Source organism: Sminthopsis crassicaudata, chromosome 3 (assembly GCF_048593235.1).
Source record: "Sminthopsis crassicaudata isolate SCR6 chromosome 3, ASM4859323v1, whole genome shotgun sequence".
In the NCBI taxonomy this organism is placed as follows: Eukaryota; Metazoa; Chordata; class Mammalia; order Dasyuromorphia; family Dasyuridae; genus Sminthopsis; species Sminthopsis crassicaudata.
The window spans coordinates 239,477,827-239,593,258 of record NC_133619.1 but is presented as its reverse complement, the minus strand read 5'-3'; the positions used below and the strand labels follow the sequence as shown (position 1 = coordinate 239,593,258).

The following is a 115,432-nucleotide window of genomic DNA, read 5'->3' as shown; positions in this document are numbered from 1 at the left end:
AGGGGACTGAATGTGGATCACAACAGAATATTTTCATCTTTTGCAGTCGGAGGACTTCTGAGGACCTCAAAACAGAGGTAAGATTGATATATTTACCAGAGTTTCTCTGATCAGACCTGAGAATTAGGATTGATTAGCGGTAGTTGAGTGTGAGAGTGGCACTTAACAAGAAAGAGAAGAGGAGGAGGAAGAAGAAAAGCAGAAGAAACAAAAGAAGGAGAAGAATAAGATTACTACACCATAAGAAATTATGAATATAAAGAATTTAGAGAATCATAGGAAGACTCATCTATCAGTTTATATAGGATAATATGAATAGAACAATGAAAATAACTTTTAAAATGTGTACAGCAATGGAAAATGAATAAAAATGAATGAATGAATAAAAAACTGAAATTAAGAAGGTATGGAATTATAATGGTGAAGCTTGGTCCCAAAGAAGAGATGAGAAAATGTGTCTTTCTTCATTTTTTCTGGAGGATTGCCACATACCTTCTAACTTGTTTAATGTTTGGGTTAGTATTAATGAATAACAGGTTTTTTTTATCCATTCATACAAGAGATGATTCATTGGGATACACCATAGAAGGATATTTTTGGGAATCAAAATGATGAAAATAAAAACAAAATATATCAATAATTCTTTGATGAAAAGAAAATAAATGAGCAAGTTAAAATCTTGCCAAATATTCTTTTCAAGTCAGATACTACAGAGAACATCAACTCTCATTAGGGACTCTTATCTACCACATGGCAATTTCCTGGATTGTTGGCATAGCACAAGGCTTAAGAGGACACTCTTTGAAATCCTAAATTTCAGTGATAGAGTTATAAAGCTTACTTACTACATCAGACATCTGGTGTATGTATGGTGTATGTCTCTAATGTTCTTGAAAAGACCAGCCAAAATGATGGAGTAGTAGAAAGTAATATAACTAAACTCTCACATAACTTACTCTACAAAGATTTAGAAAACATAACAAACTAAGTCTGGACTAAGAAATGCATACATACATATATATATACACATATATATATATGTATATACATGTATACATATATACATATATATATATATATATATGTATATAAAACAGTAAGTGTTTTCTCACTATTATTCCAGGTTGGACTAAATATATCTCTGTGGCCACTGGAAATATGGTAGAACCAAGAGTACAACAGGAGGACTCAAAGAGAATTTGTCTAAAGCTGTATATAAGAACAAAAAAAGAGCCCAGAGCCAGAGATAGCTCCTTGATCTTATGCAAGAAGGAAAAAAAGGGACCTATTGAATGGTTTGTGCCTTACAACTCATTGCTGAGTCACAGATTTAGTGAGAGGCTGTATTTAATTGATGATCCAAGGTAAGGAGTAGTATAGAATGGAAGCAAGGAAGAAATACAGAAGCAAGCTGTAGTTGTGGAACACTGACCCCCTAGGAAAGGACCAGGGTCTTAATTCCATTCTTCAGCATAGTCTAAAGCTGGAAGTGGAATAAGTAAGGCAGGAATCCCAGACCAAAGGAAAGTATGATGTTCTTTCATTCTGAACCTACAGAACTCTTCAGCTGGTTGATAAACACTGAGTCCAGTAGCAGTCTACTGATATTCCAACAAGCCCATAGTTCTGTTGTTCAGACTCCGTCCATATCAAAAATTCGTAGAGCTTAGATAAGAAGTACAGTACTCAGAGTTTGCATTGGATCATATTGTTTGGGGAGCAAAGAAACCTTGTAGATTCCAATACTGAAGCCTTAAGATCCTAGAATTATACAAACACTGGACTAAAGTTTATCTTTTCTGTTTGCACTTCACTGGTTTTTCTCATTCCTCCAAACTAGTGCAGCAAGGTATTTTGTTGTATTAAAAAAAAAATCTTCAGCATGTCTTAACTTCCTGAATTTTTCTCCACTTCCCTTTATTAAATGATTCAAAGAATTGTGTTAAGTTGAATTGAACTGAACTAAACTGAACTTAAATGACCTTTAAACACAAAGGTTGATATTATTTTTGGGTTAAGGGCTGGTGTGTATGTCTTGTGTGTGTGTGTTGTATCTCACTTTACCAGAGAATTATTGACTTTACAAAATACTCCAGCATTAAAAATACTTTAAATAAATAGTTTATTCATTGAACTCAAAATATAATTTTGTTCACACACAAAAAAAATTCAAACCCCACTTTTTGGGAGAATATGTACTATGTAAATTGAGGCACAGCTCTGTGTGTGTATTTTAAAAGTGGTTTTTATAGGTATAAACAAATAGATGAATGTAAATAAAAGGGGGGAAAATCCCAGATTTAATCCTACCTGAATGCATACTAGAAATTTTTCTAGAGTATCTATGAATAAAAAGTACACAAGCAGAAAAGACAGCAGTAAAATCTAGTTGTATTTGACATTTCCCTTTTATCTAATTTACTTGCTCAGAGTTACAAAGGATCTCAAAGGCTATTTAATTCGGTTTATATTTCTAGAATCTTTTCTACAATATTGATGAAAATGGTCAACCAGCAATTTCTGGAAGTTCTGTGTTGAGGGAGAGCTTACTGTATCCTAAGTCAAGGTTAAGGAATGGCCAGTCTATGAATCGTGTAAGACCCACAAAATCATTTCCTAAGGCAACCACATTAATGATGAAATGAAAGCTAAGTACAACAATCTCCCACTGATTGGGTTCAATAAATTGATAATTTTGTGTGCCCCATGTGTGATATTATAAATATTCAAATGGTCCTTGGCAGAAAAATGATTCCCCATTCCTGTCCTAAGTCTTCCCATTGCATTTTGGAACAATTCTAAATATCAGAAAACTTTCCCTTATAGTGAAGCTAAATTCTCTTCTCATGATGGAATCCTATTCTGTATGTCTATCTACCACTTCCGACAGTCCTCACCTAAACTCACTTTGTTCTCCTTATCACATCTAATGGAGAGATTGAGTTTTCTTTCTTTTTTTTTCTTTCTTTCTTTCTTTCTTTCTTTCTTTCTTTCTTTCTTTCTTTCTTTCTTTCTTTCTTTCTTTCTTTTTTTCTTTCTTTCTTTCATTCTCTCTTTCTTTCTCTCTTTCTTTCTTTTTGGCTGAGGCATTTGGAGTTAAGTGACTTCCCCAGGGTCACACAGCTGGAAGTGTTAAGTGTCTGAGGTTACATTTGAATTCAAGTCCTTCTGACTTCAGGGCTAGTGTTCTATCCACTGTGCCACCTAGCTGCCCTGGAGATTGAGTTTTTTAAAAAGCAATGTATTACAACATAAGGAAAAAAAGAGAATGTAAAATAAAATAAAGATACAGAACTCAGAATTAATAAATGCTTTAAAATCTTCAATCAGTCTGTTAACAACCATTTATTATGCAACTGCTTCCCAGATTTCATACTAATCACAAAGGATATAAAAATAAAGTCAAAACAGTTCCTCTTCTTAAGGAGCTTACATTCTAATGAGTAGACAATACGTGTATATAAGCATGTAGTATAAGTATAAACATTGCATCTTAAAATATCATGTACTCAATCATTATTAGCTGACACAGCTTGCTGGGATAATTAGCATCATTCCTGCACTTTTAGCCCAGGACCCCAAAATAAGAGATTTATTCTATGGGCTCATATGAACCTAGTTCAATCCAGGGGTGACTCTGGAGATATTCAATTAGACACTGGATAGCCCTTTGTCAGATATGTTAGAATAGGGATTCCTTTTTTCTATGGATTGAATTAAATGTCCAATAAAGTCTCTTCTTATTCTTAAATTCTATGATTCTGTGATTCTGAAGAGGGAGGTCATATTTTTCCTTTCAGTTCTGCCCTTACCCTACAGGGAACTCTCTCAAAGATGAGTATGGTTCAAGTATAGAGCATTGGGAAAAATGTGGTTAATTTCTCTCCTCTTCCCACTAAAGATATTCAGCATGCATATGAGAGTCAAGAATAGATAACTGCTTATTTCCTCTACCATAAAAACTTTATTAGGTGTAAAAGACTTATGAGTACACATGAACAAATATGGAAACATAAACCATCTCCAAAACCCTATTACAATCCTTAGTGTTCACATAGAAAGCTATGGATCTTTGGGTAATGCATACTCACTTTTGATTATCATTATTTGAGTAATCCACAATTAATTGAGTAATTTATATTTCCCATCCAGCTAATGAATAGTTTACTTTGGTTCTTCAGCAATAGGATGATTCTGATGATCATCCTTCCTCTAAAGAAGTTCTATGGAGGAAATCTTCTGGACAGCCAGCACTGGAATCAGAAAATGGAGAACTCAAACAAAATAGGTACCCTCCTAGGCTAGAAATACCCATGTATCATCTCTAGAGGTTGATCTAAGCTCAGGAAAAGAAAGAGAAAGGCAAAGATAGATAGAATTTCCAGGTGGCTTGATGCTCACCTAACCAAGCAAATTCAATTTATTAAATATTTATTAAACATCTACTATGTACCAAGTACTCTTCCAAGTGCTAAATACAAAAAGTGGCAAAATACAGTTTGCTCCTGAGGAGTTTTAAATCAAATGGAGGAGACAAATGTGCAAGCAAATATATACAAAGGAAGCTATAGACAGAATACATAGGAGATTATTTAAAACCAGAAAAAATACTGGAATTAAGAGGAACATAAGGCTTCCAAAAGAAGGTAGTATTTTAGGTGGGATATAAAGAAGCCCAGGAGGTCAGTACTTAGAGCAGAGCAGGAAAAATATGCCAGATATGGGGGACAAAAAGAGTGTCAAGAACCAATAGATAGTGTCTTCTTCATAGAATTGCCAGGAAGTCAGTGTCGCTGAAGCAAAGATTATATTTTGGGGAGTAAGTTGTAAAACTAAAAAAAAAAAAAAAAAAAGGTAAAAGGGAACTAAGGTGTGAAGAGCTTCAAATGACAAACAGATCATTTTGTATTTGCTCCTAGAAGCAATAGGAAGCCACTGGGTTTTTTTGAGTAAGGAGGGAATAGGATGACACGATCAAAAGTTACTTTCATGGCTGAATAGAGAATGGATCAGAGTTGGGAGATATTTGAGTCAGGTGGATCTACCAGCAGATTATTGCAATAATCAAGGGATAAGGTGATGAAAATCTACACCAAAATGGTGGCAATATCAAAGCAGGGAAAAGAAACAATTCGAGAGGTGTGATGAAAATGAAATCAACAAATCTTAGCAACAGTTGGAATATTGGGGAGGTGGAGGGAGAGAGGGAGGAATCCAGAATGATTTCTATGTTAGGAGCAAGATAGACTGGAAGGATTGTGTTAGAAGAGGAGAACGAATGGGGAGAGGAAGATGAGTTCTATTTTGAAAATATGAGTTTAAAATGTCTACTTGACTTCTAGTCTGAGGTGTCTGAAAGGCAGTCCAATATGTGAGATTAACCGAGAGATTGGGGCAAGAAAGGTAGATTAGAGAATTATTAGCATAGAGATGGTAATTAAGTCATTAGAAATTGATAAAATCACCAAGTAAAATAGTATGAAAGGGAAGAGAAAGGGCCCAAGACAAAATTCTGAGGGTCACCTAAGGTTAGAGGAATATTCACCAAAGGAGACAGAGAAGGAATGGTCAGGTAGCCAGGTAGCCAGGAGGAAATGCTACTTTTTCCACTGTAAAGAGAAATGCCTTCTCCCCACAGGGCCAAAAGATCAAGAAAGAAGCGAGTCTAACACAGAGACTAGCTAGACACCATCCACCTGAAGTCACAGGATCAGGAGATACATGCCAATCTCTGTACTTTCCCTTCTATTTCAGTTTGTCCCAATTTCATCATTCTGAGGAAACTTGTCTTTTCAAAAGGGGAAGAGGTTTCCTACTTCTCTTCTTCACTGCCTCTTCACTCCATGGATTGGGATAAAAGGATTTTTCTTTCTTTTCCCCAGCAGTAGCTACGATGGTTACATGCATATGGCAATAAGTATATACAATAAGCCTGAAACACAAATCCCTAGCTATTATTTTTGCTTTGTGACAGATTGAACTTTATTTGTATTATCCCTTAAAAGGGAGGTTACCATTCTGGATCATGAAAAACACTAAGTTCTCCTTTGACCTCATGTCTATTAACATGGCAACCCTATTTATTCTCAATTTCCAGCCCCCAACACAAATTTCATTAATGGCCATAGAAGCCTTATAACAAGTGAAGCACAGAAAACCTAGAAAATATAGATGAAAAATTGAGAAATGTTCTTTTAAAGGAACCTGCTCTAGAGTAACCCCAGCAAGAGGTTGTTTTTTCTGTAGATGACCCAAAAATGTGTTTTTATCTGTGGGGAGAGAGTAGCTTTAGCATCAAAACAAGTAAAGAGAAAACACCATGGCAAATTCCTGATACATCCTGAGGCTTTGCCTTCTAAAAACTGCAAACAAAGTGATTGGTTAGAAAAGTCATATAATTTCAAAGCCATCCAGAATCTCCTTTCTCCATAAAAACTTCCACAACTTCTTCTCTTGATATATGAAATTGTTTTCCCAAAAGACAAATCTTTTCATTCTATATCCAAATGGGAGTTCCAGAAAGAAAGAAAACATTGGTCCTTCTGATAGAAATGTTTTATTCTGAACCTCCCTCCTCAAATCTCCATGCCTCCTTCTCCATTTCCCTGTCATTTCCTACCTTTGTAAACTTTGTAAATTATTGAGCTTTGTAAACAAGGCATAAAACCTTGCACTTAGAAGATAGCTGATATACATTTGATGAATCGATTAGGCCAGCTCTGATTATAAACAGATCATGTAGGATTACAGACCTAGAGCTGAAAGGAGGTTCAGAGGTCATCTAATCCAATATTCTTATTTTATACATGAGAAAACTCATATTTCAGAATATAGTCATTTGCTCAAAGTTACCTAAGTAGTAAATGTTAGAGGTTGAATTTGAACCCAGGTTCTTAGACTCTAGATTCAGTGTTCTTTCTCTACTACTATGATGCCTCAAAAAAAAATTTAAAAAAAAAAAAATGCTGAGACAGAGTAGCACAAGGTCACACAGCTAGTGAGTATCTGAGACTGGATTTGAAGTTAGATGTTCCTGACTCTTGTATCCACTTCACAACATTGCCCCACATCACATTATTTCTCTGAGCCTCATTTTTCAAATCTATTAAATAGGATTTATGAAAAGAGCCCTTTTGAAACTACAAAGCACTTGATAAAGACATTTTGCCTTTGCTAACATTGTTAATGACAAAAAGTACAAGTATTTATGATAAAAGGATAAGTTGTAGAATAGGGATTGACCTGCATTTGTAAGGAAAGTTTCCTCATAGGAAGTTCTTTATAACAATGAAATAATAAATCTCATCAAAAACATACAGTGTATGGAGAAATATTAGTTTCAATGAGATGTTAGAGCCTTTTTTGACAGAGAGTCAGTAGGGTCCTAGATACTAAGAGTGGCAGAGTTATAGAAGTGGAAGAAAGAGGGTAGAAGGGAACACCAAAACAAATTTCCCATATTTCACAATGTTGACAAAATTTCCCCTAACCAGTCCTAGTTGCGTGATTCTGGGAAAGTCACTTAACCTCACTTAATATAGATCCCTTTATATGTAAAATGAAGATAATAATAATAGCACTTGTAGTCCAGGGTTATTATGAGGATTAAATGAGATAACATATGCACAGTGCTTCTTAAACCTGAAAGACATATGTAAATGCTATCTATTACTAAAGGAGATAGAGTTGGATTTAAAGTAAAAAAAATCTGGGTTCTTAGGCAGACTATAGCACAGGGACTTGAGTCAGAAAGATCTGAGTTCAAATCAAGCTAGACATTTACTAACTGTGTGATCCCAGGCAAATCATTTAATTTTTGTCTGCCTCAGTTTCCTTATCTGTTTCATCATATCCTCATCAGGATAATAATAGGACCCACCTCCTAGGCTGTGGGTAATAATTGTGTATATTGCTTTTCTGCTTATATATATATATATATATATATATATATATATATATATATATATATATATATATATATATATATATATATTTATATTTATATTTATATTTATATCTCAATCAATTCCCAAATATCCCCATGTTTCTTTGAATTTCTCCTATTCATTATTTCCTGCTCCACAACAATATCGAATTACATTAGATATCATTGTTTTTTGGGTTTTTTTTAAGTGATTCTCCAACCAATAGACGCCCACAATGTTTCCAGGTATTTACTCCCATAAAGAGTACTGCTGTGACTATGTGGATATATTTTAGACCTTTATTTCCATATTTGAGTTTCTTGGAACATATTCTCAATAGTGACAATTTAATTTATCTTAACAATCCTTCCCCCACACCTTTTTAGCTTGAAATTACTTAATTTTTGATAGTGAAAATAGAGACAAATCATATAGTGTCTTTTTCTGCCATCCATATATTTGCAAACATCATCTCCTGGGTTCCTATCCTCTTTCCTTTCCTTTCCATTTTTTTTGTTCTAATTCACAGATTCTTAACTCTGTGTATGTGTATGTATGTATGTGTGAGAGAGAGACAGAAACAGAGACAGAAAGAGAGAGAATGAGAGAGAGAGAAATTATATCATGATCACGATAATGATTGTGTGTGAGAGAGGAAGAGAGATTATGATGATGATGATGATGATGATGATGATGATGAAATCTCTAGCTCCTTTCTCAAAAAAAATTAAATGCATAAAATAATAATAATAATAATAACTAGTATTATATAAGGTTTTAAGATTTGCAAAGCACTTTTCAAATAATGCCCCATTTAATCCAATAGAACTACAAGGTACATTCCTTCAAAGGAACTTAATTAAACAAAATGTCAATATTTGGTTTTTTGTTTGTTTAACAAGCTTATGACTTATAAAGTGTAGGAACCTCCTGATGAAAAATTCCCTAAGTCAATACAGAAAATCATTTTCATGACAATTATTGTCTAAAAGATTTCCCAAGAGTAATGAAAAATTAATTGACTTGTCCAAGGTCTTTCAGCTAGTATGTGTCAGCTCTTGCCCTCTCCAGCCTTACATCTCCATCTACAAATCCACAATCCACAAAAAAATCTACATGGGTCAGGGATGAGGGATCGGGGGAGTGAGAGGATTTCATATCTAGAGTCATAGAAGACAGAGATTAAATGGCTTGTCCTTGACCACATAGCTAATAAATGTCTGTATTTGGATTTGCACACAAGTGCCTATGACTCCAGTTCTATCACTCTATTCACTGTATCACTAGTTCTCTCCTATTTGGAGAAAAGTAATGGCAAAAGAATATTGGTCCAATTAGCATAGTAGGCATTATCAGGTTCTATCAGTTCTAGAATGCCAAGTATTACTGATTCTATAAACTACTATATTGTCCAGGAAAAGGAGGTAGATCAAGAAATTACATATTAGACCTCATGACAAAGGAGTGATTGACAGCTTCAACTTGAAGACTAATATATGTATTTTTAGGTGCAGCTAGTGTGGAAAATTGTTTTGCTCAACTATTCATATTTTTTAAAGGGGCTTATTCTTTCTTCCTTGAAATTAGAGATAGGGTGGGAGGGCAAAAGAATTAAAAATAGAAAGAAGAAAGAAAAGCCCATAGTTAAGGTTTTGTTAGTGGTGGTATTTTTTAATAGTGCAGAGAACAGAATTAAGACCAAAAAGAGTACAGACAAGCAGGAAAGCTTTAAAAACTACAGATTGGTGTACTCTTTCACACACACACACACACACACACACACACACACACACACACACCAAACTACAAATTTCCTTAATTCTGACTCCAATGAGATTCTGGGGTAAGATTGGGACTTAAAAAAAAAAAAAAAAAAAAAATCCATTCAAAAACCCAAACCTAGGTTGAGCTGTCTAGGCAATGAAGGTCATAACACCAAACATGTACAGTTAAAACAAACAAACAACAACAACAACAAAAACTCAGAAATTATCTAGTCAGGGTATGCATTGTTCAATGTATGAGGTGGCGGGTGGGGGTGGAAGAAAGAAAAAATGTTTGCATGAAACACAAGTTTAATGTTTAACTTTTTCTTAAACCAACAACTCCAGTTCCACTTATTTTATACATAAAGGAATTGAGCCCCTGAAAAACTAAATGACTTGCCCAAAACCACACAGATAGTAAACATGATGAGGGGAAAGCAGACAGCCCAACAAAATCTTACATCCTCTGGAGAAAAATTCCTTTCTTATAGAAACTTCCTTACAGTCTCTGGAGAAACTCCTTGTTATATAAACTTCTCCATATCCTCTGGAAGCAGAGAAGTCTTATCAGATACAAATCCTGTTCTATTATCCTGTTGTGTATAAAAATAAAGATCTCAAGCTATGCCTCTTGCAATATCTCTCTGGAAACAGATATTGCCCGCCAAGACATCTTGGTGTTCTTTTCCCAATCAAAAAATGCCTTTCTTGTCACAGCTTTGAGTAGGCGAATTCTTTCCCCCCGGACCTGTCCTTAGCACTTTGGAGAGAGGAGAGAGACAGACAGACAGAAAGAAACCACAGACCCATCTTTGCCTCTTATCGCACCCTCTTCAAACCAACAGTGAGATTTGAATCCAACCACGTATCAAATTAACAAATCCAGTCTTTTTCCAGAGGACCACACAGGCTCTTTTGTACCAAGAATGGTCACTGTTGAAAAAAGGAAACTATTTACTGTTGGCACCCTCTAATGGTTAAATTGTATCAGTGTAAAGTTTTGGGTTTTGTTTTGTTATTTCTTAGCGAAAGCCTAGGAAAAAAAGGAACCTCTGATCCATCCATCTCAGTGGACCAACTGAGAATAGCAAATATCATTCCCAAGCCCAGTCAAAAAATTTGAAGAATTGCTATGTGAAAGAGAGATCCAATTTATCATGTTTGGTCCCATAGAGCTTTGAGTAGAAATTTCACAGTGGTATGTTAGGTTCAATTATAACTATTTGACCTGTATAACCATAGAATGGACCATATAGGGAAGGCATGGTTTCCATGTACTTGTTGTTGTTTGCCCTCCATTCTTGAAGGAGATCATGACATCAAGGAGGTGATTCCATAATTTGCAATTGAATTGGATTAAAGTGAGGGAGAGCAGTCTCATTCTTCTCTGGAGTGATCTAAATCCAGTCCTGATATACATCAGGATGACTGAAGATGACCCTGACTGGCAGGATAAGTTGGCTTTTTAAAATTAAAGTCTTTAACAAATTTCAGTTTGACTGAGGCAATGTGCATTCAGTGATTAAGTAAAATGAAGCAGAGATTGGGGGGTGGGGGGAAGGGCAGAGCCAAGATGAGAGAAGTTGCCTGAACTTTCCTTATTCTGTATGAAATATTTTGGAAAATAGGCAAAAGGAGTCTTACTAAATTCTTTTTATAACACTAATATGGTACTGATATCTAAATAAGGAAAAGCCAAACAGAGAATGAAAACTAATTTCCCTCATGTTGAAATATTAAATAAAAATATTAGCAACAGATTATAGCAATTTATCAGCAGGATAATAAACTATTACCAGGTGGGATTTATACCAGGAATGCAGGATAAGTTCAATATTAGGAAACCTATCAGGCTAACTGACCATATCAAAAACAAAATCAACAGTACATAATTCTCTCAATTGATGCAGAAAAAGTTTTTCATTAAAAAAAAAAAAGCATCCATTTCTATTAAAACCACTGGAGAGGATAAGAGTAAAAGGAATCTTCCTTAAAATGCTAAGCAAAAATCTATCTAAACCATCAGCAAGCATTACATGTAATGGACATAAACTCCCTAATAAGATAAGGAGTGAAGTAAGGATGCCTGTTATAACTATTATTCAATATTGCACTAGAAATATTAGCTTTACCAATAAATTAGAATAGGTAATGAGGAAACAAAATTGTCACTCTTTGCATATGATATGATGGTATATTTAGAGAATCTTAGAGAATCAACTAAAAAATTTCTTGAAATTATTGAGAACTTTAGCAAAGTTGCAGTATATAAAATAAGCCCATATAAATCATCAGCATTTCTATATTTTACTAACAAAACCAGCAACAAGAGATGAAAAGAGAACTTCCATATAAAATAAGTGTAAACAACATAAAATATTTGGGAAGCTACCTACCAAGACAAATGTGGGAACTATATAAAAACCATTACAAAACACTTTGAATGGGACTGATTGGATGAAGTATTTCTCAGCATTGAGTCATATTGGCAAGGATGGTTATGTCCTTTTAGTCTATCCAATGAGAAGGCTCTAGTCTTTTACTTTTAAACCCTGGACAAACAGGAAGCTGGCCAGGTTCCAGGAGCATTTGGAGGAGTTAGGATGGCTCCCAGGTGTGTGTCTGGGCCTCCCCCTGTAGGGATTAAATAAATGTTTTCTCTTTGTTCCTGATGATGTTCCTAACTAATTAATTAAGAAGGGGGTCTTGCACCTGACTTGTCCCATACAACTTTTCACGCAAATAAAGTCAGATCTAAATAATCAGAAAATTACCAATGTATCATGATAGGTCAAGTTAATACAATAAAAATGATGGCTCCACCTAATTTAATTACCTTATTCAAATAGTGTCATACCAAATTACTAAAAATTATTTGATAGAGCTAGAAAAAATAATAGCAAAATTCATATGGGAGCACAAAAGGTCAAGAATATCAAAGGAAATAAAAAAAAAAATGGAAAGGAAGGTGTCCTAGGTCTTTCAGATCTAAAACTGTATTATAAAGCAGCTATTATCAAAACTATTTGATGCTGGCTAAGAAATAGAGTGGTGGATCAATGGAGTAAGTTAGGTACATCAAACACAGTAATTGATTATAATAGGCTACTCTTTTATGAACCCAAAGATTCTAGCTTCTGGGATTAAAAACTCACTATCTAACAAAAACTACTTGGAAAACTGAAAAATATTATGACAGAACCCAAGCATAGACCAACATCTCACACCCTGTAACAAGATAATTTCAAAATGGGTATGTGGTTTACATATAAAGGCTGATACCATAAGCAAATTAGGTAAGCAAGGAAGAGTTTACCCATCAGATCTATGGAGAATTTGTGGCCAAATAGGAGATATAGAACAATATGAAATGCAAAATAGATTATTTTGACTAATTAAATTAAAAGGAGTTTTCACAAGCAAAGCCAATATAGGGAAGATTTGGATTAGAAGGGAAGCAGAAATCTGGGAAACAATTTTTAACTTTTCAATAGTATTTTATTTTTCCAATTATAGTTTTCAGCATTCATTTTTGTAAGATTTTAAGTTCCAATTTTTTTCTCCCTCTTTCCCTTATCTCCCCCTTCCCCATGACAGCTAGCAATCTGATCTAGATTACATATATACAATCATTTTAAACACGTTTCCATATTAATCATGCTGTAAAAGAAAAGAACAAAAGGGAAAAATTCAAGAAAAAAAAAAAGTGAAAACATTAGGCTTCAATCTCCATTTAATCTCCCTGGTTTTCCTGAGCTCCAAGTGTGGAAGGCATTTTCCATCCCAATTCTATTGGAAGTCTCTTAGGTCTTTGTATTACTGAGAAGAGCTAAATCTTATCATTGTTGATCACTGCATAATCTATCTGTTACTGTGCATAATATTCTGATTCTGCTCACTTCCCTCAGTATCAGTTCGTATAAGTCTTTCCAAATTTTTCTGAAATTTGCCTGCTCATCATTTCTTACAGAACAATAGTATTGCAGTATTGTTTAGTCATTCCCCAAATGACTGACATCCCTTCAAAACCTGCTTCCTTGCCATTAGAAAAAGAGCTACTATAAATGTTTTCGTACATGTGGGTCCTTTTCCCTCTTTTATGATCTTTTTGGGATACAGTAGGGATTCTGCTGGATCAAAGAGTATACAGAGTTTCATAACCCTTTAAGCATAATGGAGAAACAATTTTTATAATCAGTGTTTCTGATAAAGGCTTTATTTCTAAAATAAATAGAGAACTCAGTCAAATTTATAAAAAATACAAATTCCCCAATTGAAAAAAAAAATTGGCCAAAGGATATAAACAGGCAGTTTTCAGGTGAAAAAAGTAAAGCTATATTCATCTGAAAAAAATCACTATTGATTAGAGAAATGCAAATTTTTTAAACTCTGAGATACCACCTCACATCTATAAGATTGATTCGTATGACAAAAAAAGGAAAATGATAAATATTGGAGAGGATATGGGAAATTTGGAATACTAATGTGTTGTTGGTGTGATCCAACCATTCTGGAGAACAATTTGGAACTATGCTCAAAAGAATTATTTTATAAAACTGTTCATACACTTTGATCTAGTAATACTACTATTAGGTTTGTATCCCAAAGAGATCATTTAAAATGAGGGGGAGGGAGATTCACATGTAAAAATAAATGTTCATAGCAGCTCTATTTATGATGGGAAGAAACTAGAAATTAAGGGGTTACTTATCAATTGGAAAATGGCTAAACAAATTGTGGCATATGAATGTAATGGAATACTATTGTTCTATAAGAAATGAAAAGCAGGCAGATCTCAGAAAAACCTGGAAAGACTTACATGAACTGATGCTAAGTGAAGTGAGCAGAACCAGAAGAACATTGTGTACAGTAAAAACAACAATGATCAACTTCGATAGACTCAACTATTTTCAGCAATACAATAATCTAAAACACTTCAAATGGATGGAAGATGCTATTCACATCCAGAGATAGAACTATGCAGTCTGGATGCAAATCAGAGCATTCTATTTTCACTTTTTCTGGGGTTTTTTTTTTCCTTACTCTGAGTTTTCCCTTTTGTCCTGACTATTCTTTCCTAATATGACTGATATGAAAATATGTTTAACTTGATTGTATATGTATAAGCTCTATCAGATTGCTTGCTGCTTTGGGGAAGGAGAAAAGAAGGAAGAGAGGGAAAAAATTTGGAAATCCCTATCTTATAAAAATGAATGTTGAAAATTATCTTAACATATAATTGGAAAAAATAAATATTATTGTGTGGAAAGAAAATTTCTTTTTTAAAAAAGAAATGAGGCAGAGATCAGAAACAGAGACAGAGGCAGAGGCAGAGAACTGGCTGGTTCCATTTGGGTCCCCAGTAGGTTGGTTGAATAGCTGTTTCACAAGAATACATTTGATTGAGGCCTAAAAGAGAGGGTAGAAATTCAAGAGATGAATGAAGAGATGAAAGGCAAATCTAGCCAAGAGCATTTAGGTGACTGTTTATAACATGTTAGAAGTGAGAAAGTAAAAAGAATATTCAAGGGACAGAGTAGTCCCAGGAGTTTTCATGGAGAGTCAAAAGTCAAAGGCACAAAGTGCCCTGACAACCATCTCTTCACTTCCTGATTTTACCTTCTTAAGTATCATTTCAATTTTTTCACATTGCATGTTGGATGCTGAGATGTTATAGTTCAAATGTAATGGTTCTGCTATTGATGTGGGTTGAGGTCCCTTTAAGATTCCTTTTTAATTCCTAGTCCCCACTGGATCTGAGCTAACTTGGGCTTTCCCAGCCCCCAACTCTAATGATCTGCTCAGATTTCCACAATCCCCAACCTCCTTATCTAAAAACCCATTGAATTCTATTCAAATGCTAACCCTGGCCAAAACCTGCCGGGAGTCAATATGGGACTCCACCCACCTTCAAGATCACCAAAAGCGCCCATTATAAAAAGGGGAACCCTGGAGTCCACTCTTTGCAGGAGTCCAAACCTGGCATTCTTACGTCAGCCATGCCAAGGGTTCCTGTCCACCCAGCAACTAGCTCTGGCCCTGGCATCTTTCTACCTTTACCCTACTTCCAAACCCCTACAATAAACTTTTTTTATCAATCTAGGTTTTCGGGACTGCATTTAACTATGTATCCTTGAGTCAAAACAAAAGGGGTTATCCCTTACCTAATTCTCATCACTATCACTAATAAAAAAAAATAAGTTTATTTGTTTATTTTTTTTAAGAAATGAAAGGGGTAGGTAGGTGGCTGAGCAGATAGAGAACCAGCCCTGGAATTTGAAGGACCTGAGTTCAAATGTGATCTCAGTTACTTACAAATTGTGCAAATTACTTAATTCAGATGGCAAAAAAAAGTTTTGTTTTTTTCTTATATATTTTTTAAATGTTCCATTTTTGCTTCATGGATTACTATAGCCAAAAAAACTTCTGGCACATTATCCTAAGTCATTTTTTGCCATCAGTTTCATGGATGAAAATGTGTAGGATGACAATTCTCTGTTGGGCCCCAATAGAATTGTTTAACAATGGCATTATGTGAAATAAAGAAAAAGTAATAGTGGACTCTCAGTCCTATGCAGTCAGTCCACTTCTGTCTCCACTGTGAAATTGTGGAGTGGTAGAAGAGGGGACAAGAGAATCACGTGGTTTGGGGAAGATTAATCAATATTAACAACTCTAGGTTCACTAAACATTAACTCTTTATCTAATGAGTAAAGAATTTGTTTCGGGGGTAGCCCCTTTAAGATTCCTTGTCTGATCTACCTTTGGGACAAGATATTCCTAGGGGAAAAGATCCGGATCTGAGCCAATTTGGGCTGTACCCAGCCCCCTGTTGGTTTGGGTTTTCAGCCCCCTTTGATACAAGATCTGGTCAAAGCCAGTTTGGGCTGTACCCAGCCCCCCCCCACCGGATCTGAGCTGGCTTGGATAAAGCCCGCCAAAAATTTGGCCTTCAAAGAATTAACCTGAGATCTGCCCATTGCTTCTTCAAGCAGATAAAAAAGAGCAAAGCTAGAATCATCTGGGGTCAGAGATTTGAAAGATGCCAGCCAAGATGTTTGCATCAGAGATTCTCTTTCCCCCCCGCTTTCAGCATATATATTCCTTTATCTAATGCCTTTTACTAACCAGACCTTAACCTTGCTTCCAAACCCGGCAATAAAGATCTTTTTACCCATCTAGGTTTTTGGCCTGTAAATTCATTTACGGGGGACTCTCGCCGCCACTAGACCTGACTTAATTTTGTATCCTTGCGCCGAATCCTAAAGGGGTTACAGGGGAGCTCCATGTGACTCCCTGTACGCCAAATCCTGCCAGTAGACCTTAATTAATCCTATTGAGGTATATACCTCCTCATTAGGTATTTACCTCATAATTTGGTTCAAGTTACCTCATCATTTTGAGGTTCACTATTACCTCATCAAATTGACATATTGCATAATTTACTGTCCTAATATTATCAGCACAATGCCAGCTGCTAATAAGAGTATCTGGAGAACCTTATCAATACTGCCACATCACTATTGATATTGCAATCCATTGATCTAACAACAACTATAATTAGTTTTTTTATAGTGCTTTAAAATTTTGCTTTATACTCATTATAGGTCCTCATAGGACCCTAGCAATAATTCTATGAAGTAGGTATTATCATATTCATTTTACAACTAAGGAAGCTAAGGCAAACAGCAGATAGATGATTTGCATAGAGTCAGGAAGATTCTTCTTCTTGAATTAAATCTGACTTCAGACATTTACTAGCTATAGGATCCTAGGCAAGCCATTAACCCTGTTTTCTTCAGTTTCTTCAGCTGTAAAATGAGCTGGAGGAAAAAAATGGCAAACCAATAAACCACTAACCTATATCAGATCATCTTTGTCAAGAAAATTCCAAATCAGGTCACAAAGAGTCAAACACAACTGAAAAACAACAGAACAACAACTTCCTCACTCCAGATGTAGCCCTCTATTCACTGCACTACTGAGATGCCTATAATCTCACTGACATGGGCATTTTATCAATCTCACTTTAGCAATATATTCTCATCTTGTAAAATGCTTATCTATGTCTTCCCATTAGTCATACACTAGATCACTCCTTCACATTGTAGTTGTTACTCTAGATAGATGCCTTGATATTACATGGATATCAATGGAGTTTGCAGGCTAATCATCAGTTCTTAGTATTCACTGCCTTGTGACTCCTATTCTGGTTATGCTTCTTGATAATATCTTCTTGGTTGCTTCTACAAAATTTTTTCTTGGCAATATATTACAGTCTATTCATGTTCACAAATTACCTCCCTGTAGACCACTAGATGACCTGCATCTTTAATTTGTTGGAAGTTTATATGCAATACTAGTAGGCATTCAGCTTGACTATGTTTTCAGTGCTGAAAGTGACAAAATCCCTGAAAGGGATTATTTTATAATGAGGAGTTATTTTATAGAAGATTTTTCAATAAGGATAAGATACCTATACAGGGGGAAAAACTACAAATAATACAATTAGTCCAAAGGAGAAATTGAGTAGAATGATAATGATTACCCAGCTATGTGCTAACTTCCTCATCTTTATGAAATTATAATTCTCAGAATGACCTAGACATACATTGAAGGAACCATTGAGAAATTAAGAGACAAACTTTTGCAAATAATTTTTTCTTGCAGACCACATCCTTATTGTAATTCATCTGACTGAAAGGTACAAGATTTCAACACCATATTAATGATTCTTGGGTAAACATAGCCACAGAGACAACTCTGTTTCAATGATCCTTTTACTCTTATCAAATAAGACACAAACAGGTCAAGATGACCACCATAATCATAGATGTCCTCAGCAAGATCCAAAGACCCCCCCAAAAAAACCCCACCTTTTAGATAGTGAGGTCTTTGTTCTCTTTAAATTTTTTGTCTCAATATCTTTCTCTTTATTTTCTTCATATCTTCTAGGTATTCATGTATTCTTTGTGGAAAGTGCATTTATTCCTTTGAGTGTCTATTTAGAGTTATGTTGTTAGTCTTTCAAAAGGGACTCCCCTCAAATGAGAGATCTCATATGTATAATAATTTTTAATACTGATTAGTGTCTTCCTTGGAATATTTATATCTCCAGCTTTAGTTCCTGAATTGGAGCTTTTTGCCAGGACCATATTCCATTCCCTTGCTTGGGCAGGTGATTGATTATGCATACCTGCATTCTTACAATTCTAATTGTTAAACTTACTGCTTAACAGTAGAAATATTGTGTGATGATCAATTATGATGGACTTAGCTCTTCTCAACAATACAAGTATCAAAGACAATTCCAAAGGACTTGGGATCTGCATCCAGAGCGAGAACTATGGGAACTGAATATATAAAGAAAGCATACTATTTTCACCTTTTTTGTTCTATTTTTTTTCTTTCTTGTGTTTTTTCTCTTGTTCTAATTTTTCTTGCACAACATGACAAATATGGAAATATATTTAAAAGAATTGTACATATTTAACTTAGATCAGATTGCTTGTTGTCTTGAAAATAGAGAGGTAAAGAGGAGAAAAATAGGAATTCAAATCTTACAAAAATGAATGATGAAAATTATTTTACATATGATAAAAATAAGATACTACTAGGTAAAATAAAATAAATTTTCTATTCAAGCATTTACAATTTAGAAATGAGAAAACACTACCAATTGGAGTTCAATATTATTTTATTGGTGGTCTAAAATTAATAAAGCGATGAAGAAAATGATAATACAGATGTAACTTAAAAGTATGTCTTGAGTACATTATTTCCTCCCCAAAGAACCAACTGTTAAATATTTACCAATACATTCCTCCAATGTGTTACTATAACATTATTTAGAAAAAAAAATAGAAGTTAGAAAAAAGAGCAAAAAATAAACTTCTAAAAACATTATCCAATGAAACATGCTCAGTTTGATTTGTAATCTCTTCAATTTTACATTTTTCTAGAAGTATTTTATTTTTTTTCCCAGGCTACCTATGGAAAGAAAAAGACAAAAAAAAAGGATACCTGATTAAATTCCTTTGTGTATCAATCAACTTTTTTTTTTTTTATCAAAGTATGACAGACATGGAAAATGTATGAAAATCAAGATACAGGAATATAGAAACAGATATCTCACTCGTAAAAGTTAATGGGTTAGTTGAGAGTTAAAATTTAATAAATTAAAAGTTAATAAGATATCTAAAGTTATCCTAATTTGTGAAATTGAAGAAATTCAGGCTGTTTTGTGACTTGCCCAAGAGTACATGTCTGCTACACTAATTTTTATCTAGGAAACCTCAAACTAACAGGGAAGGAAGGTAAGCAATGATGCCATGAAATGCTTGAATTAAAAGAAGAGGGAAGCCCAACTATGTTAAGAATAGTGGTAAAATCCTTAGAAGGAGAATAACATACTTCTTCAAAATTAAACTGTAATCAAATAGTTTTTAGAATTTCTACACATCTATTCTCCATTATCTCCTAGAGCCTGTAATTGTGAGTTTGGGAAATACAGGGAATTTGGTTGGTTGGTTGGCTGTTGCCCATTCTTGAAGAGGATCAAAATGGCATCACTATGTAAGAGTCGAGTTAGAGTGTGCCCGTCTGTGGCTGAACAGACCACTATAAGCTCAAAGTACTCTGCCACATGTTGGACACAAATAATCCATATGAACATTTGAGTGCTATCTTTTAATTCATGCATAAATGGGACTTAAATGAGGGAGACTTGAACAAAGTTATCAGCCTTACTCTCTTTTCTAGTCATCACTGTCCAGCGGCAGGACAGAGTCAAAATGACCAATAATGACTCAACATGATGTGGATGACCATGGTGTCTTCTAACTTAGATACACACAGAGACATATACCCATACACACACACCACACATTCCTTAAAACTAGTTCTGTAAAATTATAGCAATACAACTTACCTTGAGATATTTGTAAAAATTATCACTAACTTGGTCTTCTAATATAGAGGACAGTAGGAATTATTTTTTGAATCACATAATACCTTGAAAAAGGAAAATAAATGTAAAACTGTGAATAAAAATCACACAAAATGAGCACAAAATAACATGAAGCAAGGGACAGGCCCCTAAAGGACTGCACTGAATTTGGATCTATAACTGATTAAAAACCTGAGCCTCTTTAAAGTGTACTTTTTTCCCTGCCTCAGTGACCTCAGTCATAACTATCTTACCACTAGTAGCAAAGCAGAGTTCTGTCCATGATCCTAATTATGACTATATTCATTTTAAGCTCTATTCAATTAACATTTATTAACCACCTACTATGTACCAGACACCATTTTAGTCTCCCTTTGTCAAAGACAAAGAATGATACAATCCTTTTTGCAATGAGCTTGCATTCTAATGGGTGGAGAACAAGAGGACATATAAATTATTTATCCCCAAAGATTAAACTTGCATTAAGACTTTGGGGACACATCATTTAAAAATATACAAATTAAATAGAAACAAATACAAAATAGTTGAAGTTAAGGTAGTTGAAAAAGTCACTAGCAATGTGGGAGATCAAGAAAGGAAGAGAAGAATTTTGTGTGAAATAAAGATTAGTTGAATGTAAATATGTATAGGAATAATCAGTGCAAAGACAGAGACAATGGCATATGGTGTGTGAGGAAAAGAGAAACCAGTTTTACTCTTTAGATAGTCCCAACTCCCTAGGGATACCTTACAGATGTCTCAGTTTGAATTCCAGATAGAATTTCCCTTTCCTGAAACATTTTCCACTTATTCTATAATGGAAGGTTTTTTTTTTTTTTTTTCAGGGATTTTTTCAAATATGACAGGGATCCCTGTTGCATAAAGACATTAGCTTGAATTATTGTATTTCTTACAGTTCTATAAAAGAATATAAGTTAGAATTCTTATCACATTGCTTTCTGATTATTGAATGAAATTTTCTTGCTGATTACTCCTGATGTAGGTCATTTAATTAGGTTCATTGAGGGCCTTCTATTTTTTCCAAATTGATAGCTATCCCCATGAGGTATGGAAGTACTATTCAATTATTTTCATGAGTGCATGTAAAAGTAATTAAAATAAACTTTTAATCATTCCCTTTCTTCATTTAGATGAAGGAATAATGGAATAAGTTGAAGTGTGTGTGTGTGTGTGTGTGTGTGTGTGTGTGTGTGTAGTTGGATGTGAAAACCTTTGATCTGTTTCTAATTCTCTTAATGCCATTCAGTTCAAATTCAGTAAGGACCTACTATGTATAAAGTTTTATGTTAGTTCCTAGAGTTTAAAAGACATATTCCAAAGAGTTATGCAATAAATACAAGATCATTTTGATAGAAGAGAATAAAACATACTGGGGGGACAGTTCTGGTGTCTGTAAAATATTTGCATGTGGGAGATAATGCTTGAACTAAGCCTTGAAAGAAAATAAGGATTCTAAAAGGAGGAGATGAGGGGAGAAGGCATTGCAGGCATGGAGAGCAGCTTATGGTAAGGCATAGTGATAGCATGTTGATTTCAGAGAACCAATGAGTGCCATTAGTGCTGACAAGTATGGATTTCTCATCTATTTTTAAAAATTAGATTTGGATGACTAAAGACTAAACTCCACAATTCAAACATTATTTTGGTAAAGACTATGAGGAATTCGAAGACAGTATTTAATTAGGTCATATAATTTGTCTCTTTCAGAGTCAGCAAAATAGCATCCTCAAAGTTGTCATTTATTCATTTTAGTTCATTAGCAACATGGAAGAAAAGAATGGAATCAAGGTCGTGTCTAATGGGGTGTCAATGCAAATGTCATTGTTTACTTTGAGCTATTAAAGGGAACTTGAAAGGTTCAGATCAGCTAAGAGATAGAGTGAATAGAATGGCAGGCCTGGAGTTACAAAGATTCATGTACCTGAGTTCAAATTTGCCTTCAGACACTAGCTCTTTGAACCTGGTCAAGTGATTTAATCCTGTTTGACTCAATTTCCTCATCAAAAATGGACAGAAAAAGGAAATGACAAACCATTCCAGCATCTTTGCCAAAAAAACCCCAAAGGGGTCATGAAGAGTCAGACATGACTGAAAAATAATTGAACAACTCTGAGTTTAGAGGGAAATCCTAAACCCTCAGAGCAGTTATTAATCCTTGGGCTTCTGTATGGATGAGGATTTAAATTAAAAGTTGCAATTGTGTGAGTGGTTCACTTTAATTAATTCTTTTATTCAACATCAATTAAGTGCCTACTATATTCCAGACAAAATGACAAAAAAAAAAAAAAGTAAAGGTTTGCTAACTGAAATTCCCAAGATGGTGATTTGCATAAATTATGGGAATGAAACTTATAGAAAGTATTGCTATTTCTCAACAAATGTTGTTAGAGATAATAGTTTGATGTGTCTTTCTACCTATAAAATTTGCTATATGGTTGATGTTTTTCAATCATTTATGTTAGGTTCTTACTAAGTGCTAAGTCAGTACTTAACAATTCTCTGGTTCACACCTTTGGTTCATGCCTTTAAGGGGAGTTTACCCCTTTGAACTTCTGAGGAGGAGTTTACATATGAAAAGGAGTTTACACAACCTTTAAAAGGAGCAAGTTCATTGGTTGAAGTAATTTCCCCACAAGCCCTTGAGTTCTCACACGCCCATTCTCTGGGAGGATAAAAGAAGACAACATTGAGCAACTCTGGGCCAGAGTTGGGATGGCGGCCTGGAGGAGGAATCTGAATTGGGGAAGGACAAGAGCTGGAGGAGATTCAGAGCTCCCAAGAAACCTGCTCACAGAGAAAAGATTTTACAGAAAAGAGATCTCCTCCCAGAGAAGGATTACAATTGAGAGACAACAGGACCTTTACATTTTAGTGTCCACAACGTGGGGCAAGGACTTTTAATTATCCTGACAAGGACTTATTCTGAGCCCTTCAGAGGAGCTAGCCTGGACCTTTGCAATTTGGCGCCCGAACGGGGACAGACAAGATTCTGATTCCAGTGGAAAAGCTTCCGATTCAGATCTCAGTGGAAAAGTCTCTCTGACCCAGAAGTGTGTGTAACAAGGAAATTTTGTTAAACTTTTGTTAAACTTTGTTTAACTTTGTTAAAGAGCTAAAGTAGAAATGGGGCAAATGCCTTCTGTTCAAGGAAAATGTTTAGAGAGCATTATCAAGGTTATGAAAAGCCAAGGATTGATTATAATTTTGGAGGAGATCATTGAACTTTTAAAACCTGTGCAGGTCATATGTCCTTGTTTTTCTCTGGAAAAAGAATTGGATCCAAATGAGTGGAAATTAGTAGGAGAGCAATTAGGTGAACACTACAATTCCAAACCAAACTCAATTTCCAAAGATGCACTTCATACCTACAATTTAATCCAAAAGGCTTTGAAAATTGTTATTCTGAAGGAAAAGAAGAAGGAGCAAAATGGGGAGGTGTCAACTAAACTAGGTGAAGAGAATGAATCAGATAAGAATGAAGTTAAGTACAATTCTGAGCAACAGGAGCATTTCCCATCTTCTCCCTCAATTAACCCTTCAGGGGTGGAGCAAGAAGGAGGAGGGGAGGCAGAAACACAAACAGAATCGCCTGTGAAGCAGCCTATGACAAGGTTAGAAAAAGCATTGATTAAGGCTAAGAGAGAAGGAGAGGATATAAGTGCATATACATGCATATCCTGTGATTGAAGGGATTGACTCTGTAGGTCAAAAAAGGAGAAAATATACACCTTTAGATTTGAATAAAATTAAAGATTTGAAAAAAAGGTTGTACTCTTTATGAGGCTACATCAGCTTATGTTAAAATGTTACTAGATGGTTTGTCTTATGAAGTGCTAATCCCAAATGACTGGAAATCCATAGCAAGGACATGTCTAGAACCTGGACAAAATTTATTGTGGCTTGCAGAATTTCATAAATTATGTAAGATCCAAGTTAGATGCAATATAGAAACAGGAATTAACACACAATTCACTTTTGAGCAATTAGCTGGTGAAGGTCAATATGGAGAGAATTCAGAACAGATTAATTATCCCATGACAGTGTATGAGCAAATTGCTAAGGCTGCAATAAAAGCTTGGGGTTCCCTCCCCAGACAGAAAGATTGGGGAGAGGCTTTCACTAAAATAGAGCAAGGTCCCAATGAACCTTTTATGGATTTTGTGGGACATCTGCAAACTGCTGTCAAAAGAACTATTGGAGAAAATGCAACTACAGAAAAAATGACCAGACATCTGGCTAAGGAAAATGCCAATGAGATATGCAAAAGAATTATATGGGGATTAGACAAAGATGCTCCTTTAGAGGAGATCATAAGACGATGTACTAAAGTGGGAACAAATGCTTTTTACACCCGGACTATGATGAAAATGGAAAGACAGGGTCCCTCTTGGCAAAGGACTTCTAAAGAAATTTGTCTATGTTTCCAATGTGGAAAAATTGGACATCTAAGAGCTCAATGTAGACATGGAGATAGAGTGAGAAGACAGGGTGAAAGAAGACCTAAAACTCCATGTCCAAAATGTCACAAAGGCTTTCACTGGGCCTCAGAATGCAGATTGACCCAGGAAAATGAGAAGTGGGCCCCAGCTCCAAGATATCAATCAAAGGATAGGTGGGGCATGATTGCAACTGAGGTTACACCCAAAGAGCCTTTAGAAAGTCAGGACTCTGATTTGATTAACCAGCAGAAAAGCAATCACATGGCAGAAAGGGATTACCTGGTAAGTCAGCCAAAAGGCAATCAGATTGCAAAAATGGATTACACTTGGGGAGAATACAGGCCTTTTAAACCAACAGGGCTGTGTCCAGTGCAAACAACTCCAATGTAATTGCCAGATGATGAGAAGAGATTTAGAAAGTGGTAAATAGAAGGAAATTAGATAGGTTAACTGCCTGGGAGAGAGGGTTTGCTTGTATTTTAACAAACAGAAGGAAACAGATGAAGAAGGAAACAGATGGGTGGCAACAAGCACTGGAGAGAGACAGAAAAGAAGAAAAACCTCAAAACAAAGGAGAAGATCTAAGAAACATCTGACACTGAAAAAGCATGGCTGATAATGAGACTGTTAAAGATTCCCTAACATAAGATAAGACTATTAAAGAATTTTAAAACCAGCAGGAATCATTGGATTTCCTAACACAAGATGAGACTATCGGAGGACTTCAAAACTTGCAGGAATTATTTGATTTTTGGCACATGAACTAATGGACAATGGACTTATGGACATCTATAAATTCTCAATTTATGATTATTTGATCATGTTATTTGTTATATAATTCTAGCATGTCTTATGTTACTATGTTACTATGTGTTTATGTAACCTATGTAATTATGTGTAATACCTCCCATATTGATTTTCTGTAAACTCTTTTCTCTGTGAGCAGATTTCTTGGGAGCTCTGAATCTCCTCCAGTTCTTGCCCTTCCCCAATTCAGATTCCTCCTCCAGGCTGCCATCCCAACTCTGGCCCAGAGTAGACTCACTTGTTGCTCAATGTTGTCTTCTTTTATCCTCCCAGAGAATGGGCGTGTGAGAACTCAAGAGCTTGTGGGAAAATTACTTCAACCAATGAACTTGCTCCTTTTAAAGGTTGTGTAAACTCCTTTTCATATGTAAACTCCTCCTCAGAAGTTCAAAGGGGTAAACTCCCCTTAAAGGCATGAACCAAAGGTGTGAACCAGAGAATTGTTAAGTACTGACTTAGCACTTAGTAAGAACCTAACAATTTAACCAACAATTTATGAATTACCTACTGTGTGCTAGGAACTATTAGGGATATGATGATGAAAATGAATCGGTCTCTGCCCTCAAGGAACTTGCATTCTCTTAGAAGACAAAATATATCCATAGTTATATACAAAATAAATACTATTAGCAATGATATTCTGAAGTGTATAAGAGCTATACAATAATGACTTATTTCACCTTTTACAGAGATATCCCATAATGAGCAGCATAGTGAAGGCTATTCCAAGAAGTAACATGATTACAGGCAGAGAATTATCTTTATGGACTTCATCACCTGATAGAATAAGAATATTAGATTATAACAAGTGCTAAATCTCAAACTTCTCTTGTTCCTTCTGAGGTAACTTGTAATTTGTTCAGTTCACTGATTTGGGCAGAGAACACCAATAGTCTATGAGACCTGGCACACATCTGGTGGTTTTGTGTCATGGAAACTATTTACCTGGCTTTGCAGATCCTATCTGACCCTGCTAGCAATAAATCCTCTGTTAATTTTCATGGAATAAGAAAGCTTACAGTCACGTACTATTGGGAATCTAATCCAATCCCTCATTTTTTATGTGAAGAAATGATCAGACACTTAGTCCAGCTAGCAATGGACAGAGATAAGATTTGAACCCAGATCTGCTAGGTCCCAATGCACCTCTCTATTACACCATGTTTCACAGAACCTTAGAATTAGGGGCTTCAATTAGTCCAATCCATGCTCATTTCTCAATGATTTACAAACTCCCAACATATCATATTCTCCTCATTCTAGTAATTTTGAATCACTTGGCTGTCATCATCCAAAATCTATTCTACATATGCCATCACTCAATCCTTTATTGCCATTCTCATCCACCTCTGCTCTAAGGGTGCCCATCCTTTCCCCAAAATCTCTGGAATGTCTTCAACCAATTTCACCTTAAAACTTTTTTTTTCCCATTTCTCCTCTTTCCTTGGGGGACAGAGGAAAAGGCTTGATCACAGAGTCCTAACTACTTCCAATGACACAGTCTCTTTGACCATTTTTTCCACAGGACATTAAACAAAGCTAATCGTAATCTTGAATTACATTTACACCTTCTACATCTTGACTTTCCCCAATTTTGGTTTCAATATATCTTGGGTCAGCATAAGAAATTAAATAGTAACTTTGGGGGAGTTTTGTGGAAACTGCAGATATACATAGACCAGCAGATGACACAGAAAAAGTTTAGAAACTCATAAATTCATAATACATATATATATATATATATAGTACTGAATTATAGCAACATCCCATAACAGGTAAAGAAAAAAAAATCAGACTTCTCTGATCTGAAGGGAGTAACAAAGAATTTTTGGATTTTCTGATCATGAGAGCATGCATTCCCAATTTTTCCCCTATTTATTATTTTTTGGAATGCATATTTGCTAAGCAAAATTTTTTAATCACAAAAGTTTAAAAAATAGAAAAGATTTTTAAAATTTAGTATTGTTTTACTACCATGTTTGTTATACAGTGACTATGATAGCCTGAAATGTTTAAATACAAGTAAAATAACAAAACCAAAAATAATGTAAGGGAATTAAAAGTAATTTTATAAGTAATAGAAAAACACTTCTTCCTTTCTCTAGAGTAAAGGAACTGGATTAAAACTGTTTTAAGGAACATTTTCTTTTTTTCTTTTATTTAAAACTAACATAAAATAGAAAAAATATATTGCCATGGGCACAATAAAACATATGAGAAGATTCAAAATACATAACTATAAATTTCTATTTCAAGAAAGCATATATAATAATAAAACATTCAAAACTATCCATCTTTTTTTTTAATTCCACGTAGATTTACTTTTGTTTTTTGTTGCACAATTTTTACTTTATTCTTCTTTCCCTCTTCCTTCCTCCTATTTCCCCTAAGAAGTCTACCAGTTAAACACAGTTATATTTATGTCTCCAAACAGATACACACACACACACACACACACACACACACACACACACACACAAACATATATTGTATGCATACGTATATATTCATTATCTCATTTCCTATCCTTGTTAACTCTTCTAATTTACTTCTACTAACTTCTTCCACTTTTACTGTCATGCTATTATTTAACCTCTCCCATCCTAAGAATCCCTCCCATGTCCTCTTCCCTCATCCTTTTCCTCACTTTATATATCTTTCCCATTAATTTACATCTTATTCCACTCCAGCTAATCTACAATCCTTCTATATCCCACCTTATCTTGTTCCCTCCCTCCCTTATTTCTTTAATATATATTGTTTACTCTCTAACCTATTCCCAATGTAAGTATTATTTCAGAACTACCAGCCCTCCTCCCCCATCTAATGCTTCTGTGTCAGTTCTTTTTCTTGTACCTCGATTGTAGAGCCTAATTATGGTTTTTATCTTTCCCATATGGTTTTGCTTTTTATAATCACATCAAATTTAGTTCTACCTTAATTTGTTTTTGGACTACCTAATTACTAATGACAACCTTAGAGATAAGGTTTACATTTCCAGATATAAAGCATAAATAGTTTGTCCTTATTGAATCTCTTGAAATTAGTCTTTGATCTTGACTCTTATATGTTAAATTTTCTCTTGAGTTTAGGTTTGTTTACAAGACAATGCTGAAAATCTGGCACCATTTTGGATGTCCTTTTTTTTTTCATTCAATATCATGCTTAATTTTATTGGATATGATATTTTTGGCCTCAACCTTAGTTCTTTTGTTTGTTGATGTACAATATTCCAGGATCCATGGTCTTTTATCACAGCTATTGATAGGTCTTAGGTGACTCTAATTGTATTTTAAAATATCTTGTTGTTTTTGTTTTTGCATGTAAAATTTTCTCTTTGATCTGGGGTTTTTAAAATTTAACAATAAAGTTCCTGTATGTTTTCCTTGTAAGATCTCTTTTAATTACTGATCAATGATTTTTCTTCTTTCCCCTTTTGTTTTATCCATCCCTTCAGGTCATTTTTATTTTCTTGTATTTTTTGTATTATTTTATCAAGCTTCTTTTTTTGATCATGACCTTCAAGCTAAGTTTTCTCTCCTATATATTCTTCAAATCTGTTGTTTTTCTTGTAACATGTTTCATATTCTTTGCAATTTTTTTCATTTTTTATATTTTGTTTTGTTATATATTTTGGTCAGCTAAAACTTCACTGACTTCCCCTTGATCAATTCTAATTTTTAAAGAGTCATTTTCTTCCAAAATGATATTCACACACATGTATTGTACCTAGACTATATTGTAACACATGTAAAATGTATGGTATTGCCTGTCGTCGGGGGGAGGGAATAGAGGGAGGGGGGGTAATTTGGAAAAATGAATACAAGGGATAATATTATAAAATATATATATATATATATATATATATATATAAAAGAGTCATTTTCTTCCTCAAGACTTTGGATTTCTTTTTCTAGTTAGCTGACTTATGTGTGTGGCTACACATCTGGTTTTTTATCTGCAGAAAGTAAGAGCATTTGTTGACCCCATTTTATTGTGCATTGCCCTTGCTTTTTGTTAGCTGTTTTGGCATGAGTCATAGGTCTTGTTTTCTTAGATTGTTCTTATTTGTTTTTTTAGGTTTTTTCTTCAATCTCTCTCATAACATTTGATTTTGATTTTTAAAGTTTTTTGAGTTCTATAAATTCCTTTTGGACAAGTAACCATTTAAAGTTACTCTTTGGGAAAAGAGGATTTTTATTTTTTTACTTCAATATCCTCTTTTGAAGATGAACCTCTATCTTTCCTATTCCAATAGTAACTTTCTACAGTTAGATTCTTTCTCTTTTGCCTGCTTTAAGAAAAAAAAAAAAAAAAAAAAAAAGAGCTTTTATTAGTGTAATTGTCTCTAATCTTAGAGTAGTGAGAATGGTGCCTCTGTTTTCAAATCTTCTTTTAGGGGGGCAGCTAGGTGGCCAGCTAGGTGGTGCAGTGGATAGAGCACCAGCCCTGAATTCAGGAGGACCAGAGTTCAAATCTGTTGTTAGACACTTAACACTTCCTAGTTGTGTGACCCTCGGCAAGTCACTTAACCCCAGCCTCAGGGAGGAAAAAAAAAAAAAAAAAAAAGACAAATCTTCTTTTAGTTCTCTCCTCTAATCTAACACCCCAAATCAAGAATTTCATCCTTCTATAAGTGCCTACAGTCATCAGCTTCCCTATCTCACTGCTTCTGCACTAAGTGTTCTGGTACTTTCTTGACCAAGATAGAATCTCAGCAGCAGAAGTGGGTTTTTTATCTCCATTCCCTACTAACAGAGGCTCCCTCAATCTTCTCAGACAGAAACTCTTGGCCCCCTGCACTGTCAGGGAAGTAAAAGTTCCTGTTTTGGGGCCGAAGCTACCTCCCAAACCAGCTAGTCCAAGGGCTTCCAGTATGCCTTTTTAGTGGAGCTAGGTTGTAGCTACTTACCCAACACACAGCCAAACCTTGGTCCTAGAGTTTTCTTTTTAGGATCTTCTCAGGTTGTTCTTCCCCAAATGTTATTTAGTTTTTGCTGGTCTACATTCATCCTGAGGTAAAATTTTGTTTTGTTTCTGGGACAAATCTGGAGAGCTTGGAATTTTCTGACTTAACGCTACCATCTTTCCAGAATCCTCTCTAAGGAACACTTTTGCCATTGACAATAATAAAAGGATGCATGTTTAGACTATGTATTACACAGGCACACATTTTTGATTTATGATAATATGGAGCATCTATTTCTACTATAACCATGAATGCTTGAGAACTAAAACTAAAAATACCCACATTAACTATACCTGTCACTAAAAGCAATTATTTTTTCCTTTTCTCCCTTTCCCCATCACAAAAGGCCAATAGTATACTGTTTTCTTTTATTGGACTTAAAAACTATTTTAACCATACCTTTTGAAATCATATTATATCAAAAGCCCCATGACAAACATGAAAAATACTCATGAAAATTTCATAGTCCCATATTAATCACTTCAAATGAAAAGTTTACCCCCCAAATTCTAATATGTTAATTGCCTCTTCTCCCTAATGTTAAATATTTTAAAATTACATAGGAAATTTAGAAATATTAAAAGAAATCAGATAAACCTGTTAAGTCAAAAATAAGGCTTTTTGTAGGCCAAATAGATAACAAATGTTCTACTCAGCAGGAGTTCTCAAACTACAGCCTGTGGGCCAGATGTGGCCAGCTGAGGACGTTTATTCGGCTTGCCAGGTTATAGCAAATGGGCTAAGGGGAGGAGAGAGAGTATGAGGTTTTGTTTTTACTATAGTCCGGCCCTCTGACAGTCTGAGGGACAGTGAACTGGCCCCATTTTTAAAAAGTTTGAGGACCACTGTATAATATTTTTCAGAATGAAGAAGACCCAAGTTAGAAGGGTGATTAATTTTATTCTGCTATTCCAGGACCTTCATTTACAGAAAATCTATTGCCTCTCAAAGTAGCTAAAACCATTTTTGGATGGTATTAATTGCTAGGAACATTTTCTTTATATCAACCCAAAATCTTCTCCTTTCACCTTTATTCATTTTTCCACTTAGTTCTTCAAACAGCTACTGGAATAATCTTTCTAAGGCATAGATTCTTCCCCCCAACCCAGATTTTTGCTTTCCAATTACTATGTTAACTAATTTCAGAACTAGGAAAAAAAGTTCAGGGAAATTTTTCATCTTAAAATCAATTTAAATACTCTTTACATTTTATATTTAATCAAAACAACTCAGATATACAAAGCATAAATGTTCTTATGTCACTCATATGCTCAAAATCTTTACAATTTCTCTAGTGTCACCTAGAATCACATATATGATAATCTCTTTTCCTTATCTTCTCCTACCACTTGTGAGTTCTGTCTATGCTCTATTAATTTGCTTTTTTAGACCTTGCCTTTATAAATATTTTTATCCATTTTTTCTTTTATGCCTTTTCAGATTTTATGATCCAATGTAGAAAGAATTCAGTTCAATTCAATATACACTTATTAAGCATATACTATGTGTAAGGCACTTGTTCAGATGTAAGGAATATAAAAAGAAAAACAACCCCTTATCTCAAAAAACACGGGGGTTTATAAAGTAATTTTCATCTATTTACTAAGAATAAATCATGAGTTTCTAATTCTGCTGGTCTATATAAGGTTTCTATAAATGATCTTCCTTGAAATTAATGGGATACATGGGGAAAATGGAGAAAGAAATTATCTTTCTCCTCATAGCCAGACTTATCCAAAATTCTATATATACATTGAAAAACTGTACCACAATCACACTTTTGTTAATAATTGTCTATGTATACACCCTTGCTTTGCTATGCCAATTCAATTTGTCAGGATCCCCATGCCAAAATCATGTCTCTCTTTGTACTGTTAGAAGATATCTTCTAAGGCCCAGGCTTCCCACAATGGAATAAAGAAAGCTTTTTGCTAATAATTATTGTTAGCTTTTGGTTTTATTTTGTTTTGTTTTACTTTATTTTTTTAGTTAACTGTGGTTTTTGATAAACTATGTGAGCTCTCTGGTTTTTTGTTTCCTTGTTTAGAGTTAATATCAATTATAGAGCTGCTGTGCCTCTTTAGTCATTTTTTAATAGTGTTAACAACTTCAATTCAACAAACATTCAATAGACAGATATGGGCCAGGAACTGTACTAGGCAATAGGGATAGGGATTGATCCTGGACCTATGATTTCATTGGTATAGGGAATTCTGTGTTTCATTATTGTCATTCTCTTGGGTGAAATTATTGATTGTTTCTATGATTTGCTATTTGACCCACTCATTCTTCAGGATTAGATTGCTTAATTTCCAATTAATTTTAGTATATTTTCCTGGCCTTTCATTGCATGTTACTTTTATTGCAGCATGATTTGTAAAAAAAAAAAAAAAAAAAAAAAAAATGCATTTACTATTCCTATCTTTCTGCTCAATTCTAATTTTCAAAAAGTTATTTTTTTTTTTTTCTTTAAGACTCTGGATCTCCTTTTCTAGTTAACTTTTTTTTTTTCATAATCTTGTGGGGGGGTTTAGTGATTTTTATTTTGTATTTTTTAAAGATATTATTTTCTTCAGTGTTGGGTTTTTTATTGTTATTCATTTATTTATTTATTTATTTGTTTTTGCATTTGGCCAATTACAATTTTTAAAGAATTGTCCTCTTCAGTTTATTTTTGTCATTCCTCTTCCAAGCTATGGACTATTTTTTGCATCCCCTTAATTTCTTTTCCCAATTTTTCTTCTACTTCTCTTATTTGACTTTAAAAATTCTTTATGAGCTCTTCCAAGAAGGCTCCTTGGCCTTGAGACCGATTCATATCCCACTTTGAGATTTTGCCTGTAGATATTTTGTTCTCTTCTAAGTTGATCTTCCCAGTCTTCATGATAGCTTTCTATGCTCAAGGTTCTTTTTTGTTTCTTATTCATTTTCTTTCCTTCTTTTTATTTTCTTCCTATTTCATGACTTAAAGTTGAGTTCTACTCCTGAGGCACAGAGAGTGTTGTCTCAAGCTTCTTGTGCAGCTTTGAGCTTTGGTTTACAGAAGCCCCTTGTATTTGCTGACTTGCTCAAAGTGTGTGCTGGATATAGCCCAAACTAGTCCTGCCTCTTGTTGCCTGGTTTCTCAGGCTGGTAATTTGCCTTCTGCACTGGAACTGGAGGCTGCATCTACTGGTATGGTGTGCTACTATTCCATTAAACTAGGATTGAGGAATCTTGATGATACTTGCTGTAATTGAGACCCTCTTTGCTGGCTTGCCTGGACATTATTGTTAGAGCTGGGCTGCATTTCCCCTTTTACCCAAGTGAGACTGACCTTTCCTGAAGTCCTTTCAAGATATCCTATGGTGGAAAATTGTTTCATTCCATCTCTTCATAGGCTCTGTCATTCCAGAACTTGTTCAGAGCTTTGGTTTCATATTGTTTCCTATGGAAACCAGGAGAGCTGAAACAAATTCCTGGTTTCACTCAATCCTGGCTCCAACCCCTTCATTGTAGGGAATTCTCTGGATGAAGAAACTGTTACCAATATAAATTAGCACCTATTTTTTATTTATTTATTTTTACAATTTAGGGCTTTGTCTGGAGCACTGAACAATTAATCTTTGCCTAGGAATACACAGTCAGTATATGTCAAAGATGGGACTTGAATTTGTGTCTTCCTGGTTCTGAGTCCAGTTCTCTGTCCACTATTTCCCTGTAGCCAACTGTTTCTTCCCTCAATGAACTTATAGTTTGCTAAGGAAATGCAACACACACACACACACACACACACACACACACACACACACACACACAAATAAATACAAAGTAATTCAGGTTAAGGATAGCCAGAAAATACCAACAAGTGGATAAGAAAAGGATTTTATTAGGTGCTAGGAATTGATCTGGGGCTTAAACATTTCAGGGATGCTAAGAAAGAGAAGGGAAATTATTCTAGGTGAGGATGGGGGCAGTTTTTCCAAAAAGCCTACTGAACAGCAAGTAGGGCAATTGACCTGTACCATGGAGTGTATGAGAATATTGTAGAACAGGAACTCTAATTAGTAACTTTAACCCATCCATCCTGTTTTCATAGTCACACACAGAGTTAGGACTCTCTTGTTTGCATATCTAGAAACCATACTCTACTTCTTCCTATACTTAGATACATACTCTACTTCCTACCTATACTGTGCATAGGAATTGTTCTAAAGTAGGACCCTCCCTGGCTCCTCCTTAGCCCTTCCCAAACTACTCCTTAATTCTTCTCTTGTTCTTTAGACCCTATCCTTACCTCTCTCCCCTTCTTCCCTCTAATTTCAAAAGTCCACAATACTCATAATACCTTGCTTAATCATAGATGGTTTTGCCTTGCTTAATTGTATATGATTGAGCCTATGAGCCATTTCACATAATAAATGCCGTCTTTTTCTGGCTGAGATAAATATCTTATGAGTTTTTCACATCTCAAATCACTCTCCTATCTATTAACTTGGTACTTTATTTATTTAATACTTCTTCAAGGGTGAATAATGTAAAATAATTGGAAAGACAAGATGCAACCAGATTATGAAGAGTTTTAAGGACCAGAGGGGTTTGTATTTTATCTTACTGGCAATGTAGAGTCAGGGAAGCCTGACCTGGTCACATCTGCACTTTAGGAAATTTATCTGAATGCTATACAAAAAAAGAACTGGAGAGAGGAGAAATTAGTGGCAAAGAGACAATTTGGAGGCTACTGTAGTACCCCAGGTGATACTTGATGGGGACATGAACTAAACTAGTTGTGATATGAGTAAAAAGCACAGAATAGATGCAAGGGGTGTTGAATTACAGCATGATTTGGCAATTGATTCAATATAAGGAAGCCAAGGAGAGTCAAAGATGGCTCTAAGGTTGTGAACTTGGGTGTTGCCCTGAACAAAGATAGGAGAGGTCAGAAGAGTAGTGAGATTTGAGGAAAAGATAATGAGTTCTTTAAATATGATCAGTTTAAGACTTCCATCACATATCAGAAAGACATGTCTAGCAGGCAGTTGGAGAGGTGGCTCTGTAGTTCAAGAGAGAGAGAGAGAATCTGAACAAGTATAATTAGGACTCATGATGGCTGAACCTATCAGGAATTAAAGTCTCAGCGTGAGAGTTGTTGTTGTTCACCCTTTGTTCTTGAAGCAGATCAAAGATATCATTGATATCTGCCTGCTCATGTACTAGATCTAAGAGGCTGAGAAGCACAAAAACATTAGCCTCACTCTCTCCTTCAGAATTATCAAGACAAAAGTGAAGATGACTGAAGATGTCCCTGGATGCAGTGGGCGATCCTGGCCTTTCTAAATCAAGGCCTTTTCCAGGTTTCTCATACTCTAAGGCAACACCCATTCAATGGATTGAGACAAAAGATGGCCTAATTTACTACCACAAAAATATCAGTCTGGGAGGGAAAGATCCTCAAAGCTTGAGAATAGAAAACAAATGCTATTTATACTCATCCTAAACCATCAGAACTAAATAAGCCACTGAGACTTGGGCTGGGGGCTATTATTGGCCTTTCAGTGAAAGCCAGAGTTAATTTAAAGGCTTAATTAAATAGCTCTTTTTGTAACACAATGGGCTTTTTTAAGTTTGTGGGTTTGTTTGTATTTTTCTTCAGAGCTATAATTCAAGAAATCATAGATGAAAATTGAACAGGACAAAAAATAAATTATCCCAACTTACATAAATAATAATAATGTATAAAGATATCTATGAATTTCTTAAGATTTTCAGCTTTACTCATTGTATTAATGAAAAAACTGACACACATAGAGGTGAAGGGCCTAGCCAGAGTCTCCTAGGAAAATTCCGGGAACTTAAGACCATCCTGAAGGAATCTAGGACTCTTCATCATATTGTGGCTAAGAGAATGAAAGCATTCTCTCTCTCTCTCTCTCTCTCTCTCTCTCTCTCTCTCTCTCTCTCTCTCTCTCTCTCTCTCTCTCTCTCCTCTTTCTCTCTTTTCTCTCTTCTCTCTCTCTCTCTCTCTCTATCTCTTCTCTTTCTCTCTTTTCTCTCTTTTCTCTCTCTCTCTCTCTATCTCTTCTCTTCTCTTTCTCTCTTTTCTCTCTTTTCTCTCTCTCTCTCTGTCTCTTCTCTCTCTCTCTCTCTCTGTCTCTCTGTCTCTCTGTCTCTCTCTCTCTCTCTCTCACACACACACACACACACACACACACACACACACACAAACACACACTGGTGCATAAGCTACAATTTTTTAATAGTACTCTTTTGGCAAATACTTATCCTGAGCATTGGATTACTGAAGAATCAGTTCAGGAGCAGACTGAATTTCTTTTGGGAAACTATATAGCTCCTTTGATAATTCCAAACTTCTGGAAATGAAGACCCATCTTTTTGATGAGGTACAAGAAATTGAGGGTAGGAAAACCCATAACAGAATGGGATCCCCTTGGCCAATGGTAGGCTTTGCAAAAGAATTTGAAAACCCCAATATCTACAGGCATAAGGCTCTTGGCCTTTTGGGGTTATAGCCCACCAAAACACTCTGCCTCATGATGTCTTTCTCCCTCTAATAGCTAACTAACTCTTTCAGGATTTAGCTTGCCATTTCCTTTCTCCTAGTTAATTGTGAGTTTTACTAGGGAACTTATCCTTTCCATTGTTAATTGTTAAAACCCCTGTTCTTGCAAGGTATATGTTCTCTGAACTCTATTGTATCTCTTCATTTTGTTTGTAGCCTCTTCTCCTAAATAAATCCTCCTCTTGACAAATAGAATGGCCATTATGAATTCTTTACATGACTGAACTCCTACATTTGGTGCCTATATCAGTCTCATCATTTGGTACTAAATATCAAACACATCATTTAAAACTAGAAATTTCTCTCCTAAATCACTTTACATCCATATCATAGAATAACAGATTCATTAACGTATAAGATAATAGTGTGTATGGAAGGGGAGAAATTCTCCTATCTATCATCACCATTTTCCTATGGAAAAACACCACCTCCTCCCTAGGTTCCTCTTTGAAGAGAAAAGCCAATTCTTCTCTAGCATCTTCCATAGAGAGATGCCATTTGAGGCACTCTAAGCATGTATAGGCCTTTATTACCAAGGAACAGAAGCAGTCATAGTTCAAGTTCCCAATTATTTGAGCATGGGAAAAGTAAGAAGAAAATAAAGAAGGAAAAGCAATTAAATGATCAGTGGCTTAATCCAAAGGATCTTTCAAAGGGGAGATATATTTACAAGAAAAAAAGCACATTACCCAAGAAGAATACGGTTAAATTAATAGTTACATTCAAGAAGCTAGTGCTTAGAAGAATGGCACACAATTTTGAAACATAATGAACATGGATTGTATTTGGAGTCAAAAGTCTTGAGTTCAATTCTGATTCTACTTATGTTTGACTTCTGACAAGTTACTTCACTTCTTCCCAGTTTTGTAAAGTACAAAAAAAATCTGGCAGATTTATTAACATTTTTGAAAAAATCTTTGTGGCCTTCTCAGAACATTTTTCTTTTTTTAAATCTGAGGTTTTTTGTTTGGTATTTTTGGTTTTGTTTTATTTTTCAATTATAAGACACTAGAAATTCTATCTTTTCCAAAGTAAGCAACTGTTAGTAGTTTCCTTGCTTACCCTATACATAAGGTCTTTTCTAAAGTTCCTTTCTGTTCTAAATCTTTGAAGAGTACAACTGACATCTGTAATTTGTTGCCTTAGATACTTGTTTGAGGCTTAAAGACATTTACTTGCCCATGATCACATGGCTAATAACTGTAGAAAGCAGGATTTGAACCTAGGTATTTTTGACTCCAAGAACAACACTTTATCTATAAACTCTGACTTTTCTCCACAGTGTGAAGGCTTAGATTACAACACTTTCCATGAAATTGGGCTTGAGAACTTTGGCTGCTTGATTCATATATCCTTTCCCATGGTTCCTATGGCCAGCCATATGGGAGATATACCAATCAAATCCCCCCTCCACAACATATGTGTTAGAATTAAAGAGTTGCACACTTACCAAATTCTTGAGGTTCACTCCATTCACTCCAATTTTTATTAAACACCTTTCTTGTTCTTATTTTCACAGTATATTTTCCATAACTAATTGTGTAGTCATAATTGGTTATTCTTTTAATGTTAAAGACCTTGAAAATAAAATAATTTTTAAAATATCTGTCCACATACTCACTGACAACAATACAAATGTGTTCTAGATGCTAGAAGTAGATATATAAAAACTATATGATTCCAGGAGGAGAATGATTTGATTCAGAGGTATGCTGGAGCCAGAGTCAATTGTTAAATTTTCAATATAAGCATTTGCATTTCAGAAATCAGCAAATTATACAAATCAAGACTTGATTCGTTGTTTAATTGCTTGCCTAGACTTAAAGAAGTGATGGATAAAGTTTTGAAAATGCAGAAAAAATTTATTTTTATTTTCAGTTCCAAATTCTCTCCCTTTCTCCAGGCCCTTTCTCATCTATTAAAAAGGCAAAAAATATAATACCAATGATATATATGAAATCATGCCTATACATATGATGTCATTTCCTATGCAGGAAAAAAAAAGCAAGAAAACTGATTTTTAAAAAAATGTTTTAATCTACTGTCAGAGTTCATTGATTCTCTCTGTGGTGGTATAGAGCATTTTTTTCATTATGAGTATTTTGACATTATCATAGAACATTGTACTTATTTGAGAATCCAAGTTTTTCACAGCTGATTATCTTTATAATATTGCTCTCACTATGTATATAATGTTCTCCTGATTCTGCTCATTGCATCAGCTCACATAAGTCTTTCCTGTTTTTCTGCAACCATCTCGTTCATCTTTTTTCATAGAGCAATAGTATTCCATCACTATCACATGCATCAGTCATTCCTAGAGTCCTAGAGAGTCAGTTAAAAAGCTAAAAAATAATTAATAATTTTAGCAAAGTATAGATGTGTGTGTCTGTTTTTCTGTGTTTAACTGTAGCATACTTGAGGGATGTGGGGAGGATAAAAGGGGGGAAAAGACTAAAGTAAGCAGAGAACAGAAGAATAATCTACAAGAAAGCAAAGATGGATAATCATTAATATAATGTCTTTGATTACCACATATATGCTGTCTTGAAATGGAAATTTATTGTTATGTATTTTGAATCCTCTCTGATGATCTGGTGTACACATGACAATAGTTTGTTTTGTTTTTTTCCTTTTCCTTTCTTCTATTTTTTTTTCTTATTTTGCATATAGCTTTAAATAAATAATTTTAAAAGAATAAATAAATGCAATTTTTTTAAAAATTGACTTTAACAATGTAGTAATATATAATACAAACCCACATAAATCATCAGCATGTCTATATATCACTAACAAGACCTTACCAAAAAAAATCATAAGGGATAATTTAAAATAACTATAGATAGCATAAATTCTTTGGGAGTATACCTGATGAGACAAATTCAGGAACTTCATGAACAAAATTATCAAACTTTCTTATAGTCAGATTCAAATAATTGGAAAAATATTAATTGTTATGGGTGGGCAGAGACAATAGAACAAAAATGACAATTTTACCTAAAATAATACACGTATTAAATGGCATCCCAATTAATTACCAAAAAAATTATTGAGCTAGAAAAAAGTGAGAAAATTATTATTATCAAAAAAATGTAAAGGAAAGAAATTTAGCAGTACCAACTTAGTGTATTGTAAAGTGGCAATTACCAAAACTATCTGGTACTGGCAACAAAACGAAAAGGCAGATCAGAGGAACAAAGTAGACATACAATATAAATGTAATGTTATAGTAATCTTGTGTTTGAGCAAGGAAAAGATATAAGCTTTGGGGATAAAAAAAAAACACTATTTGATTAAAAAATCATAGGGACAATTGGCAAAAAATCTGGCAAAAATTGAGACAAGGTCAAGATGGGTACATGATCTATATAGAAATGGAAATATCATAAGTAAATTAAAAGAATTCTAATTCTTAGAATATTACCCATCAGATCTATAAGATCAGATATGAGAAAATTTTTTGAAGTAAACAAGAGATAGGGGGCACTGTTTGATGCAAAAATAGATAATTTTGATCACATCACATTTTAAAGATTTTGTACAAATAAAATCAAAAAGAAAATAGTAAATAGGGGTAGGGAGAGGGAGAAAAGCTTTATAGATAACTTCTTGGATAAATGTTCCATATTTCAAATAAATAGAGAAATTTACAAATATTTAAGAATATTAGTGATTCACCAATTGATAGTCAAATGATATATGCAGACAGTTTTTTGATGAAGAAATAAAATAAATATATATATATATTCATGTAAAATGTTCTACAACATTATTGATTAGAGAAATGTAAATTAAAACAACTTTAAGGTATCATTTTATACCTATTAGATTGGCTAGCATGGTAGAAGGGGGAAAAGACAAACGTTAGAGGGGATATAGAAAAGCTGAGACCCCAATATCCTTTTGATAGAATAGTAAGGTAACTAGCCATTCCAGAGAACAATTTGGACCTATAATTAAAAAGATACTGAATTATAAACCCAGCAATACTACTATTTCTTATTTCCCAAGGTGATCAAGGAAAAAATAAAAAGAACCTAGATTTCCAAAATATATAGAAACAGTTCTCTTTCTGGTGGCAAAGAACTGGAAATTGAGGGGATGTCCATCAGCAGGATTAGGGTTAAACAAGTTGTGGTATATGATTGTGATGGAATATTACTGTGTAATAAGAAATGATTAAGCAGGTTGATTTTAGAAAAGCGTGGAAAGATTTGCATGAAATAATGAAAAGTAAAATAAGTAGAAGCAAGAAAATATCATATACCAAAACAGAAGTATTGTTTGAATACTAGGAATAATATACTGAGAACTATATAATAACTAGGAACAACCAAGTCATTCTAAGTATTGTAAATACTCAAATCAATTAAAAAGGACCCATGAAAGATATCATTTACCTCCAAAGAAAAAACTGATTAAATGTAAGTATACATAATATGATTCTGCATATTATATAAATATATATATATATGGGAGTTAGTGAATGAGTGTGTGTGTGTGTGTGTGTGTGTGTGTGTGTGTGTGTGTGTGTGTGTGTGAAATTCTGATCTTCACTAGTGTGATTTAGGGAAGAAAGAAGGAAGACAATTTGGAATTTAAAAAGCAATTTAAAAATTAAATTATTTTTTTTAAAACTGCTTGTTCATTGTCTTTTGAGCATTTCTCAATTTAAGAATGGTTCTTGTATTTTAAATTTGGATGAGTTCCACATATATATATGAGAAATTAGCACTTTAATAGAAAAACTCTGTGAATTCTCCTGTCTCCTCCATTTCTTCCTTTCCTTCTAATTTTGGCAGCATTGATTTTTGTGTATATGTGCAAATGCTTTTAAACTTAAGGTAAAGTGATTCATTTTAACCTCCTTCTATTTTCTCCTTTCCCTCTTTCTCTCTTTCCCTCTCTGTTCCACCCTCTTTCTCCTTTCCTGTGTCCTTCTCCCTTTCCTTCTGTCTCCCCCCTCTTCTCTTTCTTTCTCTCTGTCTCTCTGTTTCTCTGTCTATCTGTCTCTCTGTCTGTGTGTCTCTCTATTCCTCTCTCTCTTTATTCCTCTCTCTCTCTCTCTTTCTCTCTCTCTCTCTCTCTCTCTCTCTCTCTCTCTCTCTCTCTCTCTCTCTCTCTCTCTCTCTCTCTCTCCTCTCTCTCTCTCATATGGATTAAATTTAAAAGTATAAAATGTGTAATGGGTATAAATCCATCCCCCCACAAGGAAGCAGCTGTAACATGTTTATTATCATTCCCTTAAATGTTCCAGAGACCAGATTTGTATGTAAACTATCCTTATGGGCAAAGATGACTCTGGAAGATTCAGAGGCAAGATGAAGGTACAATTAAATTCTTTTAAAATTAATTTTCTTTTTTATTCTCCATTTAATTACCAAATATAATATTTTTTCATAATTAACTTCTCATTTAAGTTTTTACTAAAATCAATTAGTTCATGTAAATCTTCCTATAATTATTATTAATTATTAGATCCATAAGACCGAACCCAAGTTTAGAAGATCTTACAATAATGAAAATTTGGAACTTCAATAATTAATATCAGCCTCCTACCTATTCCTCTCCCTCTCTCCCTCCTCTCCATCCCTCACCTTCCATGCATCCAAAAATGAAGTCAGGATTTTTTTTTTAAAAAAGTAGGTATACATCAATATCATCTTAAAACTTATAACATAGATATTGCATCTGCTGAAGACATACTCAGTATAAGCAATCAATGGTCATTAAAAAATATATAGAGATTAAGAGTTCATTTAGTCTAAGCTTAGTGGTAGAGGTCTAGCATCTTTCTAAGTCTTTACTTACTCTGTTATCCTGAGAAGAAAAAGTCCCTGCAGGGGACTTTTCTATCTACCTGGCTGTGGCTATCCAGAAAAACCCAATTATATTTTGACACAATTTTCTAACTAATATACTAAATAAATGCAACTAAGTTAGTTATATAAATAGAAGTGAAATAGCTAAGAATGATTTGTTATTGTTTTGGAGACAAAAGTTCAGTGATGTTAGACAAAATAATACTCACCACTTCAGAGAAATTCTTGTTAGCAATCTGCAAAAACAATAACAACAACAACAAAAAGCAAATCAAGTATATGGCTTGAATTCTAATCCCCTTGGCAAATAATCTCCCTAATTTCTTCCTCATTTTCAGGACAGCCAAAACAACCTCTAATAGGAATGAGAAAACATGGAAGGCTGGGGAAAATCCTGAGACAATTGTACCAAAACCCAAAGTGAATTAAAATGATTTAACCATGGTATCTTTTTCATTCTTTTCAAGTTCACTTCTACAGAGAATACAGAGAGCAGTCAATTTGAAGTCAAGAAATTACTAAGTTTTGATTGCATCATATGCAGTTAATAAACATGATAATAATTTATAAAATTATTGCTATACCAATTGAACTATCAAGGAATACTTTATAGGGCTAAATAAACTAATAAAAAAAAATTTTGGAGAAAGAAAGATTAGGGGAAAATAAAACAAAGGCAAAATAGTATTTTCAGATCTAAATTTATTTAAGTACATTTACTTTTTATGGAATTTGATAAATATCTTTACCTTTTCTTTTAAGATTAACATAAAATATAAATTGCAAAAGTGCCTGGAAAGGAGGATTTTTCTGACTGATTAGCAGTTTTCTAGTATCTATTTCTCTTTCCAAGTAGAATTACACTCGATTAATTATGTCCAATTCTTTGTGATCTCATTTGGGGCTTTCTCAACAAAGATGATAAAGTACTTTTGACATTTCCTTCCTCAGCTTATTTTATAGATGAGGAAACTGAGGCAAACAGGATTAAGTGACACTTGCCCAGTATCACACTGCTAATATCTAAAATAGGATTTGAACTCAGATCCTTCTGACTCCAGGGCCAGCATTTCATCCATTCTGCCATCTAGCTTCCTTCTAGCAGAATATTGATACATTAATAAAAATGTAATGATTAATTTGGCTAAAATGAAAGTCAGTTGTTTTCTTCAGCAGCAATTTCCACCTATTTTATACACTGTACCTGGGACCTGTTGGATCAAACAGAACAATTCATATTCTTCTTCCTCTTAACAACATTCTTCTGGCTCTAAATTCTATCATCAATCTAGGAAATCCTAGAAAGCATTTAGCACATTATCCTTGAATTTTCTTCATCTTTGCATGTTCAATTTCTTCCACCAATCATCCTGAGTCATGTTCAATATCTCCTTACCTATCCTAATCAATATCCTCTGTATAATCCAGTTTATCAGAGTCCTTCCTAAAAGAGGCTTCTAATTATGAACACAATATTCTACATGTGATATGATAGTGAGTCTTCTGGAAACTATTCCTCTATTTACATAGCCTAAACTTGAATCTGTTGGCATTGTTTGTTTTGTTTTGTTTTTAACTCATATTGCCTTATACATTGAGCTTGCTATTTTAAGAACTCAGGTTTGTTTTTTGTTTTGTTTTGTTTTTCTGTCATATGAATTGCTGCTAGGCTTATTTCCCATATCCTATATTAAATTTCATTTTATTAGATTCAGCTCACAATTTTTGCTTATGAGATGTTTTTTGAGTTTGCTTCTGTTATCCAAGATGTTAGTATCATGTCATCTAAAAATTTGATAACCATGCTATCTAAGTCTTTATCCAAGAGGAGAAAAAAGGGAAAGAAAGCTGCCAGCATAAGTTTACTAAGTCAGATATCACCCAAATTTACACTTACAGCAGAGGAAGAAGAAAATCAATGCAGAAGACCAGCAATTAATAGGCAATTAATAGAGGGAAAAATACAGACCAGAAAGAAACCTATGACCTCTAGAATTTGTATTTATAAAGTGTAAGGTCAGAGTAATTAAGCAAACTAGAGATGACATTGCATTTGGTGAGGTATGAATTATGACTGGAATGTGTTTAAGGAGACAGGTAGGTGGATAAAACACTGGACCCGGAGTCAGAAAGATCTGAACTTGAATCTTGTTTCAACTATTTACTAGCTATATGATCATGGACAAGTTTGTTTTCTGTTTGTTTGTTTGTTTTGTTTTGTTTGCTTTTGTTTTTTTTTAATTCCCCTAGCCTCAGGTTCTGCAACTATAAAATGAACATAATAACAAATTAACAAATGAAGACAATAGCACCACTAAATGGGATAATGCATATAAAATAATTTGAAAACATTACAACTATTATTATTCTAGAAGGATATCATCTTCAAAAGGAAAAGGAAATAAAACTAAGCAATTTTTTCCAAAACTCCAAAAGTTTCAGAGAAAGTATCAGCTTGCATTAGAAAATGGCCTCTTCTTATCTGGGTGTTCCTTGGGCCAACAAAATAAGTTAAGTACTCAACAAACTTTTACTAAGCACTTTTTAATGTTCCATGATCTGTACTAAGGGTAGAGTAGATAAAGAAAAGCAAAAGGCAGTCTCTACTCTCATGTAGCTCACTGTCTAAAAGAAACTACGTGAAAACAATGGAATACAAGCAAACAGTACAAACAAGATATACTCATGGGAGTTGTTGAGATGATCAAGAGAGAACCTATAGAAGGACAGAAAGGAAGAAGGCCCCACAACAGAACCTTGAGAAAATTGTATTTGATCTTTAAGAGAAAGATGATGACTCAGCAGGAGATTGAGGTAGGACAGAGGTAGATAGATAGGTAGGACATCATAGATAGAACAAGGATCAGGAGAAAGAAGTATCCCAGAAATAAATGGAAGGGAAAACTTCCTGGAGAAAAGGGTAATCTATGAATCAAAAGTTGTACAGAACTCAACTAAAATAATAGAATACAGAAAAAAATACAATATTGGATTTGTTTGATAAGAGAACATCGGCAACTTTGGAAAGTAGTGGTGGGTTAGAAACCAGATCTTAAAGGAATAATAAATGAAAAGCAGATGAAAAAATGAGACCATGTTTTTTGCAGTTTTATTGTGAAAGAAATAAGAGACCTGGAGATACCTAAGCATTTTTGTAGGTGGAGGGGAGGGAGTCAGTGGATGGTGAAAGAATTATGATGACAGAAAAATAAGGAATGATTGAAGGAGCAAAATTCTATTGGATATCGGAAAGGAGAAAAATCAAGGATATAAGTAGAGAAGTTGGCCTTGGCAAGAAGAAAAACCAGATTGGAATAAATGAAATGAAGATGGGTTGGAAATGTTAATGAAGAACTATTGTGCCTTGCTATTTATTAAGGTGAGAATAACTATTCTTGCACTTTTTTTTTTACTGTTAGGATATTCTTTTATATCATCCAAAGATCAATTTCTCATTGTTGATGTTTGATTTCCATTTTGAAAAAAAAAGACAGAAGACCATTCTTGTGCCTTACAGAAGAGAAAATAACAACAAAAAGGCAAAATTGTTCAGATTGGAGCAAGTTTTTGGAACAGAATTATTCTGACAAGAAAGACACAGTTGAATTGAGGAAAATTGATTTTTCAAGACACACAATGTAAGGAACATATATGGAGGAGTATAATTTAAAAAAGTGAGAAAAAAACATTACCTTTTGAATTTGAAGCTGATATTCAAAGCCATTGTCCTGACCTTGTATTGTTTTGGGTATCTGCCATTGCAGTCTACATCTAAGATTTGTACAATTTATGGTGACATTTGGTGGTTTAAATATTTCTGGAATAGAAACATAGACATTGTGATGGATAATAGAGAAGTCAATACTTTCCTTATAGATACCTTGGAAAGTATCTATTTACCACAGTCCTTAGGGATTGAAACTAGACTTGTGATGTAAGAATACAGGAAATGGAAGCGATCACATTATGATAGGTTTTGAGTGCTTCCCAATCTCCCTTAATGCTACAATCTTCTCTCTATTTTCAGTTTATCCTATATGCATCTTGTTTGTATATAGTTGTTTATATGTAGTCTCCCGCATTAGATTGTGAACAATATTTGAATTCAAATCTTCAAGGGCCTGTAAGGGCTTGTAAGGATCCTTTAAATGGGCGGCCACGATGCAACAGGAGATTGAGTTGCCCAGAAGTAATCTCTGTGGATATAGGACTGCCCTGTGGGTGGGATCCTGGCCATATTGAGATAGCTTCGTAATGGGTGATGGCTCTCTCGCTATTTGGCTGTGTGTGTGACCTCACAGGCCCTTTATAAGCCCACTGCAGACAGCAAGTCTCTCTCTTTAACCTGGCTCCCCCTAACCTGGGGCAGCTGAGCCAAGCTTATGGATAGCCAAGAGACGTAAGGAGTTTGGTAGTGAATAGGTGGATCTTCAGACCAGGTGTTCACTAAGAAGTTAACAAGTCAGGGCATTATGTGAGTAGGTAGTAATAAAGGCTTTTAAGATTACACGTGGCTGTTCTTGAGTGCACTACCAGTTATTAAACTACTATTTCAAGAAATCGTGGCCAGAGACCTTTGAAGGCCTCAGAGGAGGTGAGCCGGGTAGAGTTGACACTGCAAAGGTCAGTGGTCAAAGGTACTCTCTTGGGCCTAGGACAGACTGGTAATAGTAACTGCTAGGAGGGTATGTTATAGTGCTCTATTCCCTGAATGACCCACCTGCCCCTTGACGTAATCATAGCCAATTTATTTAATATTTCAGTGCCCCAAGGAACTTCCTAATTTTTCTAAAGAAACTTCTAACACTAGAAATTATGAATGAATTGCTAATTCACTTGAATAGAAGAAATGAGTTATATGAACTGAAGTGACAAAGTGAAGTAAGCAGAATCAGGAAGATGTCAACTGACTATAACAATGTAAATGGAAACATCAACAGTAATATTATGTAATTATAATAATCATTCATCTCTGGAAAAGATACAGGAAAATGAACTTCCTTCCTGAGTTTGCAAAGGTAGGAAACTATAGATGTGGAATATTATTGAGTGTACTGTCCAAAACAGAATATGTATCAAGTGTGTTGGTTAGGTAGCATAGATACTGGATAGAGTGCCAGGCCTGGAGTCAAGAAGATTCATTTTCCAGAGTTCACATTTGGCCTAGCTATATGAATCTGGGCAAGTCACTTAACCCTGTTTGCCTCCATTTTCTCATTTATAAAATGAGCTGGAGAAGAAAATGTTTCAATATCTTTGCCAAGAAAACTCCAAATGGTGTCACAAAGAGATGAATATGATTGAAACTACTCAACCACAACAACATTAGTTGTTTTGCTTACTTTTTGCATCCCCATATCTTTTAAAATCTTTGTTACAGGAGATGGTTCTTTGGGAAGGGGGAGGGAAAAAGTTATTTGGAAATGAAGGTAATATAGTAATAAACACTTTCAAGACAGACTTTGTTAAATAATAATAAAAAAGAAACAGTTGGTGTATTGATGAGGAACACACATTTTATCTCAGTTGAACCAAGTATGAAGAGCCACTTGAAGTACATTTTATGAGGTGCTAAAAAGCCAAACCATTCATCTAATCTTTACAAATAAAAACATGATCTATGTTTCACTAACACAAATGTGTAAGACATAAATTATTCTTACCAATATCCCATAATGAAATGTTGTCATCAGTACACTGAACTTCCGTTCCATTGCTGGTTCCAGTCACTAGGAAGTGATATGGATAAGGGTTTGGGAATCCTGAGAGGTTATCAAAATGACATCCAACACGTCTGCCTTCAGAATCTGTCTTATAATTTGGACATTCTCTATCCACAAAAGCCCTGAAATAGCCAAAATATTGCTTTGAAAGATCCAAAAATACTTTGTATAATAGAATTGTAAAGAAGTTTCCCTCCAAGCCTACCGTGGGGATTGTGAGTAAAAAAAATTGATACTGGATATCTCTCGGAGTTGTCCTTACTGTCCATTTGCAGTCCATAAAATTTGCATCATGAACCTCACAGGATACGTTTTCTTTAGTAGTACCTTCTATTCCTAGGAAGACATGAAGAAATAAAGAAATTATGTTTGCATTTCTATGCAAACAAAATTTAGTTTTGAGTGTGATGAGAAATTCAAAAAATATGTTAAACATTCTACATTACCTCTTTGAGGAAGATGGAATGTTTTTGAAAATCTTTTCCCAGAAAATCCTTCAATTACAAAGTCTATTCCTTGGCACCAGCAATGGAAACTTTTTATTTTGCACCTATGGTTGTTAGTTGCCTAAAAACAAAAACAAGAAAATCACATAATCATTAGCTAATTGATCATGAAATAGGACAAATAAAATTATGAAATTAACCTAAATACTCTCTAAGGTCCCTTTTACTTATGACAAGCTACAACTCTATAAGCATTGAGAATTAAACCACCTTGCTTCCCAAAAGTTTTCTTCATGCTGTGCTAGTAGATCATGCCTTCTGGACTACTTCTGCCTGTCATCCCAGGGGGGATTTTTTTGGAAACTTTGCTCTTCCAAGATGCTCAGTGTTTCCTAAGGAGTGGAACCTTGGGCTAAACTTAGAGCTAGGCTGCACCTGGAAGGACCAGGGATACCCTACCTATTCAACTCATGGTTCTAAGCCTTGAGACCAGGAATCAATCCCCCTGAAGAAAGTCATAGTTCAACAAACTTGTTGAAAATCCATTAAATGAGCAATCAGGAAACCTGAATTTTATTCCTTTCTTCTGATATAATCCTGATTCTCTTTTTCCTTCCTTGGCAAATGGACAAAATGTCGTTTAAGATCTCTTTTAGCCTCCCCAATATATGCATCACTGAGATTTGAGCTCCTTATCATTCTGTCTGTCCCTTCAGCTCCAATTTCAATGTATTAAATGAGCCATCCTTTAGGACCATTTCCCTTCTCTGGAACCTTAATTGCCCTCTCTGTATTAGGAGGCAGCTGAACTATATAGATTATTCTTGAGGAATCTTCTAACTTTAGCATGATAGTTTTGAAAGTTGTATTTTTTTTCCTTTCTCTTTCTTCCTTTTCTTTTTCTTTTTTCTTTTTCCTTTTTTTTTTTTTTTTTTTTTTTTTTTTTTTTTTTTTTTTTTTGGAGGCAACTAAATGATGCAATGGATGGTGCTAGACTTGGAGTCAGAAAGACCTGAAAGTTAATTTAAATCTTGCCTCTAAGCCTTATTAGCTGCACAACTTTAGGTAAGTCACTTACTTAACCTCTCTGTCCTTCAGATTCTTCTTCTGCCAAATGGGACTGGGTTGTGATAATTAATCAATGCTTTGCAAATTGTTAAATGCTATATAGATGCTAATTATTATTTTTGTGCCAAGGTAACAAGGTTGATTTCAAGTCTTCTTTTAGTTTCTGCTCCCCACCCACCCAAATATCTCTGTTTTTTTTATAAAAGTTACTAGTCTACATGTGTCTTACTCAGTATTTAAACTCTGGGATACTAAGTGTGAAAAAATAATTGGCTTTAGCATACAGATTTCAAAAGAAATTATTTAAACTAAGAAGCTACCAAGTAGCCTCCTTCCTTTATTGGGTCATGAGAAGCAGTCTTAGAGTATCCCTTAGTCTTTGGTTGGTATTCTGCTCCTCCCCCACCACAGAGAGTGATTTTGGTGGCACTTGTCTCAGGAACAAATTAGAGTAGTTATTCAAAGAACAAAATTTCCTAATTATGAATATGTTGATATTTGTCATTAGTTATTTGAAATCATCTTTTCTCCTATTCATTGAGTGAATAGGAAAAAATAAATATATTTGTATTATATGCATATATATGTTTATATAGACACATAGATATGTGTGTTTATATTTATGTGCAGACATGACTTTTTAAGTATATGCACACACAGAGATATATATAAAATAATTTTACCTCCACTTGATATATTAATTTTGAGAGAATTTTAACAGGAACAGGTGACATTATTCACATTCTCCACGTTGGTCCATCTCAACCACATTGTCTTCATATCTATAGTTATGTTTTTAATTGGCAAATCTGGAAGTGAAGATTATCAACAATAACATAAATTCAATCCAATCAGTAATTAATAGTATACATGCTATATGAAAAGTATTCTAGAAGAAGGTACACATTTTTGCACTTATGAATCTTGAATCTAGATGGCCATTGTGTTAATTAAAATTCTTCTTTCAAAAAAGTAACACCATTTAGAATAGTTCATGGGTAACATGACTTCTCATCACTAAAATTGTAAGATGTAGGGGAAAGAGCACTATTAAGAATATTAGGAAAGCAGGATTCAAATTCCAACTTTAGTACTAACTTGATATATGACCTTGGACAACTTCCCCTCTGTGAGTCTGAGTTTCCTCATTAATAAAATTATATACATATATACATACATATCTTTGGTGCACAACAAATTTTTCTGCCATGTTGCAGAAATGCCCCTGTTGAGCAAGGAGCAGTGATGTGTGGCATAGGAATGGGTTCAACCTGAAGGTCACAGTGTAGTTGCTTGTAAGCAGGGATACCTTGACAGAGTGTCTCTCCTGTGAGTTAACAAGGTACTAGAATGGCTGGATTGGCTCTCCTCCCATTGGCAGATACCATGCATACACAAAGCCCAAGAGTTGCTTCTCTGAATGGTGATTGGGAATTTTCTACTATTCACACACTGATCATACTTGCAAAAATGTATATCAGCAAGGCTGTGCTGCATAATAAACTGGAGCTCTTTTCATTCTCTGTGAGTTTCCCATCTTGTTCATCTTACCTCTGAGATCAAAGGGCTCATATACTTTGAACTCTCAATCAAGATGGCCACAATAAGAAAAAGCAAAGGAAAGACTGATGATGCGTGTGATGAATGGTGAATACAAGCTAATGTGTATTATGAATTATAACTTGGATGTAAGACGTGGTAGAAAAGACATGATTAAGCAAATATATTCCTGGAAAGAGACTTGAACTTATCATGTTAAGAGTGGGGAATAAAAGCAAATGGGCAAGTGATGCACTAGGACATCCATAAGATATTTTAAATAAATAGAGGCAAGCCTTTAATATATTGGGTTTGCATCCTTTTTAGTGAATGTCTATATAATGGGATCCTTTCCCATCCCTAATCTCTAGAAAACAGGCAAATATTCTCTAATTCTGGGGCACCATAGAATGTGTTGTAGGATTAAATTTTCAGTCAAGTTTGAGTTCCCTGGTTGACAATTGAGTTTAAAAAAAAAAAAAAAAGCTGGGACAGCTAGGTGGTACAGTGGATAGAGCACTAGCCTTGAGGTCAGGATGAGTTCAAATCTGATCTCTGACACTTAACACTTCCTAGCTGTGAGACCCTGGGCAAGTCATTTAACCCCAATTGCCTCAGCAAAAACAAAAACAAAAACAAAAACTGAGGATTCCTTTTTAATGAGTTCATTTCCATTTGATCTTACTCTTGGCTGCAGCCTTTTGAGTGAAAAGATTTTACCCTACTTTGGAGGTGATGGTAGTAGAAGAAGGATAGGATTCTTTACTATAGTGATTCCATCCACATAAGAGAGGAGTTGCAAATGGGAGAACTGCTTGGGTCCCTGTTCATTTCTTAAAGAACTGGAAGCTTGTACTTGCAACAATGGCCTTATCTCCCATAAATAAGACAAAGCAATGACAATGGTGACTCTTTGAGTAGGAGATTGGTAGATAGGGAAGAAGGATCATGGAAAGTGTCTCTTCTTTTAGAAGGTTCCATAAATCCTCAGCTCTTCCAGTTCACCAGCTAATAAAGGGACATTCAGAAGTGAATCAAAAATGGACATTCCCCAAAGTATCCACACTATCTCCTGGGAGCAGTCAGAGAATGTCTTAGCACCAAAGGGATGGGATTGGGGCAGTGGAAAGAGGCCAAACATGTATAAAAAGTCATAGATAAGAATTACACAGGCTATGAAGTCATGCACAGATAGATTACAATCTATATAGGCAATGGAAACATTGATTAGATCATACATCCATCATCACATAGAAGAACACTTAAAATAATACTCCAAATTCAGTTTGAATGTCCCATGATGGTTGTTATCTTATCATCACTACTGTTTCCTTTTGAGCAGGGATGGCTCTCTTGATGGAGCTATTATCCTAAGTCAGGGAAAAGGGATCCTTTTTTCTGCCAAGGGCCATCTGCATATTTATTTGCAAGCCATACAAAATTACCAACTTAGAGAACTCAAGCAGTGGAAGGTTGTTGTACCTAGCTTTCAGCTCATCATCACCTATTGCGAATGATTTTGCAGGCCTTATACAGTTCATAGAAGATGTTCCCCACCTCTGAACTCAGTGAACTGTTAGTGAAATTATCTTTAAATGATGGTGGCTATGATTAGGCTATACCAGTTGGAATAGATCACTTTTGAGCAGTGGATCCACCGGATTGTGGATGCAATGAGAAATTTCCTTAGAATATTAGAGCTACTTTTCAATAATAAAGTGATTCAGGCCAATTCCAATAGATTTGTAATGGGGAGAGACATCTGCACCCAAAGAGAGGATTATGGGAACTGAATGTGGATCACAGCATAGTATTTTTTCACCTTTTTTGTTGTTGTTTGCTTGATTTTTTCTTTCTTATTTTTTCCCTTTTTGATCTGATTTTTCTTGTGCAGCATGATAAATGTGGAATTATTTATAGAATTGCATATGTTTTACATTTATTGGATTACTTGCTGTCAAGAAAAGAATGATGGTGGAAAGGGAGGAAGAAAAATTTGGAATATAAGGTTTTTCAAGGGTGAATTTTGAAAACTATCTTTGCATGTATTTTGAAAAAAATGTTATTACTTTTTTAAAAGAATATAAAAGCTAAAATGGACTTTTAGAGATCTATTTCAACTCCTTCATTTTATCTTATTCAGTATTTTATTTTTCCCCAGTTACATGTAAAAACAATTTTTAATATTCATTTTGAAAACTTTGATTTCCAAATCCTTTCTCTCTCCTGATCCCTCTTCATTGATAAGGCAAGCAATTCCATATAGGTTATACATCTGTAGTCATGAAAAACATTTTCATTATACTCATATTTTACATTTAAAAACTTAGACAAAAAAAAAAAAAACAGAGAAGAGGATGCAGTGTCCTAGACTTCAGAAGTTTTGTGCAAGTATTTTCAGAGATACTTTTAGGGACCTGTACATTTTCAATTCTTGCAAAGTAGTAAGATCTAAGGAGAAGTATTAACTACTCTCCTGGACTGTCCTCTGGTTTGGGAATGACTACAATTATCCTTTTTGGCCCTGGAATTGTGAGGAAGATGCTTGTTCCACTGTGACCTGCAAGTTCTGCTGTGCTAAGGTTCCACCTTGCCCCAGGATTGCTACCCAGGACTACCACCCTGATCCAAATCTGGGCAAAGCAACAGAGTCCTGTCTTGGTATTGAAAAAACAGACCACTGTAATCTCTTTCTGACTAGTTGTTTGGTTCTCTTATCATCTTTGGTCTAAGAGTTCCAAAAACCACCACAGTCACTGCTGATGCAATGGCTACCAAGACTGGTCCTAGTTTGTTGGGGTTGGGGCTGTGCCACTCTCACCCAGGTATGACAGATCTTTCCTGCCAAACTTCTAAGTTATCTTGGGCTAGAAAATTTCTTCAATCCATCTTTTTTGTAGATGCTGCTCTAGAATTTGTTTAGAGTCATTATCTAGAGGTCTTTGGAGGGGTTTGGGAGAGAGCTCTGGTGAGTCCCCACCTTACTCCATCTTCTGCCCCATTCTCTCTCATTTTATAATTTGTAAAAAAGACTCAATGAATTCAGATGTTCTGCTCAAGTTTATAGAGATGGCAAGAGACTAAGCAAGGAAAGACTCAAATGTCTTTCCATAATATTGTGCTATGAAGCAAATCCACCTCTTTGCAATTCTATCATATTAACATTTGAAAAAGACTGTGAGATTATGGACCAGATTATCATATTTAATGAGTTCAAATAATGGAGTAAGCATTGTTAGGACTTACAAAGGAAACAAAAATTCAAGTTCCTGTCCTAGAGACACTTGTAGTTTTATGTTGGAAATTGGACAATATACATACAATACATAGAGCTATATATAATGGAACATATCTATATCATCAAAATAATTATAATCTGAAAGAAATAAACTTTAAGATTATCTTCATTACATTACGAATGAGGGAAAATAAATACAAATAGATTAAGTACTTAGTTCAAAACAAGATTCATTTGAAGTGAGCCACCATTCACACAAAGTCATATATAATACATTCACTTCTATATATATTTAGAAATGCAACAATATAGTTCATTTGAAAAAAAAATTAGCTGCACTTTTTATTGTAGCAAAGAAATAGAAATAAAATAGCTATTTAAAGATTAAGTAATAATAGTTAAACTAATTGTGGTACATGAATATAATAAAATGTTACTGTGTATAAGAAATTATAAATCTGTAAAATGATGAGTACTGAGAAGCATAGAATCATATAAACTAAAACAAAATGAAATAAGCAGAGCCAAGAAAACAATGTGTTACAATGACTACCCCAACATAATAACAACCACTATAAAATATTAAAAAAAAAAAAAAAAAAAAAAAACATTTACCAAAAATTAAAAAGAATATGTTCAGTTGTATCTGATTCTTCATCATCCTATTTTGGGGTTTTCTTGACAAAGATACTGAGGTATCTTTGAAGATTGCCATTTTCTTCTGCAGTTAATTTTATAGATAAGTAATTGAAGCAAACAGGGTAAGATACCTTTTCCAAGGTAACATAGCTAGAAAGTGTTTGAGGCTGGATTTGAACTCAGAAAGATGAGTTTTCCCCCTTCCAATTCCAGGTTCTATTTACTATACCACCTCCCCGCCCCATTTTCTCTTATTATGAAAAAAATAAGCTAGCACCAAAGAAGAAATATGAGAAGACACACTTTCTATTACTTTGCAGAAATGTGAAAGGAATGTAGAACATATATTTTTTCCATTGTGTCAATTGACTTTCCTGATTTTTCTCTTATTTCTTTTTTTTTTTTCTTTAAAAATGATTTCTAATATGAGAAACCACTAGTAAGGTGAAGGAATAGAGGGGAGAATTTAAGCTGTATAAAAATAAAAGATATCAATAAGATTTTCAAAAAAACCACTGCTACTTCTTCCTCTTTCTTTTCTCTCTTAAGGCATCTTTAAAATTTAAAGTCATAGAGAAAGTGACACACAGTCAGTATTTATCATAGTACAGATCCTGCCTTGAAAATGATTCACAAATCCTAGCCAAAAGCACCCCTTTGAATTCTAATAGGAGATCCAGGTTTGTCCCAGCCTCTATCGGATGGGAGCCAACTTGGGCTGTCCCAGCCCCCATTCTAATGATCTCTCTCAGGTTTCCCAACCCCCACCAAGCAAATTCTAGCCCTAGCTGAAAGCCTTGGAGGAGCCAACTTGGGACTCCACCCACCGGCTCCTTTAGCTAAATTTCTCATTATAAAAAGAGCCAAGCTGGAGTCCTCTCTTCACAGAGGGTCCAAACATGCCAGCACCATGCCTGGCACCCCAAGGACTCTCTGCACACTGGAATACAATTTCCAATGCCCCTTCTCTTTACTCTCACCTATTTCCTTAACTAGACTTTAACCTTACTTCCAATCTCTATAATAAATCTCTTTTATCAATCTAGCTTTTGGGGTCTGAAATTTCTTTACAGAGAACTGCTTGCACCACCACTAGACCTCATTTAACTCCCTACCAATGCGTCAAATCCTGAGGGGTTGCAGGGGAGCTCCATTTAACTCCTTAAACTCCGAACCTGCCACTAGACCTCATTTAACTCTCTGACTACCAGATACCCTAATTTCATTTGGGTATCTCTAAACCTCATCAAAATCACTGTTATAACCCCATACTTACCATCCCTTTTCTGCATTTGGCTGTATGCTAGGATTGGCAACACTGAGAATGAAAGCAAAATTATGACATCTGCCATGGAACCACTGGTTAGGACTGGATCTGAAGATCTAAAATAGGAAGAGATAACAGGTAGTATACCTCTGGGATGTCAGAAGATTTGGTCTCTTGCTATGCTTTTTGGAAACAAAAATCATGAAAAGATTCACAGGATCACTGACTTGGAAGTTACCTTGTTTTCAACTCATACCTGAAAGGGAATTCTCTTTACAATTTCTCTGATTAGATTTCTATTAGCTTTTACAGGAAGGTCTCTAAAGAAACTCTCTATCAGAGGCCTGGAGAGTCTTAAATCAACTGATGCTGAGTGAAATGAGCAGAACCAGAAGATCACTGTACACTTCAACAACAATACTGTATGAGGATGTATTCTGATGGAAGTGGAAATCTTCAACATAAAGAAGATCCAACTCACTTCCAGTTGATCAATGATGGACAGAGGTAGCTACACCCAGAGAAGAAACACTGGGAGGGGAATGTAAATTGTTAGCACTAATATCTGTCTGCCCAGATTGCATGTACCTTCGGATTCTAATGTTTATTGTGCAACAAGAAAATGATTTCACACACATGTATTGTACCTAGACTATATTGTAACACATGTAAAATGTATGGTATTGCCTGTCATCGGGGGGAGGGAATAGAGGGAGGGGGGGTAATTTGGAAAAATGAATACAAGGGATAATATTATAAAATATATATATATATAATAAAAAAAAAAAATTAAAAAAAAAAAAAAAGAAAAAAGAAACTCTCTATCTCCTGAGGCAGTTCATTCAATTTTTGTTTTTTTTTTCAGTCATGTTAATTCACGACCCCCATTTGAGGTTTTTTTGGCAAACATACTGAAGTAGTTTGCCATTTCCTTCTCCAGTTCATTTTGCAGATGAGAAAACTGAGGCAAATAGGGTGAAGTGACTTGCACCAGATAATACAGCTAGTAAGTGTCTGACTTAAACTTAGAAAGATGAATCATTCTACCTCAAGGCCCTGCTCTATTCACTGGATCACCTAGCTGTCCAGATGATATGTAGTATAGGAAATTAATTATAGTCAAGAAACATCCCTTTCAAGCAGGAAATGAAGTATAGGGAGTTTTTCACAGATTCATATTGTTAGGCATTTTGCTTATTTAGCAAATTACAGCCGTTAGCTTCATTATTTTTTTTTAATTATTATTTATTTTTTCCTGAGGCTGGGGTTAAGTGACTTGCCCAGGGTCACACAGCTAGGAAGTGTTAAGTGTCTGAGACCAGTTTTGAACTTGGGTCCTCCTGAATTCAAGGCTGGTGCTCTATCCACTTCACCACCTAGCTGCCCCATTAGCTTCATTGTTTAACACTACAAGGGACTGGCTTAGATTCAACCTCATTTAAGTGAATAATGCAAAATATATAGAACCACTTCGAAATCAGTTAAATGATTTGGATTTGACTCCACTGCACCACCTAGCTGGGCTGGACAGCACCACCACCCAAAACAAAACAACAATAATGAAAAAAATTCAGTCTCCACAGTTCTTTCTCTGGAAGCAGATGGCATTTTCCATCAAAATTCTATTGGAGAGTTGTTTTGTAATGCTGGAGAAACTGAGGCAAGATAGAGATTAGAGAGTTTTTAATATTTTATTTGGATTTCTGAGAGCAAGAGATAGTCTGGAGGCAGAGCAGAATCCATTCTGCCTCCAGAGCTGAATTAAATTTTCATCTCACAGAATCCAGCCTTGAATGTGAAATTCCAATGAATTATATATGTTTCTATAAATCAGGTTAGGCAAGGGGGTGGAGCCTGAACATTGGTAAATGGCAGGAATTTCCAAGGATAGACCATCAATCTGGTTCTGACAGGGTGGGGATAGGACCATAAATTCTTGATAACTTAGGAGGACTTAGGAGCCAAGATGTCTGAACTCCCCCTTATCTTGAGATTATACCTTTACAGTTTGTGACTTTTTTGGAATGCCAGAGTGTCCAGATCTCACTTCAGTCCTAATGGTCAGGAAATGGGGGTTGCAACCAGAGGAATTGAGGCAGGACAATTAGGAAAAATGAGGCAGGACAGAAAAAGGAAACTGTGGCACAACAGTTTAGTGTCTTCAGGCTGGGCTGTGGAGGCTTTTCTAGGCAGAGGACCACAAGTGGGTCCTTACCCCTCTTTTATGATCCCTTTCTTTGGGATATAGTTTTATAATCCATTGGGCATAGTACTAAATTGCTCTCCAGAATGTCAGTTCACAGCTCCATTAACAATTCATTAGTAATGAAGAAGCATAGCTTCTAGGGAAAACAGCAGTAAGGGGGGGGGGGGAGTCCCTCTCCACTCCCCCCCACCTTAGAGTGCTTCTGTTCTAACAATCTGTCAATGATTCTAAAATCTTTTGGCTTTTGAATCAGTATCCCAAGGTTCCCCACAACCACCTTTGAGTGCTATTGTTCTAACAATTTGTCTATTAATGAATGTAAAAGTCATCTGGCCTAGGAATGTAATGATATTTCTTCCCTTAGACTTTAGGGAAGTTATTGGTGATCCTGAGATCCTCTGGCCTTAGAATACTATTATTCTGATAATCTGTCAATGATTCTAAAGTCTTCTGGCCTTAGGAAGATCTGCTGGCCAGTGATAACCAAATTCCTGAGACCACTTCTCAGTTCTCTCTCTAAGACATAAAATTAGCATATAAATAACTTGAAGAACTGTATAAATGTGGCTCCTTTCTCTTGTCCTTTGCTAAATTCTTTTGGGACTTAGCTCACTTCAATTAGCATTACAATTACAATAAACTTTGCCCCTTGACTTGCATATGGGTCCAAGTCTGCAAATCACTCATTTGGCAGTTACCTTGTTCTCAACAGTACTTTTTGTTCCTCAGATAAATGTTAAGTGCTTTAATTGTTGTAGAGTCATTCTTATAGCTCTGTAGAAGCCAATTTTGTTTCCAAAGACAGAGAAAGAGACAGAGCTATGAATTATTTAAACAATGTGGCTGTTTTCATCTCTCCCAGATATACAATGCCTCCTTTTGTTCAATACAACCAGTTTTAAGGCAAAAGAGAAGTGGTAATAATTGGATCCATGACTCTGGGCTGTGGAGGGGAAATGAGGACTAAAGCTTTAGTACCTTTCTTCCTCCTTTGCCTTCATAACTTCTGCTGTTCCTCTGTACTCTGCCCTGCCTTGGGACTAATTCTGAGAAGTTAAAGGAAAGCAGTAACTTGTAACACAAAGATAGGAAATTACTAGAACAGGATATTGAATGCATATATGTCCACAGTATTTGATGGCTTAATTGTTTTTCTTGACCACAAGAAAAACTATGATGTAAATACAAAAAAAAAAAAAAAAAAATAAGTTGAATTTAATGTTTATTTTCCCCTCCATTACGTGTAGAAACAAATTTTGAAATTTATTTAAAAGGAGAAGGATTATCAAGAAAGGGTTGGAGAATTTAAATCTAAGGTACTGCCTTAGAGTACTTCTTAGACAATTAGGAAAAGACTTAACAAATTGTAATGTGATGTATAATGCAAAATATTACACTGTATTGTTTGTTATTACATCAAAATGAAAGAGTATTGGGTACTATGAATTGAAGAAGAATATAGGATAGAATGGAACCAGGAAAACAATTTTCACAAAGATAATAATATTGCAGAGAAAAACAGTTTTGAAAGACTTAAGAACTCTGATTAAAGCCACAACCAATTTTGTCTCCAGTGGAGATATGATATTACCTACCCCTTGACTAAGAGATGATGAACATATGTTGTAGACATGCTTTTTTTAAATATGGCCCTATTTGATTAGCTTTGCTTGCTTAAGTTTATTGATTATGAGGGTCATTTTGTTGTGCCTAGTTCCCTTTTATTGTCCTGCCTCAGTTTCCCTAAATTGTTCTGCCTCAGTTTCCCTGAACTGTTCTGCCTCAGTTCCTTTTATTGTTCTCCCTAAATGCCCCTGGTTGCAACACCTCCCCTTCCTTCTCATTAGGACTGAGATAATTAGGACTGTGGCCACACAGGCATTCCAAAAGATAAAACTCCAGATGTCCTATCTCAGATACCTAATTAGCATTGTCTACCTCTATCTCTTCAGATTTCCTGGCTCTAGTTTGACTATCTCCTTCACTCACAATTTGTAAGAATTTATGGTCCTGCCCTCGACTCTGTCAGAACCAGATTAATGGTCCTTTCCGACTCTCAGTGCTCAGACTTCACCCCTGCCTCAGTCTACTCTGGATCACTTCGAGCCATATGTGTGTGTATGTATATTTCATGGGAAATTCACATTCCATGCTAGATGCTTTGAGACATTAGCCCTGGGGGCAATATGCCCCCAACACAATTTCTCCCTCTCAAATAAAATATTAAAAATTCTCTAATCTTTATTTTGCCTCATTTTCTCTGGCATAACAATTTCCTATTCTCACCCTTCCCCTACCCCACTTTTTAAATTCTGGGTTAAGATCATAGATGAAATTAATAGTAAGCCCCTCCCCCCAAAAAGTGACATTTCTTACTATTCATAGAAAAGAAGAAAATTCAGAAAGGAACACAGATGACAAGCATAGATGACAAACAAGAACACTTCTGCAATTAATGTATAGAATATATTACTTTTAAAAAAGGAAGTGATGTCAGGTGGATACTCATAGTATGAGTATAGATAAGCATATAGAAATACTCTTTTTTGTTATTTAAATTTAGAATAAAAGTAAATATTAAAAGTAATGTAAAATTAAATTTTAAAAAATTTAAAGATAAGGATCAATGAAAAGCTCCAACTTCTAATATTTCAAACAAGTGAGAACAGCTAGGTACCACAATAGATAGAGGGCTAAGCCTAGCATCAGAAGACTCACCTTCCTGAATTCAAATATAGGCTCAGATATTTACCAGAGGTGTGGCCCTAGGCAAAATCATTTAATCCTTTTTGCCTCAGTTTCCTCATTTGCAAAAGGAGCTGAAGGATATGGTAAACCACTACAGCAACTTCATCAAGAAAACCCCAAAAAGAATCACAAAAAACTAGGATGGAAGTATCATGGTTGTTGGAATGGGAATGGGGTGATAAGGGAAGGAGAAGAACAATAAATAAAATTCCACAGTGCTGGCTCTGGGATTTTGGGGTATTATTATGTCCAACTTTCTCTTCTTCCTTTCCTGCTTTCATGTCATTTTTACACATCTTGAAATACTTGTATGTTGTGAATTCAAAGCTATTTCATTTCTTCTCTTAGTTTCTTCTCTAACCAACAGCATAAGGGAAGAGCTCATTTGTTTTTAAAAGCAAACAAACAAAAATTACCCAAACTTTTCACAAACTATAAGAACTGGAAGGAATCTTTCACCCCTTCTAAATATTTTGGAAAGGAACTGTATTGAAGATGAATAAATAGAATAAGGTCACACAGCTAGTGACAGAATCAGGATTTAAACCCATTTTCTTATCCCAGCTGATGGGGGTTGAGGTCACTTAAAGATTCCTTTCTAATTGCCCAACCCATGGCTGACCTTGATTCACAAATCCTGGTCAAAGGCACCCTTTGAATATCCAGGCCCAGCCCCATTATCAGCTCAGCTTCCCCCAGCCCTCACCTGATCTGAGCTAACTGAAAAGCCCGCCGAGAACTTAGGGGTACCACCCATCAATTTCTAGGTATAAAAAGGGCCAAGCCGGAGCCCTCTTTGCAGGAGCCCTCCCAGCCAACCCATGGTATCCTTCCAGCCATGTAAGGGTTCCTGACTGCCCAGCGGCCACCTCTGGCCCTGGAGTCTTTCTAACTGAACTTTACTTCCAAATTCCTACAATAAACCTTTTATTTATCAATGTAGGTTTTCAGGCCTAGGTTTTCAATTCTAGGTTCACATATTTCATTTACAGGGGACATTGTGCCTCATGGGATCTATGCACCGAGAAATGGGGTTCCCCCTTTCCTTGCCCTCATTACAGCTACTTTCATATTTTTATGGATACTATCACTTAAGAATACCATTCTGAACCACAGAATTAGGTGTTCTGGGCCCTCTCTCTTTGAATACCATTAAGAATTGAAATACTAATCCACCTGACTTATTTCCCAGAGGTAAAAGAATGATTCTTGGGGTTCTTGCACTTACCTTCTAGGAAGCATATTTTGTTACAAAGGCAAAACTGGGTGAAAGTCTTTTCCAAGAAATTTGAAACTATGCCCCCCAAAATACTGAACAAGCATATTTTTTTAATTAGTTTGATTTTGTAGTCTAATTGCATGCAAAGGCTGTTTTCAATTTTTTTTTTCACTCAATATTTTATTTTTTCCAATTACATGTAAAGATAACTTTCAACATTCACTCTTGTAATATTTTGAATGCCAATTTTTTTTTTTCCCCTCTCTTCCTTCCCTTCCTTCATTCCAAGACAGCAAGCAATCTGGTGTAGTTTATAAACATGCAATCATTAGTCGTATTGTGAAAGAAGAAATCAGAATAAAGACAAAAAATCATGAAAAATAATTTTTTTTTTAAGTTAAAAATGATTTGCATTCAGGCTCCATAGTTCTTTCCCTGATGTAATAGCATTTTTCATCATAAATCTTTTAAAATTGTCTTAGATCATCATATTGCTGAAAAGAACTAAGTAAATCATAGTTAATTTTCATATAATGTTTGTGGATATTCTTTGACCCAGTGAAATATTATTAGATCTATATCCCAAAGAGATCAAAGGAAGAGGAAAAGGTCCTATATATGAAAATATTTATATCTTTTCTAGTGGTACCAAAGAACTGGAGACCAAGACAATAGCCATTAATTGAAGAATGGTTGAACAAATTATGATTATGAATAAAATGTAAGTGGGCTTTTTAAATTTTCATTTGTGGAAAGAAAAAACAAATATGTTAATTTAATATATATATATGTATAAATTTAAATAAAATGTATTTAAAGTACATAAATTAAAAAAAATTTTTTTGAAAATAGTAGATACAGATAGCCACCAAAGACTATCTGGTTTAAAATGCTCTCCCATTATATTCTGATTCATAGGATTCATCAAAGGTGGTTAAAATGAATCTAAAAATGAACTCCAATGAATCAAGAGAAAAAAACCTCATTATCCAGACTGGAGCTGAATTGTTAGGTAGTGGAAAGAAGGTTCCTATTTGCTTCTTGATCAAATATGGAGTTCCTATTGATTTGTATCAGAATTGTGATCAAAAGACTTCCTTTGTCTTAATTACAAATAGCATGACAGTAGCTAGAAAGTTGGTTCTGAAGTCAGGAAAGGTGGGGTTCAAATGCTGTGTCTGATATCTTCTAGCTGTATTATCACAAACAAATCACATGTCAGCATATCAGACAACTTTCTAAAATCATAAATTAGAGGTGAGCCGCTGATCTGGGGTGAAATGTTTTTCCAATTGGCAGGAAAGGTGTGTTGCACTTGGGAGAGACTGGAGCACAATCCAACACAGGCCATACAGTGCAGACTCAAATCTAGTAAACCAGGAGCAGACTTTGGAAGCCACAAAAGCTGCTTCAGGAGTTCTCAGCCCAATTGCTTTACATGTAATGTGAGGAAAATAAAATATTATATTAAAAAAAATTCTTATAATACAGTCTGATAACTTCTTCCCTTGCCAGTCCATCAAGTAGAATTCACTACTTGAAGGAAACTTCCCTTTATCTCCCTGGCCAGAAATGATCTCTCCCTAATATATTTTCTTATATGTATGACTCATGATCTTGTCATATTTTGCTAAGTCCTCTTTTGCTTCCTTTATTCTGAGTTATATGTTATTCTTATCTGTACATATATCATAACCATTAAATATAATGTAAGCCCTTTGAAGGCAAAGACTTCTCAATGTTTTTTCTTAGGTGTTGAATATACTTGTTGAATTTAATTCATTTGAACAAGGAGCAAGAAGTCTACATTAAAGGAATGAATTCCCATTGGAGTTTCAAATGCTAGAAAGCTAGTGAGAGTAGTGTTCTTTAGGAAAGAGAAAGGTTTCCTGATGCATTTTGAATCTTATACAGGCAACTTGCCTACTATGCTTGTTACTAGCTATCTACCTGAGTAATATAAAAGATTGGCTCAGGCTGAAATTTAGTCTTCTCTAGAATACAAAGGTCTAACGATGTTTTAAGACTCTTCCCTTTGCTCTGAAATTGCTAGCAAAGGAATTAGGTGATATAAGCTATACTCCTGTAGCTCTCCCATACTCAACATAGCACTTTTAATCTTCATATAATTATATAGGACATCATCCATGATGCCTGAAATGCCTAAGCAAGTTTCAGAAACTTAGGAGTTAAAATGACAAGACTTGCTATACTTTTCAGCTTCTTATAGGATTGGGAACTTGAATGAGAGGCTCAGGAATTCATAGTAAATTGCAATCATTAAGCTTAATCTATCCACTTTTCAGAGTTTATTAGCACAGTGACTGGTACATAATAAGTTTTTAAAATTGATTGATTAGTTGGTTTTAAAACTTCTAATGATGTTGCCTCTTTATACCTTTCCAGTCTCACACATTTTCCTCTCCAAGCACTGTACAATCCAAACATATAGGACTCCTGACTTTCATAGCCCATTTCCCAATTCTATATATAATATATATATATGTGTATATATATATATAATATTATATATTTATATAACAAACCTTTCCTGGTCCCCTTTAATAGTAGTGCCCTCCCTCTGAGATTACCTCTGAGTTATCATAGATAGATAGATAGATAGAGAGATAGAGAGATAGATAGATAGATATAGGTAGAGATATAGATATCTTGTCTGTGCAGTTTTGTGTTCTGTCTTCCCCATTAGATTGTTTTTGCTTTTCTTTGTATCCTCAGTGCTCAGCACTGTACCTGGAACATAGTAACTGTTCAATAAATTCATGTTGACTGTCAATCACATTGTCAAAATTTGCAAAAGAGAAAATTTACTCCATTGACCAATTTATTTTTTATAAGTCATCTCTTTAATGATGAGAGTCTCAGCTTAAAGGATGATCTAATTACACTCTAATTCCAACTGAAGTTCTCTTGGGATTTCCAATGCTATTACTGTCATCCCTGTATTCTTTTAACAGCTTTCCTATATCCTAGCATACTTTCCACTACCCATCTAACCAAACTCCTGGCTGCCTGTGACCTGTGATCTGAAGAAGCTGTACCAGAAGAAGCTCTAATTGATTTTCAGAATGAAGAGCGTGAAATATAATTATAAGATAAAGAACTTACTCTTTAGTACTAGGAACTTCTTCCTTTCCTTAAAGTCAAACAGTGAAGTTCTGCAGGCAGGCTTTCTGTCTTCTGGAGATAGGCAGAATTGGGCCACTCCCTCTTGAGAATTTCTTTTCCCCTTATATTCTCTAAAGCTTCCTGTTTTCTTTTTAATGTTATCACCCTTTTCTCTGAATTTCCCTCATTAAGACTTTAGAGTTGTTTTAAAATTCCAAATAAAGGAATGGAGGAAAGGAAAGAATAAAGAATTTGGAACCAGAGGAATTGGGCTTGGACCAGAAAGAACTAGGTTCTGCTCATTACTACTGGTACCACCTTGGCTATAGGGGGGAAAAAACTAACAGAAGAGCAAAAGAGAATGAGAAGAGCGGAAAATGAGAATATCATTTACACATGAACTAAGCCTTTGAATTTCTATGAAACCTCATAAACTAGAAATGTAAGAGAGTCCCAAGGGGCATGGGTATTTGATTTGTATATGGACACACTGTCAGTAGGTATCAGAGGCAAACTTGAATCTAGCTATCAGTAAGAGCAACAGAAATTAAAATTTACATTCCTTTAAAAAGATCATCTATAGATAAGGGTATGACAGAGGAGACAGAAGGGAAAGAAGAAAGAGAAATGAATTGAAATGAAGAAAAAAAGTTGTATTACCCAAGTAGAGGAGAAATTGAGACTGGTGACTTACAGTTTTCCCTCTTTTAATTGCATGTCATAGCATCACTTCTCTGATATCATAGTCCTCTTTGAGAGCAAAGGACAAACAACTTCTCAGGGAAGAACCAACTAGAATTGGCCAGGTGAACAATATAGCTCCTCTTTCCTTTCCTTGTGTCCACATAGGGTACCATACCCTTATCTGTGGATGCTCTTGGACAGAGTAATGCAAATTTTGATTCCTGAAACCTTGGAAGATACCTTGGGATTTACAGGCTGGGATCATTCCTTAAACCCAAATCACTGGCTCTCATTGATTGACCAACAATAGATCAGACCAAGCTCTAGTTGGCCATTGTTTGGGCTCAAAGTGAATGTAAATAACAATTGTTTCTGTTTTAGCTAGAAACCTTGATAGTCTTCCCCTCCCCTTTGATTTTTTTTTTTTTTCTTGTTTGGGTAAAAGAAGACATTCTCTGCCTGATTTCTTACCTAGACTTAATCATTGATTGGGCATTCCCTCAGTCAAACTGAAAAACCTGTTAAAAACATAAGCTTAAAAAGATCAAAGTCTTCTGATGAAATCCAGCCATGTCCAGTTATCCTAATCTATTTCTTGCAACTGGACTCAAAAGACTCCAGAGGAGAAAATGGTGACTTTGTATAGCCCTCCCTCACTTAAATTCAATTGACTTACATGTCATCATCTCCCTAATGTGATGGTCCTTTTCCAGAATGAAGACCTAACAACAACACCTATGAGTAGGAGCTGTACCCCCAGCAACTCATCTGGAGCCAGGCAATTAATATTAATGAGATTCAGGAAAGTAATTAGCACCAAATGATGGTATTAGTATAGGCTAAATAAATTAAATTTCCTCATTTTTCTCTTTTGGGTTAGCTCCCCACAGTCTTTTTTCATTCTTATAACTAACTAACTCTTTTAGGATATTAAAGTCCTTCTGTGGAGTTAGCTCTTCAGTCAATGCTGTATTCCTACTTCACAATGTATTTATTCCCTTTCTCCTGGTTAATTAGGAGTTCCACTGGAGAACTTGTATTTTTCATTGTTAATTGTTAAAATCCCTTTTCTTGTTAACTATATGCTCTTCCAAATCTATTTCATATTTACCACTCGTGGTAAATATGGTAACCTGACTGTAATCTCTTATCATAATAAACCTGCCTTCTGACAAGGAGAAAGCAATGGGGTACAGCTTCTAGAGGAGATGTGATGGTAACCCTAAGGCTACCTGGTCTTGGGAATGCTGTAATTCTGCAAATAATATGTCAGATAACAATCTATTGGTCAGTAATAAAGTTTCTGAATCAATAATGTAGTGCATACCAAACCACTTTTCAACCCCTCCTCTACCACCATTCCTCAATTCTACTTCTAAGCCATAAAATTAGCATATCAGTGACATAAAGGATCTGATCTCTCTTTTTTTCTATAAATTTATCTTCTTACTCCTGGTTCTTTGCTAAATTCCTTTGGAATTTAGCCTGCTTAAATTAGAATAAAAATTATAATGAACTTTGCCCCTTGACTTGGAGATGAGTTTGAGCTTACATATTCTTTTGAGACACCTCATTTCACCAGTCTGAAACCCCAACCTTTTGGGGTCTCCTTTGAACCTCAACATTTTGTGTCCCTGTATAAGGAGAGTCTGGTCTCTCCTGGATTCAACTTCTCCTTTTTATGGTATGCCCCCTCAACCCATTCTTTTCTCCCTTGATCCTATAGCTGGGACACCCAAGATCCTGGAAATTTTAAGGCTTGTTTAGATCATCTTGAGTTCCACACTCAGAAAACTTGCACCTTCAACAAAACTCCTTCCTATCTATGGAATCTTTGCTACCTTTTCACCCTCCCTGAGATGCCAGAGGAGGCCAAGTACTATAGGAATAGAAATTTTATGGCTTTTGGAAAAGATGGAAAAGATCTATTTCATTTTTGTCTGTATCTGCAGCTCTGTGCAGAAGGTCTGTGTCATGCTTGTTCTGTGACCTAGATTTTGTTACCAGGAAAGATTTAAAATGCAACTAGCAAGAAAAAATTTCTATCCTGTAGTTAGAACACATTTTTGACTTCCACCTTAAAAAAGGGAAAGCCTTTGACTAACTGTGGACTCTAGTTCTGGACAAGCTGGGAACAGAAGGGGATAAACTGAGTGAAGACCTCTTATGGGAATGTGGTCTAATTTGGTGGAGTGGGGTAGGGTGGAGGAGGGGCTTGTTCTGGATATTTCCTGTTCCTGATGGGTTTCTTCTGTACTGAATCCTTGGGCAGGAGCCCTATGGAGAGTTCTCCAGTGGTCTTGATGAGGAATAAACTGAGGGTCTAAACTGAAATGGGTCAGTTCCTTTCAAGATGTCTAATTATCTCTCTCCTTCCCAAAGTCCCAACGTGCAGGTCCTTTAGCGAATGAATTTTGCTACTCAAAGCTGTGTAGAAACAAAGTCTTTATTGATTAGAATAGAAACACCGGAGAGTCGGTGGGCAAAATGGCAAGGTACAAGGTCAATTTTGCAAAGAATAGATTTTTGAGGACTCTGTTTTATACACGAGCACAATCATTCAGATGCAGTGATGTAAGGAAGTTCTGGAGAGTGATGTAAATAAGATAAGGATTCTCTTGTTATCTTTTGGGGACAGAAGAAGTCTCTTCCCGAAAAGGAATTTCCTGATGGCATTTGGTCTATCTGAGCAGATTAGAACGGGGGCTGTAAAACCCCAGCCAGCTCAGATAGCCCAAACTAGTTTGACCAGATCTTGTATCAAAGGTCCAAGTCCCAAAGGAAGTTGGATATCAAACAAGGAATATCAAGGGGCTACCGCCCCCATCAGTCTTGGACTCAGCTCAGTAACTACTGCTCCATTTGGGTAAAGTCCCAAAGAGAGACACTTGGAGAAAGCCAAAATGGAAATGGGCTAGCAAACATAGAGGATTAATTCAGTTCAAGAGATAAGCCAGCTGAGAAAAGTTTGAAAAGAGGATAAGATACTGTGAATCTTGGAAAGAAACAACTCAGGTAAGGCAAACAACTGAAGACAAGGGGGAAACTCTGAGTGGTTAAGAGGATTTTTCCTTTGCCAAGAACTGGTGAGCCACTTGGATGACTGGGATTGTGATTGGGAGAATTTAGGTGCTTAAAAAGCTCCAATTTCCCTTTAATAGTGGGAAATTATAAGTAGTTCAAGTCCATAAGGGTGCCCCATTTTCCTTTGGTAAGATTGGGTGAGTCCTCCATCACAATTTAAGGTAGCTGGCTCTTTTTATCTAACCATTTAGGAAGAATTGGGATAAAGTACCAAAATGTATAAATTCAAAGGAGTCTTCAATACCTGGTTCTTATGGGTTGGGCTCCAGAATTTCCCTGCTTGATTGCACCCCAAGGTGGGGCTGAGAATGGAAGCTTGATTGATTTAGAAAACAGTGTGTGTGTGTGTGTGTGTGTGTGTGTGTGTGTGTGTGTGTGTGTGTGTGTGTATCTGAGCAAAAATTTGGCTATTTGGGATTTAAAAGCACTTGTTTCCTACTAATTGTGATGTGGGTTGAGGTCCCTTTAAGATTCCTTTCTGATTCCCAACTCCCCCCTTTCCCGTCATGGCTGAAGAAGCTAGGATCTTTGATTCACAAATCCTGGTCTAAAGCACTCTTTTGAATTCCAATGAATTTGGCCTTCCCAGCCCCCACCGGATCTGAGCTAACTTGGGCTTTCCCAGCCCCCACTATCTGCTCAGGTTTCCCCAACCCCCACAGTTTCTTCCTTATCTAAAAACCCATTAAATTCTATTCAATGCTAACCCTGGTGGAAACCAGCCAGGAGCCTGAGACTTCGACTCACCTTCAAGATCACCAAGAGCCCCCATTATAAAAAGGGAACCCGTGAGCCCATTCTTTGCAGGAGCCCCAAACATGGTATCCTTCTGGCCAGGTAAGGGTTCCTGTCTGCCCAGCAACCACCTCTGGCCCTGGTGTCTTTCTACCTTTACCCTTACTTCCAAACCCCTACAATAAACCTTTTTTTATCAATCTAGGTTTTCGGGCCTATAAATTCCTTTACACTGGACTCTGCACCATCACTAGACTGCATTTAACTATGTATCCTTGCACAGAACCAAAAGGGGTTTCCCCTTACCTAATTCTCATCAATTGGACTTATGAAAATAGCTTTTAGCTAGAGAGAGGAAAGACCAGTTCTGAAATGAGGAAAGTTTTTAACTGGTACATCAAAAATAAAAAGACTAGCATTTCTGTGGACCTAGAACTGGCCATTTGGATGTGCAGAAATAATTAAAGTAATAGAACTGCTAAAACATTTTAGCAGATTCTGGGATTTTTGAGACTAAGTTTTAAGTTGCTTGACACTATCAGTCAACTAACTTGAGTTAGTCTATTGTATTTTTAAGTACGCCTAATTTACAATACTAACTTGTAGTTGGGCCTTCTTGGAGCCTGAACCTGAGGCTTACAAAAAAACTTCAAAAGGGAAGAAACCTTCCTCTTTTGGGATTTAATCTCCCTTGAAGAGGCTTGTGGAATCTCTCCTGGCTAATCTGGTATCCCTCACTGGTCTGGATTCTTTTGGGGTTTGTGCTGGGGCCCCAACATCTTTGACATCCCTTTCCTGCATTTCTGGCAGTGATGTTACAGATGACTGAGACTGCAATTCCTCTGTGGAGGAATCTCAAGAAGGAACTATTAAGGATAATTTATAACCTCTAACACTGACTTTGCAATTAGGAATTTTTTGGTGGGAGGGAAAAGTAATTGTACTTAGAGGAATTTTAACAATATTGGTGTTATAACTGCTATTTATATTTCCAGAAACGTTTATAGGTGCTCCTTGATTGAAAGGAAGTTGAATTAACATTTTTTAGAATGAAGAAATTGTTAATGTTAATTCTGATAGAATTCTTTAATGTGAAATCATTTTCTATGTGAGTTTTAATTTTAAAGCTGCTCCCATTATTTAGGGAGATTCTAAGAATAATGGTCAATGACTTTATCCCTTTGAACATGGTTAATATCTGAACATGCTTTGATATAGATTGGTTATGGAGCATCTTAAAATAAAATAATTTATGTAATGTTGAATTTAAAAACCCATCTACTTAGATATGAAAATAAGTTGTGAACTTTCTAGGATGAATCTCTTACCATTACCAATGTAAGCTTATAGTCAATACTTATTTAGGATATGTGATCCTTGAGAGCTAAATTCATCTGAAGCTTTGATTAATAAGACTTGCTATTTGAGGTAAAATCTCTTGGGACTGTAGCTGGTATTATTTGGATTGTCTGATAGATCATCAAAACATAAACCACCTAGAACGAATATGCCACAAGCTACTCAGAGGAATGTGAACCTGAATTATTAAAGGTGGAAATTAGTATCTGGACAAAAGTTGGGAAGACAACCTTGGCTTCCACTTAAGGTGAAAACCTTCTGACTCAGTTTCTCAATGGTGTTCCTTTGAATAAGAACCCACCTGATTATTCCTGAGTCTGGCTTTTAGGTGGAATTGTTATTGTATACAATAAGCTAAGGATGCTTTATCCTATCATGTATATGCTCTCAGGCTGAGGCCTGAAGGACCATTTTTTTATTATAATATTGTCCCTGCTTTTTCCTTTTATAGAAAATTCCTATAATCAGGGCAAGTGTTCAGTAGAATCTATGAGCACAATTCTAGTATGTAAGATTTTGCAGTTTCTGAAAATATGTGGTCATTATATTGTAAATAAGTAGATGAGTAAGTATTTGGCTTAATCATCTATAGGTTGCTAGATGCATATATTTGTTCCCTTTTAGCATTTTTGTCCTTGTGACTTTTGTGATAGACATTTTTATTTGTGAAGTTACCTATTCTAATTACTGGGGACACAAATGTTTGGGGTGATAGATGACCCCAGATGGGAGTTGAGGGTACAGAACCCCAATTTGTATACTGAATAAGTTCATGAGATTCCAAGCCATGGTTGAAATAATTACCAACCAGATGACAATGGCACTGGATTTGTTAGCAGACCAAACCACTCAGACTAGAGAAACAGTACTACAGCATAGATTAGTATTAGATTATTTATTGTTGCTGAAAAAGGTAGAGTTTGTGGGAAATTAAATTTTTGCTGTGAGAAAATTGATGATAATGGATAGGTAGTGAAGGAAATTGTCAAAGACATCAGAAAATTGGCCCATGTATCATTCCAGACGTAGTCCTCACTGATGTGATCTATGGGGTGGGGTTTATCCACAAATGATGGCAGACAGCAAAAATTGGGGTTCAGTCATGTGAAGAGATTGTGATGGCCATTCTTTTTTGGCAAAAGGTAGATTTTCAAAGTAAAATGTTTGATGACATGGTTTTCAAAATAGATCATTTCCTTCACCATGAAAAAAACAAACAAATAAATAAATAAATAAAGCAGCAGCTACATCACAATATACAGTCAGAGAGAGCAATAAAAACTCAAGGGGAAGGGGAAAGGAAAGGGGATTTCATCCAGTAAGAAAATTGAGGCTACTCTCCTTTGATCAGTGTAGTCATTGGTCAGTTCCTTTCTGTTGCCTAAATTCCTATATAAAAATCCATAGTATCATTCCTCTTCCTCCTTCCCTGTTGTTTTTTAGAGTATCATATTCTAATCAGATTTCTTCCTTACTTTTCTATTTGCTGATGAATTCTGATTGCAGTTCCTTAATAGGTGAAATGACTTTTCCTGGCCCTTTGAGAAATTTTCTACTTTTCTAGAAGATATGGATCTTGATAATCATATTTTTTTGAGGCAAATAGCTTAAAATAGGAGAAAAGAGAATCAGCTGGCCTTGGTAGAAATTACTTAATCTTTGAACTAGAGGTGTGCTGGTAAATATTTAACAAATGATTCTCCTCCTCTCCCTAACGTGTTCATGATACATTTTTAAGTTTAATTTGAATGATTTATATTTTTTTCATTACTTTCTTACATCTAGGTTACCAATAATTCAATATATGAATCCATGACTTGTGTGTAACCTTTGCTGATTTTTGAGATGTAAATGTTAACAGTGAAAATTTAACAACTGACAACAGATAAGAGCTGGTTCCAAAAGACTTCTTCTTTGACTTGTCAGTTTCTTCATTTGTAAAAGAAATGAGTTGAACTAAATAGCCTTGGAGCTCTCTTGTGAATCTGAGTTCTATGATTCTGAATATGTGGAGCCTATAAATTCTATTGATTTGGTTTTCTCCCCAATTACATATTTAAAAGAATTTTAAAATTCTTTTCCTAAAACTTCTACATTCTCCCTCCTTCTCTTTCCCTCTTTCTCATTGAGTAGACAAGCGATTTTGCATAGGTTGTACATGTGATGTACATGTGTAGTTCATACAATAATATTTCCATATTAATTATATTATAAAATAAAACACAGAACAAAAAAAAAGAAATTATTTCTATGCTAGCCTCCGCAATAAGAGTCGAGAAAGATTAAAGGAATAAGAGTAGGTAATGAGGAAATCAAACTATCATTCTTTGCAGATGATATGATGGTATACTTAGAGAACCCCAGAGATTCTAATAAAAAGTTATTAGAAATAATTCACAACTTTAGCAAAGTTGCTGGATACAAAATAAATCCACATAAATCCTCAGCATTTTTATACATCACCAACAAAATGCAACAGCAAGAGATACAAAGAGAAATTCCATTCAAAATAACTGTAGAGAGTATAAAATATTTGGGAATCCATCTACCAAAGGAAAGTCAGGAATTATATGAGCAAAATTACAAAACACTTGCCACAAAAATAAAGTCAGATTTAAATAATTGGAAAGACATTCAGTGCTCTTGGATAGGCTGAGTGAATATAATAAAGATGACAATACTCCCCAAACTAATCTGTTTGTTTAGTGCTATTACCAATCAGACTCCCAAGAAACTATTTAAGGACCTAGAAAAAATAACAACAAAATTCATATGGAAGAATAAAAGGTCGAGAATTTCAAGGGAATTAATGAAAAAAAAAAGTCAGATGAAGGTGGTCTAGCTGTACCTGATCTAAAGCTGTATTATAAAGTAGCAGTCACCAAAACCATTTGGTACTGGCTAAGAAATAGACTAGTCCATCAGTGGAACAGATTAGGTACACAGGACAAAATAGGGTATAGCAACTATACAATCTAGTGTTTGACAAACTCAAAGATACCAACATTTGGGATAAGAATTCATTGTTTGAAAAAACCTGTTGGGAAAACTGGAAAATAGTATGGCAGAAATTAGATATGGACCCACACTTAACACCATATACCAAGATAAGATCAAAATGGGTCCATGATTTAGACATAAAGAATGAGATCATAAATAGATTAGAGGAACTGAATATAGTCTACCTCTCAGACCTGTGGAGGAGGAAGGAATTTATGACCAAAGGAGAACTAGAGATCATTATTGATCACAAAATAGAGAATTTTGATTACATTAAATGAAAAGGCTTTTGTACAAACAAAACTAACGCAAACAAGATTAGAAAGGAAGTAACAAATTGGGAAAATATTTTTACAGTTAAAGGTTCTGATAAAGGCCTCATTTCCAAAATATATAGAGAACTGACTCTAATTTATAAGAAATCAAACCATTCTCCAATTGATAAATGGTCAAAGGATATGAACAGACAATTTTCAGATGATGAAATTGAAACCATATTCACTCATATGAGTGTTCCAAATCACTACTGATCAGAGAAATCCAAATTAAGACAACTCTGAGATACCACTACACACCTGTCAGATTGGCTAAGATGACAGGAACAAATAATGATGAATGTTGAAGGGGATGTGGGAAAACTGGGACACTGATGCATTGTTGGTGGAGTTGTGAAAGAATCCAGCCATTCTGGAGAGCAATTTGGAACTATGCCCAGAAAGTTATCAAACTGTGCATACTCTTTGATCCAGCAGTGCTACTATTGGGCATATATCCCAAAGAAATACTAAAGATGGGAAAGGGGCCTGTATGTGCCAAAATGTTTTTGGCAGCTCTTTTTGTAGTGGCTAGAAACTGGAAAATGAATGTTTGTCCCTCAATTGGAGAATGGTTGGGTAAATTATGGTATATGAATGTTATGGGATATTATTGCTCTGTAAGAAATGACCAGCAGGATGAATACAGAGAGGTTTGGAGAGACTTACATCAACTGATGCTGAGTGAAATGAGCAGAACCAGGAGATCACTATACACTTCAATAACAATACTGTATGAGGATGTATTCTGATGGAAGTAGAAATCTTCAACATAAAGAAGATCCAACTCACTTCCAGTTAATCAGCGATGGACAGAAACAGCTATACCCAGAGAAGGAACACTGGGAACCATAATGTAAACTGTTTGCACTACTGTCTTTCTACCCAGGTTACTTATACCTTCAGAATCCAATTCTTACCATGCAACAAGAAAATTGGATTTACACACATATATTTAATATGTATGGAATTGCCTGTCCTCTAGGGGAGAGAGTAGAGGGAGGGAGGGGAAAATTTGGAAAAATGAATACAAGGGATAATGTTTAAAAAAAAATTACTCATGCATATGTACTATCAAAAAAATTATAATTATAAAATTAATTTTAAAAAACACTTTAAAAAAAAAGAAATTATTTCTATCTACATTGATTCCATCCGTTTTTTCTCTGAAGCTGGATAACAGTTTTCACTATAAGACCTTAAGAATTATTTTGATCACCATTTTCAGGATCAATTGGGCTATTACATGTTGTTGATTTATCATGACTTCTTATTTTTTCATCTTTTAATTTCACTCCAAAACTTAGTATCATATTCTTTTTTTTTTAATTCTTGTCACCACATTTTTTTTTCCTTCAAGATGTCTACTTTTTTGCTAACATATTGCTTCTTCCATTCTAAATTTTCTATTTCCTTTTCAAGTTTTTCATTAACAATGCAAATTTCATTCCTCCCATCCTTCAATTCTTTTATTTAGCTCTCTAACCACTCTTATGAGACTATGTTATCATTCTCTTTTCCCCCCTCAATTTTAAATTGTAGTTAATAGCATCATGAATCTGGTTCTAGAAGGCATCTCAAGAGCCATTTAGTCCAGATCCCTCCTTTTATAAACAAAAAAAAATCAGGAAATTTAAATGACTTACCCAAAGTTACTCATGCTAATTGTTGGCAGTGGATTTATTTAAGCAGTATCCTCTCCAGTTTACTTTTGTTTCTCTTGCTTAATTATTTGAGGAGGTAGGGGGTCTTTGCTCGCTCTTTCCCTCAAACTTTTTTTTTTTTTTTCCTCCCAGAGGCATTTGGGTTGTGACTTGCCCAGGGTCACACAGCTAGGAAGTGTTAAGTGCCTGAGGCCACACTTGAACTCAGGTCCTCCTGACTTCAGGGCTGGTGCTCTATCTACTGTGCCACCAACTGCCCCCCCCTCAAATTTTTTGCTGAATTTTCCTGTCAAACTTTACTCATGAGAATTCATTTTTGTTTCCCTCTTTTTACTGTTATCAATATGGATGTTTTTCTTTTTCTTTTTTCTTTTTTTTAATTTATTTTATTTCTAGTTGTTTTGAGGCATTGTGGGGGAAAGAATATTATCTACAACCTTTTACCCCAATGATCATGCTATTTGTCTCCTATGTGTCTTAAAGTAAGATACTAAATTATTATCCAAATATGTTATGAATAATCTTAGGAAATGATTATGTTAACCATCAAGTAAAAATCATATGATCAAGAATCTCTTCCCTTTTCTCTTTCAAAATACTACCACTAGACTTATACCCCAAAGGGATCAAAGGCAGAAGGAAAACTATTCATAGCAGCAAAGAACTGAAAATAAAATTATATCCATCTATTGCAAAATGGCTAGACAAATTAGTCATCAGTGGTTCTTTCTTTTCCCATTCTGTAGGTCCATTCAGATGTCAAGTCATGGTGACAATACTATCTGACAATTCCAGCATTTTATGGCCTCATGTAATCTCCTAATTATTATCTTTCTTAAATTATTGCACCAGCCTCCTAATTAGACTATTGGCTTTCAGTTTCTTGCTCCCCCAACTCATCTACTATTGACCAAAAAAAAAAATATGCCTAAAAATCACATCTTGCTATGTTGAGAACTTTCAGTAGCTTCCTATTGTTTCTATGGAAAATTTTCCTTGTTTTTTTCTCTATCATTGTTCTTTCCAGTACATTTTTAGACTTTTAGTGGGATGTTGCTGTCCCACATAGTTGTTTTATGTTTCCTTCTAACCTCTGCCTATTAGAATTTAGTTTCTCACACATACACACACACACACACACACACACACACACACACACACACACACACACACACAAACTCTGTTTCTCTCTGTCTGTTTCCTCATGTGCCACCTACTACAGAAATCCCTTCCTGAACTCTGTAGTTGTTAACTAGCATATCCTCTGCTTGCAAATTCATACACATATAAAGGAGGAGAACACTTTATTTGTTCTATTTTCTTTAGTAGGAGTCCCTGCTTCTTTGAAGGTAGTTATTATATTTTGTTCTATCTTTTCATGTATAGCCCAATGCCTTATGTGTAGTAGATGCTTAGTAAATTTCTATACCAGGTAAACAATCAGAATCAGTTCCTGCTCTTCTTCTCCTCTTCACTCTGCTATTCTAGGGATTCTCTGTCCTGCCTTCTGCACTGCTACCCCACCCCAAATGAATTGGGGATTTTTGTGGGTCGTTTTCTGGCTCTTATCCCAGCTAAAATTATTTCTAGTTATGACTCTGATTCTATGAAGTTTTTCTAGCCCTGATCTAGTTTTTCTAGATGAACATGATCTAGTACCCAAAAATTCCTCACAATATTTTACTGGATTTGTCCTTTGTGCTTATTTTTTCCTTGTATTATAATTAATTTTTAAATTACATATATATGTGCATATATATATATATGTATTTATACATATATGGATATAAAAGCAAATTCCCAATAAACTTGGGGAAAGTTTATTGCATTGCTTTGAACTTAGTCCTGCACGGATAAAGAAACAGACCTTTTGTTTTTAGACCATGTTTGTTTAATGTTTCACTTAGGACTTGGGCTATGCTGACCAGAAACTCAGATGGGAAGATTAATGTAAGTAGTTTTTTCCCATTATACATCTCAAGCAATCCACATTTCTTATTTGGAAATCTTTGTTCCTTTGTTTGAATCTTTTGTTATATATAACTTATAGATACTTGGCTACCCAATTTTTTTTGTCTCTCCCCTCTGCTGGATGACAATAAATTTTAAAAATTATTTCATTTATGGTTTTGCTGTCTAGCACATCACATGTAGGTATAAACATCTCTCTTTCTATCTCCAACTGTCTCTCACTTTTGCTCTCTCTCTCTCTCTCTCTCTCTCTCTCTCTCTCTCTCTCTCTCTCTCTCTCTCTCCTCCCACTCTCAATTCTCTTCCCATTGTCAGTTTTTTGAAACCTGGGTTTCCAATGTCTCTATTCATAGGTTCCCAGTAGTACATACTTAATGTATTTGGTAAAAATTGAAATAAACTTCCTAAGACCCATTTTGATATCTTCCATATATTTGCATGTATGAATATATAAGACCTTTCCATTGCTGTATAGGGTAAGTAGACTCAATAAGAAATTGCTTACATACACACTCAATACTTCCTTAAAGCTTAATTCATGCTTGCTCATCTAAGAAACTTCCTTTTCTGGGCCTCACATTCTAAATCCACATCATTATTACTAGAAATTATGACTGAACTTTTTTTTGTGAAAAAAAGGGGTTTTTAATTTTTTCTTTGATAAGTTATTTCCTTTCTCATGACCTTTGTCATGAGATTCAAACTGCAAAATGCAGACATTGTTCTAGATGACCTCTAAGGTTTCTTCCAGTTCTAAAATGCTATGATCCTATAACAATACAAAGAATTGATAAAATGTTTTTGGGAACTCAGACTCCTGAGTGGCTGATATGAGGAGGTTTTTTTTTTCTTCAACTTGAAAATCATTAATACTTTTTCAAATACAATAAACAGAGAAGGGCATTGCATGTGAAAATTTTAGTCTCCTATGTTTAAATTTAAATAATATATCAACTTTAATATGGTACTACCCATCTTATTGTTCTTGTCTCTGTCCTTTTCTGAACTTCCTTCTATTTTCTTCTCTGTGCTTGAAAAAAATATTTCATTGATCTCTTTTTTTTTTCTTTTTTATTGGAGGAAGAAGGGACATTATTATCACTATTCTTTACTCCCATTGATAACTTTCAACATCCATATGTTCTCTTGTAACAAATGAGAATAGTCAAAATAAATCTGTGTTGTTTTAGGCATGTCTAAAAAATGTATGTCTCTTCCTAGGCCTATAGTTCATAACCTTCCTGAGAAAAGGTGGGAAGCATGATTATTATTGACCTCCTAAATGTAGAGTGGTCATTACATTGATCAGAGTTCCTAAGTTTTTCAAATCTATCCTTTACAATGTTCTAATCAATATACAAATTGTTCTGATTCTATTCAATGATTCATACAAGTCTTCGAATATTTTCTGAATGCATTCCTTTCACTATTTCTTAGGGTATATTAGCATTTTGTTACATTAATTTACAACAATTTATCTAGCTATTCCCCAATTGATGAACATCTATTTTGCTGCTATTCATATGGTCCTGCCTCTCCTTCTTTGATCATTTGAGGGTATTTGCCAAGTCAAAGGGTATATACCCAGTTTGGGTATAATTATGAATTGTTTACTAGAAAAAGTCAAAACACTTCTCAGGTCTACCAGTGGTACATCAATGTGACTGTACTCATTCTTTTTGGTCCCCCCTGCTAATCTAATAAAGGTGAAATAGGAACTCAGAGTTATTTGAATTTGCATTTTTTTTATTATTTGTGATTTGGAACTTTTTTCATGATTGTTTTTTATTTGAACTTCTCTTGAAAACCACTTGTACATATCCATTTGCCATTTAGTTATTGGGAGAATGATTTTTTTATATATTTTATATTTATTTCCTAAATATCTATCTATATTTTATATCTATTTTATTTATATTTTATTTACATATTTATATATTTTTAAATTTATATCTATTTTTATTTGTTTATATCTATTTCTTATATATTTTATATCTATTTCCTAAATAACTATCTATGTATCTATCTATCTACCTATCTATCTTGGATAACAGACTTTTATAGCAGATATGAATTTAGGGGAAATAATTCTATATCTTGAGAAATCCTCAAATACTACAAAGTATGATAAAAGTGCCTACAAGATTTCAAATCTCTTTTTCCACATCATTGGAGTTATCTACTGATCCTCAAGGCCAGTGTTAATCTGCTTCTTCCTTTCCTTCTTATCTTAAGGTTAAGATCTATTTCTGAAAGTCCCTACAATGCAGCTGTTTTCAAGGTATATACACACTTTGCCTGATTTTCTTATTTTCTCAATCACATACTGTACAGATGCTGTGGTAGCTCCCTTAACAGACCACATATGACTCAGAAAAAAAATTTGGACCTAAACAAGTACTATGTTTTCTTTGGCTTAGGCTGTCAAATATAATTTCATATATTTCAAAACCTGTTATTTTTTTTTATTAGCTGGAGTTCTTGTGGTTATTACTGAATTACTCTTGAAGTTGATATGAGTCTTGGTTGCAACCTAATTTCAATAACTAAATTAACTGATTTTTTTTTCAGGGATTGGCCACCTTCCGTTTTCCAAACTTGCTTTGTTTCTGAATTTTATCCAAAAACTGAAAGACAACATAAACCTAATTAGTAAATTACCTGGTTCCACCAGGGTCCTGGATCCTTAGAGAAACAGATCAGTGATTTTTAATGGCATATCCTCCAATCTAGAACACTGTTTAAAGTATGAAAGTCATTATTTCTAAAATAAATAAAGATAAATGGTAAATTGATTCTAAAATATAAAAAGAACTGTGACAAATTTATAAGAATGCAAGTAATTTCCCAATTGATAAATGGTCAATTGATAAATATGAACAGACAATTTTCAAATGATGAAATTAAAGCCACCTATATATGACAAAATGTTCCAAATCACTATTGATTAGAGAAATGTTAATTAATATAATTCTGAGGTGACCACCTCACACCTCTCAGATTGTCTAAGATGACAAGAAAAGATAATGATGTTGGAGGGGAAAGATAAATATGTTGGATTGGATGTGGCAAAACTGGAACACTAATGCATTGTTGGTAGAGTTGCGAAATGATCTCACCCTTTTGGAAAGCAATTTGGAACTATGCTTAAAGGACTATAAAACTGTGCATACTCTTTGACCCAGCACTACCACTGTTGGATCTGTTACTTGAATATCATTGTCCTATAAAAATGATGAACAAGCTGATTTTAGAAAGGGCTAGAATGATTCACATGAACTGATATTGAGCAAAACAAGCAAAACTAGGAATACATTGTACATAATAACAGCAAGATTGTGCCATAATCAACTATGAAAGATTTGGTTCTTCTCAGCAGTTCAGTGATCCAAGGCAATCCCAATAAACTTTAGATAGAAAACGCCATCTGTATCCAGAAAGAGAACTATGGAAATGGAATGTAAATCAATACATGCTATGTTCACTTTTTTTTGTTTGTTTTTTCCTTCTGTTGTGGTTTTCCCCTTTTGTTCTGATTTTTTTTTCTTCCAACATGATTCATAAAGAAATGTGCATTTAAAAAGTTGATATACATGTGTAATCAGAAAAAAATTAAATTGTTTAATGTATGAAAGTCAAAATTATGTAGAACATTTTGAATACCTTCTGTATTTTTAATCAATAATGATATATAGTGGGTTTTACATGCTCATATTCTCTTTCTGTGTGTATTTTTTTCATTTATTTTTAACTTACATATAAAAAGAGAAAAGAAAAAAAGAACATTGCCATGTACACAGCAGAACATAAAGAAGATTCAGTATAAGACAGTAAATATCTCAACAAACCTATGTAAATAAATACTACACATTAGAGTACTGCTTCTGAAAAAAACACACAGCTTTAAATATGTTCACGGGGTGATGTCTCTGCTTTTTAGCATGCTGTCTACATTTCTTATTGTTTTTCTTCCAAGAAACATCTTTTGATTTCATGATTTCATTCACTATCTGCAGTAATCCTTGAGGTGAAGAATATAAAATCCACTCTGTCCATTTCTTCTCACTCTTATTTGTTAAGAAGTGATGGGACCTGTTGTGAATATCTTGTTTTTGTTGTTATTGTTGTTTTCTGGATTTTGTGTGTGTGTGTGTGGGGGGGTGTTATTCCCACAAGTGATCTCTATTACAGTATTGCTATTACTATGCACAATGATATGCTAGTTCTTCTTCACTTTTCTTTGCCTTAGTTCATATAGAGATTGCCAGGTATTTTCTGAAACCATCCTCCTTATCACTCTTATAACACAATAGTACTCCATTACAATCATATGCTACAAAATTTATAGTGACAAGAAACTGGAAATAGTAGATGCCCATCAGTTGGAGAATGTCTGAATAAGTTATGGTATATAATTGTTATGGAATATTATTGTTCTTTAAGAAACAATTTCAGGGGGCAGCCAGCCCTGAATTCAGGAGGACCAAGTTCAAATCTAATCTCGGATATTTAACACTTCCTAGCTGTGTGACCCTGGGCAAGTCACTTAACATCAGCCTCAGGGAAAAAAAAAAAAAGAAACAATTTCAGAGAGGCCTGGAGAGACTTACATGAACTGATACTAAGAGAAATGAGCAGAACCAGAAGATCATTGTACATGGTAACAAGATTATATGATGATAAATTCTGATAGATGTGGCTCTTTTCAAACAAGATGATTCAGAGCACTTCTAATGATCTTGTGATGAAGAGAGCCATCTACACCTAGAGAGAGGAATTGTGGGAACTGAGTGTGGCTCACAGCATAGCATTTTCACTCTTTTTGTTGTTGCTTACATTTTTTTTTCTTATTTTTCCCTTTTTGATTTGATTTTTCTTGTTCAGCAAGATAATTGTATAAATATGTATGCATATATTGGATTCAACATATATTTTTACTATGTTTAATATATATTGGATTATTTGACATCTAGGGGAGAGGGTGGAGGAAGGGGGGAACTGGAACACAAGGTTCTGTCAGTGTTAATGTTGAAAAATTATCCATGCATATCTTTTGAAAATTAAAAAGCTTAATATAAAAATCATGTACCACAACTTGTTCAATCATTCCCCAACTGGAGCATTTCCTCAATTTATAATTTTTTGCCACATCAAAATATTTTTTAATATATGTGGGTTATTTTCCTTGTGACTAAAATGTTTAAGCAAGGAAGGGTTATGACCAAATGAAGGTATAAGAAACAGCTTCTAGGATTACCAGTATCAAGTCCCCTACCATTGAGGTTGATGCAGGTGGGATTGAAGATTTGATGTAAGAGATTGTTAGCAGGCTTATTCTAAAAAGAAAGTCCATTCCTGCAATGAAGGAAACAATGATAGCAATCACATAGTCAAAGCCAGGAATCCAAGAGACTACAAAAGGTGGTCAGGGCACCATGCTTCAAAATTACTTTACTTAAGGAACTATCCTAAGGTAGATTCATTTTATGTAGCAAGGTATATAGGTTTATATATAGGGTAAATAATAAGTTAATAGCACCTTGTTACTTATAAAGTTATTAGAAACTACTATTAGTCAGCTACTATAATGGAATGGGTTGAAGGGAAGAAGAGAAAAGAATGTCCCAGACTCCATATCAGATGTACCAATCATTTCTTTGGATTGGAATTACACCTAATCATGCAACTATTAAGCAAAAACACTGAAAACCAGAGAAGGTAATGGTAAACAGAAAATTGAGAAACATCTCATATATAATAAAACAGGGACACCTTTCTTCATAGTCATTAGTCCAGCTAGAAGAAGGTAGCCTAAAACACTATTAATTAGCTTCCAGAGTCCACCCACTTTGTGAGTGTAGCAGATGAAGTAGCTACACCCAGAATAGAGAGTTCTATAGCTAACAGCTCTAGGGAGAAACCCCCTAGAGTTTAAGAAGTCTAAGACAGCCTGCAAAAGATTAAAGATTTCCTCAACTGAAGGGGAGCTAAATGGATTGAGCTGATAAAGTTGGGCATAAAACTCACATGATGAAGCAGTGGGAGGAGATAATCTAAAGTTCTCTCCCAAGGAAAAAAATATTTTTTGTCTCTCCCTCTCTCCCCTTCCCCATAATGGTTTTTGTAGTATTGGCTTTCAATTCTATTTATGATTCCAGTTTCTGTCTTTGGCTCTTTCCAGTCCCTTGCTATGTTATGAACTCTCCCTTCAATTTAATTTCTTCATTCCAGAATGAAGGCTTAGTGAGCACTGTGAAATCTTTATGAGACATGATAAGGCTTTTGTCCTGTAGAACTCAACTACTACTTTTAGTTAAGTAAAGTGCTGGCGGCCAGCAGAAGCCAGACCGGATGATTTTTGAGGAGGTTAGTTGTCAGGCCATATAATAGCTCTAGCGAAGAGACTATTTGACTACAAACTCAGCTGTATGAATCTGTAAGGAAAGAGAGCAATGAGTGCTTTCCTGCTCCTGCCCTACAAGACAGTCTTCACTGGGGTCATGTCTCTTCCTGAGTTTCCTGCTAGGCTTGTTCAGGTAGCTTTTCCTATGATTGCTGCTGGGCTGCACCCTTCTTGAGACACTTGAGACTTGGGGCTATTTCTCTGGTATAATTCTACAGGAATTATCATTAACTTGTGAATTTTTAGGGAATTAGGGTTGAGTATGGTTCAGAAACTCTAATGGACTAGTTTGGGAGGACCTACTTCTAGCCTGATGAGAAAGTGTTAGAGAGTTAATTTCCTATTCTTCTTTCTCTCCTTCCCCAATATATGAAATTTAAGGGGACCCAGCTTAAACTGATACTGTTAGAATTGACTTAATACATTATGAAAATAACCATGTTTATATTAGCGCATAACTGGACATTATGCAGCCAATGATTCTTAAGTATAGGAAAAAGACAGGAATTATATAGTTCAGTCAGCAAACTAAAGCCCCCAAATACAGATATTTTTACCCCTCTGTTCCTGTTCTGTTAAATGGGAACTATCAGGAGATGTCCTCCAATTTTTTGAACACATTCATTCAGTGGGAGGAACTGCCATAGAAATCATGGCTAAGGTTGGTATTAATTAAACAACACATGGCTGGTTTTGTGTTGAGACCAGTTTTTTGTGGGTAGATAGAACATGAATATGTCACATTATTTATGTCAGACAATCCTTGTCATTATAGATAATCCTAGTAACTGGTTCATTCAACCCAGGCATTTATCAATATAATTCTACTGTACTTACTCTCAAGAGAATTGCACAAAAGATGGGCAAAGACCTCGATGTCAAACCACCTCTCTAAAACCAGAGATCTAGTGACACCTCAGTATACAGACTAGAGTGCTAGTGAGGCAAAGATGCTACTTCCTTGATTTTCTTTTCTCCTTGTTTCCCCTAACTTTCCCCCAAGAATTAGTAATTCCCTAATTGGGTCTTTTTTTTTTTTTTTTTTAAATTTTGAGGCTGGGGTTAAGTGACTTGCCCAGGGTCACACAGCTAGGAAGTGTTAAGTGTCTGAGATCAGATTTGAACTCGGATCCTCCTGAAATTCAAGGCTGGTGCTCTATCCACTGCACCACCTAGCTGCCTGTCCTAATTGGGTCTCTTAAAAAAGTATAATTGCTTTAGGGGATGAGGAGGAGAGGGAAAACCTTATAGGGAATTTAATTAATCTTCCCTCTCTAGTTTTATATATGAGATAAAGAGTCAATATACAAAGCACTCTATTTTCACCTTTTTAAAAAACTTTTCTTTTTCTTTCTCATGATTTTTCTTTTTTGTCCTGATTTTTCTTTTACAACATGACAAATATGGAAATATTTTTTTAAAAATATGTAACTTAAATCAGATTGCTTGTTGGAAGGGGAAGATAAAGGAGGGAGAGAGAAAAAAAAATTTGAAACTCAAAATTTTAACAAAAAAAATTATATTAAAAGCTGTTTTTACATGTAATTGGAAAAATAAAATACTTTGAAGTTTAAAAAAAAAAAAAAAAAAAAAAAAAAAAAAAAAGGAGAGAGTGGGCTGCTAGGTATGGAAGTGGATAGAGCACCAGACCTGAAGTCAGGAGGACCTGAGTTCAAATCTGACCTCAGATACTTAACACTCCCTAGTTGTGTGACCCTGGGCAAGTCACTTAACCTCAATTGCCTCAGCAAAAATAAAAAAAGAGAGAGAGTGGATCTAGGTCTCTATCTTAAATATTTAATCTTTCATTGCTATTGTTATTAAGGATACTACTTTTTACGTATATTGGACATGATCTTTGAAAGCATGAAACATTAGGTTTTGAATTCACTAAACTAGACTTATACTCCTTTTTTAAAAATTGCCATCTTTTTTGTTGTTATTGTTGCCTACATGACAACCCCCAGGAATTACTTATAACAAAGAATTTTCCTTTATGAATGTATTTAGAAATAGCTTTTGTAGACCAAGAATCTTAACTGGATTAAAGGGGACAAATGGAAAGTTATTTTTTACAGAAATCCTGTTCTAAGAATAGTCATGCCATTTAGATACATTTTCAATCCTGTTATTCTAATCTAGACCCTATGTATTTCTAAGATCTGTTGGGTCAGGGAGTTGTTGAAGACATTGTGGAGATACAAACGCATTCTCAAAAACTTCACCCAGAATATCACAGTCATTTTAGAAAATTCTAGAATCAAAAGTTTGAGCTAGCAGAACTAGGCTTTCTGATGTGCATGATAGGTCTGGAGTGGAGAACTGCAAATGGTCTCCTAAGAGGGGAAGTGAGAGCTGTAATAGGGGTTATCTGTTATTTCCAGAAATTCCTGGATTTGCTGGCAAAGTCTATAGATTTACCAGTGGTTTCCTGCCCTTATCACCCCTTTCACATGCCTCTGAACCCTGAGGATTTTTCATGTAGTCTTAGGCAGCAGAGAATGTTTTTAAGGAATTCAAAAGACTGTTCAACTCAGCCCCTGACTCAGGAAAATACTTTGTTTGGTGGGTAGTGACTTCAAGGTTTGGGGGAAAGAGCAATATGAGCTTACAAGGTAGGTTCTTCCCTGCAGTACTTTGGCCCTAGCTGTATTTCCATTCCTCCCCCTCCTCCTCTTCCTTTCCCTGAGTCAGGTGACAAAAAGATCATGTTTGGAAAGGTACAATTCTGACTTGATATTCCTTTTTGCAAAGGATTCAGTAGTCCTGTAGGTTCACAAAACCTGCAATTTACAATAATTTTATCCTCACAAACAAGCCTGGGAGGTAGGTGCTACAGTTGAAGAAATTGAGACAGATAAATTCATTGACTTGCTAATGGGCACACACCTAGAAAGCATTTCAGGTTAGATTCAAACTCAAATTTTTCCAACTCAAAGTCAATATTCTACCCACTGTTCTATCTAGCTACCTCTGGAACTATATTGATGATCCAGACCACTGAGATCTGGACACATTGAGGAAGAACAAAATGTTTTATTTTATTGGGGTTAAGGATTGGGATGCTACAATTTGTAGAATGGCTAATAATTAGTATATGGAGTAGGCAGAGGGACTCAGTCATTTGGCAGATAGCTTTATTATATTATGTACAGAATAACCATTGTGAATAATCTTGGCCAGAGAGACCCGATGAAAAAGGAAAAACAAAGGGAGGAAAGGTCATAGGATCTTAGAGCTGGAGTTGAAAGTCTTTGGAAGACATTTAATCCATTCTTTTTTTTAAGGATAGTGTTCTCCAGATACAACACCATGTGCTTTGGTTGCCCCTATGAATTGTGTTAGGAAGCTGGGTCTTGATTTGTAATCTTATCAAGTGGTAAAGACCTTACAACTACAAAAGAAGATTATACGTGAAGCTGAGCATCTGAATTATTCATAGCTATCTTAAATATGTAATTTCATATATAACTTCCAAAATTGTCCTGCTTTGTCTGATTTTTGTGTGGTTGTGGTTTCAAACAAACAACCTTTTGATTAAAGGAGGGTATTCATGTTCTTTCCAGGTACTTGACTAGAATTCTCCTCCCTTTAGATGCTGAAGATCAGTCCAGACTTGTGATTTAATTTATATAGAAATGTCCCACTGAACATTACCAAAACACATCTATAATTTATTGTCTTAGAGAGTTAGGAAACAGAGAGAAAAACTAATAAGCTAAGTGACTTATTCAGGATCACTTAGTCATTACATGTAGGACTTGAATCCAGCTTGATCTTATCTTTGCTTTGTTTTTTTAATTTTAAATTCAATTTTATCTTATTTCCATGTCTACATTCTCTCGCATTCCCCTTTCCTTCTCTCCTCCTCCCAACTGAGCAAGCAAAGAAAATCTGATTGCAAACATGTATGGTAAAGCAAAACAATTTCCTGCATTGGCCAGGTGTCTTTAAAAATACCCTGCTGTGCATTCTGAGTCCTTCTCACTAGAGTTGGGCAGTATGTTTCATTATGAGTTCTCTGGAATTATGACTGATCATATATTTTCTAAGTATTCCAAAGTCATTTGTCTTAACAAAGATTGTTGCAGTTACATAAATTATCCTCCTATTTCTGTTTACTTTATTTTCCATAAATTCATGTAAATCTTCAGGTTTTTCTGCAGGGGAAAAAACTTTATCCTCATTTTTTATAGCAAAATAACATTTTATTTTATATTTCATAACATGTTCCACAATTACCTAATTGATAAGCATTCTCAATTAAAATTAAAAGTGATGGGCCCTTTCCAATTCTTTGCCATCATAAAAAGTACTGCTATATATATTTCCGCACATATGAGTCATGTTCCTCTTTCTTTGATTTCTTTGAGATATAGATGCAGTTGGGGTATTGCTGGATCAAAAGGCTGTTTGATTTAGTTCCAAGTCCACTTATTAAGTACAGAACTATTATGCAATACTTCCATAGTTTTCAAAGAAGTGTCATCTCAGAAAACTGTAGAATGTTTCAACATGAAAGGATTTTACAGAACACATACTCCAACTTCCTCATTTTTGTCTATATATAAAACCTCTTGTCGACAAAAGCTATGATATGCACAAGGTCACATGGCTATAGTCAGTCTTGTCTACTATTTTTTATTTGTGCTATTGCCAGTGTGCAGCAATCTGAGTAATCCTAATCCTCTAGGTCTTTGCCTCTGTATCTATCTGCCTCTATAGTTACCAACCAAAAGGAGGAAGCATGATATAGTGGGAAAAGAAAAGACTTTGGAGTCAGAGGCTCTCTGATTTGTTTTATATATATATATATATATATATATATATATATATATATATAGTTAGCTACTACTAACCTCTCAATGCTTAGACAAGTCCCTTAAGAACATGAGTTTCAGAACAATTGCCTATCTTGATTGGTAGAGGGAATTTCCTGTGGTTCCCTACATCAGTGCAATAACATGTGGCTTTCTTGCTCTTACCCATGATGGTGATTTCTCTAAGACATATAAACCAACAACTCTGTTTCAGATGGTTATCATGAAAATCAAATGCAACATTGTAATGTAACCATTTTGGCACCAAGATGACATATGAATATGACATGTTGTTTCTCTTATCCCCCTTCTTATTCCCTCCACCTGAACAAAGCTACTGATCATTGAGGAAGGCTAGGATGAGATGACAATAGTGGATTATGTTTCCATTTATATGTAAAGGAGAATATTCCCAAGGGCAGAAATAAGAGGGGAGACCAAAAAGGTATGAAAACTAAGGTCTGTAACTCAATTAAATGCAGCATTGAAAAAAGGAAGTTATCTCTCCTTAGAGTAGTATTGCAGAGCACTAAGCCTGCCCTCCATCCCCAGGTCCCACTTGAACTGAGTATTCTAGAAGATTTGAGAGTAGGATACAGGGAGAGTAGTAGAAATTAGCTACCTTAGTTTGCCTTCAATATGTGCACTGGAAGGATGCAACCTCTCCATCAACAGGTACTTTCAAAGAAAGAAGAAAACAAAGAGAAGATGTCTGAGGTTTATATCTTATTTTTGCCCACCTATATCCACTCCCTCCATTTTCAGTTCAGCTCCCTCATAACTAAATCTTTAACAATTGACAAACCAGATGCTTAGGAACCCTGTATCAGGGACACACCATTTTACCTCAAATGACATAGAACAGTAGTCAGAACTATTTGAAGCTTTCTTTTTCATTGTAACTTTATTCTTTTATACGTACTTTACTCAGACAAGATATTTCATAAATCACACTTCAAAGGAATAGAATATTAGTTTTCATTCTAACTTTTAAAATTAAAAAAAAAACTTTATAGGATCCTCATAAATTTGTGACTTTACCAAACACAGATAGCCTGCTTCTGGACTCAGAACTCCTTAGAGTAGTTTATCAAAAAAGAAATTTACAGTGATATACAGATTTCTCAAGCTTAGAGATCATTTAACTCAAAAGCATCACTTTAAAAATGAGACAATTGATGTTTGGGGAGATTAAATGAGTTACCCCAGATCATAATACTTGTCCTTAGGTTCCCAATCCAGTGATCTTTTCAGGTTACCACTGAATAAACAATTTTTTTTTTTTTTTTTTTTGAGGCTAGGGTTAAGTGACTTGCCCAGGGTCACACAGCTAGGAAGTGTTACGTGTCTGAGACCAGATTTGAACTCGGATCCTCCTGAAATAAGGGCTGGTACTCTATCCACTGCGTCACCTAGCTGCCCCAACAATTTCAATCAAAACAAAATTCTTTACTAATTTTGTTTCTTAGCCTTATGATGAGCTCAATTGCTCTTTCAAGTACTGTTCTTTGAGTTCAACTTTCTATCATGTCATGAAGCCCATAATGCCATACTGTTGGAGGCTCTCAGAATAGTTGCCAGAAATTCCCTAGAATAGTTGTAATAAAGGTGGAGAGGAAGCCAAGTCAGAAAAGTTATTTGAGAATATAATTGTGTTACTACCTATCTTTATAAGGTTATCTAACACACTATGATGTAAAGATGACTTGGATGAAAGTGAATGGTGGCACTGGGAGTGGAGTGAAATCTATTTTTGAAACAATTACACTGAGACCTATAATATTTACTTGAAAATTATTAAAGAATTTCTCCAAAACACCATAATGCTTTTGTTTGAATACTCTCAAGAATGTGTGTAGTGCATTTGTTTGAATATTCTCAAGAATGTGTACAGTATGTATGTATGTGTACACATACATAGAGAAACACACTGATATATGTGTACATATATAGTAAAGATGAATAAATATATATACTGTATATATAACATATAACATATACTTAATGTGTGTATCTACATAAACACAATAAATATAAATAAATAAGACTATAATCATGTGTGTATATTTCTTATATATTGTATATACATATATGCATGTATACATTATACATTCCATCTCTATATCCATGTATGTATGTGTTTCTGTGTGTATGCATGTATTCTAGTTGACTATTAGAAAATTATTTTGAGATTTGATCACAAAAAACAGGTCAGAGGAGGTAACATTCATAAGTTTATGAGTTGCTTCCAACATTATGGCTTATTGACAGAACATCAGCAAGTACTTTCAAAGAAAGAAGAAAACAAAGAGAGGGTGTCTGAGGTTTATATCTTATTTTTGCCAACCTACATTCATGTGGGAAGTTCCTAATGAAGAATTCAATTGTGTTAATACCTATCTTTGTAAGGCCATCTTACAAAGTGTGAGGTAAAGATGACTTGGATAAATGTGAATGGTGGCACTAGGAATGGAAAGAAATCCATTTATGTAATAATTCCACTGAGATCTATAATGCTTACTTGAAAGTTTTTATAGTTTTTGATTTAGAGAATAGAAATGCATTCAAACCCTGCCTCCCTTTGAAACCCTATAGTATATTTGTTTGAATACTCTTGGGAATATGTAGGTATGTATAGATGCATGCATACATATACACATGCATAGACACATATAGAGGTAATTAAGATATGCATATACATAATAAAGCTAAGTAATATAACTATATAATCTATAACATATATTCAATATGTATAAATGCATATTCACAATAAATATAAATATGTCTATATAATCATGTATGTACATGAAGTTTATTATATATATACATATATGCATGTATATGTGTGTAATTTACCTGTACATATGTGTATATATATACACACATGCATATATGTATGTATGTATATACACACACACACACATGCAATTCCAGTTGACTTTATTGGTAAATTACATTGGGATTTGATCCAAGAAAAACAACTCAGAGGAGATGACATTGGTAAATTTATGAATTGCTTCCAGCCCTATAATTAATTGACAGAAAATCAGCTATATGGGGATATCCTAGTGAAGAAAGTTCCTTTCTTCAAGCTTTCTAGAGGGAAAGCAGCATTTTTGCCCTTCATGGTTAATGGCTGGAGTTCAAACTCTGAGATGAGATTGTAAAGTCTTCAGAATTTGAATGACAGCTTCCTGGGCCAGAGTGGTGGTAGGATGAGGGGGTGAAGGAGAGATTGACAAAATGGAAAGAACACTGAATTTGGAGTCGGAGGAACTGGCTTTAAATTCTGCCTCTACAATAATGAACCACTCTGAGTCACACTCTCCTTATCTGAAAGAAGGGAATTCATAGATGATCATTAAGGTCCTTTCCAACTCAAAATCCCATGACTCAATTTCAGAGACTGAAAACTTTACTATGGGATTTGAAGAAGTTGTTTTGTTTTGTTTTGCTTTTTACTCCTTGGAATAGGTTTTTCACAAAGGCTTTCCAAAGGAGGGGGCCTTCCATAAACTTGAATTTAAGATCATATACACATCCAGATGAGACATTAGAGGAGGACTTTACTCACTAGATCTGTAAAGGATAAATTGTCAACTTTAATGTTCTCCCACTGAAGCTTAAACTAACAAGATAAAGTGATCCACTAGCCTCAGCTACTTCCATAATAGATATCACAGGATGTCTATGACCGAGTGACGAAACTGTCTGAAATTAGTGCTTTGGAGACTCAAGTAACTGAGGGCCCTGAGATGGGCTAGATTGGCTATTCCTGTAACTCCTGCTGGCTTGGTGAGAAGATGAGATTGATTTCTCAGAATGCTCCCCATTTTCTCTTATGTAAAGTTATAAATCCATATGGGTCCCAAAATACCCATGATCCTTCCCCATGATCTTTCCCACAACCTTTAAGAATGAGAGCATTTATGTTGAGAGATGAGTACTTTGGGACTGTCTCCCTAGAACCCAGAAAATCAAATGTCAAAAGGACAAGTGGGAAAGAGTTTGAGGGATATGATAAGTACACTTTGCAGGTTTGCTGAAAACTTTCCTCTACTATGTTCACTATTGGAACCTAAAAAGGAGATCCCAATTGAGTTATACACATTTGGGAGTACAGTTATAGATTTTATTTGAATAATCTTTAACACTACTTCATATCATAGAGCTTAAATTTAGAGCCCAGCCAGCACAGTAATACCATAGTCAGGTGGAAGTTTGAGGTAGAGAAGTCTGAACATTTTCAGTGTGTTCTGGAGATCAGGTAATATACTGTGGATTTTTAGGAAAACCATTCTTTGCAGGTTCCAGAGCTGAGGTTTTCAAAGAGTGTGGGCTCAAAATCATAGGGTCATAGATGTAGAGCTAGAAGAGAACTTAAGAATAATCTAGTCTAACCTTCTTACTTTATAACTCAGAATAATGAGGTTCAGAGAGCTCATGTGATTTGTTCAGGTCACATAGACAGTAAATGTCAGAAATGTGATTTAAACCTTTCTAGTCCTTTCTAATGGGTACTAGGTGGGATTGTAAATATATGGAATTTATACTTACATTACCATAAATTAACACTTTTAATTAAATGCCCATTTTTCTCTTAGTTGGCCCCATTTTTCCAGACAAAGAGTAATGTTGTGTCTATAAGGGAAGAAAAAAAAAAAAGTTTGGAAAAAACTTTATAAAAATACTTGACAGGATCACTTAGTTAATGTTTGGAATAAAAGAGCCTCCTTCTGCTCAATAGTGGTATTGTACTCACTTATTTCATTACTACTATCAATATAGGTTTTGCGACCCCCTATGGCAATACTCTAAATTTCCTATGCCTTCTACACACATTTCACATTAGAATTATATTCATTAATATCACATTAATAACTATATTAACTGATAGTTGTATTAATTTGTTTGGGTATATCATTAAAACAAGCACTTTTAAGCTTAACCTCACAGACCTAACCTGAATTCCCCTTTTGGTTTACCTTCCAAAAGCTAGTGATCACTCTCTGCTGGTGTGGACCTTCTGGCTCAAATAATCTTCCTGAATTATTTATTTACACCTAAAGAACCTCAGCATGGGCTGGGTAGTGTAGAGTAATGGAAGGAAAGCTGGCATTGAAGACAAGAAGGGCTAGCTTTAAATTGTAATGCTGGAGAAACTGAGGAAAGATGGAGATTAGAAATTTTTTAATATTTTATTATGGAGAGCTTGACTAGTTAGTTGGATTGGACTATTGTTTCAAAGTATCTAGCTGGGAACAAGGAATTTGAGGAATTATTATAAAGCTTCAGCAATAAGGGACACAAAGGCAAGATGAGGCAGAGCACTGTTGAGTGGGAACTTAACAGGAACAGACCATAAATTTGGTTTTGATAAGAAAGGATCATAAATTCTGATAAGCTGGGAGGCTAGGAGCCCGGATGTCAGTAAGAGAAGAAGTACCCACCTATCTTGAGATAAACCATCTGCATTTTATGACTCTTTAGAATGCTAGTAGTCAGGACTCCCAGCCCTAATTATCTCAGTCCCAATAGCCAGGACTGAGCCAGAACAATTCAAGGAAACTGAGGCAGAACAATTTAGGGAAACTGACACAGAACAATTCAGGGGAACTGAGGCAAAACAAAATTCCGTTCTGACCCTGACTGATCATGTGAACATTGAACAAGTCACAGGGTCCAAAGCTCCTCTCTGAGATACTAAATTCTATAAACTGTATTGACTAGATTGGCAGGAAAAGTTTACTTTCTTGGGAGTCTCTAAAAACATGAAATAACAGGAGCAATCTTGGAAGACTTGAGTTTAAATATAACTTCAGGGTTCTGTGATCTATCACTAAAATCCTCTCAGTGTCAGTTTTCTTATCTATAAAACTGGGATAAAGACATCTACCCCCCATGGTTATTAAGATGATCAAATGAGATAAGAATTGTAAAGCATTCTGCATAGTGCCTAGCCCATAATGAGCACTTCAATAAATTCTAGTCCTTCACAGTCTCCATCTTTTGTCACCTGATTAGGTTATAGTTTATCTTGGCTCTCTTAAAGCCGAGTCCCCAAAATCCCCCTGGGGCTTGATTCCCAGGCCCTCTGGCTTCTCAGGGTTATTATGCTACCCCCGCTGAGCCATCCCACCTTCTATCCTTAAACTCCAAATCCTAAGATACAAGGAAGTTACTTTGCCTCTCTAAAGTATTTTATTGAACATCGAATAGGTTAGCTAGTTCTAGAAACACCTGGCTCTTCCTAAATTCAGTCACAAAACTGGAAAATCATGTGGTTGGATGGGCTCTCAGAAGCCACTTGGCCTAAACTATATACAAACAACAGTCTTCTCTGCTGTATCTCTGACAAGTGGACTCCCAGCCTCTTCTTAGAGAAAAAGATAAGTGAATATATGTTTGAATTGAGATGGAAGATTGGTCCAATGTTAGCTATGTAAAGCTGAGCTTTCCAGGGCCTGTTTCTTTCTTTTTTCTTTCAGAGTCAGGTCTATAGACTAAACACCTAGGGATACCAGTATAACTAAGGGTGAAGAGAGAACAAGCAAGAAGTATCTTCCTAAAACAGAGTGACATTGAGGATGAGGAGACCTAAATAGTCTGGTCTCTTAAAGACAGAATGTTAATTCAGAGATGAAAAACAAAACAAAACAGAACAAAACCAAATCAATCCATTAGTGAATTTACTTGTCTTTGGCACAGTCATTTCAAAAGTTGCAAGTTTTTCCCTTTCTATTTTAATCTCAAATTGGTTTTTAAGGTATGATATAAAATTTATTTTCAATTTGGGATTTTTTCCACTGTTTAACAAATCTGATTTTAATTTGTAGTAAAATTCGATGATAGATTATATTTTTCTGAGGAAAAAATTATAAATGTTCAATTATTTCTGACCGTGACCTCATTTGGGTTTGTTGTTGTTGTTGTTGTTGTTATTGGCAAAAATACTGGAATGATTGGCCAATCTCCAAATCATTTTGTATATGAGGAAACTGATCATACAGTTGGTAAGTGTCTGAGGGGAAAATTTGAAAGGAAGTTGTTTTATGACTTTTTGAATTCTAGACGACCAGGATTTGAAAAAGCCCGTTCTGGTTCAAATGGAGCTATTTGGCTATTACTTTAAGCCCTCATCTCTAAGCCTTCCACTGACTGGCCAACAATAGGTCCCAGGGTAAGCCCATTTAATTATTGTTTGGGTACAGATTGACAGACTGAGTTTACTGAATTTTCTTCTTTGGCCAGAAACCCCAAGTCTTAAACTTCTCAGATTCATTAATTTATTTATTTAGATTTGGGGGAGAGGGGGCTAGGTGCAAGAATAGAGTCTTGCCTCAATTACTACCTAGCCTTAATCACCACCTTCATTTGTTGTGATCTATATCTGGCCACTGGACCCAGAAGGCTCTGGAGAACCTTGCACAGTTCTCCCTCACTTAAATCCAATTCGCTTGCATGTCATGGCATCACTTCCTTGATGTTATAATTCTCTTCCTGAACAAAGGACAAATAACAATAACAAATTGCTGCAAGGACAGAGAAATCATTCCTTCCCCGAAGTGGTCCATTCCATGGCTGCACAACTCAAATGATTATAATTGAGCCTAAATCTCTCACCCTGAAATTCTATCCACAGCTCTATGGGGTCAAGCAACTCTTTAAGATTCTTTGGGCTTGAGACTGATAGCCGTTATTCTCAATTGGTCACTGAGAGGCTAGATCAGAAGATCTCTCTCTCCTGTGATTTCTCCAAGGTGGGAGTAGGGAGGGGGGAAGAGGAAATAACTTTGCGTTCTGATACAATTTGGCCACCAGAGGATGCCAACAGCAAATATTTTCTCTTTTCCAAAAGAAACCATTCTTGGTACAAAAGAATCTATGTGGTCCCCTAGAATAAGACTGGACTTGGTAGCTTGAGGGATTGAGTTCATATCTCATTGCTGACTTAATGTCTATTTTTAGCTTTGAGCAAGGCATTTAATTTCCCTGGGGTTCAATTTCCTCATTTATAAAATAAATGGAACTTGATCAGGGAGTCTAACTGAATGAGGCTTGGGAGAGCCAATTGTTCAAATTCTCTGAGTAAGCATTCAGGCAAATGCTACAAATCAGTGTTTGATTTGTTGTTTTAAGAAAATATTTGCACAGATAAACTTAAAAGTGTGTCATGCATACATTTCTTGTTTTCACCCCACCTTACCCTCAACCCTTTAAACACAACAATACAGCCCCAGACTAGATCATTGCTAAGGTTGAGGTTTTTTTTTTAATTCTATTTTATTTATTTTTTTGTTTGTTTTTAATGGCTGTAATATATGATGCTATGACTTCCTTGCCTGGACAGTTCAACATGGAAGGACTTAGGTTTTTTGTTTTTGTTTTTGTTTTTGTTTTTTTACTGTACTTTGAAAAACAACAACTCCCCCAAAAATCTTACTCCAGAATTTCAATGGAGTCAGAATTAAGGAAATCTGCCATACACAGATGTATGTGTGTGTGTGTGTGTGTGTGTGTGTGTGTGTGTGTGTGTGTTTGTGTATGGAGTCAAATACCTTTGGTTGTCTGTCATCTTTGCCACTCATATCCCTAGTGCCATCAGTAAATTTCATTTTTTAAAAATCTGTAGCTTTCAAAGCTGTTGTGCTTATTGATGCTTCTTTCTGTTCTTCTCTCTTCTTTGTACTAAAAACAAATGCCTCAGTGATAATATTTTCTTTCTTCTTTTCTTCTTTCTTTTTTTGCTTTTTTTGCTATTATATCCCTAAACTCTTTGTCCTTCCTGATTAGAAGTAAAATACTAAGTCCTTGTAATAAACATAAATAGTTGAGCAAAACAAATTCCCACAATGCCTATACCTGAAAATGCATGTAATTATTGAGGTTATCACCTCTTTGTCAAAAGGTCTAATGCAACTTATTCCTGGATGATATAGTAGTTTATAAGATCAGTAACATCAGTAACTCCTTGAACTTGATCATGCCTATTATACTAATTGGACAATGTCTTTTGCCACTGTTCCTCTCCTAATCCAAAGGCAAGTAGTGCACTGGAGTGATAGGATTGAAGTCATGAACACCAAGATCCAAATCCAGCCACAGACATTTACTAGCTGTGGGGCCAAGGGCAAGTCACTTAACCTATGCCTGCCTCAGTTTCTACAATTGTAAAATGGACATTAAAACAGCTCTAACTCCCAGAATTGTTGTGAGAATAAAATGAGATTATATTGTAAAATATTTAGCATTGTGCAGGCACATGTGATGTGATCTATGTTGTGTGGTTTGGCACCAAATGATGTGGTTTGAGGATGAAAATGATGTTAGTGATGTAGACACCAGATGATGGTAGGCATCAAAAGTTGGAGTTCGGTCATGTCACAATGGCCATTCTCTTTGGCAAAAGGTAGATTTGTTTAGGAGAAGGGGTTACAGACAAAATGAAGGGATACAATAGACACCAGGAATGGTAAATATGAAGTAGAGGTGGGAGAGCATATGAAAGACAAGTTCCTCAGTGGAATTCACAATTACCCAGTAGAAAAGGAGTACCCCATGAGGTTGGGCATGTCCTTAGCTATCAGGCCAAATCCTGAAAGCACTAGTTAGCTATAAGGAAGAGAAGTGGGGTTGAGAAGCATAGTGGAATTAGGGGAGATGTCACATGGCATGGGGGAAGGTGGAGGGGAAAGATACCATGAGGCAGAGTGCCATAGTAGACTGATTCAAAGAAAGGCAGCAGCCACGGGATGGCCCATAAGTAGATTTTAAAGGAAAACTTTCATTTCAGGGACCTAACTGGGTTTTCTACAGAGGGAGGATCTCAGAAATTTGACATAATTTGAATTTCAGACAGAATCACCTCCCTAAAGGGTGGTACCATGAAGCTAAACTGATCTATATCAAACAAAGCCTTCTGCCTGCTTGCCTTGGGAATCAGTTCTTTAATTTCTCTTTGTCCAAAACAGCTTTCAGCATCTCATCATTCCCCACTCTATCAGACCCACGCTGAAATTTTAGGGGCCAAATACTGGGACACTTGTTAAGTAGTGTCCAGAAACGGGGAGTGAATTTTTTTTCATTTTTCTTGGTCCAAAACACCATTCATAATCTCATCACATGGAAATTGATCAATAAATGCTTATTTCTTTCCTCCTTTCCCTTTTTATTTTTTGACCTATGCTCTAAAGCTCTTAGGATAAAGTAAAGGCATAGAATGCCTGCCCCTGAGACAGAGTTGGGAGAGGAGGCTGTCCTGATGCCTGCTGGAAATGCACTATACTTTTCATATAAATGATATATTTAGGTATAATATAATAATCATATAATTTGAGAACCAAGAACTGAGAATTTCAATCATCTAATTTGGTAGAACTGGACTTAGAAACCTAAGTATAATTTCCTGCCCCCATCTCTTATAATCAACTTCAGAGGTCATAAAGTATAGTCTTCACCTGAAGATCTCTGATAGAGGACTCACCCTGACTCCACCCCTGCCTCAGTCTACCCCCTGTATCTGAGCCATGTGTACATATGTCATTAAGAATTCACATTGTTTGCTGGATATTCAGCCGTGGAACCAAACCCTGGATCCATTTGGTCCCAGTAAATCTCTCCCTTTCACATAAAATATTAAATACTCTCTAATCTCTATCTTGCTCAGTTTCTCCAGCATTACAAAATGAATATTGAAAATTATCTTTACATGTATTTTGGGAGAATAAAATACTATTGAAAGTTTTTTAGAAAAACTTTTTATTTTGAGTTCCAAATTCTCTCCCAAATTCACCCCTGCTCCACGTATTGAGAAAGCAAGAAATGTGATATCCATTATATATATAGTCATATATAACACAATTCCATAATAGCCATGTTCTAGGGGGAGGGGGGAGCAAGAAAAATAAAGAAAGGAAATGTGAAAAATGGAGAGACATTGATTTGGTTTCCACAGTTATGAAAATTAAACTGGAGAAACGAAACAAATTAGAAAATTGAAACCCACAGGATATCAAAGAATAATCAAGGGTGGAGATTAGTTATCTTGCCCCAAAAGAATGTAAGCTCCTTTGGGGCAGGGAATGACTTTTGTAATCAGGGGTGGTGCCCTGAGATTTGAAAAAAATATTTTGTTTTTTTGTCCTTAGCCCTCCTCAATTATGGTTCCTTTGAAGCAAGGACTGGCTATGTAATGAGGAGTGAAGATTCATGTCATGTAACTTCTGTAACATTCAACTAATGGTGTAATGCCGGAGAAACTGAACAAGATAGAGATTAGAAAGTATTTAATAATTTGTTAAATGGAGAGATATACTGGAAAATCAAATGGATCCATGGTTTGGTTGCAGGGCTGAATGAGACTGTCTCCAAGAATCTAGCAAACAATCAGAGTTCTCAATGACATGTATACATGTGGTTCAGACTCGGGGTAGACTGAGGCAGGGGCGGAGTCAGGATACTGAGATAGGGGAATGGAACTCTGACAGGGTGAGGTGAGCTACCGGAGATGGAATGACATAATCAGGGAGAGGTACCCCGGACATGGGGAGAGGCATCTGGATAAGATAGTATCTGATATTCTAATAGCTTATCTATTATCTAATAAACTATTGTCTATTAATAATAAATTATCTATTATCTAATTAAATATCTAGTAGATATTTAAAAACATAAGATGTTTTATCCTTTTCAGGTATTCTGGTAAAGAGAGAGGGGAGGTTTTGCAGAATGGAGAAGCAGGGAAACCGAGGCAGGATTGAGTCAGGATAATTAGGGAAACTGAGTCAGGACAATAAAAGAGAACTGTGGCATAACAATGGAGAATGGGGGGGTGATTTGTGCTTTAGAACAGGAAATAAAATTCAGCCTTTGGAGTTTCAAAGTTGTGTTTAGTCATCTAGGTACTCATTCTTATAAGAATATAAAATAAATCTTTCTTGCATTCTTCAGTAAATCAATAAAGTTCTTGATAAGATATTTTGTTTCTTACACAAATATACTTCAATCTGTACTCTGAGTTAATCATTTCTTCATCTTTAGATAGGTAGCAATTTATATGACTGGAATCTCAGGTTGTGTAGTATTAAAGTGGGGCAGTTAGTGAGCATAATATTTAGAGTACCAAGCCTGCAGTCAGAAAAACTCCTAAGTTCAAATCTGGCCTCAGATACTTACGAACTATATGATCCTGGGCAAGTCCTTTAACGTTGGTTGCCTCAGCTTTTTCATCTGTACAATGAGCTAGAGAAGGAAATGGCAAATCACTCCAGTATCTTTGCCAAAGAAATCCCAAATGGGTCTTGAAGAGTCAGATGGGACTAAAATGATTAAAAAACATTATTATTGTATCTATAGTGCAAGAAATGCATTCTGGCTTCCATATTTTTGTTTTTAGGGAGTTACTTTGGTTGAAGAAATGTGAATGATAGCTATAACAATTTGCTCTTGATTTTAGTTAGATACTATTTAGCATCTTAAGAAAAATTGTATTTATTCTCATGTAACCCTTTAAGATTATGTCTTTTACACTCAAGAAAATGAATCCTAGTATCAACTATATCCTTTTCTACTATCCCTGCACTATTGCTGTGACAGCAAAAGGGATATGTTTCCAAAGAATGTTTCCTGAAGTATAATGACCAAATAACTCATCATCTAGTGGCCAACCTGGTGATCACAAACCTTTCCATGCTTTTCCTAGGATCACACAGGAAGCCTGTTCAAACCCGTTCTGGCTTCTATTCTTCTGCCTTTGCTTTTCAGAATTAAGGCTGTCCTTTACACTGCAGGGAGGCATTCTTGAGAGTGTAAAAACACTCTTAAAATACAAGGACATTTCAAATGAGATAAGATTTGGATCTTTATTGTTTTTAGGATTGAGAACTCACATGTGAGAAAACTTTATCAATGAAGATCAACAAATTTGCTGCTATTTATAGCCTTAGAGAGCTGCAAAGAATGTTGAGCAATTAAATGACTAGTCCAGTGAGACCTAACCAGCAGTGTGTGGGAGACAAAACCTCCACACAGAGACCAACTCTCTATTCATTTTGCTTCCTTTATTCTGTACTGAATTTCTGCACTAAATTCTAAGACAATATTAAACCACAGAACTCAATAATGAAATGCATCCTCCATAGAATTAAAAAATGGAGTACATCCTCAACTCCAACACTAAGACAACTCTTCAATTCTTCCTCTAAGTCATAGAATTAGTATATCATTGACATGAAGCACCTGAACTTTCAATCTTTATCCTATAAATGTATCTTCTTGCTTCTAGTTCTTTGCTAAACCCACTTTAATTAGCATTACAATTATAATAAAAATTTTACCCCTTGACTTGGAGATGGGTCTGAGTCTGCAAATTCTTTGACATACCTTGCGACACTGGTCTGGAATCCCGAATTTTGTGAGGTTTCCTTTGAATGCCAACATGATTACAAAGTGCCAAATATGGCTGAAATGAGTGAATAACAACAGTGAATTTGATAAGCTTGGCACTGCTGGATGAGTAACATTTGGTTTTCTTTTTTATTTCTTCAGAAATAAGGTCTTAGACAAAAGAGATTTGAAATGTAATTTGGGTAACTCATTTCATTTTTTTCAAATAACAAACATTTATTTTTTTCTCCATTCCTCATCTTCCTCTAGGGAAAAAAAAGGAGAAAAACAAAACCTTTGTGACATGTACACATAGTAAAGAAAGAACCCATAATTTCCAATGTAACTAATTTTGTTTTACTTTTATCAGAGACCATTTTGTCCAAACTGTACCTCTAGAAGGTAATGAGTGAGATAGGAATAAGTGAAATCCCTTTAGTAACTACAAACTACATGTCCTATGTCATCCCTACCCCCCATGTTTGCTGATTGTCAGCACATTCTATTCTTTGAAACAAACTGTTTTTTTGCAGCACCCTGATAGCTAAACTACAAGATCCTGGTTTTTGCCTAATATTAAGCTCAGATTATCTCATCAAGATAACTGGGGCCCTTGTGGCATTCTGTATTTTTCCACTCTAGTTTCTGGAGAAGAGTTTTCCCCTCTAGATTGTACTTTTCAATTCCCAGTCAATGGGATGAGAGGACACAGAGTTAGGAGGGGAGCTTTTGCATTAGGGTTAAAAGTCGTGTTTCAGCTGAATTCTTTTATACTCCCTATGTGCAGACTTCTGGGTGCTGAGAAGGACATGAGAAAGAAATTCCTTTTTACCTCTCTATCAGAACTTATCTCTACATTACTAAATTCAGATGGTCCTGTCCCACATAGTAAGAAACAAAATATTTTACCAAGAACTCCACTGACTCTGATGAATATAGGAATGATTTACTTAACATTCTTGGGAGAATGAGTGCCTATGTAGCTACATTTTTGAAATTTCTTATCCTGAAGTGCAAGTCCCTTCTCCTTCTCCCATTAATTAGGTGTTACAGAAATTACAGAATGTGAATCTCCACCCTTTCACATAGCTAGTCCCTGCCCCCAAGAAGCTTACATTCTTATGGGGGAAGAACAGTGTAAGGGAACAAAGTTCAAAGAGTTTTTTTCAAATCTAAGCCAAGTACTCCTGATTATTTTCTTTGATGTCCTTGTGGGTTTCAAATGTCTAATTTGTTTTACATCTCCCATTTAATTTTCATAACTGTGGAAACTAAACCCCCATCCAATTCTCACAAGCAATGACAAGGGGTCCCAAAGCAAATGGGGAACCCTAAGGATGGAGCATTCACTATTGGTGACTTATTCCACTTGTGAGCAGTTCTTATTAATGGGAATTTTTTTCTTAATATTGAGCTAAAATCTGCCCCTTTTCCCCCCAATTTCTACCTTTTGTTCTTAGTTCTGTCTTCTGGTGTTAAATCAAACATATTCAATCAATTTACTACTTGTCTTCCTGTTGCAAGCATGTATACTGAATATTAATAGCTTGAGTAGTGGCCAAAGTTAGATATCATTTTAACCCTACCTTGCTTCAGAGGAAAGTAAAGAGATGGAATGCCTAATTACAATTAGGAAGTGCATTTCCAAACTGAGTCTGAGGGTATAATGTATATATAACCATCTCAACTTCCAAACAATGAAGATCTACAGTGACTGAATTTACCTGAGAAGGGAAATGAAATGAATAAAGACTACAGTTTGTTAACTCTACTGGATGAAATTGGGAAATTCATCCAACTTCTTTGGGATTTGACAACATTAATGTTGGACTATTGTTGCTTTTAATGATGTCTAATACTTTGTGACTCTATTTGGGTTTTCCTGGCAAAGACACTGGAGGAGTTTGCCATTTCCTTCTCCAACTCATTTTACAGATGAGGAACTGGGATAAATGGGGTGAAGTGACTTTATCAGAGTCACATAGGTAATAAATATCCCAAGTTCAAATTTGAACTCAGGTCTTTCTAACTCCAGGCTAGGTGCTCTAGCTGCCCTGCTATTAGGCTAGTTAACTTATGAGGGTCTGCAGAGCATTTTCCTTAGGTTATCTCCTTCCATTATCATAATAACCTTATGTAATAGTGAAATGGAGTTTAACTAATTTGGAACCTAAGAAACTCTGACTTGTTTTTGAAATAATTATGGGATTGATGAATTTTGCTGAATAAGAGAATTATCTAGAATTATATATCTAAAGAAATATCCTGTATCTTTTATCCTTTTCCATTGGATTTTTTTTGTAGTTAATTATCTTTGTCATCTATTTGTGCAGATGTCTTGTTAGCTGAAGTTAATTGTCTCTACCATATATAATTTATATTTTTATATATTTTTAACATTTTATTTTTTCCTAACTAAATGAAAATTTTTTTAACATTCTTTTCAAAATTTTTGAATTTCAAATTCTCTTTCTTCCTCCTTCCCTTCTTTCTCCCCTCATTAAGAGAATTGATAAATTATGTCTTTTGTATTTTGTGAGTTTCTTTGTACTCTCAAGTATTCTTATACATTATTATAGCTAATTGCTAGAAGTAGACATTTCTTTTAATTTTGTTCATTTTCTTGTAGAAAAATCTAATTAAATTTATATTCAAAGATGTCATTTCTGAGTACATATAATTTTATTGACTAGTGGCTGTCTTGTTTTCCTTTTGAGCTGCCAAAGTAATGCCAAAGTACTACTAGTATGATCCATCTCATGCTACATGTGAACTTCTGAGCTTCCCTCATTTCTTTTCTTATTTCCTTTCTTTCTTTCTGGTTCATTATTTCCTTCTCTTTTTCCTTTCTTTCATTCTTTTTCTCTTTCCTTCTTTCTTTCTTATTTTCTTTCTTTCTTTCCTCCTTCCTGCCTTCCTTAATTTTTTTCTTTTTTCTTTCTTTCCTTCCTTTCTCCTTCTCTCCCTTCTTTTCTCCCTTCCTCCCCCTCTCTCTCCCTCCCTCCTTCCCTTTCTTTCTTTCTCTTCTTCTTTCCTTCATTTCTCTCTTTCTTCCTTTCTTGTATTCCTTTCAGGTCCATCAATTAGCATAATTACTGGGCCCCCCCAGAGTATCTGGCAGCACCCTCTAAAGACACTTCAATCTCCTTTCCCTGCGTCCAAAGTTCAGACAGTGAACCTTTAGGCCACTAGCTGTCTTGCAAATTCCACAGCCACACCAGCACTGAAGTCAGGAGGACCTTAGTTCAAATTTGACCTCAGGCACTTAATATTTTCTGGCTGTGTGGTCCTAGGCAAGTCACTTAACTCCAATTGCCTCAATAAATAAAGGAGTGAAAGGGGAAAAATGGACTCAAAATCTTACAAAATGAATGTTGAAAATAGGAAACTGGAAAAAAATAGATTAACATTAAAATTAATTTTATACTCTATACTACAATACTATACAAAAAATTAATTTTTAAATAAACTATAAAAGGAATAGTTAAGCTCTTCCAATATAAAAGACACAACCCCACAATATAGTTAACAATGTTGTCATAAATAGTAAGAGGAGTTAATGTATAATAATCCTCATAGAATCATATATTAGAGGCAGCTAGGTGGCTCACTAGATAGAATACTAGGCCTGGAGTCAGAAAGAGCTGTGAGATCAAATGCAGACTCAGATACTCACTTGCTCAGGAGCATGTCATTTAATTCTGTTTGCCTTAATCCATTGTATAAGGAAATACAAATGCATTCCAGTATCTTTGCTAAGAAAACCCCATGGATAGTGCAGCTCATAGTTACAGAGTCAGATAGAACTGAATGACTAAATAAGTCCAAGCTCCTCATACATATATAATAAATAGCAAAAGTTAGATTTGAATCCAGATCCTCTTACTCCAAGTTCAGTGCTTATTCCACTATGCTATTCTGTCTCATCATAACTATGGCATCATAAGATCATGGATTTGGAGTTGGAACAGTTCTTAGTGTTAGAGATTTAGTCTGTCTCATTTTGTAGAAACTGGAAATTAAGGCAGGAAATGGAAAAGTTAGTATCAGGTGCCATGTAATGATGTTCTCATTATTTCTTTAGAACTAACCTGCAAGAATCTCAAATACTGTATCACTTAAATTTTCACCTCGTTTCATTGAAATAGCCTGCACTCATAGGATGGCCTTTTGACCTATCCTTTTTGCCAAACCCAAAAACCTGAAAATAAAATATAAAGTGCTTTTGCCTTGTAGTTATTCACACTTACCCATTTCTTTAGGTTACCTTTCTGCCAAGAGAAGAAAAGTATAGAAAGTCCTTTTCCTTCAATGTTCTTGAGAGATGGAGGATAGCCCAATTAGAATGGTATAAGACCAAAGAAATTAAAATCTTTTTTTGGGGGGGAGAAGGAAGGAGAGTCTAGAAATCCCATGCAGGTATTTAACTGTTTTCCCTAACACAGAAGCACCCTGGGTAAAAAGTTTCAAAATAATAGAAGTCAAAATAATTCAATTTCCTCTTCTCTCTCCTGCACAACATTCATGGTATTCTCTTTCTGTGTGGGGGGAGGGGAAGGGAGGGTGTCTGTCTCATTCTGTTTCTCTGCTGCCAATAGTCATCTGCACAAAGAGGCTGCATTTCTTGGTAATCATTGACAGAATGTAGAGTCAGGAAAAGAAATTTTTAAATGTAGGGTCAGAAAAGAACAATAAATATTCTTGGATTGAAAGTTCTCTCTGTGACCATAAAAAGGGAATAGGACCTACATGTGCAAAAATGTTTGTAGCAACCTTTTTGTAGCAGCAAGAACTGGAAATTGACTGGATGCCCATCAGTTGGGGGATGACTGAATAACTTACAGTATATGAATGTAATGGAATATAATTGTTCCATAAGAAATGATCAGCATCCAGGATGATTTTAGAGAGGCTTGGAGGTACTTACATGAATTGATCGAACCAAGAAAACATTGTACACAACAACAAGAAAATTATGTGATGATCAATTCTGATCGATGTGGTTCTTTTCAACAATGAGATGATTCAGACCAATTCCATTATTTTGTGATGGAGAGAGCCATCTGCACCCAGAGAGAGAACTGTCAGGACTGAATGTGGATTACAATATAGTATTTAAACCTTTTTATTGTTGTTTGCTTGCCTCTTTTTTCTTTCTCATTTTTTTTTCTTTTTGATCTTATTTTTCTTGTGCAGCATGATAAATGTGGAAATATGTATAGAAGAATGGCACTTTTTACATATATTGGATTGCTTGCTATCTATGGGAGGGAATGGGAGGAAAGGAAGGAGAAAATTTTTTTAATTTTATTTTTTATTATAGCTTTTTATATGCAAAACATATGCATGGGTAATTTTTTAACATTAACCCTTGGCAAAACCTTCTGTTCCAACTTTTCCCCTCCTTCCCCCCACCCTCTTCCCTAGATGACAGGTAGTCCCATACATGTTAAATATGTTAAAGTATATGTTAAATACAATATATATATACATATATATATATTTGTACAGTTATCTTGTTGCAAGGAAAGATCAGATTTAGAAAGAACGTAAAAATAACCTGAGAAGAAAAAAAATGCAAGCAAACAGTAATAGAAAGAGTGGAAATGTTATGTTGTGGTCCATACTCATTTCCCAGTGTTCTTTCTCTGGGTGTAGCTGGTTCTGTTCATTACAGATCAATTAGAACTGATTTGGATCCTCTCATTGTTGAAGAAAGCCATGTCCATCAGAATTGATCATCATGTAGTATTGTTGTTGAAGTGTATCATGATCTCCTGGTTTTGCTCATTTCACTTAGCATCAGTTCATATTTGTCTCTCCAAGCCTCTCTGTATTCATCCTGCTGGTCATGTCTATTTCTTATAGAACAATAATATTCTAAAACATTCATATACTACAATTTATTCAGCCATTCTCCAATTGATGGGCATCCCTTCAATTTCCAGTTTCTAGCCACCACAAAGAGGGCTGCCACAAACATTTTGGCACATACAAATCTCTTTCCCTTCTTTAATATCACTTTGGGATATAAGCCCAGTAGTAGCACTGCTGGATCAAAGGGTATACACAGTTTGATAACTTTTTGAGCATAGTTCCAAATTGCTCTCCGGAATGGTTGGATCCATTCACAACTCCACCAACAATGCACCAGTGTCCCAGTTTTCCCACATCCTTTCTAACATTAGTCATTATCTTTTCCTGTCATCTTAGCCAATCTGACAGGTATATAGTGGTATCTCAGAGTTGTCTTAATTTGCATTTCTCTGATCAACAATGATTTGGAACACCTTTTCATATGACTAGAAATTATTTTTAATTTCTTCATCTAAAAATTGTCTGTTCATATAAAAGGAGAAAAGTTTGGAATGCAAGGTTTTGCAAGGGTGAATGTTGAAAACTATCTTTGCATCTATTTTGAAAATTAAAAAGCTATTATTAAAAAAACAAAAAGAAAGACAAAAAGAGCAGTCTTCTGGACTCCAGGCCGAGCACTCTATGCACCTAGCTACCCTTGCTCATTGTGCATTTAATTAAAAATCTTTTTTTTTTAAATAAATAAATAAATAAGTTCTCTCTGTGTGTTCAGATTGTGTACATGCATGCATGTGTGTATGTGTGTGTATACACATTTGATTTTGTGCTAAAGGAAATTCCCATTATTGGTTGGTATTAATGATATTAAAAGAGTCTTGAAGGAAATTATTTACTTTTAATGACTAGAAGGTTATATTTCTTCCAAAGAAATAATATGTGGGGATTATGTGTGTGAGAGTCTTTCTATGTATGCATATATCTACATATCTATAAATAAATGTCTTTTCTTAATTGTAGCTTGCTTGGGAGTGGTAGGGGGATAAAAGAGATATGTGTGTATGTATATGTATGTATATATCTACATATGTATATATAAATATATTCTTTCTTAATTATAACCTGCTTGGGGGGAGGTAGGATGAAAGTGGGGGAAGAATAAAGTAAATAAGATGTTCAGCAGAGAACAAAAGAACAATTTATAAGAAAGTAAAGACAGACACTCATGAATATAATTTCTCCTACTAACACACACACATATATATATGTATATATATATATATATATATATACATACACACACACACACACACACACACAAATAGTTTCTTAAATTGGTATTTGTTTTTTTGTATTTTGAATCCTCCCTGATGTTCTGCTGGACACATGATAATGTTCTCTTTTGTTTTGTTTTGTTTCATATTGCTTTACTATTTTTTTTATTTTTTTCTTTCTTATTCTGTTTCTTAAAATAAAATAAATTTGGACTAAAAAGAAAAAGAAAATAACCTTCTCAAACATTTAATCATAAAAGTTATATCTTTATATATATCATCTGAGATGCCTGGAGACATAGCTTCAGAAATACTTCTGTTCAAATTTTGATTTTAAAAAACTAAGTTCGGTTCACAAACCATATTCAATTGAAATAAAAAGCATGTCAACTGCCATTAAAAGTTTATATATATGTATATATAAACTTTTTATTTTCAAAACATATGCATAGTTTTCAACATTTACCCTTACAAAACCTTATGCTTTAATTATTTTCTCCCTCCCTCCCACATGTTAAACATGTGCAATTCTTCTATTCATATTTCCACAATTATCATGCTGCATGAGAGAAAAATCAGATCAAAAATTTAAGAAAATTTGCTGAGTAATCAAGCAACAGTTTTAAAACTTCAGTTTCCTTAAAAAACAAACAAACAAACAAAAAACATTAAATGAATTTTGGTTTGGTATTAGGACAGAATTTCCAACAATTTCTGAAATGACCCTAAACATACTTCTGCCATTTTGTGCTACATGTTTAGGCAAAGCAGAGTTCTCAACATTGACAATTGTACAAACAAAATGTTGATCAACTCTGAAAAACATTGAAGATGTTCTTCATCCTGAAGTATCAGATACTCTGCCAAGAGTTAATTCCTAATGTAAAAATAAACAAACACATTAATCTCAGTAGTATGTAAATTTGTTTTGGTCTTTAATAAATAGTAAAATTACATGTATACCAAAGAATTGTTTCAAAATAAATTTTTATGATTTAGTTATCAGTAAATGTTTGATCTGCATGCTTATTTTATGTACCTGTATACCTGCAGTCACATGAAAATTTCTCAGGTGAAAAAGGGTTATAAGAAGGGAAAATTTAAGAAGCCCTGCTCTAAAAACCAAGCTAAAACTATGAATCCAATATTTATCTTCCTCCCAGAAACTAAGATGGTACAAGGAGGGTGTAATATTCTCTCTAAAATGTGATATTCTCTCTTGAAGTTTCTTGGGGCCTCTGGAAATAGCCTTCATTTCAGTTCAGTAATCACCATAAGTGCAACCACAGATTAAGGTCCAACCCTTTATTGTCTCTTTACAAGTCTTGTCTCCTTTCCTGGGGCCCGGTTAACTTTCTTAGAGCATCTTTAATAAATGCTAATGCTTTATGATTTATTATCAGTAAGTGTTTGATTTGTATGTCTATTTTATAAACCTAAATAACCCGAGATTGCATAAAATTTCTTGGACAAAAAGATCACAAGGAGACAAAGGTTAATAAGCACTGCTTAGATTCAGGATACCTAAATTCAAATTTGGCCTCTGAAACTTACTAGCTATGTGACCCTTGACAAAATACTTTAACTTCTGTTTGCCTCAGTTTCTCCAACTGTTAAATGGGGATAATTATAGTACCTATAACCCAGCAACAAGAGGATTAAATTGTGAAGTACTTATCAGAGAACCTGGAATATTTTTTGAATTGGGTTCTGTCTGTCTAATTCATGACCTTATTTTGGTTTTCTCAGCAGAGACACTAGAGGGGTTCACCATTGCCTTCTCTAGCTCATTTTACAGATGGGGAAACTAAAGCAAACAGTGTTAAATAACTTGCTCAAAGTCACACAAGCAGAACCAGGAATACATTGTACACAATAACAGCAACATTGTGCATCGATCAAATATGAAAGACTTGGTTTTTCTCAGTGGTTCAGTGATCCAAGGCATTCTCAATAGACTTTGGATAGAAAATGCCATCTCTACCCAGAAAAAGAACTATGGAGATTTCATGTAAATCAACACACTGATCAACACACTCTATGTTCACTTCTTTTTTGTTTTTTTTTTTCCTTTCCCATGATTTTTCCCTTTTATTCTGATTTTTCTCTTCCAACATGTTTCATAAAGCAATGTGTATTAAAAATAAATCAATAAAGTGCTTATTTCAATGACACATCCAAATAAAATCAATGTATTCATTAATAGCTATAAGTGTTTACATTATTTAATTAATTTAATTTTTAAGGTGTTAATGAATGTAATTGTTATTGTGAGATGCGTGCAGGAAGCATGGGAAATTTAGAATATTGTCTAATGCCTCAGAAAATCTACTGTTACTAGTAATAGAAAAAGTGAATGCAATACCAATATTGAGCAGCAGGTGGCTCTTTATTTCAGACACTACCTGTCAAGTATTTTTATAATGTGCTTCTCAATTTTTTTTTTTCTCTACATATCTTGCATTGTTGTTTTTGTTTATTTGTTTGTTTGGGCGGTCTGGAAAGAAAGGGGCCAATTAAGAGAGAAATAGGCATCTGACTAAAAGAGTAAATTCATTGCATGATAAGTGTAAATTTCATATTTTATAGTCCTACCTATACTTTGCTAGTATTACTAGCAAAGACTAGAAAGGACCTCAGTTTAAATCATATTTCTGACATTCACTGTCTATATGACCTTGAACAAATCATATGAGCTCTCTGAGCTTCATTTTTCTCATTTGTAAAATGAGAAGGTTATAGATTATCCTTAAGTTCTCTTCTAGCTCTACATCTATGATGTAGAGCTGTTCACCCTGGCTCACCAGCCTGGGTGGCCAAGCCAAGATGGGTAGCCGAAAGAGGTAAGGATTTTGGTAGTGAACACATGGGTCTTCTGACCAGGTGTTCACCAGGGAACCAACAAGTCAGGGCATCAGTTAGGGCATTATGTGAGTAGGTATAATAAAGGCTTTTAAGATTACATGTGGTTGTTCTTGAGTGCGCTACCGGTTACTAAGCTATAGATTCAAGAGATTGTGGCCAGAGACCTTAGAAGGCCTCAGAGGAGGCGAGCCGGGTAGAGCTCACACTGCAGAGGACAGTGGTCAAAGGTACTCTGGTGGGTCTAGGACAGACTAGTAATTGTAACTGCCAGGAGAGCACGTTACAAATGAGCACTCTTTGAAGTTACAAAGAAGTTACAAATTGTTACAAAGAGCACTCTTTGAAAACCTCAGCTCTGGAACCTGCAAAGAATGGTTTTCCTAAAGATCCACAGTATATTACCTGGTCTCCAGAACACATTCTGAGATGTTCAGACTCCTCCCCCTCAAACTTCCACCTGACTAGAGCACTGCTGTGCTGGCTGGGTTTCGAATTTAAACTTTTGGAATGATATGAAATAGTGTTAAGGATCATTCAAATAAAGTAAAATCTAGAGCTGTACTTAAGGATGTGTATGTCTCATTTGGAATCTCTTCTTTATGTCCAAACAGTTTAATAGTAGAAGAAAGTTTTCAGCAAACTTACAAAGGATTCTTCCTTTACAACCACATCCTCCAAACCCTTTCCTACTTGTCCTTTTGCATTTGGTTTTCTGGATGCTGAGGAAGATTGTCTGAAAGTACTCATCTCCCAACACCAATACTCTGAGCCTCAAAAGTTGTGGGAAGGATCATGGGTATTTGGGGATCCATGAAGATTTATGACCCTACACAAAGAGAAAATGGGGAGATGGAAGGCCTTCTCATTTGGAAGGGCTTTAGAAAAACCTATTCCATGGGGTAAAACAAACAAACAACAACAAAAACCAATAACAACTTCTTCAAATCCCATGGAAAATATTTGTCTTTGGAATTGAGTCATGGGATTAGAGCTAGAAAGAATCTTAACAATCATCTATGAATGAACCCCTTTTTTAAGATAAGGAGAGTGTGGCCCAGAGTGGTTCATCCAAGGTCTCAATGGCAATATATTGTGGAGGCAGAATTTAAATCCAGTTCTCTGACTCCAAATTTAGTGTTCTTTCCATTTTTGTCACTCACTCTTCCATCTCTCATCTAGTCTGGCCCAGGAAATTGTCATTCATATTCAGAAGGCTTTTCAAACACATCTCAAAAGTTGAACACCAGCCTTTACCCACCAAGGGCAGAAATGCTGATTTCCCTGGAAAAAGCTTGAAGAAAGAAAGTTTCTTCACTAGAATCTCCTCACTGAGATAATGTTCTGTCAATTAACTATAGTGATGAAAACAACTCATAAATTTATCAATGTCACCTCCTCTGAATTATTTTTCTTGGATCAAATCCCAAAGTAATTTGCCAATAAAGTCAACTGGAATTGTAAATTTTTGCCAATAAAGTCAATTGGAATTGTATATATTTACATACATAAATAGGCATGTATATTAACATATGTATACAGGTGGAGAATACAAATGCACATGCATATATATATGATATAATACACATG

At 35.1% G+C, this 115,432-nt stretch overlaps 1 protein-coding gene across 1 annotated transcript; it reads right to left on the bottom strand.

Annotated features, from left to right (window-relative positions):
• Positions 1–19,595: 19,595 nt before the first annotated feature.
• On the bottom strand, positions 19,596–66,589 carry LOC141561126 (granulocyte-macrophage colony-stimulating factor receptor subunit alpha-like). The gene is given in 14 exon segments (XM_074300256.1): positions 19,596–19,681; positions 20,622–20,704; positions 26,587–26,683; positions 38,885–39,011; positions 43,466–43,492; positions 46,949–47,073; positions 48,920–49,101; positions 49,185–49,207; positions 49,209–49,315; positions 49,426–49,546; positions 51,177–51,212; positions 51,214–51,302; positions 57,186–57,292; positions 66,476–66,589. Coding segments are annotated over 12 exon segments (1,068 nt in total). The 5' UTR covers positions 57,262–57,292; positions 66,476–66,589; the 3' UTR covers positions 19,596–19,681; positions 20,622–20,646.
• Between the last annotated feature and the right edge of the window lie 48,843 nt (positions 66,590–115,432).